Here is a 144179-nt window from a genome sequence, read left to right on the forward strand (position 1 = left end):
AAATAGCACAAAATCTGCTGCTGAAACAATGCAAGGGCTGACTGGTTTTGCCATCTTGGTAGCTGATGCCTACAATAATAATTTGTTCATTGCACACCATAATGCAACCTGGCAGCTCATGAACACCTAATAGTTTCTGACTCGGGCAACCAGTGAAGAACTGAACAGAGAGCAGGCTATTTACTTCAGTCTGCAAAAGCAGAAAAGAAGCCAAGAGTTTTGGAATGGATTCATGCTGATAGAGATCTAACATTTTGATTAGTTCAAAGAAAGCAATTCAATTACTAGGTGATTGACGATGATTAATTAATAACAGTTCAGCACCAACTACTATCTGTCCAAAATCATTACTGTACATCTATACTTTAAGCCTCTATTGTACAATGTGTTATAGAGACATTGACTCATACAGTGTGGAAACAGGTCCTTCCGCCCAACTTACCCACACCGACCAACATGTTCAATTTATACTTATGCCACCTGGCTTTATTTGGCCATATCCCTCAAAACCTGTCCTATCCAATGTACCGGTGTTATATCCTTACATGATCAGAATAAATCTCCATTTATTAAAAAGGGCCAAGGTTCTGAACTATTAAAATCTAACAGTGGATACAAACAAATAGTGAAGAGAATAAGTCTGAAAAAAGGCTACGACCCAAAACGTCACCTATCCCTGTTCTGCAGAGATGCTGCCTGACCCACTGAGCACTTTGTGCCACTTTTTTAATAATCTGAAGAGAAAGCAATTTTGTAGATATATTGGGCAAATCTCAGCCAACACCTAAACACTGATGATCTAAAGCATTTTGTAGAAGTGCTTCATTGACTATAGCACATTGTGAACATGCCTGACCTTATGACCTGCAATGTCCCATGCAAGTTGATATCTGACATCAGGAAACACTGCTTCACACAGAATTACCAAATAGCTCTTCTAGGTGGGGCTGTGCAGACAAAAGCTAAAGTAATTCAAGAACCAGTTAAATGGTGATCATTGCTTTCCAGAGTAGGTTGAGCTAAGTGGGTCAAATATCACTACCCAACACCTCATTAAATCCTGTGGTTTAGTTCATTAGAAAGGCTCTTAGTGTTTCAAATTTAACAACATAGGATATTCTTCATTTCAATATTAATAGGTTTCTATCTATAGCTATAGAATCTTAAATTAATTTTCTAGCTTGCCAACATTTTTAAACCATGTCAACATATGTGGCTTAAAGCAAGTGAAAACTTTGAATAGTTTCACATAAAACCTTCACTAAAGTGCATTGTTGACAGGGAAGGCCAAATACCACAAAATGAGCCAGATATTACAATCATTCTCCAAATGAATCACATGATCTTGTATAGTTTAGCTTAGAGATACAGTGCGGGAACAGGCCTTTTAGTTTAGCTTAGCGATACATTGCGGAAACAGGCCCACCGAGTCTGAGCCAACCAGCGATCCCCACAATTTTACCAAGTCAATTAGCCCACAAACCTCTACGTCTTTGGAGTGTGGGAGGAAACCAGAGCACTTGGAGAAAACCAACACAAGTCACGGGGAGAGTGTACAAACTCCATACAGGCAGCAACCGTTGTCAGAATCAAACCCAGATCTCTGGCGCTGGAAGGCAGCAACTCTGCCGCTGCGTCTCCGTGGCGTAGATGTAACAATATTTCCAAACTTTAGTATAAACTCAAGTCACTTAATATTCTTCTGCATATAAAATATTTATTTGAAAGTCAATTAAACTAAAAGGAACAAGGGACAGATGAAAGAAGGTCAACACAGCATGCCCACATGGAATTTATGTGGTTTAGATCCCACAGGCTCATTCCATTTACAGCCCATGTACTGAATTTGCATTGAGATGTATACTATTTCTTTCACAGTAAGCTATACTTTCTGCAAAAGTAAAATGTTAAGCATTTGTCATCATTCTTGGCAAGCATTCATAGAACTCATTCCATGTCATCCATGGAATCGATTCTAAATTGTACCTTTATTGACAAGAAAAAAAAATTGCTCATAATTAACATTTCTTTGTCGCTAGGAGAGGGATTTAGTAGCGAAGGTCAGATATCCAGTATGACCTGACATCTCTCTTAGAGGTGCTCCACTTTTAAACTGGGTAGTTCCCTGTTGAGAATCAGTGCACCACTTTCTCTTTGATTGGCTCACAGTATCAGCTGGTGTGTCCTGGTTATTTTTATCTGCTGCACCAAAGTCAGGGAGCTGCAGGCTCACAGTCCTTACATCATACACTCGGAGGAGAATCTCAAACGTACTGATATCAATAAATCCTTCCTCAGTCATAGCAAGGCAGGTACGTTGCACTTGTTCAATGCAGGGTGAAAAAGAACAGATCCTTCCACCTGCAAGGAGATAAAAAAAGATAAAATCATTAAAACGCAGCATGTTTATTTTGCCCATTGCAAACAAAATTACTTTCCCTTGGCTGTCATTCTTTTAAAGCTCTCTCTCTCTCTCTCTCTCTCTCTCGCTCTCTAATACACACCAACGTCTTTACTTTTAATCCAAGTTTCCATCTTTCATCCTTTCAAAGCATTAAATCATACTAAATCATTGTACAAGATAATTGTAAGCAGGATTCTACATCTTCCCAAAAAAACCCCCACATCCCCACCAAAAATCCCTCTCCCAACTCCACCACCAATCCCCTGTCCCTCAACCCAAGACTCCATGGAACATGGTGTAATCCAGTTGTGAATGTAATTCAATCCTTTGGAAATCAAAGCAGTTTTGTAGATTGTATGCCTACTGAGCTTCTGGAACAAAAAAACTGGAAGAATACAGCAGTTAAGCAGTATCTGTTGAGGCAAAGGTGCAACTTGCCATTTTGGGTCGAGACATTGCAGCAGTCAAGTTTGCATGTTCTCCCTGTGATCGTGTGGGGTTCCTCCCACATCCCAAAGATATGTGGATTTGGAGGTAAATTGGCCTCTGTAAAAGTGTGTACGGAGTGGATACAAAAGTGGGATAACATAGAACTAGTGTGAATATCATGGTATATGGACACATTTATCTGTTTTGTAGTAAATGCCTACTATTTTCTGTGTGCTTAAGCAAAGCAAGAATTTCATTGTCCTATACAGGGACACATGACAATAAACTCACTTGAACTTGAATGGGTGATCAATGGCCGGCATGGACTCAGTAGGCCGAAGGGCCTGTTTCCATGCCGTATCTTTCAAATCAAACAATCAATCAGGACTAGGAGAAAATGAAATTGCCAATACTGTATATAGCAGAGCGATTGAATACTGAATCTGAAAAGCTTTGGGATGTGCACTAAACTCTCCCTTTCATTATTTTTTTATTTCTAGCCGACTCCATAAATAAAGAATACAAGATGCATTGGCATGTCAAATCCACCATTATCAATGGAATGGGGTTTACAATGGCAGTTTCTCCTAAACGGCTTTCGGAAAACAAACAAGGCAACTTTTTTGTAGTCGGTAGGAAAATCAAGAGTTAGATCTAAAATATTATTTGCATAAAAAAAATAATGCAGTACTTCAGATTAGAGCTAACTAAGTATTTAGACAAAGAGTATTTTTGTAGTACAATAAAGGACAAATTCCAACTTTTAATACTTGTACATATGGGCACCCAAACCAGTTTGTTATAGAGCTGTAGCAGAATGATCCTGACCGCGGTCTACATCCCACCCCAGGCAGACGTCCGTCTGGCACTGAAGGAGCTGCACGCCGTGGTCAACATACACCAAACGTCTTACCCCGAGGCATTTACCACCATTGCTGGGGACTTCAATAAGGCAAACCGAAAGAAATCACTCCCTAACTTCCACCAACATGTCTCCTGCTGCACCAGAGGACTTAACACCCTCGACCACTGCTACACCACCATCAAGAATGCCTACCGTTCTATCCCTCGCCCTCACTTCGGTAAATCCGACCATACCGCGGTGCTGCTTCTTCCTGCCTACAGGCAGCAATTGAAGAGCGCACCCCCAGAAGTGAGGACAGTACAGAGCTGGTCGGGGGGGAGGCAGAGGAACAACTCCAGAACTGTTTGGAGTCTGTAGACTGGGCAATGTTCAAGGACTCGGCAACGGACTTGAACGAATACGCCACAGTCGTTACAGACTTCGTAAAGAAATGTGTGGAGGACTGCATCCCTACAAAAACCTTCCGAGTGTTTCCCAATCAGAAACCTTGGATGAACTTTGAGATCCGCACTCTTCTGAAGTCCAGACACAGGGTATTCACTTCCAATGATACAGTGGCCTACATGAAGTCCAGATACGACCTTGGTAAGGCCATCAAAAAGGCCAAAAGGGACTTCTGCTCCAAACTGGAGGATGAGACAGATGTTCGGCAGCTGTGGCGGGGCCTGAATGCAATCACCTCCTACAAGGCGAAACCAGGAGGCAGCTCGAATGTCGGCAAAACATCACTCCCTGACGAGCTCAATGCGTTTTACGCCCGCTTTGATAGGGAGAACACCGATGTTAACAATTTAATACTATCATCCCCTCCAAGCTGGTTACCAAACTCGCAGAACTGGGTCTCTGCGCATCCCTCTGCAATTGGATCCTCGACTTCCTCATTCACAGACCACAGTCTGTTCGTATTGGTGGAAATGTGTCAGCCTCGATAACAATCAGCACGGGAGCACCTCAAGGCTGCGTGCTCAGCCCCCTGCTGTACTCACTCTATACTCATGACTGCGTAGCCAGTCACAGTGCGAACTCCATCATCAAGTTCGCTGACGACACCACTGTTGTGGGGCGTATCACTGATGGGGATGAGTCAGAGTATAGAAGAGAGATCGAGCAACTGTCCATATGGTGCCAGCGCAATAACCTGGCCCTCAACACCAGCAAAACCAAGGAACTGATTGTGGACTTTGGAAGGAGTAGGAGGGGGACCCACAGCCCCATTTATATCAACGGGTCGATGGTTAAAAGGGTCAAGAGCTTCAAATTCCTAGGCGTGCACATCTCTGAAGATCTTTCCTGGTCTGAGAACACTAATGCAATTATCAAGAAAGCTCATCAGCGCCTCTACTTCCTGAGAAGACTATGGAGAGTCGGTTTGTCAAGGAGGACTCTCTCTAACTTCTACAGGTGCACAGTAGAGAGCATGCTGACCGGTTGCATCGTGGCTTGGTTCGGCAACTTGAGCGCCCTGGAGAGGAAAAGTACAAAAAGTAGTAAACACTGCCCAGTCCATCATCGGCTCTGACCTTCCTTCCATCGAGGGGATTTATCGCAGTCGCTGCCTCAAAAAGGCTGGCAGTATGATCAAAGACCCACACCATCCTGGCCACACACTCATCTCCTTGCTACCTTCAGGTAGAAGGTGCAGGAGCCTGAAGACTGCAACAACCAGGTTCAGGAATAGCTACTTCCCCACAGCCATCAGGCTATTAAACCTGGCTCGGATAAAACTCTGATTATTAATAACCCATTTTCTGTTATTTGCACTTTATCAGTTTATTTATTCATGTGTGTATATATTTATATTATGGTATATGGACACACTTATCTGTTTTGTAGTAAATGCCTACTATGTTCTGTGTGCTGAAGCAAAGCAAGAATTTAATTGTCCTATACAGGGACACATGACAATAAACTCACTTGAACTTGAACGTACAATCCTTGTGTGTTTCCATTCTAGCATGGATAACCTCACATTCTAAATGTGTCCACATCAGTCAATTCTTGGACATAAATTGTATACATAACAGCTGACAATTAAATATTGTTCAAGATATAGTGAGCAATAAATGTTCCCGCCTATTTGTGGGACATATCTGTTATCTGCTACATTCTCAAAATGTTTCCAATTTGTTTCAAACCGTCTCTATGCAATAATAAAGCAGATATGAGTTGGTCTTGACATCAAGTGTGGCACAGACATTGTGGACCAAGGGACCTATTCATGTGTCCTGAAGAAGGGTCTCAACCTGAAACGTCACCTATCCGTGTTCTCTGGGAATGCTGCCTGATGCGCTCAGTTACTCAGCACCATGTGACCTTCTATGTTCTAATCCAACATGCAATATGGTCAGTATGATAAAAAGATTATCTCTCCCCTTGTTAACGATTAGTGAAATAAACATTCAGCGTAATGCTTATTTCAAAAATTTCTATATATTGGCTACAATTTTGTACTAATAGATCATTAAGTAAAGGGAAAACACTAATTACAACAATAAGCCTCGATAGAAAGCTTCAATGACCTATTAAATGCAGATCTAAATTTTGTCTTTGTTCATCCATAACACAACCTTTAAGGGTGAGTGATGAAGGGAGATTACTCACAAAGACCAATCAAATCAGATCAAGGATTAGCAGCAAGAACAGTACAAACTGCAAATCCTCGGCTCGTGACTCAAATTCCCTGCGAATTGTTTACTCAATTTCACTAACCTGCAGTGCTGCAAAGCAGGCAAATTTCAAAAGACAGATGGACAAGGTTTATTACTTTAAAATATTTATTTCTGCAATGGAACTACCTCAGATGATTAACGTTTCAAAATCTGCAATTTATCCAGCCTAATGGAACTTTAGGAAATACATGGTACACAAAAATGCTGGAGAAACTCAACGGGTGCAGCAGCATCTATGGAGCGAAGGAAATAGGCAACGTTTCGGGCCAAAACCCTTCTTCAGACTGAAATACATTGCTAGCTGCAATTGAGCCTTTACATTCCATATTTTCAAATTCAAAAGCAGAAAGTATTCTTCAACCTTTTGACTCGCTTTATAGGATTTCCAAAGTTTTTGTTTGTTTTACAGTTTATCAATTGTCAGATATTTACAATTATTCTATAATCCTGCTTTTCATTTCATAGTAACTGGATAGATCTTTGTTCACCTAAAAGGACACAAAGAGTAACTCAAGTCAGGCAGCCTCTATCGTGGACATGGACAGGTGACGTTTTGGATCAGGGCCCTTCTTCAGAAACCAACATACCTGTACTCCAAAAGACGTACAGGTATGTAAGTTAATTGGCTTGGTAAATGTAAAAATTGTCCCTCGTGGGTATAGGATAGTGTTACTGTGCGAGGATCATTGGTCGGCGCGGACCAGTTGGGCCGAAAGGGCCTGTTTCCACGCTGTATCTCTAAACTGGAGATACCGCTGGACTGGAGAGTGGCATCTTCGGCCTGGATCGATCGCCTCAGCGCAGAGGGAGAACAAGGAGGGAAGAGACGGAGGCTAAGACTTTGCCTCCATCACAGTGAGGATGTGCTTGGTGAACTCACTGTGGTGGATGTTTAATTTGTGTTAATTGTATGTTTTGTTATTATTGATTCTGTGTATGACTGCAGGCAACATAATTTCGTTCAGACCGAAAGGTCTGAATGACAATAAAGGATCTGTCTGTCTGTCTGTCTGTCTGTCTGTCTGTCTGTCTGTCTGTCTGTCTGTCTGTCTGTCTGTCTGTCTGTCTGTCTGTCTGTCTGTCTGTCTGTCTGTCTGTCTATCTATCTATCTATCTATCTATCTATCTATCTATCTATCTATCTATCTATCCTAAGAATGATTGTGTTATGTTTGTGTTCCCGCTCTGCCTCCCCCGGGTGGGGGGGGAGGGGGGGGCAGAGAGGGGAAAAAAGAGAGCTGGGAGACTGGAAAAGCAGGACAAAGTGTGGTAGGTAATAGGTGGACACAGGCAAGGGTTTTTGTTTGAGAAGCAGATGGTTGAAACCGACCCAAAACGTCACCTATCCATGCCCGACCTGCTGAGTTACACCTGTTACATCTGTTCATTGTATCACATTTCGTCAAGGAATACCACATTGAGGGAGGGTGTCCCCACTATGGAGATTAAAGAGTCTTCATAAAGTTCTAGTACCTCCACCATGAACATTGTGAGATGGCAAGGACATCTTTAATTTGCACAGATTATATTTTAAAATTAAATTGAGACACGTGCAATCACAAATACATGAGGGTGATTACAATGGGGAAAAAGGAATTTAGAGATTGGGGATATGGGATATATATGAATTGTATAATGCTCTGCATCAATACCAGCTCCATGGTGAACGCAGACGGATACTAAAGTAGACACACAAAAGTGGAGTGTTCTGTTAAGATGAATGTTCAATCCTTAGGTAGGTAAAGGTCTGGAATAACAAATAGTGAAAGGCTTGGATTGAATGAATGTGGAGAGGATGTTTCCACTATTGGGAGAGTCTTGGACCAGAGGCCATAGCCTCAAAATAAAATAACGCATCTTTAGAAAGGAGATTTCTTTGTTCAGAGGATGGTGAATCTGTGGACTTGTGGCCGAATGGCCTAATTCTGGTCCTATAGCATGAATATGAACCCAGTCAGGCATGGATCACGAGCAAAATGTGTTTAGACAACTTCATTTCACATTTCAGTCACTTGGCTGAAGCGTAAGATTTATTCCATGTTCGCTCCTGCCTATTTATGGAAACTGCCTTTTGAATCAAGTTAACAACATTTAAAGAATTTCAGCTGAATGGAACTCCATTTATACAATTCCGTTAATCACAAACAATCTTCTTGCAACTAGCAAGTTCATGCAAGAGATTTTTAGATCTAAACAGCCAGTTGTAGCTTCCATTTCTTCTTTCACTCTTGTGAATGGCTTGTTACCATTTGCTTTGATTTCAATATAACCTCTCTCCTCAGCTGTGGCTTCCTTAACGTTAATAGGACTGCATCAAAATTATTGTGAAATCATAATTCTGAGAGTTCTATTTTTGGTTCTGTTCTCTTACCTTCTATTTTCAGGGCAGTTTTTGCATACTTAACAGCCTCCCAAGGAGATGGAATATCCAGGAAAACTGCGTCCGCAATATTGGTTACTCCAAAGCCTTCTTTACAAACATCTTGCGTTTTGACCGTGACCAAATGATCTACCTTGTGATCAGAGAACTCCTCTTCAGCTTTCTCAGCTCGCTGTTTATGAAATTCCACAGTATATAGCTGTCCTGTTGGTGCAATTGTCCGAATGATTGCATGGGAAAGAGAACCACTTCCTGTACCTACAATAAAAAGCGACAGAATTATTTCTATTTAACACCACAAATTTATATTGCACGATGTAAATATTTTTCAATGCTGAATAATGAATTTACTGCATCAAACCCGAGCGATATGGGAGGCAACTAACAAGGCACTGCCAATGGGCACAGGTTAGACAGGGCAAGAATTATCTTGGTGCAGAAGTTCAGTAAGTATGCCAAGGATCTGCCTTTATCACTTCCCTAATATTGAGCCGACATTAATGTTAAGGGATCAACTGGGGTGTAATGGTCATAGACGTGTGGTGCCCACAGATAATGGGCAAGGTCTTAAGTGAATATTTCTCACCTGTATTTACTCTGGTGAAGGACATGGAAGTTAGTGAGTTCAGGGGAGGGGACAGTGATATTCTGGAGCATATCAACACTACGAAGGAGCTGTCAAATGTCCGTCTGGATCAATGCGATCTTACTTTAACTTACCCGCCAATACTGACCTTTCTGTCCTGGGTCTCCTCCACTGTCAGAGTGAGACCAAACGCAAATTGGAGGAACAGCACCTAATATTTCACTTGGGCAGTCTACAACTCAGTATGAGTATTGATTTCTCTAACTTCAAGTAAGCCTTGCTTTTCCTCTCCCCCCCCCGTTCACCAGCAAGTTTCACTGACCTCCTGATTCATTTTACTGTTCGTATGCCATATTCTTATTACCTTCCCCTCAGCTAACATTTCCATGATCATCGTCTGCTTTGATCTGTCTTTCACACCTTACATTCTCTTTCCATATCTCTAGTTTACCTTCTCCCCTAACTCTTAGTCTGGAGAAGGGTCTCGGAAACATCACCCATTCCTTCTCTACAGAGATGCTGCTTGTCCCACTGAGTTACTCCAGCATTTTGTGTCTATCTTCTGTGAAATATACAAACAAGGAACTCCAGATGCTGGACTACAAAAAAGGACACAAAGTGCTGGAGTATCTCAGCGAGGCAGGCAGCAACTTAGGAGAACATGGACAGATGATGTTTTAGGTTGGGACACTTCTTCAGACTAATTGTAGATTCACAAGAAGCTCCACTACACAACTTTTTTTTTAAATTGCAAACTAAATGTGCAGACAATGGTGGGTTTCCCTGGCTTTTAAAGCTGCTATACTAATCATGTGTTTTTGCAATAGCAGGTGTTTTTCTCACCAAAGTTATAACTCTCAGAAATTGGATTTGTTCTCACATCTGGTGGGCCTCCAGTTAAGACTCTTTGTTCCCACTAACGACAAGAATACAATGCCAATTCAACAACTTTCCATTTAAATGCAAATTACTACATGGATGAAGTTCAAAACTGTCGCAGAGTAAAATAATCCATTCAGAAGCAAATTGGAAATTTTAGCACAGGAACTAAGCAACTGTACTTGATGTTTGGAACAATGTCACAATCAACATGCATGCTTTGAGATTATTTTTGAGGAATTATTTATAAACAATTTAAAAATATTTGCATCCCAATTGAAGCTATTAGCAAAACATAAATCTGTGCAAATTAATACATTTCTGTATAAACAGCAAGTCCAAGTTTACTCCTTACAGAATTGTGAATAAACAAGTATTTTGTATACAGGCAGTGGCATAACAGGATGGAGTTAGAACTCATCAAAATAAATATTGCCGGGGCAAAGCTCAGAATTTAGCAGCTCACCAAATCGAAATGTAATTAATACTACACAATCTCAATAATTAAAAAATCTGTTTACAGTAACCTGAACATATTTTAAAATCAACGTGAAAGCTTATCCTAATGCACAAGAGGCTTCTTGTTTATATTCATTCATGAAGTCAGCTGCTCCTGACTGCACCATCTGTAAGCACCATTTGAGCACATCTCCAGCAGGATCACGTGATCAGGCTAAGAAAAAATACTCTGGACATCATGTCTGCTTGCATATGCTTGCGTTTGCGTAATCAGCCAACCTTATGCACAGTTTTGTCAAAAAAAATCTAATCCAGTAGTGAAGGTTATGAAGCCACACCTACATGTGCAGACAGCTTCAGTTCAATTTGCACTTGGGAGATTGCATAGGTTGGCCGATTAAGCCTTAAACTCTGTACAAATTATATAAAGCATTCAACGTGGCTGTTTGGTTTCCCTGCTTCTATGCGTATTCAGACCAAGAGCTAACACAAGAGATGTGACAATCAAGATACTTTTAACTATTAGCACTGCATTTCTATGAATTTATACAATTTGATGGTGCCATTAAAATGGTTTTAAATATTTTCTTAATTAAATCTAGTTCATTCATGAGATTGTCAGATTTTTAATGCTTCCTAAAATGTAATACACAATCCAGTAATGTCAATGAGATACATTGCAGGTATATTACAGAGCTACTTTCTATTTATATATATATATATATAAATAGAAAGTATATATATATATATATATAAATAGAAAGTAGCTCTGTAATATACCTGCAATGTATCTCATTGACATTACTGGATTGTGTATTACATTTTAGGAAGCATTAAAAATCTGACAATCTCATGAATGAACTAGATTTAATTAAGAAAATATTTAAAACCATTTTAATGGCACCATCAAATTGTATAAATTCATAGAAATGCAGTGCTAATAGTTAAAAGTATCTTGATTGTCACATCTCTTGTGTTAGCTCTTGGTCTGAATAAGCATAGAAGCAGGGAAACCAAACAGCCACGTTGAATGCTTTATATAATTTGTACAGAGTTTAAGGCTTAATCTCTTTCAATGTTTTTTTTTGCTCCAAGAACCCATTAGTGTTTTAGGATCTGATCCAGATCAGCAGGATAAACTCAACACATGACAAATATTTAACAGCAGAACTAATATTCAAGTGAAAAGTAGATTAATTGTCAATTACAATGCTAACATGACAGTGCTATGGAGAGAATGTGGTGGAATAGATATACTTATAGATTCCCCAGCAAAGAGCAACCTTAGATAACAAGAGTTAAAAAGCGTCCTACTGTGCCTGCATTACACACTGATTTGCCAGCAGACTGGGTCAACTATAGTGGGAACAGCAGGGCGAGACAGCCCATTGTATCTTTGCTTTTTGAAACTATTTAAAAATGGATTCCTCCCTCCAATTAAAAAAAATGCAGAAGTGCAGCATTTCCATTCAATGAAACCAGCAAATTATATATTAGTCTTCAACGATAGAAGACAGCCCAGAATACCACTAGTTGTCAGAAAGTAGGAAACAGTATTTTAATGTTTTTTAAAAAAGTGTTGAAAGTAAAACTCCTAAGTAACTACAATCATTCCTTTGTTATAACACTTTAATGCTGCAGTAGATTCTGTATCAATAAAAGATTCACAATACATGGACATCAGGAAATCACAGCCAGTGACAACAATGGACGGTAGGAGCAAGGCTGGTGGGAGAGGGAACCCGGGATTTGGGCCTCAAGGTTAGCTGCGGAAGGCACTCCCGGGGCACAAAGGTGGACGGGTAAGGAGAGGAACTTCGCACCCAAGGGGCCCGTAGCAGCCTGAGACTTGCCTGCATCGGGAGTGGCTCTCAAGAACTAGAACGCGGACTGGACTATGAAAAAGATGCCTCATGGGCTCAGTAGACTATTTCTGTACACTTGCTAATCAAGGATGTGCTTAGGTATAGGAATACTGTACTGAACTGTAAATGAAAAACATAGCTCTTAAATGCTATTGGAAATTTCAGCAGATGAAGAAAACTCAAATTATTTGGGCAAAAAAAGGCAAGCTTTAATCATTACTCATCAGGTCACATCAAGGACTCCATCCACTATGTCACTGACAAACTGCAGCAACCCTAGGAAGAAGGGCAATGACCAAGTTGATGCTTGCCATTAATAATATGATTATACAACTACTGTTGTTGTGTTGTGGATCCTTGCCTGCAGGGATGTCATTCAGTCAATCATGGAAAAATAATCCGAATTGCACAGTGATGAACAACATTGTTTCAGCACCAGGAGGCTGAACAGCAGTTACTGAGCCTCATGTTCAGCAATGGAGAAACCAAACCAAACCAAACAAGATGTATTTGCAAGCAAGCCAGGATTTAGACAAGACAGGAGGATAAAAAACAAGTAACACTGAATAACATTTTGATAGCTTTTGAAAAAACAATTTAAGACTGTATTTTCAAAAATGCAAAAGGAAAAAGTACAAATAAATCAAAATGAAAATAGGTTTAGAAAATCTCAAAACTTATTTTCAATTATTTACCAAACAGAGGATAAAGTTTCTAGTATTATTGAACACTCCCCTGACATCAGTCTGAAGAAGGGTCTCGACCCGAAACGTCACCCATTCCTCTCCAGAGATGCTGCCTGTCCCGCTGAGTTACTCAAGCATTATTTAAAATCAATAACCCCACTCTCACCATCGACGGCACCACTGTCTCCCCATCTCCCCAGGCCCACAACCTTGGCGTGATCTTTGATTCCACCCTCTCCCTTGAGCCTCACATCCGCCATGTCATTAAAACCTCCTTCTTTCATCTCCGCAACATCGCCAAACTCAGACCCTCTCTCACACCGCCTGCTGCTGAAAGACTCATCCATGCCTTCATCTCCTCCCGACTGGACTATTGCAACTCACTTCTCCTTGGCATCAGCTCCACCTACATCAACCGACTCCAACTGGTCCAGAACGCAGCCGCCCGACTCATCACCCACACCAAATCCTGGCATCACATCACTCCAGTCCTCAAAAAACTTCACTGGCTTCCCATCTCCCACCGGATCACCTACAAAATCCTGGTCCTCACCTACAAAGCCCTCCACCATCTGGCCCCCCCATATCTCACTGACCTCCTCTCCCCCTACCAACCCTCACGGTCCCTCAGATCCACATCAGCCGGTCTCCTCTCCATCCACAAGTCCAACCTCCGCAGTTTTGGGGACAGAGCCTTCTCCAGGGCAGCTCTCAGGCTCTGGAACTCCCTCCCCCAACTGATCCGCAATTCCGTGTCCCTCACCATCTTCCAGTCCCGCCTCAAGACCCATCTCTTCACCTCTGCCTATCCTTAGCCCCACGTCCCCGTCCCTTTTCATCTGTGCATTAATTGCCTCATACTGTGTTTTGTATTGAATTCTGTCTTTACTTTGTGTACTAGTCATGTCTCTACTATTTATTTCATTCCCCTTACATGTTTTTCCTCTACATGCTCAATTTTTGTAAGGTGTCCTTGAGACTCTTGAAAGGCGCCCATAAATAAAATTTATTATTATTATTATGTGTCCAGCTTCGATTTATACCAGCATTTGCAGTTCTTTCCTACACCCTTTAAACTTTCCTTCCACTGACACTAAAGCTAGTCCCTTCAGTGTTTTATATTTCCACTCTGGGAAAGATCTTCTGACTGTCTACCCTATCTATGCCCCTCATCATTTTATTACTTCTATTAGCTCTTGTCTCAGCTTCCAAAGCTCCAGAAAAAAACAATCCAAATTTGTGCAACCTCTTCTTGTAGCTCTCCTGAAACTTCATCAGTCCACTCCCTCCACAGATGCTGTCTGACCCGCGGAGTTCTTTCCGCACTTTTGCTCTTCTTGTCACTAATCCCCTCTGATTCAGACACTGGCCTGGTAAACCTCGCCTACACCGTCTCCAAAGCCTCCACATTCTTCCTGTAATGGAGTAACCAGTACTCCTGCACACAGTACTCCAAATGCAGCCTCAAACTTTTACAAAGCTACAATGCGACTTCCTGACTCTTACTCCTGTATTACTACAAATTATCTGACATGCCCATCAGCTCCCTTTTGATTCTTTTAGCATTTTTAAACAAAAGAGCAATTTATTTTAACACCTGGCAGAAATCCACATGATCATTGGGAGAATGCACAAATTCCACACAAACAGCACCCCAGGGCAGGATCGAACAGGGGTGCCTGGAAAGATGATGTAGCAGTAATAACTGCCTGGTGGGAAATATAAGTTTCCAGATCCATCACCCGCCATCATTTGGCACACAGGTAGAGTTGCTGCCTTATAGCGTCGGGGACCCGGGTTCGATCCTGATTACGGGTGCTGTCTGTACGGAGTTTGTACGCTCTCCCTGTGACCGCGTGGGTTTCCTTCGGGTGCTCCGGTTTCCTCCCACACTTCAAAGACGTACAGGTTTGTAGGTTGATTGGCTTTGGTAAAAATTCTAAATTGTCCCCAATGTGTAGTATAGTGGTGGTGTAGGGGTGATCGCTGGTCGACGCAGACTAGGTAGGCCGAAGGGCCAGTTTCCGCACTCTATTTCTAAAGTAAAAAAAAGTATTATGCAAACAATATTAAGTGAGAAAAATTGCAATCTACAAATTTGATCATGTGAATTAATACAAACTTTAGTTATCTTCCATGTTCAATGAATAGAACAAAGCTTTACCTCAACATGTACGGTCTTCATGCACGCTTTTATTTTTATTTTCACTCAAAATGTTCACAGTAGCTAAATATTTGTGACCAACTGAAATGACAGTAGATTTATTTTAACCTTCTAAACAGGAGCATTAATGCGGCCCATCTTTGAAAATAATAGGCTTAAATGACGCATTTTCATTAGCTGAACTACTAAAAAAGACGAGTTGACTAATGAACTTTTAAACCAGAGGTATACATTTCCTGATGCATTATTGAGCAATGACTGTTTTAATCTTTCATGCACTTGAGAAACCACACCAAAAAGACCGAACAGTGAGTGCAGTAGAAATAAAACTTTGAGTTGACATGGATTATTCATTTAGTTATCAGTTTTCAATATGCAATTGCTCTACAAATATCAGTGCACTGCACCACACCACATTGTTCGTCAGATCACAGGAGTCACATGGGCTCCTTTCTGCAGAAGCTGTTCAGCAGTCAAGGACTCTGTTAATGCTGCGTTAGTTCTTTTATAAAGCTAACCTGCTCACGGAAAATTCTAACCACCTTGAACTGCACGGAGCAAATGCGCAATGCATTAGCACAGAGCGATTTCTGTGGTTTAAATAGCCTCCTTCCAGCATCTTAGCTTCTATATAATTTCACGAGATGTGATTCAACTCTAATTTTTGGCATCTTTTATCCGTTGCTTCCCAAAATAACTCTGAAGTATGGTTTATTCAAGACACTGCAATAAAAGTACACTTTATTATATTACTCTTAAAAAAAATAACAGTTTCAATGCAAATCAGAATACTTGGTCAATGATTGGGATAAAATAATATTACTGTGCTTTTCTAATCAGTAGATTTGCTTCCATCTGGAGAATTACATTTTAAACAAAAATCAACGGAAGAAAGATTTTAAAACGTATTTTCTACGTGTGTGCAGAAATAGTTATGGGGTACATTCTTATATTTATTTTTGATAGATGTAGACATAATTTATCCTTCTGCCTTGTTGATGCTACGATAACAAAATACATTAAATGAAACAAACGAACATGTGCGTGACAAGCGCAGATCACAATGGAATTTCTTCTCTGGAATTTTCAACACTAAAAAAAAATGCTGAAGAAATGAGACCGACTTGAACTGTTAATTTTCATTTTTCAGCAATCAAAATTTCCAGCAATCAAAACTGGCCACAGGTTAAAAAGGCGATGGAAAAGGCTAATTTTTATTCCCGTAATTCCGACCTAAGCCGACAACATAGAACTGTAAAGTTCAATATATTTGAATGAGCGGACAGTAATATTATTTGTTCTTCTGTATCTGACAGAGCAGCTAATTAAACTGGCAGCCAAGCCATTGTGGCACAGGCACTATGCAGAAAGGTTATCCTCAGGAAAATACTATTTTACGGCTGCGGATTCAAAGCCAGAGGCCTCTTCTGCATGCAGGATTTTCCACCTAATTCAATTTAGTATGTAGTAAAATTTAAATTGGTATGTCTGCCAATGAAGAAGTAATGGATCAAGTTGCAAAGGGGGGTACAGAGGCCAAGGTCTTGGAGCCTGTTGATGAGTATGTACGGGATGATTCACCGGACTGCAAGTTGTACAGCAGCCCGTTTGTGTTCCTTTTATGTGATGGTCCAGGCAAAAGTGGAGCGGCAGTAACCAAGTTTGCTACTTGTGGTGACAGGAAAATTGAAGTGGAAACAGGTCATTTCTGAGGCAGGAGTGAATTCAGTGATAACGAAGCACTAAACGAAAGGGATGCGATGAAGACAGGAAAGCAGCAGACAAGAACCTGGAAGAAACACAAAGATTCCAATGCATCTTAACTATGGGAGATTGGGAGCAATTCAACATCCGATCCAATCCAACTTGTGGGATCTACATTGTCCGAAGCACCGAGATCCAGATATTCATCAGTAACTGATTGCCCAATGAATCTTTGGTCTGGGGTGCTGGGAACATCTATCATTAGATTAGATTAGATATAATTTATTGCCACACAGCCAGGCTGGTGGAAATTTGGATTGTCTGCAGCGATACAATAATAAAGAACACAATAAAACTGTAACACAAACATCCACCACAGCATTCATCACTGTGGTGGAAGGCACAAAATTTGGCCAGTCCTCCTCCATTTCCCCCCCGTGGTCAGGACCAGAGTCCAGAGTCAGTCCAGGAACGGCTCTTCCTCACCGGAGACCGCGGCTTTAGATTGTTGTAGGCCGCAGACCGGCGGTCGAGATTTAAAGTCCCCGCCGCAGCCCGAAGCACCGTAGACTGCAGGGCCGGCGGTCGAAGCTCCCCTCCAGGGGTGATGGTAAGTCCATGCCGGACCCGCGGTAGAAGTCGGCCGCGGGCCGGCAGTGATGGCTTCTTCTTCCCCCGGGTCCCCAACGTGAGATCCCGGGCTGTAGACGCCGCACCAGCTGGAGTTCTGCAGACTGCGGCTTCAGGCTGCGACTTCAGGCTGCCGGCTGCCCCGGGTCAGCAAAACGGAGCGCTCCCCTCCAGCGAGGGCTCACCCACTCAGCGACCAGAGTCCACGCTGCACCCGCCGCTGAAGCCCCGGGCACGTCTCCGGGAAAGACCTCGCCGATCCTTGATGTTAGGCCACGGGGGAGGCGACCTGGAAAAAGTCGCCCCTCCATAGAGGAGGCGACCGAAGCGGTTCCCCCTTACCCCCCCCACACCACCCCCACACAAGACACTCAAAGAAACATTAAATACAGACTTTAAAACATAATTAAAAAAAAAAAAAAAATTGAAAAACTGACGAGCTGCATGACATGGCTGCTGCCAGAGCAGCGCCCCCTATCCCTATAAAAGCCCAGAAGCAGATAAAGGAGACACAATGACGGAGAACCAAGCTTGTCTCCTCTCAACAACACCACACCTTCATTGCAGTGGAATTCAGCCCTAGGGGCAGATCAGGATTTCATCCCAATGTCAATATTTATGCATGCTACAGGCAATGCAATTTTGAATCTTAAATTTATAAACCAATGTGTTTACAAAATTATATTGATGAACACATGCAATACTAAAATCATTGTGCAGTGTTCCATCCTTGGAATCCTTGGCCAACTTCAAGGTCAACCTGATGTTTCTTCTGTACCTAGGGCTTACCCTACCCAGGTAGCCAGCGGCAATGGTTGTGATGATTGTCCTACAGGCAATCTTCAGAAGTTGACTGCCTTTGCACTGGCCTGGGTAGAGAAGGCGTAAAGTGCTGGAGCGACTCAACAGCTCAGGCAGCATCCCTGGAGAACATGCATAGTTGATTTTTTGGGTCGGTGCCCATCTTCAGACCGATTTGTATTTGGCGGGGCGGTTGTCAAGAAGGGGGAAGAGAAAACACTGGAAGTAAGTTCTACTAGTTTTCTCCCCCCAAAAATCAATCTGAAGAAGAGTACAAACTCAAAATGTCATCTATCAATTTCCTCCAGAGATGCTGCCTGACCCTTCTGAGTTACTGCAGCACTTTGCTTCTTCTTTTGTAAACCAGTAACTGCATTTCCTTCTTTCTACCTCCAGCCTGGGTATTTGATTGTGTGTAGGTAACTTCACCACTGAGGTCAAAGACATGACTTCCCTCCAGCAGACGTTACAAGGCCTTCTACGCCCGAACCTCCAGACTCAGGAACAGTTTTATCCCAAGAGCTATAGCGGCTCTGAACCGGCCCTAATGAGTGCCCCCACACCCACCCCCTTTGGACAGTCTCCCTCAGATGGTCACGTCAATCAATTCAGCTTACTTATTTATGTATTGTATTTATTTACCTTTCTTGTACATCAGTGGAGCTGCACACTAAATCTCGTTGCACTGACGTGCAATGACAATAAAAGATATATTATTATTATTATTATGATGGTTGTCAATGTAACGTTAACAAAAAACACTCCACTTCAATGTGCATGCCACATCTTTAGGCGATTTCCTAGTTGTAGAGTCATAGAGTGATACAGTGTGGAAACAGGCCCTTCAGCCCAACTTGCTCACACCGACCAACATGCCTCAGCTACACTCGTCCCACCTGCCCGCATTTGATCCATATCCCACCAAACCTCTCCTATCCATGTACCTGCACAACTGTTTATTAAATGTTGGGATAATCCCTGCCTCAACTACCTCCTCTGGCAGCCTGTTCCATAATTAAATTTTCTGAAGATCCAGCAGAGCCAATGATAAACTGGATGCCACTTCCAGGCTCTTGCTGAAATGGTAAATGAAGCCCAAACTGTGCAGTGGGGACAACGACAAATCATCAAGATCAATCTGGTCACAATACACAACACAACACATAATCCTCCACCATTTCCGCCACCTCCAACGTGACCCCACCACTCGCCACATCTTCCCATCTCCCCCCATGTCTGCCTTCCGCAAAGACCGCTCCCTCCGCAACTCCCTCGTCAATTCTTCCCTTCCCTCCCGCACCACCCCCTCCCCGGGCACTTTCCGTTGCAACCGCAAGAAATGCAACACCTGTCCCTTCACCTCCCCCCTCGACTCCATTCAAGGTCCCAAGCAGTCGTTCCAGGTGCGACAAAGGTTCACCTGTATCTCCTCCAACCTCATCTACTGCATCCGCTGCTCTAGATGTCAGCTGATTTACATCGGTGAGACCAAGCGTAGGTTGGGCGATCGCTTCGCCGAACACCTCCGCTCAGTCCGCAATAACCTACCTGACCTCCCGGTGGCTCAGCACTTCAACTCCCCCTCCCATTCCCAATCCGACCTCTCTGTCCTGGGTCTCCTCCATTGCCAGAGTGAGCAACAGCGGAAATTGGAGGAACAGCACCTCATATTCCGTCTGGGGTCCTTGCGTCCTTATGGCATCAACATTGAATTCTCCCAATTTGGCTAGCCTGTGCTGTCTCCTCCCCTTCCTTAACCCTCTAGCTGTCTCCTCCCACCCTCCCATCCGCCCGCCCTCGGGCTCCTCCTCCTCCTCCCTTTTTCCTTCTTTCTTTCCCCACCCCCCATCAGTCTGAAGAAGGGTTTCGGCCCGAAACGTCGCCTATTTCCTTCGCTCCATAGATGCTGCTGCACCCGCTGAGTTTCCCCAGCAATTTTGTGTACCTTTGGTCACAATACACTTCCTGTTTATGTTCAAAGCAATCAGGTGGGTCAGATTATACAACATGTTTTTCTCTGACCACTACCTCCTACCTAAAGATCAGAAGATCAGTGGAGAAAATAGAAGCTGAATGCAAAATCACTGACTAACAAAAACATTGATTAACTTAAAGGGATTCTACAGGACATCTGTAAAACCCCTTTTTGTTTCCTAATGACCTGGTTGGAAGTAGTCAAACAAATAACATATTTTTCATCATCAAGAGTATTCAGAAAATGAGGGAATTAGAGTAAAAATGTCCACTCAGAAAAAAGCATGCAGAATCTACTCCTGCAGTAATTATATGGTGGAATTTGAAGAGAATCTTCAAGAGTTGAAGAGCCAGCAAACCTCAGAATGCCTTCTGCTCCCAAGTCTGCAGGTTTGGACTTCTGCATATTTCTTTTTCCAAAAGACTTGGAGAGAGCTTTATAATTAGCTACCCTAAGAAAAAGAATGAATTAACAACAAAAGCAGGCATGTTTTTGGATCTGCAATTGTTTATATGCCTGTATGATTGCAAACACATTCTTCCAAAACTCCTTGTCCTCTGTCTCAGAGGTATCTGGGAATGTGATGAAGGGTCTCGACCCGAAACGGGTTTCCTTCGCTCAAGAGGTATCAGACATCTGCAAGCAGGATAATCTGGACAAGCCACCGAGTCCATACGTCAACCAGGTTTATTCGTTCCCTTGAGATGAGTGGAACTCCTGGAAGCAATAGCTTAGTTGAACTTGGGTCTTTGGAACTGGAAAAACAAACACAAATTGCTGGACTAACTAATCAGATCAGGCAGCATCTATGGAGGAAGCAAGTCTGCAGAAGGGTACCGACCAAAATATCAGCTATCCGTGTGCTCCAGCGATGCTGCCTGGGCCTCTGAGTTAACCCAGCACTGTGTTTATTTTGTTGTAAACCAGCATCTGCACTTCCTAGAGTTTCGCTTTGGGATTAGAACCTCCAGATCGGCACCAGACAATCGAGGATCAGGGATCAAATTACTCAAGGGTGCTGGGAACATGATTTGATGGAGACGTAAATGTGTGACGGTCATCACAAAAACCAACAATGGCGTTGCGGAAAAGAATCAGATCAACAGATCTAGGTGAAATTGGTGATGAAGCACATTGAGTTTGCGTGGTCCATACTCCATTTCTGTACTGCAACATCCATTTCATCTGTACATTCAAAATGGATGTCTGTACAAATCTCCAGAGAATAGCAGGAGGAAAACTGCACCCAACGTGGTTCCCATCCTGAAGGCTGCCCACGTGTGCGTGACTGCAACAATCTGTTCATAGACCCTGGGTATGCAGACTCCAAGTATCACTACTTGCGGTTGCACCTGACCCATGGTAGTAAAGGACTGGCAATGTTGCCCCAGACCACTCAATCCAGGTGGACAATAGTGTATGGTCTGCCCCATGGAGAGAAAAAATGTGCAAAAATACTCCCAACTTTGACCACAAGTCAATTTAAGTTTAAGTGCCATCCTTAAAAAAAAATCCTCAAAGCAAATCATACCTTAGCATTCAACAATAGAGTACACTTCAATTTATCTCACACATTAGTCTTCATTAATGTCAAAACATTTGATTAAAAAGCAAATTGAAAATGGTGATAAAATAGAACTTGTCTCATGGATTCCATGAAGCCCAAGAAAGAACGTAATAATTTAGCACCATGGTGTATGAAAATATTTCAACCCTTTCACGTAATGAATTGTGTTAGGAGAGACAAGCACTAATACATATCTTCTGGAGGACAATGAGAATATTACTAAAGCAACACCACTCTTCTTTCTGAAACATCTTGGGATTAAATATTCACCTGTATACATAAAAGTGAAGTTCAATATTTGATCCAGATGTGCAAATTGTAGGGTATAACTAAATCAGCAAATCCAAAAAAGTATCATGCAAAAGGCAGAACCAATTCAAATTCAAAAGAATCGTACAGTAAAAACCATACAGAGAAAATAAGAACAAACATTTCCTCAACAATTTTAAAATCAGCCATGCTTGCAAATTAAATACAGCAAATAAATTGGAACCCATCATTACCCAAAGGAAAATAAAATCATGCATTTAAAAACATAAATCTTTGCTGTAAAACTATCAATTAATAAACACATTTGTTATATGCAAGAATAGCTCCAGAATAAATTAAAGTCTGAGTACTTAGATTCCACGTTATTCAAATAACTTACCCGATTCACAGACAATTGATCCTGGCTTTAACTCGAGCATCATGATGATCATAGAGATATCAGTAGAATAAAGGATCTGGGTCCGGTGAGGAAGAGTCACTGTCCAGAGCTCTGGAGTTGGATGAAGTATATACACCCAACCTCCTTTGCTGCAGGTAATCCGAGAGCCATACTTCTTCCCAACGAGATCTGTTGAATGCCTGATGGCCCCATATTTTGTCTGTGTTGCACCACCTTGCTGAACTTTAATTGCAAACATAGAGTCATGACCCAGGAAGACAATGGCAGTGTCACCATTTTGAATGACATCTTTATACTCCACAAAACTCATTTTTAGGAATGGAGTGCAAGAACTTTGACAATCTAGAGAAGAACAAAGTAAAGAATTAACTTTTCTTTCACATACCAGATTTAACAATAGTTCTTAAGAAGAGTACAATCTGAAGAAGAGTACAAACTCAAAATGTCATCTATCAATTTCCTCCAGAGATGCTGCCTGACCCTTCTGAGTTACTGCAGCACTTTGCTTCTTCTTTTGTAAACCAGTAACTGCAGTTCCTTCTTTCTACCTCCAGCCTGGGTATTTGATTGTGTGTAGGTAACTTCACCACTGAGGTCAAAGACATGACTTCCCTCCGGCAGACGTTACAAGGCCTTCTACGCCCGAACCTCCAGACTCAGGAACAGTTTTATCCCAAGAGCTATAGCGGCTCTGAACCGGCCCTAATGAGTGCCCCCCCACCCACCCCCTTTGGACAGTCTCCCTCAGATGGTCACGTCAATCAATTCAGCTTGCTTATTTATGTATTGTATTTATTTACCTTTCTTGTACATCAGTGGAGCTGCACACTAAATCACTTACGTGATTTTTTCGGCGACTGCTGGCACCCGTCATCGTCACAGCAGGTTGCCGAAAATTTTCAAAATGTTGAAAATCCAGCTGCGACCAGAGAAAGGTACGACTCTTATGGCGACTACTCACGGCCATACAAGTGACATGTCGCAGGGTGACGCCTGTTTGGTCGTGAGTAATAGACAATAGGTGCAGGAGTAGGCCATTTGGCCCTTCGAGCCAGCAAAGCCATTCAACCATGGCTGATCATCCCCAATCATTAACCCATTCCTGCCTTCTCCCCATATCCCCTGACTCCTCTATTTTTAAGAGCCCTATCTAACTCTCTCTTGAAAGCATCCAGAGAACCTGCCTCCACCGCCCTCTGAGGCAGATAATTTTACAGACTCACCACTCTCTGTGAGAAAAAGTGTTTCCTCGTCTCCGTTCTAAATGGCTTACTCCTTATTCTTAAACTGTGGCCCCTGGTTCTGGACTCCCCCAACATCGGGAACATGTTTCCTGCCTCTAGTGTGTCTAAGCCCTGAACAATCTTATATGTTTCAATGAGATATCCTCTCATCCTTCTAAACTCCAGAGTGTACAAGCCCAGCTGCTCCATTCTCTCAGCATATGACAGTCCCGTCATCCCGGGAATTAACCTTGTAAACCTATGCTGCACTCCCTCAATAGCAAGAATGTCCTTCCTCAAATTAGGGGATCAAAACTGCACACAATACTCCAGGTGTGGTCTCACTAGCCCCTGTACAACTGCCGAAGGACCTCTTTGCTCCTATATTCGATTCCTCTTGTTATAAAGGCCAACATGCCATATGCTTTCTTCACTGCCTGCTGTACCTGCATGCTTACTTTCATAGACTGATGTACAAGGACCCCCAGATCCCGTTGTACTTCCCCTTTTCCCAACTTGACGCCATTTAGATAGTAATCTGCCTTCCTGTTTTTGCTACCAAAGTGGATAACCTCACATTTATCCGCATTAAACTTCATTTGCCATGCATCTGCCCACTTCCCCAACCTGTCCAAGTCACCCTGCATTCTCACAGCATCCTCCTCACGGTTCACACTGCCACCCAGCTTTGTGTCATCTGCAAATTTGCTAATGTTACTTTGAATCCCTTCATCCAAATCGTTGATGTATATTGTAAATAGCTGCGGTCCAAGCACCGAGCCTTGCAGTACCCCACTAGTCACTGCCTGCCATTCTGAAAGGGACCCTTTAATCCCTACTCTTTGTTTCCTGTCTGCCAACCTCTTCTCTATCCATGTCAGCACTCTACCCCCAATACCATGTGTCCTAATTTTGCCTACTAATCCCTATGTGGGACTTTATCAAATGCTTTCTGAAAGTCCAGGTACACTACATCCACTGGCTCTCCCTTGTCCATTTTCCTAGTTACATCTTCAAAAAATTCCAGAAGATTAGTCAAGCATGATTTCCCCTTCGTAAATCCATGCTGACTCGGACCGATCCTGTTACTGCTATCCAAATGTGCGGCTATCTCATCTTTTATAATTGACTCCAGCAACTTCCCCACCACCGATGTCAGGCTAACTGGTCTATAATTCCCCGTATTCTCTCTCCCGCCTTTCGTAAAAAGTGGGATAACATTAGCTACCCTCTAATCCACAGGAACTGATCGTGAGTCTATAGAACATTGAAAAACTATCACCAATGCATCCACGATTTCTAGAGCCACTTCCTTAAGTACTCCTGGGATGCAGACCATCAGGCCCTGGGGATTTATCAGCCTTCAGTCCCATCAGTCTATCCAACCCCATTTCCTGCCTAATGTGGATTTCCTTCAGTTCCTCTGTCACCCTAGATCCTCTGGCCACTACTATATCAGGAAGATTGTTTGTGTCCTCCTTAGTGAAGACAGATCCAAAGTACCTGTTCAACTCATCTGCCATTTCCTTGTTCCCCATAATAAATTCACCTTTTTCGGTCTTCAAGGGTCCAACTTTGGTCTTAAATAATTTTTTCCTCTTCACATACCTAAAGAAGCTTTTACTGTCCTGCTTTATATTCTTGGCTAGCTTACCTTCATAAGTAGTCGCCCAAAGAGTTGTACCTTTTTCTGGTTGGTTCAGTACTTTCAACGTTTTGAAAATTTTCGGTGCCTTGTTGCAACTATGACGGGTGCCGGCAACTCATCGAAAAAAATTTGTGTAAGTGGGACAGGCCCTTTATTACTGCACCAAGCTTGCAGCAAAACATCTGAATGGATCTCATAGAATTGGTTGCAGATATAACAATCCATTTTTTTCAAAAGGTTGTGGACAAATGCTATGACATATTATGAGAATTAAGCATATACTCGAGGAATTATCCTCTGTTGATTTCTGATCAGCTCACTTGGGGAGGAAAAAGTGGCGATGTCAGCCTAACCATTACTCACTTGGGTTGGGAAAAGGAAATGGAAAAATAGGCTGGATGATCTCAGAGCTCTGGCTGACATTCAATCCTCAATGAAAAATTTTAAATATTGTATACCCTCCCACCCACCACGCTATTCAAATCTTTTACCTCTAAATCTTTCACCTCGTTTCTTGCAGAAAGTGGGTAGGAAAACTGGGTCATTATCTCCGGAAAATTTCTAAAGAAAATAACAGCAAGCGATTGATACTCAGAAATATAATGGAGAAAATCTTGAACAGATTCTGAAATTCAAAGTTATTGATAGATTGTATTCTTCCATACTACCTATTGCTATCTTCACAGAGGCAATCACGAGTGACTAAATTACTCCAGCATTTTGTGTCTATCTTGTGACATAAACTTCAGCCGTTTACAATTCAATCTTCCTGTGAAAAGTTTATACTTCATCCATCCTATCAGTGAAAATGATATGGACTCAGTGGGCTGTTCCTGTGCATTCCGTACTTAGTCAGGGATTGTCCTTATGTATGGAAATATCCTTACTAATCTGTATGCAAAAAATGAATTTTACTGTACTTTGGGTACACGTGATAATAAAAAGAACCATTGAACCACTGAACTTATTTTTGTTTGGGAAAGACAAAGGAAACATACTTTGCCAGAGTTCCAGGAAACACAAAAGGAGCATTTGTATAGATTAAGGTTTAATTACATGGTTGAGTCCTCTGAAATAGATAAACCCTCTACTCTTGACAACAGATCAAAATGACAAAATGAAGTAACATTGATAACTTCCTCACAGTCACTCCCTCATGTCTGGTAAAGTCAAAGTGTGACTCTGAAACTACTGTAATAATTGAAACAAGAATCAGTCCAGCGGGAACACTGAATTATGCAGCTCATCATTACTAGAGTTCTCAAATAACCTTGGCCTATTTAGAGTTACTCAGTATTAACCGTTTTTTCCTCTCTCCTTGCTGTCGTGCTAGTTTCAGTAGGCAAACCTATTGTATTACGTGAGGGTGGGGAAAGGTAGAACAAAAGTCAGAACAACTAAACCATCCCCCTTCCGTCTCCACCCAACACTGACATATTTAATAGCAATCGTGTAATTACAGGCCAACCTGGAATCTAAAGCAAATAAACTGTAAAACTACCTTGTCCTCTGCTGAGATAAAATAACTCGAGGCAGATTAGGAACTACAGTAAATGTGACCTTTCTATGTCTTAATGACTCAGCTGCTCAATGCACTAACTAGATCAGTCATCAGGAAAGTTGAAGTACATTTTAATAGCAAAATCTTTCTTACTAGCTATGCTCAAGGACATTTATAGGACTTTGCTTTTGTCAGATAAGGGAAATAAAATCAGCCCAAATAGATCTACTAGACAAAAGCAATGTGGTGAATTCAATAAAATCTGGGGGGGGGGGGGGGAAACTGTACTGTGCAGGTGAAAGCGGCAGTGCATACTTTTATCATAATTCAGAACAGCTGTGATGAACATGGTAACAACGAACTTTCCACTTCGTTTTCTGTTGCAGCAGGAAACAAGAGCTAATTTAAGTGCTTTAATCAGCTTGGGAAGTTCTATTCCAGTATCAAATGCACTGGAACATTCATTATGACCATTAGTAGACTGATTGCGATATAACAGTCAAATTACAGTAGTTGTGCTTGTCCCTGGAATGAAAGGTTTCATCTATTACATCTACTCCTTCAACTCACAGAACCTCAAGGAATAATTTCAGATCCCCTCATTGCAATGCAACATTTAATAGAGCACGAAGAATATTTGAATTCTATGATCCAGTGAACTTATTACAGAGACAGAACTTTAATTGACATACTTACAAATAAGGCAGGGTATAGAAGGCCCTTGAACGAATTCATTTTTAAATGATGTACAAGGATTCAAGCATGTTTTCAGACATTTCTGTTCCAAATATATGGCCTGAAAATTTTCTCTGAAGTATTATACGGCAGTAAATAATTATTCTGGACTAAATATAAATAGTAATTTATCTTGTGCTCCAAATAACTCATCAAAATTCAACATATTGTTGCCTCACCCAAACCTCTGAGCTATTCATCCAATTAGCAAGGCTAAAGGGGAAAGCTGAAGAGTCAAATGCAACATTTACGTATACATTGCCTATAGAAATGGCAGGTTCTTTTGAACATGACATGCAAGATATTAGAAGCCATATTAATTATGTGTTTGGTTTCTCGAAGTTGGCAGAACTCAGATCCTGCCACATTATGCAATGTCCAATTTCGGTTAAGCTCAGTTTTGTTTATTTAATCAAAATGTAAAGGTTAGGATGAAAAATGTACGTACTATAGGGTGATTTCACGAAAGGTCACTGGAGCGTAGATCTGCACCCACGTGACCGAAAATTTTAACTGGGGGACAAGCGTCACTTCCGGTACATGTTAGTGAATGGGAAAACACGCACTTTCACACCCGTTAAAAACATCGAAAACGGCCAGGTTTTGAGCTGCAATTTACTGTCCCAGTCGGGGTGACCGTGAGGCACAGCTACCTAAATTTACAGTAAAAAAAGATAGAAACTAAGGTAAATACAAGAGGGAGCTGAAGGGACAAAATAAGCGGAAGTTGATAGCGGACATTTTTCGTGGAGATTTAAAGATCCAAAATATCGGGAATTATCGCGTTTGCTCGCTGCATTTCATCAAAAGTAAGGCATTATTGGCTTTGTTATCTTTATTCATTTGTTAGATGAAAAGTATTAAAAGTTAGAAATCCTTCAGTAAAATTGCAAAATCGCCCATGGTTCTCGGGTGGGTTTTAACATGCAAAATGAACACGCTTCTGAAGCTACATTTACCATTTAAATATCCGTGAATCATAAATGCGTCTTGAAATAAATTTTACTCAGATGCAAGCTAAGGAATGGTATAATTGTCAGCTGTTCATTTGACAAAATCAGGACATTTTATTATTAGCCAAAAAATGTCCTGATTTTGTCAAATGAACAGCTGACAATTATACCATTCCTTAGCTTGCATCTGAGTAAAATTTATTTCAAGACGCATTTATGATTCACGGATATTTAAATGGTAAATGTAGCTTCAGAAGCGTGTTCATTTTGCATGTTAAAACCCACCCGAGAACCATGGGCGATTTTGGATGTTCAAAGGGATCAGATACATGAGAACATAATCGCCAAGCAGACATGGGAGTCGTACAGTGTGGAAACAGGCCCTTTGGCCCAACTAACCGATGGCGTCAAGATGTCCATGTTAGGTTCACTGGTCTATAGCATGTTATTTCAAATTACTAAGTAAAAACCCTGGAACTTGCTACCCAACAGCATCCACCTTCTGCAGCATCTACCTCCAGCAGTTGCTACCTCAACGCATTGATGTAGCGACTGCAGAGGGTATCCCACCAACACCTTCTCAAGAAATTGGGATGGAAAATCAAAGCCGACCTTTAAGAAGTTAAGTTAAGAAGTTGAGAAAGTTAAATTACAAGGTTTTAGTTTAAAAACTTGCATCCCAATTACATTTTACTCCTATACCCTAGATTACAGTAACAAAACTTTAATCTGTTCGAGAAACATTGTATTCAAAATTTAAATGACTGGATGCAGTACAACTTGTATTGATTAAAAAGGCAGTACTGGAACCAATTTTTTTTATTGTTTAATGGACTCAATAATGCAAGTTAGCATAATACCCTTAACTTTTTCATAACAACTGAACAGTGAATGAGTCACAGAGAATGACACAGACTCTCATTCATTATCATCCAACTTACATAAAAAGTGGAAATCAATGATGAAGTGACGTGCCTTTATACTTGTCCAACCATCTGCCTATCAAACTTCCCTTTCACCTGTATCCACCCCTTGCTTGCCTGGCTTTGTCAGCCCCCACTCTCTTCCAGCTTTCTCTCCCTGACTGCAATCAGTTTGAAGAAGGACCCTGATCAGAGACGTCCTTTCATGTTCTCCAGAGATGCTGCCTGACCTGTGTCCTTTTTTTTGTTACATTGAAACTAGCCCTTTTGAAATAACAACCAAATTAAAACTATTGACCATCTTCCAGTGCAGAGCGTGGTGAAGAAACCATTCACATATGCAGACAAATCCGGAGAACCCATGGTGAAAACTAGCACAAATGGCTACAGCTGATGAATTGGGATAGAGGCAATTGCCATTAAAGTAGCAATGAATGATCGAGCATGAAATCAGTGCCTTGCCCAATTCCAAAATTACATATATACATACAGGAACAGAAGCAAGCTTCAGTCCAAAACATCAGCCCTTTACCCCTTGAGCAGACTCTTGTCCCCGATCTGGACAGTCCAACTAATGGAAATAGTTCCTTTTGATCTAATCAGCTCTTCTCAAAATCTTGAAAATCACTCATTAATGTTCTAAATTCCACCAAGAGTAGCCATACTTTCTGTAATTCATGGATCATTGAGCACTGCATTCTCATCAAAACAAATACATCCTCTGAAATGCAGTGCTCAAAAGAGCAAATATCTCTAGTGAAGGGCTGCTACAATTTTTGTATGACCTATGCCTTGACAGAAGCTACTGACTGCTGAACTAACCACCATTATTGGTCATCTCCAAAAACCCGGCCACAAAACAACAATGGTAATAAAAATGGAGCTGCAGTAAAATCAATTTTCAAGTACACCAAAACCTTGCAAAAACAGCTCAGTCAATGTTTCGGGGCCAAGTGCGACTGGTCTATAGCCTACGAGAATTAACACTTATGTTAAAACTCTCAGCTTATGTCCCTAGAACATAAAAAGGTAAAGCACAGGAACAGGCCCCTCAGGAACAGACCACAATATATGTGCTAAACATGATGCCGTTAAACTTATCTCATCTGCCTGTACATGATCGATATCCTTTCATTCCCTGCATATTCACGTGCATATCTAAAAGCCTCTCAAACGCCATTATTGTATTTGCCTTCATCACCATGGCAGTGTATTCCAGGCACCCTCCACTGAATAAAATACTTTCTGGTAAATTACTTTCCCGATGCTTTAAACGTTGTCCTTTTCACCTTGAAGCTATGTCATCTAATCTTTGAGATTTTCACCTTGGTGAAAAAGGTTCTAGCGACCCAATCTATGCCTCTCATCATTTTATATACTTTTATCAGGTCTCCCCTCAATCTCCACCATTCCAGAGAAAATAGCCTGCCTATTCACCTCTCGTTATAGCTAATACCTTATAATCCACACAGCATTCTGGTAAACCTCTTCTGCATCCTCTCCAAACCTTCCATATCCTTCCTGTAATGGGCTGACCAAAACTGCAGGCAGTACTCCAAATGCAGCCTAACTAAAGTCTTCTAAAGCTGCATCATTACCCTGACTCTCATATACAATGTCCTGACCAACAAAGGCAAGCATACCATATGCTTTCTTAACCACTCTCTCTACTTGTGTTACTACTTTCAGACAGCTATGGACTTGGACCCCAAGAACATTCTGTATATTAATGCTATTGCTTTCTTACCATCAACTGTAGGTGTCCTCATGTTCAATCTTCCAATTCAATTATTCAATTCAATGATACTACAAATGCAACACCTCACATTTGTTCAGATTAAACTGCATCTGCCATTTCTCCACCCATTTCTGTCGCTGATCTATATCCCGTTATATACTTTGACCGCCCTCCTCACAGTCCACAACTCCAGCAATCTTGGTGTCGCTTTCCAACTTGCTAACCGGCCCATCTATGTTTACAACCAATTCAGATATATATATATATCCTTCCACCATAGATTCTCTCAGTAAGTCAGTTCTGAATCCAACCGACCAAGTCATTTTTATTCCTGTGCATCTAAATCTTTTGGATCATCCACCATGACTAATTTTATCAAATGCCTTACTAAAATCTATGTAGACAACACCCACTGCATTACCTGCATTGATCACCTTCATCACCTTCTTAAAAAACGTGATCAAGTCATAAAACACGACCTGCCTCATAAAAATCTACCTGCAGGCCATATTGGTTGATATTGATTGGTCCACACAGAGAGTGGTGAATCTCTGGAATTCTCTGCCACAGAAGGTTGTTGAGGCCAGTTCATTGGCTATATTTAAGAGGGAGTTAGATGTGGCCCTTGTGGCTAAAGGGATCGGGGGTATGGAGAGAAGGCAGGTACAGGATACTGAGTTGGATGATCAGCCATGATCATATTGAATGGCGGTGCAGGCTCGAAGGGCCGAATGGCCTACCCCTGCACCTATTTTCTGTGTTTCTATAAGAAATATCAAGGTGGTTGGCACATGGAACAAGCTGCCAGAGGAGTTGAGGTAGGTACTACAAATGTTTAAAAGGTTTAAAATGTTTAAAAACCCATTCCTTCTCTCCAGAGATGCTGCCTGCCCCACTGAGATACTCCAGCATTTTGTATCTATCTAATGTTTAAAAGGTGTTGGGACAGGTACATAGATAGGGAAAGTTTAGGATGTGGGCCAAATGCAGGCAGGTGGAATTAGTGTAGATGGGGCCTCTTGCTCAGCAAGGGCAAATTGGCCTGAAGGGCCTGTTTCCATGCTCAATGAGTTCATCAGAAGAACTAGATGCCAGTGGTTTGGAAGCACAATGGGTTCCTGCGCAGGCAGTCCCATCTTGGGTAAGGTACAAGAAAAAAACCTCTCAGGCCTACAGAACAGAGAGTGAATTAAGCTGCTACAGGAGAGCTAGAAGGTAGCTGAACAACCATGAGCTGCAGAGGTTCTTCAGCATTGTCAAAAATCTATGGCTCAAGCATCTGACTGAGCTAATCAAGGGCAAACAACTCCTGCTGGAAGGAGCACTCAAGATGAAGAAGTTCTTTGCTCTTGATTTGTCCTCAACACTATTTCAGTCTACTGTCCATTACAATTGTAGCACAACTCCAGCCTAGCAAGGCGCTGTAAAGGCCATCCAAAAGTAGAAAACAATAAGGCCACTGGAATAGACCCAAGCGCAGCTAAAACACTAACATGCAGTGAGAAATATGTTGCAAGTTCATGACTCATGCCTCTCATCTGGCTATAGGAGACAAAGCTCGGAGATCTTGGATGCCAGAATCATTTATCAGTAAGGAAACATCTGTTTGAGGTCATTACACAACAGGAGTTCTGCATTGTCTGTCACAGACAAAAACAGTGCGAGAAACTTCCTCAAATGCCTCCTCCCACTAACTTAGGAGCGCCGTCGCGAATCCATCAAAAAACACAATGGACACAAAAAATGAACACAAAAGTTCATCTCAAAACAAATCCAAGAGGAACACAGGAAGCACCATCAACCACGGCCAATCAACCGTGATTGCATGTTTCAGATGCGGATAAATTATCACATCAAAACATTGAAGCGGCATCAACACTCTCACCCAGAACATCTTCCAAATCCATGAGCAGGATAGGAAAAGCAACCTCAGGCCAACATCAAGACTCTGATCACACTTAATGAGCTCCAGAAGACAAGCCATGGCATGCTCATGCCACACTCTAGAAACAATTATTTAACTCCAAAGTCTCATCACACCAAGTGATTTCCCAGTAGAACAAAACAGACTCTAACAGGACATTACCAAGGCCACCTCAACAAAATTAACATTAATATCACCTTGTCAAATCCTTGGCCCATTGCTATCCAAACCGACTGAGAAGCATCCTTGAAGGCACCAGGTATTTTCAATCTCCCCGACAGCAGCACATGAAAGCCAATTGCAAACTACGAATCAATCCAAACAACCTGTGACGGAGTCTGTGGATCTTAGATATAATTCATGAATCACCCACAGAACCGGGGTGGAAGCAAATCATCCATAATTAGTTTAGTTTAGAAATACAGCTTGGAAAGAAGCCCTTTGGCCCACCGAATCTACAACAACCATCGATCACGGCACACTAGTTCCACATTATCCCACTTTCACATCCTACACACTAGCGGTAATTTACAGCAGTCAATTAACCTACAGACCTACATGTCTTTGGGATGTAGGAGGAAACCAAAGAGACCCTGGAGAAAATCCATGGAGAACGTACAAACTCCACGCACACAGCACCCAGTCAGGATCAAACCTGGGTCTCTGACGCTAAGGCAACAGCTCTACGGCTGTGCCACTGTGCCAAGATCTTAAAGGGTTAGCGAACAAATGAGTTGGGTCTGCTGCTGGAATGTATTTTCCCTCTCAAAATATTAACTTAAATTCATTCTGCATTGCAATAATTAAACTAATATGTTTCTTTATCCCTGTATTCACTGATTGATAGGCTATTTCCAAAATAGAATTAATTTGAAGCTCTCACCATGGCACAGGGTCCACATGAAAGTTGTATCCAAATTTGCTCTATTGGTGGGTGTTTGAATTTAAAAGATAATTGGAATAAGGTCTCCCCTGGGATCAGTACAAGATCTTTTGCTTTTCATGGTATACATCAGTAATTTAAACTCAATTAAGGAAAAATTACAGTGTTCTGCAAGTGATGCACAAAATTGTCTCTGCAGTTAATAGAACAAGAACGGTCACTGCATAAAGATATCAACTGATGGACAGAAATGAAGAAAAATTGAATTCACTTCAGAGCAGAACAATATATGAATTTGGGAATGACAGGCAATACAAGCACAGATAAACATGTAGGGACCAAGGACTTGGACACGCTCTAATGTGGTCATTTCAAGGCATTAAATTAATTTGAAACTTAGAAAGAAAGATACATTACCTCCAGATCTATATCGGTGAGACCAAGCGGAGGTTGGGCGATCGTTTCGCCGAACACCTCCGCTCGGTCCGCAATAACCAAGCTGACCTACCGGTGGCTCAGCACTTCAACTCCCCCTCCCACTCCGTCTCTGACCTCTCTGTCCTGGGTCTCCTCCATGGCCACAGCGAGCAGCACCGGAAATTGGAGGAACAGCACCTCATATCCTTGGGGAGTCTGCATCCTGGGGGCATGAACATCGAATTCTCCCAATTTTGTTAGTCCTTGCTATCTCCTCCCCTTCCTCAGTCCCCCTGCTGTCTCCTTCCATCCCCCAGCCTTCGGGCTCCACCTCCTTTTTCCTTTCTTGTCCCCACCCCCGATCAGTCTGAAGAAGGGTTTCGGCCCGAAACGTTGCCTATTTCCTTCGCTCCATAGATGCTGCTGCACCCGCTGAGTTTCTCCAGCCTTTTTGTGTACCTACATTACCTCAGTTCAGTTTAGTTTATTGTCACATGTACTGAGGTACAGTGAAAAGCTTTTTGTTGTGTGCTTACCTATAAATGGGAATTTGAACCATTGGAATGCAGGAAGATCAATCTGGTTCACAAGTGTCCTCCAGTAAAGAGGCAAGTTTCCTTCCACAGGTCTCGCTTATGTGAGGATTATGACTCACTTTTTTCCAGAAAGTTGGGGTTGCAGACCATTTCCCTCCACTCCATCGAAGTTATCTGCAAGGTAGACACAAAATGTTGGAGTAACTCAACGGGACAGGAAGCATCTCTGGAGAGAAGGAATGGGTGACGTTTCGGTTCGAGACCCTTCTTCAGACTCTTGACTCGAAACGTCACCCATTCCTTCTCTCTAGAGATGTTGCCTGTCCCGCTGAGTTACTCCAGCATTTTGTGTCTACCTTCGATTTAAACCAGCATCTGCAGTTCTTTCCTACACATGAAGTTATCTGCAAACCCTGCCGTAACTTATTTGGACTGTTCTGTAGTTTGCATATGGCCTCCATGTACTCTGGTCAGTGTTTGATCATACTCATGTACTCTGGTCAGTGTTAAGATCATATTGGTAGTCTGATCATTCTCACACTATATATTTTGAGAATTAAAAGGTTGACAATTATATTTGAGGGGGGGGGGGGGGAAGAGAAGGTGGAGGGAGATCAAGGCACAGTGCCCAAAGAGTGGTGAAGATGGAAAAGCAACAAATTGGAAAAGTCTTTGGATGAGCGTTCGATGTATCGCAAGGCTACAAGGTTACAGACCAATTCTAGAGGAGTAAGATTACCCCGAGTATTTTTTTGATCAGCATGGACATGATGCCCCCATTTGCTCCTTCTGTGCTCTACATTTCCAAGATTGAAAGCCTAGTTACGGATTCTGAGTCTTTTAAATATAATAATCAGCAAAGTAATTCATAGAAAAATGTCAGCACTCTCATGGAACCAAAAGGCTCTCAGTATTCAATTCTGAGTCAGATACAAAATAAATGCTTTTGACCAAATCTATCAGCTGAATTACTGTAACAGTGAGAGCTTGGTGGAACGCTCATTTCTGAATCAGAAGGTTGTTGGGTCAACTCCCTCTCGAATGACGATGAGAATAATTGAGAATGACACTCTAATAAAGTATGGAGGATCAGAGGCCATCTTTTGAAAGAACTGTTTAACCAAAGCCCCATCAGTCCTCCCAAGTAGGCATACCTATCCCATCCACTGCTTTAAAGAATAAACTACGAGCTATCCATAATATCTCGGCCAATATGAATCCCTCAATCAATTTTACTAAGGCAGAATAATGTGGTTACTACCGCAAAGCAATTTGCAGAGCATTCTATATGTAAAATGACTCCTGAATTTCTTATATTAAAACCCTGGATTACTCTTCCCCTGTACTCAATGGCTATAAACGATTTTGGAGGTTCTTGTGAGGCAGAGCAAAGACACTATACAAGTGCCAACTGCACAACCACTACCTAAGTTACAGTCCCCGGTGCTGTAAGGGGGCCATGTTAATGGCTATATTGGAAAGTAACTTCTATCTTTAATCCCTTTCCTGCATTGGCCCAATTCCCTTGATTCTCTTAAACCTAAAAATTAATAGATCCACTTTCTGGTTGTCGTAGCTGGTAGAACCACTGCCTCAAAGTGCCAGAGACCTGGGTTTGATCATGACTTTGGATGCTGTCTGTATGGAGTTTGTACGTTCTTCCTGTGACCACATTGGTTTCCTTCGGTTGCTCCCGTTTCCTCCCACATCCCAAAGAGGTGCAGATTTGTAGGTTATATGGCCTTAGTAATGTGCCCCTGGTGTGCAGGGAGTGGACGAGGAAGTGGGAATATATAGTATAAATGAGTAATTGATGGGCTGAAGGGCCTGGTTCTATGCAGTATCTCTTGGGCAAAGAATTTCAAAGGTCCACCACTCTCTCAGTGAAAGAAAGGTCTTCTTACTTCAATCCCAAATGGCCAATCCCTTACTTTGAAATTGTGACCCCAATTCTGGACATTACAGCTTGGGGAAACAAAATCTCCAAATCTCTCCGAGCAAACCTTGTTAAGAATTTTGTATGTTTTAATTAGATCGCTACTCATTCTTCTCAACTGACAAAAAAAGAGCCCAGTTGCTTAATCAATCCTCATGTACGACACAGGTACTTGCCAAGAATCAATCTGGTGATACTTCTGAACCCTAGTACAACTTTCCTTGGGCAAAGCGAACAGAACTGTATATAATGGTCCAGATGTAGTCTTCTCATGGCCTTATAAGCCACACTCAACCCATCTAATCCATAATGGCTCCATGCAATTGTAATTCAGCTAGACCCATCCCACCTCAAATGCTTACAAATAAAATTAAAATGCTGACTCAGTAGATCAGGTTGTATCTGAAGATGGGGTATCAGAAACTGCCAATATCCGTGGACTGCAAAACAAAGTTAAGGTACAGGTTGAAGATCCTCCATCAGATGAAAAGTCTTCAAAGTGGGTAATTTGATTTTCTTCCAAAAGATGTCGCTTGATAAACAGCGTTTCCAGCTTAGACACAAAGTGCTGGAGTAACTGAGCGGGTCAGGCAGCAACTCTATAGACAAAGGAGGGGTGAAGATTCCGGTTGGGACTCTTTTTCAGGCTGAAAGTACGGGTGGGATGGGGGCAACGAATGGTGAAGAGATGGAGGCGAGTAGTTGGGACTCTTCTTCTGATTGAAACTAGGGAGCTGTGAAGAACTGTAGACGAGGCGAGTTGATGTTATCATCCAGCTGTAGTGCCAAGAACTGGGGTCACAGTCTCAAAGTAAAGCATTGGCCATTTGGGATTGAGATGAGAAGAAATTTTATTCACTGAGAGAGTCATGAATCTTTGGAGTTCTTTGCCCAAGATGCAGTAGTTCTTTTTTTAAAGATATACAGCTTGGAATCCGGCCCTTCAGCCCATCAATCTCTCGTTTACACCATTATTATCCCACTTTCTCACCCACTCCTTACAGAGCAGCGGCAATTTGCAGAGGTCCCCAACTCTTCACCCCACCCCCTACTTTCAGTCTTTGCCTCCAGAGATGCTGACATTGTCTCCAGAGACACTGGGTTACTCCAACACTTTGTGTCTATCTTTGGCATAAACCAGCATCTACATAGTGTTTCCAGATTTTTCTTTTTGTTTGATTTCCAGCGGTTGCGGCTTTTCCAATTTCCAGCAAAATCTTTACTATTAGGTATTTATTTAGCAGCCTTTTGAAAACTAATTGAATCTGCCCTTCGTACTACCCCAACTGTATGTTCCAGACCCAAACCAGACTCTGCACAAAAATAATTCCTTATATAATTTTTGCCAATCAACTTCATTTTACATCCTTGAGTTCTTCAGCTCTGCATCAACGAGAATAGTTTCTGTTTATTTAAATCCTCTTGGTGAATCACTTGTGATTCCACTCCAAAGACGTCATATCTTTTGTGCAGTGTAATATACAGAACATGACAATACTCTAGTAATAGTCAAACCACTATTTTACCCCAATCCTAAGGCATGCTTCCTTATGTCTTTCTTGCTCTTGTACTCTGGGCAATTATTTACAAAACCCAACAGCCAGTTATTAAAACCACTTTCTCAACTCTCCCACTTTCCACAAACTCCATTCATCAACAAACCAGATATTCATTCTTGTACCTGTTAAAATTGCCTCTTCTTATTCTTATCTCCACTTCACATGTCTGAGCATTAATTGTATTTGTTACCCATGCACACATTCCACCTGTCTGTAGCCACTTAAGTCTATTATTATCGTCCTCACATTTCACTCCATCATTTTCAAATATGGAACTTTTGTTCACCCATATTCAAATTGATGATGTAAGAGGTAGGCAGTGTCCAAGAACTGACCCCTGGGGTAACTCCGCTGTTCATTTCCCTCCAGTCCAACATGCACAATTTTTCACCACTACTGTCACCTTACCAAGCCAGTTTTTTTTAATCCACTTACAAAATTTAAACTTACAAAATTCTTAAGGGGTTGGACAGGCTAGATGCAGGAAGATTGTTCCCGATGTTGGGGAAGTCCAGGACAAGGGGTCACAGCTTAAGGATAGAGGGGAAATCCTTTAAGACCGAGATGAGAAGGACATTTTTCATGCAGAGAGTGGTGAATCTCTGGAACTCTCTGCCACAGAAGGTAGTTGAGGCCAGTTCATTGGCTATATTTAAGAGGGAGTTAGATGTGGCCCTTGTGGCTAAAGGGATCAGGAGGTATGGAGAGAAGGCAGGTACGGGATACCGAGTTGGATGATCAGCCATGATCATATTGAATGGCGGTGCAGGCTCGAAGGACCGAATGGCCTACTCCTGCACCTATTTTCTATGTATCTATGTATTCTGCCTCTGCCCTTTTTTGTCCTTCAATCCTGATGGAAAGCCCATTACATGGCACTACACCAAATGAGTATTGAAAGTCCACAAAGACAACATCAATTGAATTTCCCACATAAACCCTCGGTGATTTTGTTTATAAAAAACACTATCATGTTAGTTAGACACAAGTTGCCTTGAACAAATTCTCGCTGGCTTTCTCCAGTCATTCCACACATCCAAACTATGTTAAATCTTATATAATGTTAAATGTTAAAGATTGGTGCTGGGGAAAAATCTAGAATCAGAGTTAAACCGAGTTTCTGGGTTTATCGCCGAGCCCTTTTTCAAGCAGGAGTTGAATGTTTTCAATTTTCATTTCTCAGGCACCACCAACTGAATAAACACACATGTGGAAAATTATGGTCAGTGAGCCTACAATTCCTTCAGCAATCCGAGATTTATTCCATCCAGCCCTGATGATTCATTCACTTGAAATGCCTTAGTTATACTGTATGGAAACAAACTATTGAGCCCACCACATCCACGTCAAATAGTGGGCACCCGTCCATGTTATTGCATCTTCCAGCCCTTGGTACACAGCCTTCTAATCCTAGGCAATTTGAGTGCTTGTATGCTTGAGTGCCATACTATCAGCGACTGCTTCCACCAATTTCTCCTGCAGTGTGTTCCAGGTACTCACCACTGAAAGAAAAAGATTTCCCTCAGGTACCTGCTAATTTTTTTCCCCTTACTCTAAATCTACACCCTCTAGTTTTATTCACTTCTAATAATGGGAAAAGGTACCTGCAATCCAGTCTCTCTTTCTCTCTCATAATCATACACCTCAAACACATCACTTCTTAACATCCTCAGCTCCATAAAAAAGACACAGCCTCTCCAGTCTCTCCTCATAACTGAAACACTCTATCCTAGGCAACATCCAAGTGAATCTCCTCTGCACTCTCTCCTGCACTATCATGTTTCCTGTGTTATGGTGACCAGAACTGCATGCAATTCTCCAGGTGAGATCAGACTAACATTTGATTGATTGATTGATACAGCATGGAAACAGACCCCTTGACCCACTGAGTCCACACCGATCATCGATCACCCGTCCACACTGGTTCCACGTTATCCCACTTGGAATGTGCGAAAAAACACAGTAGATACCCATGTGGTCACAGGGAGAACATGCAAACTCCACACATACAACACCCAAGGACAGGATCGAGCCTGGGTCTCTTATTCCATGAGGCAGTAGCTCTACAAATTGCTCTACCAATTGCATCACTGTTTTATAAAGTTAGATGGCAACCTCCCTGCTCTTAATGGGGTGACCACATAAGGCAAGTATTCCGTATGCCTTTTTACAAATAGCAAGTCAGAGTCCCGATCCCTGCAGACCTCCACTAGTCCTTATAACTGATCCAATCACAGAACAGGTCTATATCATCACTCTGTTTCCTATTACCATGACAGTTTTGACTCCTATTTGCCAATTTGCCCTGTATCCCTTAGATCTGAATATTTTAGGATTTGGTTGAAAGCCATACTGAGCTTGTTTCTCAGGACTTTTTTCAGTAACTTTCCTCCTACAGATTTAGTGCAGCTAGCTAGCCATCCTATTGCTCCCTTGTTAATCAGTTCTTAGTCCATCAAGAACCTCAACTACATTTTCCCTTGTGAAGACTCTAGCATCATTTTCCTCCTTGATGTTGATTAGTTCATCCACCAAAGCTGAAGGAACTAATACAGGTCCACCACCGATTTTCCGGCACCCTTGGATCCAGAGTCTTTCTGGATTGTATGTTTTGACAGACCAACAGAAGTCATGTCCTCCGAGAGGAATCCAAAGGTACCAGAATAATCAGCCTAGGCCCGCAAAGTTGGAATAGGGCGGTTGAGGGGGAAATGGTGTCCATTATTGTTGATTGTCCGTTATAACCAAGTGAGGGATTCGCTCCAACCATCTCCCAGTCACTCCGTGAAACACCAAGTTGGTTTCAAATATAAAGCCATTTTTGAAGATGCTCAAAATGCTGGAGTAACTCAGGCAGCATCTCTGGAGAGAAGGAATAGGTGATTGAGACTGAAGAAGGGTTTCGACCTGAAATGTCACCCATTCCTTCTCTCCAGAAATGTTGTCTGTCCTGCTGAGTTACTCCAACATTTTGTGGCTATCTTCGATTTAAACCAGTATCTGCAGTTCCTTCCTACATATAAAGTTCTTTTTAACACATAAAAAACATTTTTTTTACTGCAAGCTAAAAATACTAAAGGTTGTTTGTTACATTGTTCAATAGAGTATCATTGCACGTGACGGTCAAAGCAATTGCTTATCAATTTCAATTACCTCCCGCAGTGTAACTAGCAGCCTGAATTCTTAGAGACAGTGGTGTCCAACACAACCTTTCTTTCACTCCGTATGTCCCATTCACCCTGTTCCTTTCCCCTTCTCCATCTACTCCCCATTTCCTTCCCTCTTCTCCTTGCTCACTCCTCTCCCTCTGGTTCTACATTTCACTTCCCAGCTTCTTTCCTTGCATATTTCACATCTGTACCCTTTTTCTCGACTTCGCCTCCACCAATTTGCCAACCAGCTCTCCTCACCTATATTCACCTTCCATTGCCAGTTCTTGCCCCACCGCTCTCTCCCAGCTGTCTCCCCTCTACTTCAGTCAGTATGAAGAAGGGTCCCGAGGGTCAAAGGGTGATGCAGCTTAACTTCTGCCTGGTCATAGAGTCGTACAGAGACAGAAACAGGTCCTTCAGCCCAACTTGCCCATGCCAACCAAGTTGCCCCATTTATACTAGTCCCATCTGCCTATGTTTAGCCCATGTAATGTTTGCTGTATGATCCTGTTGAGACTAGCACAATTAATACACGTCCGTCATCTTGTAAGAAAAGTTTATTATATCCAACAACCAACAGAAACTACTAGAAGGTCACTTGTCATCAGGTCACGAGGCACAGGCACATTCCCCAGCTTGTACTCCTGGCCTCAAGAGGGCACTGGCATTTACACATTGATGACGATTACAAATGTTTCAAGATGGCACTAGCATTTACATCACATCTCCCCCTTCAACTTTGGGGTCACAAATTCATGTACAATCCAAACTATTTTCAATACTAATAAATTTATTCTTTAATCAATTTAATGTGGATAAAGTACCTCAATTAACATAGTGCTCTTTATACCTTGAACATTATACTACAAAACTATAAAATCATTGCCTAACTATTTTACATAACAAGTCGAGTTGGGGGTATTGACAATCGCCCACTTCTTATGCGAGTTGTATTTCCGACTCGTTCTGTGTTATATTTCTGTTGTTTGTGAGTGTGGCTTGGCACGCTGCAAGCAGGTTCCCCCACCACATTACCTTGTGATATGGGGTGTGATTGTTCTCTTGAGTCTGAGAGACTTGCTCCGTCTGGGAGAGGGGCTCCTCCATCTGGGAATTTTCGCGCTCTTTTGCTGCGTCCTTCCTGTTTCTGCGGAACGCAGTACCGCTCGGTATCGAAATGGAGTAGCTCCGAGGGACCAGGTTTTCTCGTGCAATCTGGCCACGTTGCCACTCGGTTGGTTTGGCACAAAACCACACCTGTTGTTGTCGCTCCAGGTGCGGCAGCGGCTAGGCACTTGCCTTCTCATTGAAGTATGCTGCCTGTTTTTCTTGCCGGACGGCTAGTTGCGGTCCCATGGGAGGGACAGGATGGGGCTGTAGGAACGATAAAGGCGACGGCAATTTGCTTCTTATCAGTCTACAGTTAAGTAGCTGTGAGGGGACATAACCACATGTCCCGTCAACGGGGGTGTTGCGGTATTCGAGGATGGCATACATCTGGTCACAGTCGCTGCGTTTGGCTTTCTTCATGATATTTTTCATGGTTTGCACGCTGCGCTCCACTTGTCCGTTGCTCTGTGGATATATGGCTTGAGGTGACATGGGCAAATTCCCATTCATCCTTGAACTTGCGAAACTCAGCACAGTCAAATTGTCTCGTGTTGCCTGACATCACCTAGTGAGGAATGCCATTCCGGGCAAACATGCCCTTCATCTCTCGTATCACTCAATGTGACGTTATGTCTGGCAGTTGCACTATTTCTGGGTACTTGGAGTAATAGTCCACTACAAGCAAACGGTCAACTCCATCCAGATGGAAGATGTCTGCCCCGACTTTAGACCAAGGTCTGCTGGGGATGAAGTGCGGTTGAAGCGGCTCGCTTGCTTGTGTTTTTCTAGTCCCCTGGCATATCGAGCAAGTTCCCGCTGTGCATTCATTTCTGACCACACAAATAAATTGTGGGTTCGTTGTTTGTTTCACTACTCCCAGATGTGATTCATGTAGTGTGTTCAGCATCTGCCTGAGCATGCTTTGGGGAAACTACAATTCAGTTTTCCAGTAAGACTAATCCATCTACTTCAATCAGCTCGTTGTGGTATGCACGAAACGGAATCAAGTCCGAGGGCAGATCATGCCTGTTACTAGGCCAACCCCTTCTTATGTACTTGCACAGCAGTGTTAGGGTTTGATCTTTTTCTGTTTCAGCTTTGAACTGCGCAAGGCGCTCGTCTGACATGTGTAGGATCGCTTCTACAACATGTATCACGTTCGGCAGAGTGATGTGCTCTTCCGCAGGCGTGTTTGAACTGGGCAGCCGGCTCAGGGCATCGGGGGCAAACATTTCACGTACCGGCTTCCACCGTATCTCCAGGTCGTACTGTAGCAGGTTCATTCGCATGCGCTGGAGTCTGGGGCTTAGTTTGTTTTGCGGCTTAGCGAGCAAGCCTACTAAGGATTGCTGTGCGCTGACCGACAATGAAATCATGAAACTTTCTGCATGCGTACAATATGGCGCATAGCTCCTTCTCTATAGTCGCATCGTTGCGCTCGGCCGCGTTCACACGTCGTGATGTGTAGGCAACAGGTCTCTCGTCCTGCATTAGCATTAGGACTGCTCCAAATCCACTGTTGGAAGCGTCTGTGGCAATTGAAACAGGTATTCACATCGTACAGTTTGAGCACGGGTGGCGATGTGAGAAGACACTTCAGCTTGTCTACTGCATGTCTGTGTTTCTGCTCAAAATGCCATGCTACACCCTTTTCTGTTAGCTGTCTAAGTGGGCCGGTTATCTCCGAAAGGTTCAGAATGATCTTGGCCATGTATGTCACCATCCCCAAGAACGTTTACACTTCAGCCTTGTTTGTCGGGTATGGCATTTGTCACACACTGCTGACACGAGATGGGCTTGGTGACACGCCTGCTTGCGAAATGATGTCCCACATATTCAATCTCGTTTGAGCGCATTACCGACTTTCTGAGATTGAGCTTTAAGCGGCCTTTTCACGGGGCGACTTGACGCAAGAGTGAACCAGAGTTTAACATCGTGGGAACCTCGTGCGATAACAGTACGGCATTTGTGGACCACCGTGGACCACCGTAGCGCTAACGGCAGGTAATCGTGTAACTTGGTGACTCGGGAGAAAATTCAAGAAAGTTTGAATTTCTCCAAGAGTGACTTGTACACTTGTGGTTGAGCATTGCAACATTATATGAACGTAGTGGCCAGTGCGATATCCGTAATAACTCTTGCGGGTACCGTGGGAACTCCTGCGAACGGTGAACCCGGAAGCTGGACAGAGGGGACAGAAGGTGAGTAAAAATTGTCTTCTGTGGGATTGAATTTAAAAAATAAATAAAAATAAAGATTTGCATCCGCTTATGGACATCAACTTATTCATGAGTTATGTTAATGAGATTCAAGAAAATAACTATAATCTTTAAAAGGGATTTTACTGAAAGGTTATGCATTTTTATGGTCCGTGAGAAATTTTTCACATGTACTTCTTTGAGAGATACAGGTTGGAGTCCTCGCCGACTAGCGATCGATGCCTTTCCGAAGCAGGGTCCGGAACGCTACCAATCAATGTTGTACAGAGACCCGTGTAAGGAGTGAACTGCACATGCTGGTTTAAACCGAAGACAGACACAAAAAGCTGGAGTAACTCAGCGAGTCAAGCAGCATCTCTGGAGAAAAATAGCTGATGTTTCGGGACGAGACACATCTTCAGACTCAATTCCGATTAGGCTGTCTGAAGAAGGGTTCCGATTCGAATCGCCACCTATTCTTTTTCTCCAGAGATGCTACCTGACCCGCTGACTTACTCCAGCTTTTTATGTTTTTCTTCCTAGATCTGACTTACCTGCTGAGTTACACCAACATTTTGTGTCCTTCTGTGCGTATTAACCAGCATTAACCAGCGTCTGCAGTTCCTTTAGACATTACCTAACTTCAGATTTTAGAGATATAGCGCGTGGGAACTCCTGCGAACGGTAAACCCGGAAGCTGGACAGAGGGGACAGAAGGTGAGTAAAAAAGGTGGTCTCAATATCGACAAGGGAACATGTGTCCTTCGAGGACGTCCCACCTAATTGTCATTGTTGGATAATCTTTTTAACAGGAACACTTGCAGAGATGGCTCCCAGAAAATCTCAAAGAAAGGGGGTAAAGCGTGTCAGAGATGTTTTTGCCATGTTGCTCTATTCAGTTTCTATATTGTTTCAGTTTCTATATCTATATTGTTGCTCTATTCAGTTTCCCAGGGGGTCGGGACGGGGCTGGAGTTGGGAGGGAAAGGTGGGGGAGTCGAGGGAGAGGAGGGGGAGACAGATGGGGGTGTCTTCATTTACTGGCGGCGGGTGTCTGTCACTGAAACAGGCAGGTGAGATTTCACATCCACCTTGTGTGTGCCTCTCTCTCTCTCCCTCCCTCTTACACAGGCTGAGAGACTCTGCCTCTGTGAGTGTACGTCTCTTTCTCCCCCTCTCCCACACACAGTAAGACCGAGGTACTGTGCTCAGTCCATCTGTGTCTCCCACATACACAGTAAAACATGTCTCCAAATGAGCCAATTCAACCAAGGGAGGATATTTATAGTGTGTGAAAAAAAAAGTTACATCATTTGTGTCACGTGTAGTTCACGATGTTCATTCAAGATTTAACGCGAAAGCTCGGGAGACGGACAAGTCACTCGCACAAATAACAGAAATGCCGAGTGCCGTGGGAACTCTTTATCTACCCCCCGTTATATCGTGCGAGACTCGTGCTGGACCACGACCACTTCACTCTGGTGACATCTTGCGTCAACTCGCCCCGTGAAAAAACCCCATTAGGCTGGACTCTTTCACACGTACGAATAGGGCTTTCCCACGCGCGAATTGGGCTTTCACCCTAGCGTCATGCTGGGCTGCGTTCTCACCACAAACGAGAATGTCGTCAACGACTATCTCCACCCCTTCTAAATCACCGAACTCTTCCTGCATTGCCCGCTGCCAAATCTCACTTGCGGATGAGATTCCAAAATGTACAGGTGCACAGGTACAGGTGCACAACCTTTTATCCGGAGTTCCGGAAACCGAAAAGCTCCGAAAACCGGACATTTTTTCCAGGATGTCGTCTGCACACCAAAGCTCGCGTTTGGCGCCAAACTTGACCCGAAACGACCCACGGTCAACCCAGGTCTGTACTACTGTAGCGGCTGCCTCCTCCCCAGAGACCGGGGAGACACTTAAACATCTGTAAATCATTGCTTAAATGTTAGTCAGTTAGTTTGGAGGGCTTTTATGTGAAGGGGGGGGGGGGGGGGGTGAAGGGGGAAACTTTAATTCTTAGTCCCCTACCTGGTCGGAGAGGCGGGGAGCGGGCAATGCCTTACCGGGTCGCCGTGCAGTAAGCTCCGGAGCGCTGTGGCCGCCGACCCCCAACATCGCGGAGCTGGGGCTGCGGGCGTCAGGCCGCGGGCGGCGCCGGTTGTAGCTCCGACCCCGGCAACTCTACCCCTGGCTGCGCGGCGCTCCAAATCCAGCGCGGCCCGCGGCCGAACGCCCGCAGCCCCAGCTCTGCGATGTTGTGTGTCGGCGGCCACAGCGCTCCGGAGCTTACCGCACGGCGACCCGGTAAGGCATTGCCCGCTCCCCGCTGGTATCCCAGCACTGCGACGCTGCCGACTCCCAACATCGCGGAGCTGGGGCTGCGGGCGTCCGGCCGCGGGCGGCGCTGGATTTGGAGCGCCGCGCAGCCAGGGGTAGAGTTGCTGGGGTCGGAGCTCCAACCGGCGCCGCACGCGGCCGGACGCCCGCAGCCCCCAGCTCCGCGATGTTGGGAGTCGGCGGCCACAGCGCTCCGGAGCTTACCGCACGGCGACCCGGTAAGGCATTGCCCGCTCCCCGCCTCTCCGACCAGGTAGGGGACTAAGAATTAAAGTTTCCCCATTCACCCCCCCCACCACATAAAATCCCTCCAAACTAACTGACTAACCTTTAAGCAATGATTTCAATGATTCCCCGGTCTCCGGGGAGGAGGCAGCCGCTCCAGACTTTTCAAGCCGCCCGCGCTACCTACCTAATCTACGCTAAAAATCTTCCATTCGGAAATCCGAAAAATTCCGAAATCCGAGAAGTGTCTGGTCCCAAAGCTTTCGGATAAAAGGTTGTGCACCTGTATCGGTATCTCCCAAAGGGAGTATTAAGTGTGGTCAGAAGCGAGCTGTCGTAGCTCAGTGGGAACTGCCCACTTGTAGCGTCAAATTTCGAGAACCATTTTGCCTTCGGCATGCGGGCTGCAATTTTCTCGAACGTCGGCATTGGGAAATGCTCCCTGCGAATGGCCGCATTGAGGTCACGCGGGTCAAGGCATACGCGGAATTCGCCATTAGGCTTGCTAACAACAGTCATTGAATTCACCTAATCTGTCGGTTCGCTCACGGGCTTTATGACTCCCAAGATTTCCATGCGCTCTAATTCGGCTTTGACCTTATCCCTGAGCTTATAGGGGATAGTGCGGGGTGGGTTTTGTTTTGGTTACACGTTCTCTTGCAGCGCTGTTGTACTCATGTTTTTACAGCCTTCCCAGCCCTTGGAAAAGCTCGCAGTTTACCTCAATGATTTTCGCAGTGTATGATGGGCTCGCACTCACACCATCAACCACCTCATTTCGCACAAGAAGCCCTAACTTCTCACATATGTTTCCCAAATATGGGTTCAACTTCCCCCTCACTATTTGAAAGACTACACTATATTCCTTCTTACCTAATTTAACGCTCCCCTTTGCCTGTCCCACAGGCTACAATGTATGTCCAGAGTATGACCTTAGTGTTCCATTAGTGTTCATTAATGCAAGACCAGTCTTTCTGAACAAGTTCTCTGGCAGGATGTCAACCTGAGCTCCAGAGTCAAGTTTGAGCTCAATGTCCACATTGTTCATGCCGCACAGCAGAACCCATTCACACGTCGAATCAATCACGGCGTCAATGTAGAATACATCAAAGTCGTCGTTTATTGGCTCAGGCAGCGGTGAAGCGGTCATCTCGAACTTGATGTCAATCACGGCTCCCGTCCCCGGCCTTCTGTCTGATTAGCTGGTCATGTTGTCAGGAACATGGACAGCTGTTGGGCGCTCTATTTCTCGGGCAGTCAGGGGATCTGGAGAAATGTCCGATCTCTCCACATGTGTGACATCTCATGTACTGAGCGGGGCAATAGTTGGTTTTATGCACGTGGGTGCATGACCGGCAGACGGCATCATTACCATAATTACGGATTTCTGTGTGTGATTGTCTGGGTCGCGAATCCCTGCCTCGGCCCCGGCCACATGGCCGACTGGCGCTGTCTCGTTTCAAGTAATCAACTGTCTCTTCGGTGGCGATGGCGGTTGGGGCAATCTGTTTCACGTGCTCGGCTGATGCTTCGGCCATCATACACATGTCACTGCATTTTTCCAGCGTTAAGTCATCGCATTGGAGTAGTTTCTCCCAGAGAGGCTGGCTGGTGATGCCGCAGACTATTCTGTCATGCAGACTGCCAAATTCGCAATCATTAGCTAAAGACTTCAATGCAGTCAGGTAGCTGGAGAAGGTCTCCCCTCGCCGCTGATTACATGTAATAAAGATGTATCTTATGACAGTTAAGTTCTTTTTTGGTATGTCTGGAACTTCTTCTTCAATGGTTGTATTTTGTCAAATTTCTCCAGAGTGAACTGAAAGGTCTCATAAATCTGCTGAGCGGCTGGCCCAGCCACGTGGAGGAATGTTGCACACTGAATCTTATCTGGCTTACTCGTCAGTTCTGTCGCCGTCTCGTACAGCTGGATTGCCATTATCTAGTCCTTATAATTCTTGGCTAAGTTCCCTTGCATGGAAAGTGGTCCCGGTGGCTTGAGTCCTGCCATTTTTGTTACTCTGACACCATGTAATGTCTGCTGTATGATCCTGTTGTGACTAGCACAATTAATACACGTCCAACATCTTGTAAGAAAAGTTTATTATATCCAACAACCAACAGAAACTACTAGAAAGTCACTTGTCATCAGTCACGAGGCACAGGCACACCACCCAGCTTGTACTCCAGCACTGGCATTTACACATTGATGATGAGTACAAATGTTTCAAGATGGCACTAGCATTTACATCACAGCCCATATGCCTTTCCATCCATGTATCTGTCCTAATGTCTTTAAAATGTTGTGAAAAAAAGTTGCCCCTTCCTATGAAACCATCAAACAAACCTTTATCTGCTGGTTCTTGATTCCCCTACTCTAGTTCCTTTAGACTTTAGAGCGACAACGGGGAAACTGGCCCTTCAGCCCACCAATGCCTGCGCCAACCAGTGATCACCTGCAAACTAGCACTCTTAAGCACTAGGGACAATTTACAATTTTTAACACAAACCTGCAGATCTTTGGAATGTGGGAGGAAACCGGAGCACCCGGAGAAAACTCACATGGTCACAGGGAGAACATGCAAACTCCGCACAGACAGTACCCGTAGTCAGGATCAAACCCGGGTCTCTGGTGCTGTACGGCAGTGACCGCTACTGTGCCGCCCCAACTTCCTATTATAACTTTGCCCCCTCACCTTAAATGTAGGTATGTTGCAAAGCCTACCTGAAGCGTCGCTGAAAATCTGTCACTGCGGGTGTGCGCGATTTTGGCGCCGTTTAGAGGGGGGCGGGTTTAAAACGCGATTTTCCCTAGGCTGTTCAAATCGAAGATGTTCAGCCTAGTTAATTATTAACGAAAAATCGCTGGAAGACCCCGTCGCAAAAGCTATTATTAGTTTTAAAGGCCTCGTATAATAGTTATAGTTTAAAAATCAATCTCTAAACCCGCGACCACCGGCAGCTGTCAGGGTCGCATAGAGCAAATAATAGAAGGTAGGCTGCTTATTTTAACATTAAAAAGGGCTTCTTAAGATCCCTTTATACAAAGTTTAATATTGCGAGTAGCTCATTTTGGGCCCATTATATCCCGCAGTATTTTTCTGGGCATTTGAGGGCACAAATCTAGCGCAATGTGAACGTTCTAAACCAGCGCGTTCACAGGATCCCACTAGAAAGCTGATTTAAAATGGACTTTAATTTACAGCAATTGAACACTAAATTCCTTCCATTTGGCCTATAAATTAATGTAAATGAGATTTAAAAATCATGTTTTATTGTGAATTATTTATGAACATTATTTGGACACTTAGGCTATTTAAAAATGTTAATCATTTATTAAGAAATGGATAGATGTTTAGATCTAGTAATTGAAGTTTGAAATTAGCTACACTTGGGTAACTAACTAATTATATGCTTTAATTTCAGGTCATCCAAGTAAGATTATTTTATATTTGTTTCAGAATGGTTCAATCTACGATAACTGAAAATTTCATTCAGTTCTCTTAATTTTTAAGAAGGTTATGGGCTTTTGACTGCACACGATCACAGCTTTTTTATTATGTCCATAGAAAATCAATAGGGAACAAGATGCTAATTTCCGAGTATGAAAATGGCCATAACTTAAACTTCTTTCTATGCTTTATCTGATGGGATAAATTACAGACTTGATTTTTTAAATCTCAAAATTCTGTAACATTGCTATTAAATGTCCTCTGGTTCTCGATTCCCCTGTTCTGTGTTAAAGATTATGTGCATTCAACACAGATATTTCTCTTATGATCTATACACTTCTATAAGACCACCCCTCATCCTCCTGCGCTCCTGCGGAATAGAATCCCAGCCGGTTCGTTCAACCTCTGCCCATAGCTCTGAACCTCGTGTCCAGGCCACATTCTGGTACATCTTCACTGCACCCTTTCCAGCTTGACAACATCTTTCCTATAACATGAAGCCCAAAACTGAACACAACCCAGAAACGATAGTCCACACGTCGCTTATCGTCGCTCTATGCACAAAAACTTTACCCCCGAGGCAAGGCCCGTAAACTCACCGGCAGCCGGGCCCACACGTGTAACCCCTGACAACGGCGGTCGCTCGGCTCTTACGTCATGGCCACTGCCCTCCTCCGTGCGGTCGTACGTCGATGACGTCGGGCTCCTCCCCCTGCACCAGATTGACAGGTCGAGCTGTGAATGGGACCAAATTAGCGGCCAATGAGAAGGCGGTGCCGCCGCGCTATATAATCCAATGGGGGAAGCAGCTGCGCGGCGGGACACCAATCAGAGCGGCGCAGAGAGCAGCGATAAGGTGGATAAAGCAGCCTTAGAATTAAACTGGTGCCTCAAAAATCTCTGCTCCTTCAGGTAATGTCGTTTTTGCAAAACAAAATTATCTGGTCAAAAATAAAAGTGAAGCACTTTCTGCCTTTATTTGCATTAGAGAAAATAAAAATGCATGTTTCAAAAAGCGTTTTGCATTAAGTGGAAAGTCTGGTAGAATGCAAATTAAATGTGTTTTGTTCCCTTAATAAGAAATAAAGTATGAGGATGAAATAAGATGTGAAATTTTAACGAAGTTCGGCTGGAAATGCATGTTTGTTAAACGCTGAATTGATCATGTAGCATCTATGTAGACGTATTGTTAAAACGCGAGGATTAACCAGAGTATTTACTGATTGCTAAAACAATATGCATTCTAATACAGATGTTTATCATATAATAAGTACAGCTATGTGTGGGTTTGGTCGAATGTGTGTTTGAAAAGACGAGGTTCATAAAATCATCTCAATGTCGATGGGAATGCGTTTAATTTCCCCACTAAGCCTGTATTATAACGTGTTCTTAAACTCAGCTAGTGAAATATTTCTTCGGGGGGAATTGCCAAGGATATCTGAGCCAATTTGTTGAGGAAATATGTTGTAGTGTTTCTAATCGGTGAATTGTAGACTTTATCACACATTTAATGTACTTGGATTGCCCTTCATAAATCTTGTATGAAATTCAGCGCCATAAGGTCATGAAGAAAGGACGAGGAATTTACGTAATGGTAGCGCTATTTGAGAATCCAGTGGTCTTGAGCGTTAACCGACGTGGGACAATTGCAAACCCCATTCCGAAACTATTAATTGATCCAGAACGCCCACCTCTCCAAAAAACCAATTAACGATTTTCATGCCGAAAGTCGGGTTTTCGCATAAAATCTTTGTTTAGATTTGAGTTGTGTGGCTTGGAGCACTAATGACCGCTACCTACCCTGCAATAGAATTAAAGTGTTTTAAAATGTGAAAGAGACGTTGCTACACTCACCCGTAAGTTTATTTAGACCACGGAATGTGTACTCTTCGAATAATTGTGCATCTCCAAGGCTGTTGGGCTAAGTGACACTTCATTTTTTAAATACAAATCTGCATATGAGATTGTTTCAATTCGGCATGCAAGCGTTCTACATTTCCGATGAAGTGAACCCAGCACATTCACTTAGACCCTCGCTGTGAGAAACCATTTCTTTGATTCTGTTCAATGCAATTTGTAAAGCAGTTGTTTGCCTTTCAGTAAAGCGGTTGTCATGCCCTTTGGAAACAGCCACAACCTCCTGAAAATGAAATTTTCTCCGAAAGAAGAGTTTCCAGATTTGGACAAGCACAACAACTACATGGCCAAAGTCCTGACTCCGGAGATCTATAGCAAGTTGCGGGATAAGCAGACTCCCAGCGGATTTACCCTTGACGATGCCATTCAGACAGGGGTGGACAACCCAGGTAAACGGCATTTGGATGAGTTTTCTGCCTCGCTCCGTCAACATTTTACTTTACAAGACGGTCAGAAGTCAATTGGGGAAAATCTAAACTAAACCTGGTGCTTGTTTTTTCTTCTAAAAAGTAGAAGCAAATAATTGCAGATGCTTGTCTATACCAAAGATAGCACAAAGTACTGGAGTACTCAGAGGGTCAGGCAACATCTCTGGAGAAAGAGGATAGGCGATGTTTCAGTTCCGGGACCTTTCGTCAGACTGAAAGTGGGGGGTGGGGGGGGGGGGGGGGGGGAAGCTGCAGTCTTGCCTATACACACAATTCGGATTATTAATTTAACGCTGCGGAAATATTATAAACGGCAATTATCTGAGCCGGTCTCATGTTTTACCGCTCTCTAATAACCCTATGGTTTACATGCGGACCTTTTACGAGAATGTTGCTAGACTCAACGGCCTGAGCTGTAACGAGAGGTTGAGCAGGCTAGGACTTTATTCCTTGGAGCGCAGGAGAATGAGGGGTAATCTTAGAGGTACAAAATCATGAGAGGAATAGATAGGATAAATGCACAGAGCCTTTTACCCAGAATCGGGCAATCAAGAATCAGAGGACATCGGTTTAAGGCGAGAGGGGAAAGATTTAATAGAACTTGAGAGACAACTTTTTCCAGAGGTTGGTGGGTATATGGAACGAGCTGCCAGGAGGAGAGGTACTATAACAACATGTAAAGGATATTTGAATAGGTACATGATTAGATGTTTAGATGGATATGGGCCAAACGTGGGCAGGTGGGACTCGTGTAGATGGGCAGCTTGGTCGGCATGGGTGAGTTGCGTCGAAGGGCCTGTTTCTCTGCTGAATAACGCTATGACCTTCTGCGCCGGGGATAGCGACCGATGCCGCAAATTTCCGCATTTGGTTTTCCTTGATGTAGTTGTGACTCCACGCACGTCGCTGGGCTTGGGCTGGGCTGGGCTGGGCGGGAGTATCCCGTTTGGATCGAGCTCGCTAACCACACGGCACATTGGCAAGACACGGAAATACGAATCACCCCTCTTCCACACTCTTTCCCCCCCCCCCCCCCCCCACCCCCCACGGCTCCATCGTGGAAATGTAGTTCAACCTGGCCTCGCTAATCCCGTCACAACCTTTGGATTGCTGGACTAGTATAAAATCCCTCCACTTTGACGCAGGTCTTTCTAATCCAGTTACACCGCCGTGTGATGTTTTGCACTAGATTAGTTTGACCGCCATCTACAACGAGCGTCGTTGATTTGCCCACATTTATTTATTTTTTAATGCTCCTAAAATAACACTAAAATAAGCTCTATTAATTTGTTCCACAAGACTTAATCATATTCTGTACTGTAATACACCTGACAAATCTTTCAGTTGGCCCGCCCTCCCCTACCCCAGGCTTATTTCTGAATAACCCTGAAAATATTTCTGAAAGAACCGACTGTTATTCTGTGACCTTCCTTTCATCTTCCGTTACCTTCCGCTTTTAAAAATGGGGGTTAACTCTCGTCTCCTTTGAGAAGCGAGCCGGTAGTCACGGGTCGTTTGTCAGTCTGGGCGGCCCAGGTGAATGAAGGGTCACCTGTAATTGATGTTTCCTTTTGTGTCCAGGACATCCATTTATTATGACCGTGGGCTGTGTCGCTGGGGACGAAGAGACCTACGAGACGTTCAAAGGTCTCTTTGACCCAGTTATCCGGGATCGTCATGGTGGCTACAAACCCACCGACAAGCACAGGACTGACCTTCACCCCGACAAACTCAAGGTCAGGCAATGGATCAGTGGAGGAGGAAATGAAAATCTGGTTGGCTTCAAGACTCAAGAGTGATTAATTGTCATGTGTGCTGACAAGGGAATAATGAATGTATTACTCACAGCAGCACAAGCCCTATTCACAATACACATTGGTGATATATACAAAAACAAGAATTCAATCAATTAATAAACCCAATACTAGTGCAAAAAAAGCCCCATGGTCCTCGATGCAACCAGACAGTTTAGTTTAGTTTAGTTTATTGTCACGTGTACTAAAGTACAGTGAAAATATTTTTTGTTATGTGCTGTTCATACAGCTGAAAGCTATATGATTCCAATCAAGCTGCCCACAGTGTACAGATAAATCAGATTGGACAAAGGGAAGAATGTTTAATGTAAAATAAAGTCCAGAAGAGCCTGATTAAAGATAATCCAAGGGTCTCCAAAGAGGTAGATGGTCTGTCGGGATCGCTGTCTACTTGGTCTTTGTCCTGGACCTATCTATCCATAGTTGAGGCCCTCCATGTATTTCAAAGAATAAACTCTTCCTGTCAGCCTTGGTGGGCTTGGTTGAGCTTTTGTCTCTGAGTCATAAAATTGTGGATTCAAGTCCAGGACAAAGACGCGAGTGTAAAAATATGCTTGGTGTTCGGGTGCCGAGCAAGACTAGCAGATAATTGCCTGGATACAGATGCTGGAATCTGTATTTTTTTTTTTTAAACTAACTGCTGGAGCAACTCAGTGGGTCGGGCTGCTGTCTTTAACAATTTGACGAGTTTCTATTCAACAAAAATTCTTTGTTAATTATTTTTTTTTTTTTGTTTGCATGAAGCTTGTTCAATAATTGGAATCCTACAAAACTCTAAATACTATGTAAAGTTCGGCTGCGGAATATTATCTAATATTATTAAATCTACAGACTTACTGATCCCATTATTTTTCCCAGAGGTTACAGCTTTGACTGTCACTGGATGTGATTGTCCTTTCCCTTTTCTGACATTGTAAGGGGCAACACAGTGGTGCAGCAGTAGAGTTGCTGCCTTGCAGTGCCAGAGACCCGGGTTTGATCCAGACTACAGGTGCTGACGATACAGAGTTTGTATCTTCTCCCTGTGACCACGTGGGTTTTCTCCGGGTGCTCCAGTTTCCTCCCTCATTCCAAAGATGGGCAGGTTTGTAGGATAATTGACTTTGGTAAATTGTAAAATTGTCCTTAGTAAGTAGGATAGTGTAGGGTGGACAGGGTGATCGCTGTTCGACATGGACTCAATGGGTCAAAGGACCTGTTTCCATGCTATATCTTAAGCCTGAAGTAAGAATGGGCAGATGACCTTCCTCAAGGTGTCCTTGTGCTGACATCGTAACAGCCATGAAAGTAGTTTGACTTTGGATTGGGGTTTTTTTCTGACCGACAACTGCATTCATTGGCACTTTGATCAGAGATTCTTATGGAGATGGTGTTCCTTGTGTTTGGGTATGGGTTTACATTTTAAAGTCTAATTGAACTGCAGGAATTATTTAAAGCCATTCTTGTGTTAGTTGTTTAGTATTCATTGTAAACCGGTCTTGAAATGCAACACTTACCAATGTTTAAATCAGAATACATGAATCGGGTGCAGTCTCATTTGGGCCAGAGTTTCAACTCTGCTGTCTCTTTGTCAAAGGTATTACAGAATATTGGATGCCATTTGATGGTTAAGGACAGTTCTTGAACAGAACTGAGGAAACGAGGAACTGCTGTTGCTGGTTTGCAAAAGAAGTCAAAGTGCTGGAGTAGCTCGGCGGGTCAGGCGGAATCCCTGAAGAACATGAATAGGTGATGTTTTTGGTCAGGTTTCTTCTTAATACTGATTGAACAGTCCGTCAAGTCTGATGAAGCATCTCTACCAGAAATGTCATCTATCCATGACTGACCCTCCAATCAGTCTGAAGATGGGTCCCGACCCACAACGTCACCTATTCATGTTCACCAGAGATGCTGTCTGACGCGCTGAGTTACTCCAGCACTTTGTCTTTTACAAACCAGCATCTGCAGTTCCTCTTTTCCTCGGCTCTATCCAAGAATTGTGCCTGACCATCAAATAGTATTTGATAGTTAATCCAGCATTTTGTGTCTTTTAAATAGAGCAGTTCTATTAATAACCAAGTGGCAAAGACAAGATTGAGTATTGAACGTGATTTGTGTCTTTCAGGGTGGTGATGACCTAGATCCCAACTACGTGCTGAGTAGCCGAGTCCGCACTGGCCGCAGTATCCGGGGCTTCTGCCTCCCCCCTCACTGCAGCCGAGGAGAGCGTCGTGCTGTTGAGAAACTTTCAGAGGATGGTAAAGTCAGATGGGAATAATGTGCTTTAATTTTTTAAACGGTTGACGAGTCTTTAATAATGAGTTTTAGACTTTCGGGATACAGTGTGGAATCAGGCCCTTCGACCCACCAAGTCTGCACAGACCAGCGATCACCCTGTACACTAGTTCTATCCTACACACTTGGGTCAATTTACAGAAGCCAATTGGCCCACAGAACTGCACCTCTTTGGAATGTGGGAAGAAACCGGAGTACCCAGAGGAAACCCATGCGATCACAGGGAGAACGCACAATCTCTGTACAGACAGCACCCGTAGTCGAGATCAAACCCAGGGCTCTGGCACTGTAAGGCAGCAACTCTACCGCTGCGCCACTGTGCCACCCATTGATTTTCTTAAAACTAAATTGCGGATGTATTCACAGAGATATAATTCTGGAAAACTAGCAATAATAACTCAAAGTGATTTGTGGCAACTTATTTGCATATACTAATTAAATGATAATCATGCCTGTTCTGCACAGTTTTCTTTCCATTTTCTCTGGTGTGATTTAGCAATGTTGGAGTATCCCCCTCAAGCAGATTGACTGGTCTGGTATTGCCTTGCCGCTCCCTTTTCCCAGCCCCACAAAAATGATTATTTCTGCCAAGGAAACTAAACTTCCTGTTAACTTAATAATCTCTGACCATGAGCTGGCTGTTGCCTGAAATAGGGAAGCAACTCATTTCATTTACATAAAACGCACAAGTTTCAGACTAATCTGGTGTTCAACTGTTAATGCTATTTCCGTTCGTCTGTGGTAAAGTGTTGTTAATGCTATTTCCGTTCGTCTGTGGTAAAGTGTAACTGTGCATAGTTAGACCATTTATGGAAGGAAATATTTGCACACTGTTAACACGTGACCTCTTGTTAAACTCTGCTGCTTTTAAAACATGTTGGCTCCAATTTTATATCCAGATTAAGGTGTCTTTATTTTTTTAAGACTGGAAAATAAATCGTACATCTCGATTTATATGTTGTCTTAATGTTTGTATGTAAACTAGTTCTGAGAAACTGAAATGTTTCTCATGATTTTTGGAAAACCCGATGAAAAATGAGTCCTCAGCAAATATTTCCTCTTTCATTTAAAGACCTATTCGGTGCCATTAAAGCTTGCCCTTTGAATTGAAAATGCAGCAATGTTCAGTAAAGTTGCAAGGGTCGGATGAACTGCAAATGCCACATATTACTGTGATTCATCGGGAACTATAATCGCTGATCTGACATATTTCATATTATAAAGTAAAAATTAAGGACAATATTTCACTGCATTATATATACGCCTTCTCTTTATAAAAAAACAAAAACAAACAATATTTTGGCAATGTCTTTTAAACTGGGGTGGCGAAGTGGTGCCTCACAGCACCAGTGACCCGGGTTCAATCCTGAATACAGGGGCTGTGTACAGGGGTGATCGCTGGTTGGCATGGAAGGGCCTGTTTCCATGCTGCAGTAATTGTCTAAAGCCTAAACTGCTATTTAAAAAAAAAGATTCTGCAAGGGTAAGACCAACTGGATCTCCACCTCTTTGTTCTGCCTTACTGTGAAAAGTTATGAGGAAAAATATTGGAGGATGATGATGCAACTAGTCGGGATACATTCTACAGCACATCTGTAAAAGTATGTTAAGAGTATTTGAACACATGCCCAATCTCCTTAAATGTGTAAGGAAGTAAAGTGCTGGCGTGCCGTTGTCATGATTACTACCACGTGTGGGGCCCAAGACGGGTCACCCGAGATGTTAATGCCCAGGAATTTGAAGCTGCTAACTCTCTCCACCACAACCCACCAATTTTTAAACTGGCAGGTGGCCTCCTACTTTTCCTTTCTGAAGTCAGTGATCAGTTCTTTCTCTTGTGTGAGCAGTGGTTGTTGTGGCACTCACTGAACCAGGTGTAATCCCTTCACTGGGATTGACTTGTTCAATGTCGACACCATGAACTGCAGATGAAGACACATGGTGCTAGAGTAACTTGGCAGGTCAGGCTGCATTTCTGGAGAATGTGGGTAGGTGATATTTCAGTCGGGACCCTTCATATATGCACATCCAGATGGGGCACGGAGGAGGGGAGGGGGGGGGGGGGAGAAGAGGTAGGGTTTTTCCAGGAGAGAGGGTTGTTGTATGTTAGTTACCTGAAATTGGAGAATTCAATGTTCAAACAGTTGGGTTGTAAGCTACCCAAGTGGAATATGAGGTCATGTGCCTCTTGTTTGTGTGCGGTCCAGTGAAACGGTCGCAGAGACTGCTCTTGGTCTCGCCAATGTACAGGAGGCCACATTGGGAACACATTGAGTGCAGTGGATGAGGTTGGACGTGAACCTCTGTCTCAGCCAGAAAGACTGTTGTGGTCCCTGGGTGGAGGTGAGCGAGGAGGTATAGGGACATGTGTTGCACCTTCTGCGGTTGCAGGGGAAAGTACCTTGGGGGGGGGGGGGGGGGGGGGTTGGGTGGGGAAAATATGTGAACCAGGGAGTTGCAGGGGGAGTGGTCTCTGCGGAAGGCAGAAAGTGTTGGGAAGATGTCATGTTGAAGGTGGCAGAAATGTTGGAGAATAATGTGTTGGATGAGGAGGATAGTGAGATGAAAGTTGAGGACCAGGGAAACTATCCTTGTTCTGTCTGGGGGGGAGAGAGGGGAAGCAAGCTGAACTATGGGAGAAAGAGAAGATGTGGGTGAGATTCCATCTTTGACAGCAGGGGGCGGGGGCAAGATAATTACATTTAGTAAAGAAACATGACATCTTGGATATCGTCTTTGGTCAATGTATCCCAAACACAGACTTTCAAGTTATGCATCCTGCACAGTCACAATACTGCTCTTCCACTGGTGCTTTTTAATCCCTTTGAGAAATTTGTTTTAAGTTGTGCTCTATCAACATTTCTGAAATGGGTCATTATCAAGTTGCTATTCATGGTTCTTTGGAGCCATTTTTTACTTTAATACAGTGCAGAAACAGGCCCTTCAGCCCACTGAGTCCGCACTGACCAGCAATCACGCCATATACTAGGACTATCCTACACACTGGGGACAGTTTAAAATTTATCAAAGCGAATTAACCTTCAAATCTGTGTCTTTGGAGTGTGAGTAAACCCACGCTGTCACAGGGAGAACATATAAAGTCTGTGCAATGAGCACCTGTAGACAGGATCATACCTGGATGTTTGGCACTGATGCAGCAGCTGTATCACTATGCTGCCCAAATCTCTTTCTCTTTCTCCAGAGTCGCCCATCCTCCTGAAGACTTCATAAGCTATAAATATACTCGGATGCTCAATACAGTGTGGCAATCTTTTCATATAAATGCAACTCTTATTGATTTTGTCTAATTTTGAGTTCTTTGGGGAGCTTTAATTTGTCAAAATAATAAAATGAGATAATAAATCTAAGATGATTTTAATCACAGGATCACTAAATCGTAACTTTCATTTTTCTCCAGGCTTGAAAAGTTTAGATGGTGAATTCTCTGGCAAATACTATGCCCTGAAGAACATGACTGATGAGGAACAGCAGGCCCTAATTGATGATCACTTTCTGTTTGACAAGCCATTGTCTCCACTGTTGCTGGCATCTGGGATGGCACGTGACTGGCCGGACAGCAGAGGCATTTGGTTAGTTGGTGTGGGAGGAAGATAGGGAGAAAATATTATAGTTCAGATTACTTTCGTTCCAGCATGTTGGTAACTGCATTTCACAGGGAGAAAGTGTCTAATCAGGAGGGAATTTGGTTTGGAGTCCTTTTGGAGAATTAAACAGTCAAAAGCTATTCTATTTATAAGACCACAAGACATAGCAGAATTAGGAGCAGAATTGGGCCATCAAGTCCACTCTGCTATTCAATCATGGCTTATCTGTCTTTCACTCTTGACCCCATTCTCCTGCCTTCTCCACATAACCTTTGATGCCCTTACTAATCAAGAATGTATCGATCTCTGCTTTAAAAATATCCAATGACTTGGCCACCATTTCCACAGAATTCCACAAGTATGATTATTTTTCCCTTCCCTCCCTTCACTCAACCCCAGCTGTGTTGGCAAATTTAGGGCCATCTTTTGGACAAAACAATCCAATAAAGAAATTCTAATGATACCCGTTTAGATGAACAAGCATACATTCAGAAATTGCATTTTTATTAAAAAAATATAGTAAATAAAATCCTTGTCAAAAGCTTGCACTCTTAATAGGGGAAACAAAATTGATGCTTCCTTGAATGGGATGTTGATTTGCTTGTTCCAACTTAAATGTGTTTTCTAGGCATAATGACAATAAGTCATTCCTAGTTTGGGTCAATGAAGAAGATCATCTTCGTGTTATCTCCATGCAGAAGGGTGGAAACATGAAGGAAGTCTTCAACCGCTTCTGTACAGGACTATCAAAGGTACAAAGGAGCATTGCTGAGAGTTGGTAACGTTGATAGGTCATAGGAGCAGAATTAGGCCCTTTGGCCCATCAAGTTCACTCTGCCATTCAATCATAGCTGATCTATCTTTCTGGCAGGGGATCCAAAATGGTCTCTGATGCTGCAGCATATATCCAATCTCAATTAAATTATTCTTTAGACGAACATCGGGTATAAAAGATACTCAAAGCGCAGGGACAAAAGGTTCCATGGGTAGCTTCTAGGAAAGCTGAAACTATGGGTTTTGATGTGCTCTGTTTGAGCTGTAACATTTTAGGGTTCTTCACACAAGCCTGGCAAAGAATGACACCTGTGAGGCATATCATCCTTATTTTCTACTAGATGGCATTACCAAAGGACTGCAGCCTAAATTCTCATACTGGCCTGTTCCCTGGAATTGTTGCAGAATTTGTTATAGTCATCTTCAGAAGAGAGACATTTGCATTACTATACACAAAATGTAATGTTCTCATAATTGTACTGTTAATTCAATGAAACAAAGGATAGTGGGATACATTGACACCAAGACTTTTAATTTCATAAGTTATAGGAGCAGAATTAGGCCATTTGATCAATCGCATCTACTATGCCATTCAATCATGGCTGATTTATCTTTCCCTCTCAACCCCATTTTTTTGCCTTCTCCCCATAACCTTTTGAAGCCCTGACTAATCAAGTCTAAAACCCTTGCTAAAAGTCTAAAGCTGCTTTGTATTTTCCTCTGAATAATTTATTTTCGATTTGTAGATTGAGAATGTCTTCAAAAGCAATGGCCATGAATTCATGTGGAATGAGCACCTGGGTTACATCCTGACCTGTCCATCGAACCTGGGAACCGGTCTCCGTGCTGGTGTTCATGTGAAGCTGCCCAATCTCAGTAAACATGAAAAGTTTGGTGATGTTCTGAAACGAATGAGGCTGCAGAAGCGCGGCACAGGTACGTCGGCTCTTACCTGGTGGAAAGGCATCTGCTGCTCTTCATTCTGGCAACAGTGGGCTGGGTCACCACCCAAAATTAATTTACTGATCCCTAGAGGATGCAACAATTCATTTGTGCTTCTTGCCATATTCCAGCATTGTATATTTTAGGAGGGGTGATTTGGTACAGATACAGTCGAGACGCCCACACTCAGTTTTTCAAAGTTGCCCTTAAAATTTGGGCCAGATTGCAACTAGGAGATTGCATCCAGTCTTTCCAGATAAATAATTCAACTATATCTGTAAAAAAAACACACTGTGCTGGAATAACTCAGCAGGTAGCATCTCTGAAGAACATGGGTAGATGATATGATATTTCAGCTTGGGGCTTTCTACAGTCTGAAGACAGGTCCAGACCTGAAGCGTCACCAATTCATGTTCTCCAAAGATGCTGCCTGACCCACTGAGTTACTCCAGCACTTTGTCTTTAGTTTGGAGATACAGTGTGGAAATAGACCCTTTGGCCCACTGTGTCCGTGCCGACCAGCGATTTCCCCCGCAAACTAACACTATCCTACACACTAGGGACAATTTACAATTTAACAACCAATTAGCATACAAATTTTCATGTGTTGAGTGTGCGAGGAAACTGGAGCACAGGGAGAAAACCCACGCAGGTTATGGGGAGAACGTACAATCTCCATACAGACAGCACCTGTAGTAGGGAACGAACCTGAGTCTCTGGTGCTGAAAGGCAGCAACTCTACCGTTGCTCCACCGTGCCACCCGTGTCTTTTTGTGTAAACCAGCATCTGCAGTTCCTTGTTTCTGTTACCAGTTGGAACTGTTTTACTGATATCTTAACAAGATTCTTGACCTGTTTGCCTCCAAGCCCAGTCAAACAATTGAGATATTAAGGACTTCAACTGCTGCTTGAGTATTTTTAATAGAAGGGGAAAAGGAGTATGATTTTTATTCAGTGGGGAAGTGGCGACAGTGGGAGTTTGTATGTATATCTAAGTTGGGTGGACAAGAGCGAGTCAAATTATTTCCTGCTTCTTCAAACTCCATATTAGGAGGTTTGTGCAATTGGCTGGCAGCACCCGTGATGTGCCGTTCCCCAGACACCATTTATGTACTTCACTGGTTTGTCCAAAATAAGCAGAGAGCTTCTCAGCCAAATTTGGATTCTGTTGAATAAATCTTAAACCCATTCTGTTTAGATGATCACTTGAGTTATGACACTCATCCCACCATAACTCTGACTGGTATAAATTAGTTGCTTGCTTTTTTTATTTTCTGATCTTAAATAGTGTTGCATGTTTAAATGCATTTCTGGCCACATTAGGAAATGTTGGAGCATATAGTTCATAATTTCCTCTTATGTATTGACACAAAATGACCTGAATTCTGCAAAATAATAAAATTGCCCACTTTTTAACTGAGGCTTGGTATTTTGAAGCAAAACCTATTCCATATGAGCAATAACAAGTACTGCTGGCTTTCACTACCTTTAAGGAACAGAGAATTATTTTTTCTCAACACTTTCACTTCTGCTTCGTAACTGATTTCCACATTTTGAAGTGTTGTTTAAAAAGAATACACATCATTCAGATTAAAGTAGAATTCAAGTACATATTTTAAGGTTTAAATTAATTAATCGGGTGCAGCAAGTCTGTGCCGACAAGTCCCTGCACACAAGCACTATCTTACACACTAGGGCCAATTTACAATTTTTCCAAAGCTAATTAACCTACAAACCTGTATGTGTTTGGAGTGTGGAAGGAAATCAGAGCACCCAGAGAAAACTCATGTGGTCATGGGGAGAACATTCAAACTCCATACATACAGCACCCATAGTCGGGATTGAACCCGGGTCTCTGGTGCTGTAAGGCAGCTATTCTACCACTGTGCTGTCCCTAAGGTTGTTAGTTAATTTAAAGTATTTCTTTAAATCTATATCAAGCTTTTGTATTGAAGGTAAGGTATGTACTATACAATCATACTAATGCTATTGACTGTTTTCTTGCCAGGTGGTGTGGATACTGCTGCAGTCGGTGGAGTTTTTGATATTTCCAATGCCGACCGTCTGGGTTTCTCTGAAGTTGACTTGGTTCAAATGGTGGTCGATGGTGTCAAGCTGCTAATTGAAATGGAGAAAAGCCTTGAGAAAGGCCGGGCCATTGATGGCCTTATCCCAGCTCAGAAGTAAAGTCACTTTAATGCACAACCTCTAACCTATTCACTGGATATATTGTATAATATTATAAAAATCTTCCTCAAATGCTGGTCTGGATTGGTGAAAAGTCTCATCCTTAGCATAAATGTAGTAGAAATCATGAAATTATAATCATTGCATTGTTGTTGCTGATGATGGATTAAAAATAAATAAATATACTTTTGGTCTGTACAGATCAGTGCACAGTAATTTTCTTAGACAGTTGGTTAACCTATCCTGGTGGTTAATCTGCTCCTGGTGCTTGCAACTTAACGCTTTGGTGATCTTGGGATCTATCTCTAAATTGCTTCTTGCCTAACAATGGGTCAATCTATTCAATCAAAATTCATCTTTGAACTTGCTGAACTATCTTAACTGGAGCAGCTTGTAATGATGGCAGCATTAATCACATATAGGCCATTTAGTGGTGAGTGCGAAAGCTGCCACGATACACTTGTATTGCTCTCTACTACTACCTGACCCTCCTGCATTGCACTAGCTTCTCTGGCATTCAAGTTAACTGATCCTCATGGTAGGAAGTTCCTATCTTGCTCTCAGTAAGGATTACATTTTCTTTAGACTTAACCATCACCTGTACTTATGATTCTTCTCCACCAACCACCTAGTGGCCCTTCAAATAAATACACTTTTTCCCCTGCTCCATCCCAATACAGTTCATTTGATAATTTAATCAGCCAGCTGGCCACTATTATATGATAGGCCACATGATTTTTATGGCTTATTAAATTATCCAATATGCTAATTTCAAGACGACATGGCTTTAAGCTGCTGAGTTACTGCAGCATGTTGTCTAGTTTTGAGTTTTAAAGGTTGTTTCTACAGTTCTGATTCTACAAATGCATTTTGCAAAAGATTATTAATTCTGAAGTTACAGTACTTGAGTAGATGAAAAAGCTACAATTGCTAAAATGTCAATTACCTGCCAAATATATGAATTGAATTGAATCCTTTATTTGTCAACTTTTGTTAACAACTAAAATATTACATTAGTGATGGGTTAACGTTTTACTCACAAACCTTAAAGTTAAATTACTTAATTACAAGTTGCCCCAAGTCAGTGCCACGCAAACTTTGTGGATTGACATTTTTATATTGGGTCCCATGGCAACAATTAATTTCTCCATTCCACCTGTGAAATGCCTCTGGAGAATAGCACGCACTATTGTAGTGTTCAACTGGGGTCAAAACCAAATTGTGGCTTCACCTATATAAATAAAACAATAATAGATAAGCCTTCTTTTGTAGAAAAAGAATGAAGGTTCATATTTTCTCCTGAAAAAATGTTCCTCCTTAGAAACATTTGAAAAATTATTCTGATCAAATGTCCAGTGACTTTTATAAACTTTGCTCCCTAATTGCAGCAAGAATGTTTCTTGTTATGAGTTTTTTTTTTTTTTAATGGAATTGCAAGTCAGTTCTTCTGGAAAACAATTTCCAAGAAACTTTGATCTAGGGAACTTTCCAGTAACATTCCATCACTAACTGACTAGCGAAACAGAACTTCCTCCTTGAGTTAAAAAAAAAAAAATCATATTTTACTTTCTCAAATCAATAGCATTGTGCTGAATTAATGAATCCTATATAGTCTTTTAACTATTAATATTGTATAACTATTAGCTGCCATTGACGTGGCTTTACCTTGCCATGTCTTTAAAAATACCTTTACATTTGGCATTAAACAACTTTCACTGTCTTTTTTCTTCTGTGTTGGATATGGCATTACAAGGCCATACAAATAAATTTGTGGATTTAAAACAAATATAAAATATTCTGCTACAATTTAAAAAAAAAAAAAAAAAGAGTTTTATCTGGTTTCAACACTAGTTTAGAAAGGGATAAGCAAAATAAAAAAGTGAATGTCAAGGTAGACTTTATCATGGCCTCACAAATGGGCATACATCTATTCACATGAATTCACACAGTATTCCTTCGCATACTAAGTGCTCTCAGATGACGTACACAACTACTATCCTAAATTTCCAGGTTTCTCTTGCAGAAAATGAGCAAATAAATCTGGAAAACTACAGAAATTCCAACTAACTACTTCTGCGTATGTATGTGTACTAATGTACTCTTTGCAATAAACCAGTTGAATAAACAGTTTTCAATACAGTTTATTCCAACACATTGGAGGTTTTATTGTCCTGTAAGCTTTGGAATTGCCCTTCTGTCTGTTGCACACATTCATTGACCAAGAGTTCTTGCATCATCAATATTAATTGGTAAGTTGCTATTATATGAAATGCATACTTGCATAATATTGTGAATCTGTGTGTTGTGAGCAAATGTCTGATTTTTAGAAGCATCATTAGGAGTAGGGAAGGAAAATAAGAGTTGGCTCCAACCGTAAGCTTACTGGTTTTCAGAGAATGTCCAGCAGGTCAGGTGATCTACTCCCTGCTCCTATTTGTCCGAGTTACTGTGAACAGAGGATCTTAAAGTAATGATGTGTTGTTTCAGAACCCTAACCATTCATTCCTTGAGCAGAGCCAAAATGTACCATCCAGCTGTTCCAATCAAATTACTTAATTTTTATCTCTGATATCCCACTAGTTTAGGACCAAATACCATAGACGCTGAATAAAAGGATGTACCTTTAGAAAGTAGACGAGGAGGAATTTCTTTAGTCAGAGGGTAGTGAATCTGTGGAATTTACTGCTACAGAAAGCCGTGGAGGCCTTGTTAATGGATAGTTTTAAGGCAAAGATTGACAGATTCTTGATTAGAATGGGTGTCGGGGGTTATGGAGAGAAGGCAGGAGAATGGGGTTGAGAGGGAAAGATAGATCAGCCATGATTGGTGGAGTAGACCTGAATGGCAGAATGGCCCAATTCTGCTCCTATAATTTATGAAAGGATCTCTGAGAACCAGCTCTTTATGTAGCTGTGCTAACAAGATTGGATTGCAGATGGTTTATGAAGCCCCTGGAAGTAACATAGTGCGATTGTCTTCAGAATGTTTGGAGTCTGTGTATACTTTCATAAAACCCATTTGGGGAGAGTCCACTGATTTATTTAGGCTGTCATTATGTTGAAGTAGTAATCTTGATTCAAAGTGGTATTTGTGTATCAACATTCTCTATCATGTGTACTGCCTAAACTTGCTAGCAACACAATGAATCTACTGATAACCAAAGTAGGTATTATTCTCATGTACAACTGAGATGGATAAATTAAAAAGTAATTTGACACAGTAGATCTTTATAGTTGAATTTTATTAAATCAGTTTTTAAGGAGCTGCAAGCGATCCCTCGCACGAATTATGATCATAATAAACCACTCTGGTCTAACTACAGGCCTTTAGATTTACTTCCTAATCTGGTAGAGTTAGGTTTGTTTTGAATGCTCATTAAAGCTTATAAATTACATAGATAGAACAAACATTTCTGTCGAATTCTACAGGGGCAGATAAAATATCAAGGTCCATCTGGCTTGGCTTATAGGTTCCCAGTGATTAAATGACCAGTCACTCAATTTGAATTTATATGACAACCAATCTCTTTACTGGGTCTCCACTTGACTGATAGAGTGGCGTAACGGTAGAGTTGCTGCCTTACAGCGCCAGAGACCCGGGTTTGATCCTGACGACAGGTGCTGTCTGTATGGAGTTTGTACATTCTCCCTGTGACCAGGTGTGTTTTCTCTAGGTGCTCCATTTTCCTCTAACACTCCAAAGACGTGCAGGTTTGTAGATTAATTGGCTTCTGTAAAAATTATAAAATTGTCCCCAGTGTGTGGATAGAGTGAGTGTACAGGTGATTGTTGGTCGGTGCGGACTCTGTAGGCTGAAGCGTCTGTTTCCGCACCGTATTTCTAAAACTTAGGAAAACGTGAGAGGTTGAAATCGATGGAAACTTGCGTTCAAAGTTATCTGTTGATCCCAAGCCTGCCTCACCTGACTTCCCTCATTATATTGTAGACCAATAAATCTATCTAATGAACATGCAACAGATTGTATTTTCAGTTTTTCACTTTTCCCACAGAGAACCTGAACCTAGAGAAGATCGCGAACCTTCCAGAAATCAGGCAAAGACATGTAATATTGTCTAAGAGTAAGTTAAAATATTTTATTTCCTTACAGTAAAATGTTTGCTATTTGTGATGTATCAGAGTGCACATGTTCGTTGTTTTGACAGCACTGGGCTTGTACTCATTGGAGTTTAGAAGGATGAGGGGAGACATTATTGAAACCTACCAGATAATGAAAGGCATGGATAGGATTTACATGGAAAGGATATTTTCATTAGTGGGAGAGTCTAGTACCAGAGGGCACAGCTTTAGAATAAAAGGACGTACCTTCAGAATGGAGATGAGGAAGAATTTCTATAGTCGGAGGTTGGAGAATCTGTGGAATTCATTGCCACAGATGTCTGTGGAGGCCAAGACAATGGGTATTTTCAAGGCGAAGATTGATAGCTTCTTGTCAAGGAAGAGCATCAAAGGTTACAGGGGAAAGGCAGAAGAATGTTGAGAGGGAAAATAGATTAGCCATAATTGAATGGCGGAGTATTCTGGTCTTATTTTGAACCAAACAATGTGGAATATATAGACACTAACCCACCAGTGCAGCAAGAACTTTGCCAAGGGCTTTATTGAACTCTTAACACTTGCACTGTGTACATATAGCCTACATTGCTCTCCCCTTCTTGAATTGAACAAGTGATTCACATACATGTTATTTAAAGATTTAATAAATGCACAGTTTTTTGAGTCTCTTTGATCTTAAAGGAATTTGTATTGTGTGTATCATGTCCATCTCTGAGCTTGAGGAAGATGTCACTTCTTAATTCAAGTCAGGAGAACATTGTAACATTTTTCCAGTTTCCAATGGATCAAATTCTGGAATGCAGTCTTTCTTTTTTTTTTTTATGTTTTCCTTGCAGAAATTAAATGATGTACGTGTGAACTTTTGAATTTATCTCATATCTCAAAAATATCTATTTTCTGAATGTTTGATTTCATAGGCGGTATTAACACCACAAACTACATAATGATGTCAAAAATATCTCTTTCCCTGGCTTGAGTCATATTTTAGTTTATTTTTCTAAAGGCATCTCATTCATTCTCCCTTCAAGATTTTCTTAATTAAAGCTCAATCCTATTCTGAGTTCTTTTACACATTAGTAACTCGGCAAGAATATAGTCTGTGCATTGTTCTATGGTTTTAGTAAAAAGTGTTCCTAAACAAACACTCATTGTTAAACACGCTTCCCTGTAACATCTGATTTATTTTTTTAAATTCTCACTGACATCTCAGTTCCATCATTTGACGCTGGATAATATTGTGAAATACATGTCTGCCTAGTATCATTGTTTCCTAAAGCACTCAACTAAAATAAAGAAAACCAGAGACTTTTATCCAAAACAAGTTATTTTGAAAAGCTGTAACGTAAGAAAATGGAGGTCAGTTGTTCGACACAACACTCTTTTGTGGAACTAACAAGTATCACTTTCATCCATTTCGAGTAACTATGAGTGCCAAGAAATTATCAATTTCCCTCCACAATAATTAATATGTGCAATTTGGAAAAGACCCATTAGCCATTTCTAAGTCCAAGAGGCGTCGTTGCCACTTGTGCACTAATTTACAATGCTGTGGGATCTTAATCTAATCCCAGTCCATAATACCTCTGGCTAATGCAACTGTGATTACAATATTGAATTTTCAGTGCAAAACTTCTAAAATTAATCATCTTAGTTTAACTTCTCACTTTGTATGTGATCTGTATCTCCACTTATAACAACCTTGTCCCTTATCACAATCTTGTTCTTTAACACCTCATGTCATAGTGAATAGTACATTCCTGTAACTTCATCTGGATATTTGTCCGTGGTTATAAAACCATTTTGCATACTATTTTGGGAATTATATTTCTGTGCCTCCCTAGCTCTCGATAGTTGTTGTAAGCAGAAAATGTTCCTCTGAATTTGAAAGATCTTCACAGTGTAGATTAGATTAGATTAGATATAATTTATTGCCACACAGCCAGGCTGGTGGAAATTTGGGTTGTCTGCAGCGATACAATAATAAAGAACACACAACCACAATAAAACTGTAATAGCAATGACTTTGGCAACACACCTGCAGTGGCTTTTCATTTCAGACCACTATATTTCAATGTACACCATTCATACTGAGATATGAGAATGGTCATAAAGACATACAGTCCCTTCAGCCCAACTTGTCCATGCTGATCAACATACCCCATCTACACAAGTCCCTACTGCCTGCATTAGGCCCATATCGCTCTAAACCCATCCAATCCATCTATCTGTCTAAATGTTTCTTAAACATTGTGATACCTCCTCTGGCATCTTGTTCCATATACTTACCATCCCCTCAAGTTGTCCCAAAACCTACCAAGTTGCCCCACAAGTTCCTATTAAACCCTCCCCCCCCCCTCCCTCCCTCCACTCAAACCTCTGTCCTCTGGTTCTCGATTCCACTACTCTGGGCAAAAGACTGCATTTACCCTATCTATACCCCTTCTGATCATGTACCCCTCTATAAGATCACCATTATCCTCTTGCACTCCAAGGTATAAAGTCCCAGTCTGCTCAATCTTTCCATATAGCTCAGGCCCACGGGTCCTGGCGACATCCTCGTAAATCTTCTCTGTACCCCTTCTAGCTTAACAACATATTTCCTATAACAGAGTGACCAAAACTGAACACAATACTCTAAATGTGGCCTCAAGTCTTGTACAACTGTAGCATGACCTCCCGACTTCTATACTCAATATTTTGACTGATGAGGCCCAATGCTTGTTTGACCACCCTATCCCCTTGTCCCATGATTAGACTCTCAAAGAAACCACTGGCACTGCTGACAGCACCAAGCATTGTTAATGAAAGCATTATGATTTGTCACCAATGTAGGTACAGGTATGTGGAAAAGATACAAATTACAAATTTTCACCTTGCGGTAAATTCCTGACACCTCTTTCTTATTTTGAGCATCTATATTACTAAAAGTCTGATCTTGACCGCTTTTGGCTCGCTATGGTGTGATTTCCGAGAGAATGCCGCCACCTACGGCCGTCATTTTTGTCCACCTCGCTCAGAGCCCTCCTCCGCCTTCCGGGACCGGAGGAGTTTTCCCATCGATAGAAAATCAGAGAGATATTAATGGTTTTTTTAAATCCCCATTCTCTCTGCTGGCGGCAGGGGGGCGGGACTATAAAACCCGGAAGTGTAGTCCCTCACTCAGTCTCTGCCAGACCCAGGAAGCGAGAGGGTCACGGCTCTCTGAACTGCGAATAACACTGAACGCACGTCTACTCCACGGTGAGTCCCCTCGATGCGGCTGTAAGGTGACTGCTGCCCAATTGTTTGCCTCTCCTTTTTAACAAGTTTGTGTTCACAAAATGAATTTTGGTTGTCGGGTGGCTGCTGCCCAATTGTTTGCCTCGCCTTTTTAACGAGTTTGTGTTCACAAAATGAATTTTGGTTGTCGGGTGGCTGCTGCCCAATTGTTTGCCTCTCCTTTTTAACAAGTTTGTATTCACAAAATGAATTTTGGTTGTCGGGTGGCTGCAGCCAAATTGTTTGCCTTGGCTTGGCTTTTAAAATTGTTGCAACAGTCGGCTGCCAGACCAAGAATCCATTTGGCCCACAATGTCTATACTAGCCCACTGGAAACCAGTACCTTCGGCCCGCAACACCCATACTAGCACAAGAGAAAGCCCCCCCCCCCCCCCCCCCCCCCCCCCCAACTGGCGAGCAATATTGGAATTGGTGGAGAGGTGGAATATTGCGTTGGTGACCAGCCCTCCCGTGTGATGCTGGGACCCAATGGGTCCCACTTAGTCTAGTAATTTATATATTCTTGAATGTGCTTGATGCAAACATCAATTTTTCTTCTTGGCATACCGTCAATAATTTATTATCGCTTCTTGATAATACAGAACGAGTTTCACCATTCTTGTTGCAATGTGCTAAGTTAATAAACACAAACCATAGACAGCAATTAGTAAGGATAGGTGCAAAAACATCCTCCTTGGCAGTGCCTTGCAAGGCTGCATCATCAGCCACTTACCTCCCTATACACTGGCAACTGTGTAACCAGATTCTACTCTAACACCAGGTTGGCAGATGACACCGCCACAGTGGGCTGGACCTTGAACAATGACGAGACAAAGTACAGGAAGGAGATCAGTTTAATTTGGAGATACAGCTTGGAAATGGGGCACTGAGTCCGCCCCGGGTTCGGCACCAAGATTACCGGTACAGTAGCACTATCCGACACATTAGGGACAATTTAAATTTCAAGATTCAAGAGACTTTACTGTCATGTGTCCCTGATAGGACAATGAAATTTTTGCTTTGCTTCAGCACAACAGAACATCGTAGGCATTTTTTTTACGAAGCAAATTTACCTACAAACCTGTACGTCTTTGGAATGTGTGAGGAAACCAAAAGCACCCAGTGAAAACCCACGCAGTAACAGGGAGACCATACAAACTCCATACAGGCAGCACCCATAATCAGGATCGAACCCGGGTCCCTGACACAGTGAGGCAGCAACTCTACCGCTGTGCCACCATGCCATCAAAAGAGCTGAGATAGAGAGCTTAATAATGTGGTGTCAGGAAAATAACCTCTCCCTCAATGTCAAGAAAATGAAGGAGAGTTGACTTCAGGAAGTAGGATAGTGTACATGCCCCACTGTATCAATGCAATTTACACTGAAGAACTTCAAGTTCAAGTTCTTAAGTGTAAATATCACTAACAATTTGTCCTGGTCCACGTTGGTGCCACAGCTAAGAAAGTGCACCAGCACTTTTACTTCTTCAAAAGGCCACGGAATTTGGCATGTCACCAACAACTCTTACCAATTTCTGCAGGTTGAAATTATAGAAAGCATCCTCTTGGGTTGTGTCACAGTTTGGTAGGGCAAGAGCTCAGCCCAAGACCATAAGGAATTGCAGAGAGTTGGCGATGCCGTCCTATCCATCATGCAAACCACCTCCCCTTCAACAACCATTCCCATTTCCACACTGACCTTTCTGAGGCACAATGGAGGGTCTGCTCCATTGCCAGAGTGAGGACACATGCAAATTGGAGGAACAGCACCTCGTATATCACTTGGATAACTTAGAACCCAGTGGTATGAACATTGAATTCTCTAATTTTAAATAACTTCTACTTACACTCCCCTCCCCTCACCTTCCTCCGCCCAAGTCTTTTTACTAGTTCCATGGTTCTTCACATTGTTTCCCTCTTGAGATCGCACCTTCCCCAGCCAGAGGGGCCTGAGGTCATCCCAACCCTGACTTTCAGTCTGAGGAAGAGTCTCGACCCGAAACGTTATCTGTCTTTTCTTCTCCAAAGATTCTGCCTGACCCGCTGAGTTACTCTAGCACTTAGTGTCTATTATTTCTGCATAGACTTGCTCTCTATGGCTTCTTGCTGTGAAAATTCACATATCAAGAGTTGTTTTGCTTAACTACTCCCTGCTAAGGTTAAATCCTTTTAATTCCGGCACTTAAAGCATTGTGTTGTTGAAGGTGTTTTAAATGGATTATATTACATCTTGAACAGTAGTTCACACCACTCACTTATTTCAGATTCTGCTTTGGAACTCTAGCCTTCATAATTATTCCATGACTATAAATATCTATCACATTTGCAACTTACACTGCATGAAATTCTTCAGTGTTACTTGATAACATTTCCTCAGATGTCACAATTTTGTATGCAAGATCAAAAGTGAGATTCTGTATATAGAGAACTTTGAACTATCACAAAATATTGATTAAACATTAAACAAGTGTTGAGCGAGTTCTTCAACAAGAAAATATACTCACTATAAGCCTTACTGAACTTTTGTATCCGAGTTCCACATTTGTCACTTGGCAAAATATCTGAAGTCTCAAGAATTAAAATCTTTTGGGCTACTTTACCCAACATATTACCGTATTAGACAAAAAATGCTGGAGAAACTCAGCAGGTGAGGCAGCATCTATGGAGAGAAGGAATAGGTGATGTTTCTGGTCGAGACCCTTCTACAGACTGATGTCGGTGGGGGGGGGGGGGGGGTAGAAAGGAAGTAGGAGGAGACAGTAGAACTGTGGGGAAACTGAGATGGGGAGGGGAAGGAGGGAGAACAAGGGCTATCTAAAATTAGAGAAGTCGATGTTCATACTGCTGGGGTGCAGACTACCCAAGCAAAATATGAGGTGCTGTTCGTCCAATTTGCTGTATTACTGCATTATTTACTTTGTGTAGCACGTACTGTACAAAATAAAATCTATTTCAGTTCGAAGAATGGCTTTTAGTTTTAAAATAGTTATGAAAAAGGATACACCTTGTCCGCAACATCCAAAGATTTACAAGGATGTTGCCAGGGCTCGAGGGCCTGAGCATAGGGGGAGGTTGAGCATGTTAGGACTCTATTCCTTGGAGCACAGGAGAATGAGAGATTATCTTTAGCATATTTAGAGATTATCATTAGCAAATTTGCAGATGACACAAAGCTGGGTGCCAGTGTGAACTGTGAGGAGGATGCTATGAGAATGCAGGGTAACTTGGACAGGTTGGGGGAGTGGGCAGATGCATGGCAGATGACGTTTAATGCGGATAAATGTGAGGTTATCCACTTTGGTAGCAAGAACAGGAAGGCATATTACTACCTAAATGGCGTCACGTTGGGGGAAAAAGGGAAGTACTACGGGATCTGGGGGTCCTTGTTCATCAGTCTATGAAAGTAAGCATGCAGGAACAGCAGGTAGTGAAGAAAGCGAATGGCATGTTGGCCTTCATAACAAGAGGAATCGAATATAGGTCCTTCTGCAGTTGTACAGAGCCCTAGTGAGACCATACCTGGAGTATTGTGTGCAGTTTTGGTCCCCTAATTTGAGGAAGGACATTCTTGCTATTGAGGGAGTGCAGTGTAGGTTTACAAGGTTAATTCCCGGATGGCGGGACTGTCATATGCTGAGAGAATGGAGCAGCTGGGCTTGTAGACTCTGGAGTTTAGAAGGATGAGAAGGAATCTCATTGAAACATATAAGATTGTTAAGGGTTTGGACACGCTAGAGGCAGGAAACATGTTCCCGAAGTCCAGAACCAGGGGGCACAGTTTAAGAATAAGGAGTAAGCCATTTAGAACGGAGACGAGGAAACAGTTTTTCTCACAGTGGTGAGTCTGTGGAATTCTCTGCCTCAGAGGGCGGCGGAGGCAGGTTCTCTGGATGCTTTCAAGAGAGAGCTAGATAGGGATCTTATAAATAGCGGTCAGGGGATACAGGGAGAAGGCAGGAATGGGGTACTGATTGGGGATGATCAGCCATGATCACGTTGAATGATCTCGGAAGGTCTGCTGCCTCCCTGTTGAAAAATGCCTTTCAGCCAGTGCTGTGGCTTAATGTTTGGAGCCTTGATAACAGTTAGAGCTGGAATGAGCTGGCAGTTCTACTGAATTCAAGTACCAATTGTTCAAGCCCACATAGATGTCCATTTAAGGTAGCATTCTAATTCAGTCAGACAGATGAAACACTACTAATCTACACCTACATGAGTGAGATAAGGTTAACTCCCAGCACAGATTTGGTGCTCCTATTTTTGAGTGATTTTGTTTCTAGGCAATGGGGTTTAATGTTGCCCTTGCTACTCTAAGATAAAACTGTGTTAGTGATTGTTTAAGATGTAGGAATGGAGAGGAGGTGTATTGTCCTGGGTACTATAAGTTTACCACACTTTCTGGCATACTTGTGTAAGATTAAAATCATTAGTCATCTATATTACTAAAAGTCTGATCTTGACCGCTTTTGGCCCACTGTGCTGCGATTTCCGAGAGAACGCCGCCACCTACGGCCGTCATTTTTGGCCACCTCGCTCAGAGCCCCCCTCCGCCTTCCGTGACTGGAGGATTTTTCCCATCGATTAAAAATCAGAGATATATTAATGTTTAAATAAAAATCATCATTCTCTCTGCTGCCCCTGCTGGAGATATATAAAACCCGGAAGTGTATTCCCTCACTCAGTCTCTGCGAGACCCAGGAAGCGAGAGGGTCATGGCTCGCTGAGCTGCGAAAAACACTGAACGCACGTCTACTCCATGGTACGGCTGTAAGGTGGCTGCTGCCCAATTGTTTGCCTCGCCTTTTAAAAAAGTTTGCGTTCACAAAATGAATTTTGGTTGTCGGGTGGCTGCTGCCCAATTGTTTGCCTCGCCTTTTAAAAAAGTTTGCGTTCACAAAAATAATTTTGGTTGTCGGATGGCTGCTGCCCAGTTGTTTGCCTCGCCTTTTAAAAACCCATACTAGCGCAACAGAAAGCCCCCTCCCCCACTGGCGAGCAATATTGGAATTGGTGGAGAGGTGGAATATTGTGTTGGTGACCAGCCCTCCTGTGTGATGCTGGGACCCAACGGGTTCCACTTAGTCTAGTTAGACTATATTTCCTGATGTGGAACCAAAGAGATGCTGGTTAATACAAAAGGACACAGAGTGCTGGAGTAACTAAATGGGTCAGGCAGCATCTCTGGAGAACTTGGATAGGTGACGTTTCAGGTCGGGCATAGAAGGGTCCTAACCTGGACCGTCACCAACCCATGTTCATCAGGGATGCTGCCTCACCCACTGAGTTACTCTAACACTGTGTGCCCTTTTATGTCTCCTGGTGCAGTGTATTATTAATCATGATATGATGCAAGCTATGTAGCGGGTGGTTAGATCATTATCATAATAAGACAATAAGACATATCAGCAGAATTAGGCCATTTGGCCCATTATGTCCACTCTGCCATTGATCATGGCTGATCTATCTTTCCCTCTCAACCCCATTCTCCTGCCTTCTCACCATAACCTTTGATGCCATTACTAATCAAGAACCTATCAATCTCCGCTTTAAAAATATCCAATGATTTGGCATTCACAGATGCACCGACCTCTGGCTAAAGAAATTCCTCCTCGCCTCCATTTCCAGAGTTATATTATTTTATTCTAAGGCTATGCCCTCTGGTCCTAAGACTCTACCACTACTGGAACCATCCTATCTACATCCACTCTATCTAATAAAATAATATAAAGATTAGTTTTACTTGAATGCTTAAATTAAAATTTTTGGTGTGAATTGTGTTGTTATCAATGTTTCCCACTATCTCTTGTTTCATTGAATTAATGATACATTTGTGAAAATATTACATTTTGCGTATAATAATGCACCTCTTTTCTGAAGATGGCTTCCCCAAACTCCAGGTAACCAGCCAGTCTGAGAAGAATTTAGACTGCATACTTGTGGTAAAGCCATCCAGTAGAAAATAAGGATGTGCATGGTAAGAACTGCCTCTTGGGTGCCCTTCTTTACTAGGCTTGCATAAAACCCCTCAAAGTTTTACTGCTCAAACAGAGCACATTAAAGCCCATGGTTTCAGTTTTAGCCTTCCTAGAAGCTACCCATCTAGCCTTTCATCCTTGCTCTTTCTGAATATCATTTATACCAAGTGTTTGCCTATTCTTTGTTCTCTTGCAGTATAATTTAATTGAGATTGGGTATTCTGCAGCAATTTATATACAATTTGTATCCCCCTGCCAGAGTTTATCCTATCTTCATACATCAATTTGTTTAATTATGCTAACTGACTATTCAGAAGGTCTGAATTAAGAAATATCAGAAACTATCCGAATAATGAAATGTCTATCTATCAAGAGTAAACTTGGAATGAATATTGTTCTTGTATTTTACAGATTTACAAAACATGGTTCTGAAATTAGATCTCATATTCTACCGTTAATATATTCTATTTTTAACAAACATCTGGAAAATTAAACTGCTTGTGTGGATTTTATGTCGGCTGTGATGATCAAGGGATTGAACAATACAAATTCGTAAGTCGACTCTTATTGGCGTTTGGAACAATTGTATCTACCTCTCAGAGGTTTGCAGGTCAAACCTAACAATATAACCTCCTTATTGTGATTATTCAATCTCAATATACCTATGTGTGCACTATGCACTTTGAACCCTACAAATCTGGCAATGCTGGGGGGTGTGAGAAACTTTAACATTGAGGAGCATATGAATTAGATGGTTGGATTGGATGTTAAATGAATTGAACATGTCAGAACATCTAGAAACCATCTCCAAATAAGCAAAAGATTTGACTTAACAAAAAAACACAAAAGATAGACTCTAATGCTGGAGTAACTCAGCAGGTCAGGCAGCATCTCTAGACAAAAGGAATATGTGACGTTTTGGGACGAGACCCTTCTTCAGACTGGTAGTCAAGATAGAGGGAAACTAGGGGTATGAAGAGGTACAAAAACCAAGTGAATAAAATGTATGCAAAAGGACAAATCAAAGCCAGCAACAATAAAGGTGGAGCCACAATGGTCCATTATTGGATGTGGAGGTGATAACGAGGGAAACTAACGAGTAAGACAGTGAAACTCAGCAGGGTAACAGTGAAACTAGTGGAACAGCTTGGGTGGGGGAGGGACGGAGAGAGGGGATGCAAGGGTTGCTTAAAGTTAGAGAAATCAATTTGCATACCACTAGTTTGTAAGATAATGTAAACACATTTGGCTGTGTACAAACAACCTCCTTTAGAGAGTTGGGTACTCAATTGGAATATTCAAAGCAACCGGCATTTAAATTGGATGCCATTGGCTTGGGTTTCCCAACCATTCTGATTCATGCCTTTGAAGAAAGGATGGGAGGGGAAAACTAATGATTGGGGTTCAGAAACAGACAAAACTACAGTAGTAATAAATATTCACTCAACCATTCTCTCAGTTGCTACTATGGAAGTTTGTTGAAAATAGCAACGGGGAGACTGTACCTTGTTCATTTGAGTTACTGAATCTCAACATCAGCATGGATAATTCCGTGTAAGGGACATATGTACGATGTGCCACCAATCTCTTTATCTTTCGCAGCTGGAAAATCTCTGGAAAGTCTCCTCTGACTCTCTGCCTCTCCCTTGTGTTTTTTGCCAGGTGCTCCTGCAGAAATAACAGCTTCTACAAGAGGCTGTAATGTAATGCATTCTTCCAAAGGGCACTGTGCATTTGGTCAGGCAGCAAACCCAAGAGGCATCGAAATGTACTAGGGTCAGAACAAATGGTGGTGGCAGGTTCGCGGATAGGAATTTGAGATAGCGATTTCAGAAAAGGCTGGTCTACCTATGGCTGTGCTTCCAAGGCAAGCTGGTTTAAGGAATTTGATGATGGAATGGAATTGACAACACAGTTTAGTTTATTGTCATGTTCATGGCGTGGTATAGTGAAAATCTTTTTGTTGCATGCTAACCAGTCAACAGAAAGACTATACGTGATTACAATTGGGCCGTCCACTGCGTACAGATAGAGGGTAAAGGGAATTATGTTTTGTGCAAGATAAAGTCCGATTAAAGATAGTTTGAGGGTCTTCAATTGGATAATTTTTGGTTTAGATCTAGATCTTTAGATGGTTCCGAGCAGTGTAGGTGGGAATGGGCCATGTGCACACAGGATATAGGTAATCATGTCACTGTACTCGCCTTCCTGAGCTGGTCAGACCACAAAGGTCCAAATGCTCCAAATCCAAGATGGTAGTAGATGCAAGGAACTGCACTGAAGAAGGGTTTCGGCCCGAAACGTTGCCTATCTCCTTCGCTCCATAGATGCTGCTGCACCCGATGAGTTTCTCCAGCATTTTTGTGTACCTTCGATTTTCCAGCATCTGCAGTTCCTTCTTAAACAGGAACTGCAGATGCTGGTTTATACCAAAGATAGACACAGTGTTGGAAGTAACTCATTGGGTCAGACTGCATCTTTGTAGAAATGCAAGGTTGTGGTACACTGTTTCTATTGATGAGCTTCATGTTCACTCGGCTGCATTGTATTTGATCAAACAGTGGGGATCTTCATCATATAGCTGTGGTGTGGTCTATTTTCTGAATCCACGCCGCACTAGGCATTGCATTGATAAATTGAGGAGCAGCCTCAATGATTCTAAGTCCACGCAAACCTTCTCCTACCTTTGCTCCTTCTCTTCCAAGTTCCAACTTTGGTTTGCCTCTTTAATTATTCCAGTTGATACTTTGACAAGCAGATCTACTTGAATAGAACATTTTAATTCAACAATAATCTTTCATTACAATAAAAAAGGTTCAGAAATTTGTCCAGGTTTCCTAGCCCTGTCCCACGGTACGAGTTCATTCCAAGAGCTCTCCAGTTTAAAAAAAATCAAACTCGTGGTAAGCACGGAGAATGAACGTAGCGGGTACGTTGGAGCTCGGGGACGTCTCTTAGCGCTAACGGCAGGCAATCGGGAAGACTCGCTATCGGCAGGGAAGCACGGGAAGACTTGTGAAGATTTTTCAACATGATGAAAAATGTCCACGAGAGCCCCGAGTACCGACGAGTGGCCATTACCGTAAATCCCGAGTTCGAATCAGGGCAAACTCGGGAGCACTCTTGGAATGAACTCGTATCGTGGGACAGGGGTTTAATTCATTATATCTCTCCCCTGCACCAAACCAAACCTAATCAACCCAAATTTTTCAGATGCAACTTTTTTTCTATTTGTATTTCTGATTTAAAAATAAATGTTTTTATTGAGTTTGATGAATCACAAAATAATATTTGTTAAAAACTGATTGTGTTTGAAACTTTGTGCAGATCATTTTGTTTTTTATTGTAGAGTATTACTTAGTTTTACCACCTATTTTTCTACTGTTAGTATTTAATTTTATTTTTATATCCATTTTTGCAATTGATCAAGTGTGGAAGACAGATTTAGTTTTGTAACTATATTTCCCAGCATTGAAAATTGAATTTATTGTTCTGTTCTAGATATTACAAATTAAAATAAATTTATTATGGTCACAACTAGTTTGCATCATTTCAATTGTTCATCACTCCGTAGGTTAAGATATTAACAGAATCCAACAATGTCAAGGATCATATTTTACCACTGAAGTTGGATACCAAAGCTATGAGGAGATTAGATAGGGTGAATGCACAGTCTTTTACCCAGAGTAGGGGAATCAAGAACCAGAGGAGATAGGTTTAAGGCGAGAGAGGGAAGATTGGCAACTTTATTTTTTACACAAAGGGTGGTGGGTATTTAGAACGAACTGCCAGAGGTGGTTGAGGCAGGCACTACCACAACAATCAAAATACATTTGGACATGTACATGGATAAGATAGGTTTAGAAGTTTATGGGGCAAATGCAGGCAGGTAGGACTAGTGCAGATGGGGGCATGTTGGTTGGCATGGGCAAGTTAGGCCAAAGTGGCTGTTTTCGTGCTATGATTCAATGAAAATCTTGGTTTTCTATGTTAAAACAATGATAGTAATAAATTACCTGGAGTTTACAATAATAATGAAGAAAAATCTAAACTGTCAGAAATGTTAGTATTTCTGCAGATCTGAAGCAGCAATACAAGGCAACTCTGAGGCCGTTCTGACATTGACATCAATGTGAATGGGATGAGAGAGCATGAACTTGAGCTGATTGCTGTATATTTACAAAAACAACAAGCACAACGGTAGACAAAAATGAAGGTAGACAAAAATGCTGGAGAAACTCAGCGGGTGAGGCAGCATCTATGGAGAAGGAATAGGCGACGTTGCGGGTCGAGAACCAGTTTTTGTACCAGGTCCAAGAAGGAACAAGTAGTCCTTTCCCACATCTGAAGTTTTTAGCGGAGATACGCAGGTAGCAGATTTTAGGTGGAACGTTACCCGGAGAAGACTTTTATCATATTTTTGATAATTAAAATCTGTTCAATATTTCCAAAACTAAATCTCGCTCTAGTTACTTGTCAATTTATACTTCAATGGGTATTTGAAAGTTTCTGAATATTTTCTAAAGTTTGAACTCTTTTCACTCTCGTAGCAGTCCAAGTCTGATAATACTGTTTCTGATAATACCTATAGTCAGATTTTCTTTCTGATGTTGTGCCAAAGGGCGGCACAGTGGTAGTGCTGCTCCTTTACAACGCCAGGGATCTGGGTTCGATCCTGACTATGGGTGCTGTCTGTATGGAGTTTGTATGGAGCACCCAGACAAAACCCGTGACCATGTGGGTTTTCTCTGGGTGCTCCAGTTTACTTCCACACTCAAAAGACGTACATGTTTGTAGGTTAATTGGCTTTGGTAAAAAAAAACTGTAAATTGTCCCTGGGGTGTAGGATATTGTTAGTGTACAGGGTGTTCGCTAGTCAGCATGGACTCAATGGGCCGAAGGGCCTATTTCTGTGCTGTGTCTCGAAACTCAAAGACTAGATTTGACCACCTCAGGTGATGCCACCTTTGTGGCTCCCTAAAACAATGATGTGAACTGGCATGACCGATAAAATTATGCAACATGTTGTACAACTTTACGTTGAAACAAGGAATTGCAGATGCTAATTTACAAAGGGAGGATGCTAAGTGCTGGAATAACTCAGCAGGTCAGGCTGCATCCCTGGAGAACATAAATGGTGATGTTTTGGGTCAGGACTCTTCTTTATGCTGGCAGGATCACTGAAGTTAAATGTGCAGTAGCAATAAAATCTAGGCGTAAGATTTTGGTGCGATGTATGACTGAGAGTCAAGTGTTCTGTTGAGAGTCAAGAGTGCTTTATTATCATATGTTCTGAAATGGAAAAATGAAATTCTTACCTGCAGCAGCACAATAGGTTTGTAAACACAGAACACAACAGATTGCTCCATGGAGAGTGTCCTGACACATGACATCCTGGTGTGGTATGGCAAGTTCTGCGGCTGACAAGGCGGTTCTGCAGAGAGTCATCAACACAGCCCAGAAGATCACCTACACACCTGCCTGCCCTGGAAGAGATCGATAGCTCTCGTTGCCTGTGAAAGGCATCACGCATCCTAAAGGACTCGTCTCATCCCCCACATCACTTGTTTGCCCTTCGGCCCTCAGGACAGCATTACAGGTCCATCAAATCACACACCACAACTTTAACACCCCCCCCCCAACTTTTAGAAAGTCCAGGTATATTACATCCACTGGCTCTCCCTTGTCCATTTTCCTAGTTACATTCTCAAAAAATTCCAGAAGATTAGTCAAGCATGATTTCCCCTTCGTAAATCCATGCTGACTCGGACCGATCCTGTTACTGCTATCCAAATGTGCCGCTATTTCATCTTTTCTGATTGACTCCAGCATCTTCTCCACCACCGATGTCAGGCTAACTGGTCTATAATTCCCTGTTTTCTCTCCCACCTTTCTTAAAAAGTGGGATAACATTAGCTACCCTCCAATCCACGGAAACTCAGGTCCTGGGGATTTTTTTCTGTTTGTTTATTGTTTATTTGTAATTGTAAGAAAAGCTGTGTGCAGTTTTGGTCCCCTAATTTGAGGAAGGACATTCTAGCTATTGAGGGAGTGCAACGTAGGTTCACAAGGTTAATTCCCGGGATGACGGGACTGTCATATGCTGAGAGAGTGGAGCGGCTGGGCTTGTATACTCTGGAATTTACGATGAGAGGGGATCTTATTGAAACATATGGAGTGGAGGATTTCAACCCTGTTTCGACGAATGCAATCAACCCGGCGTGCGCAATCAAATAAGATCAAATAGAACAAGTTGTCCTACAACTTTAGGCTGTGCACACCATACGGAGGAAGAAGAAGATTGAAACATATAAGGGTTTGGATATGCTAGAGGCAAGAAACATGTTCCTGATGTTGGGGGAGTCCAGAACCAGGGGCCACAGTTTAAGAATAAGCAGCAAGGCATTTAGAACGGAGATGAGGAAACACTTTTTCACACAGAGAGTTGCGAGTCTGTGGAATTCTCTGCCTCAGAGGGCGGGGAGGCCGGTTCTCTGGATACTTTCAAGAGAGAGCTTGATAGGGCTCTTAAGGATAGCAAAGTCAGGAGATATGGGGAGAAGGCAGGAACGGGCTATGTGGATGATCAGCCATGATCACATTGAATGACGGTGCTGACTCGAAGGGCCGGATGGCCTAATACTGCACCTATTGTTATTATTTGTCGTTTTTATTATTTATCTGATACGTTGGAGCTCTGCTCGGGCAGGGTGCCAGAAAAAAATGTTCACTAAACAATATAGTCCAAAAACAACACCATGCCCAAATTCCCTAGTGCAACCAAGACAATTTGTAGTTCTGATTGTTGTGTTTAATAGCCTGCTGGTTGTTGGGTAGAAGCTGTTCCTGAACCTGGATGTTTACAGTTCTGGAGTTACTCCAGCACTATGACTTTTTCTGTAAACCAACATCTGCAGTTCCTTGTTTCTCTGTTGGATAAAAACTGAATTTCTACTTTGAAAATCTTTAAAGACAAGAATGTGTATTAATGATTTTACCTGCACATCATTTCAAATGTGTTGCACTCTTTTGTTATAATTCTTAGTGATTTACAGTGCTGCCTCACAGCGCCAGAGACCCACGTTCGATCCTGACTACAGGTGCTGCCTGTGTGGAGTTTGTACATTCTCCCTGTGACTGTGTGGGTTTCCTCCCCCATCCCAAAGATGTGCAGAGTTGTTGGTTATTTGTCTTCTATTGATCGCCTCTAGTGTGTAGGATGTGAAAATGGGATAACATAGAACTAGTGTGAATGGGTGATCAATAGTCAGTAAGGGCTCGGTGGGCCGAAGGGCCTGTTTCCACGCTGTATCTCTAAACAAAAAATAGCGATCCACTGTTTTCTATCCAAGTGAACTGCCTGTGTTTTCAGCTGAAAAGTGAAAGGGATTACTTCATTGTCATTTGACGTTGGAAACTTGCCAGAAAAGGCTGCCAAGGTTTGTAGTGAGACTGTGGGGCCTACACCCATAAAACTAATGGGAAACAGCTTTGACATGTGATCAAATCTTGCACACTCACCAAACTTTCCCTCCACAAATCCCCTCTGGATTAACAGCCCTGTCAAAATACTTGGAATATTTTGAACTATTAAAAAATATGAAAATTTAAAATTAAATCAAATCACAATGATACCAAAAAAAACATAAACATTTGAGAAAGAAAAAGACAATACAAATACCCAAAACACAACAGTTCTGATTCTCTATCTAGTTCTGACTCGGGTTGTATGAGCTGATGCTCTGAAATAAATCGTATGGAATTACAGGAACTTTGTACTCAGAACATGGAACATTCCAGCACAGGAACAGCCCCTTCAGCTCATAATATCTGTGCTGGACACAATGCCAAGATAAACCAACCTCCTCTGCCTGCATGTGATCCATATCCCTCGGTATCTAAAAGCCTATTGAATGCCACTATCATATCTGCCTCCACCCCTGGAAATGCATCTCAGGCACCCACCAGCAGTTAAAACAAAACTTCGCTCATCTCCATCCGCTCATGATCCCTATCGTGTTTAGGATAGTGTTAGTATGTGGGTTTGCCGAAAGGCATGGACTATATGGGCCAAAGAGCCTGTTTCTGCGCTGTATCTCTAAATTAAACTGAATTAAGCAGTAAGTTCTTTCTGCTCAAGATCAGACCCAGTATTCCTAAGGCTAAATTTCAACTCGAGGTTCGGCAGTAAGGTGAATTTAAAAACCTACTCCAATGCCACAGTAATCAGGTCAAAGCAAAATTAATTTGAGCGTTGATGCCCTAATGCAGCTGCATCTCCCAGTTTGGTGTGAGGAATAGATAGAAAGGAGTCTGCTCACCACTATACAGGGAGCAAGATTGCCACAAGGAGTGAGTCACTTGCTTGGATATAAGGTGCATTAGGAACAACAGAAATAGGCAGATTTAATGAGCCAATCTCAGGGGAGCGAGTTAAAAATCATAGGCAGAAGCGTCTTGTTGATTCCAGAACAGGCAAATTGCATGGGGATGTTTAATTCCCCACTCTCTTGCTGTTGGAAATGATGGGAGGGTTTAAATCACCCCCCATATTATGCTTGCAACATTGGTTTTGTACATAGCAATGAACACAGGATCCTTCTCTGTTGTGTCCTGTGTAAATGCTGATATCATGTCAGTGCAGGAATTAAGTATTCTCCATGTTGTGTGGGACTGATAATGACCTAGAGGACCATTTGTTCACCTGCTTCAATTAGTTTGAGTTTCATAATTGGGTTAACATAATGCTAACAGGAATCTATCTGACAGATGGTATCCTTTGTGCCAAGGGACACTGTGCTATGTTATTAACCTCAGCATCGGCTGATATTTCGGCTGGAGAACACTTAAACAAACTTCATTTAACAAAACTTTTTGGCATAACATGATAATGATTCTGTTTGAGGTTGCATAAAAAGAGGTTTAAATATCCACAAATTTACAATATATTCTCCCAAATGCAAGATGTGAGCAATTAAATATCCTCTTTGATATTACATAATAAATTACGTACATGAAAACATGAAAATGTTAATGGATATGTTGCAACGTTTGATGAAAAATAAGTTTACATTTTGGCATTTCCCACAATTTATAATAGAAACGGATTCATTTTAGTACATGAAAACTATCAATAATATATCCATCCAGCTAAATTTATTTTGCAAAATAAGATTGAACATACTGAAAAAATACTGAACAAAAACATCAACATATTGTATCCATCTCTTGCAGGGAAAAGATAAATAGTGCTGATGAACCTGGAGTAGCCATTGAGAAATATAAATAACTTGTGTAATACAAATATTATGTTTCATGGAAATATCCTTTCTATTGGAGTCTATGGTTTAAAATTATTTTCGAAAACTTGTACAACCAGAAAATTTATAAGGTTTAATAATTGTGAAAAACATACCACGAGATCTCAAGAGCTATGGTGAAAAAAAATGGGCACAAACCCAGAGAAAATAATTAGAATGATAATGAGCTGGGCTGAGGGAAGCAAGAGCATGCAAGTGGCCAAGGCATTCGAAAAGATGGCTGATTATGGAGGGACAGGAATTTGTGGGGTTGGTTGGGCAAGGAGGCCCTGGCAAATAGATAGGGGAAAATTATGAAGGCATTTCAACTAGATTTGAACATTTTGATAGAGTAGAGTGGAATCATAAACTACTTGTCAATGTCAACGAAAAGAATGGAATGTGGGCAGAATATTTTGGCCAAACGGAAGTATATAGAGAGTGGGAGAATGGCCAAAAGTATTTTGGATGAGCCCATTGTAAAGAAGTTAACAACAGATCAGAAACTAGTTGACAGGACTCGAGGACCTGAACTATAGGGGGAGGTTGGGCAGGCAAGGACTTTATTCCTTGGAGCGCAGGAGGATGGGGGTGATCGAATAGAGGTGTATAAGATCAAGAGCGGTATAGATAGGGTGAATTTACCCAGAGGTGTGAGTTTGTACGGTCTCCCTGTGACCTGCGTGGGGTTTCTCCGGGTGCTCCAGTGTCCTCCCACACACCAAAGACGTACTAAACTAAACTAAACGGAATAGGGAAATCCAGAACCAGAGGGCATAGCTTTTTTTAAGATGTGGGGGGAAAGATTTAATAGGACCCTGAGGGGCAACTTTTTTTACACAAAGGGTGGTGAACGAGCCTCCAGAGGAGGTCTTTGAAACAGGTACTATCACGCCATTTACTGTAAAAGACACTAGGCCAGGTATTTGTATAGGATAGGGTTAGAAGGATATGGGTCAAACACAGGCAGGTGAGACTAGTGCAGATCGGGCACGTTGGTCAGCGTGGGCATGTTGGGCTGAAGGGCCTGTTTCCATGCTGTATAACTCTATGACAGATGAGCTAAGCAAGAATAAGTAAATAGTGCTTAAAAGATTAACATATGGAATTTAGGGATGAAACCATTGCTAAGAATATCATGCCATGTAGTTAGATATTAATTACCTTTCCTCAAATTACATTATCGTACACTGAGGATCTTTGCAAAACATAAACTTTGTTCTCCGATTAGACCAATTTTATTTATCTTTGATTTTTCAGTATCATTTTTACTTGCTGCTACTTGAAGGTCAAATGCACATCATCGGAGTTCGACACTCAGTATTAGCAGTCACTGTATAGTCTCCATTATTTACTCTATAGGCACTATTCTTACATAGAGTGATACAGTGTGGGAAACAGGCCCTTCGGCCCAACTTGCCCACACCGACCAACATGTACCAGCTACATTAGTCCCACCTTCCCGCGTTTGGTCCACATCCCTCCGTACCTGTCCGATCCAAGTACATATCTGTTTCTTAAACGTTGGGGCAGTCCCTGCCTCAACTACTTCCTATGGCAGCTTGTTCGAAACATCCACCACCCTTTGTGTGAAAAAGTTACCCCTCAGGTTCCTATTAAATCTTTTCCCCTTCACCTTAAACCTATGTCCTCTGGTCCTCGATTCACCTACTCTGGGCAAGTGACCCCATGTATCTACCTGATCTATTCCTCTCATGATTTTATGCATGATTTTTGTAGGCATTAAAGGGAAAAAATGATCAGTTTGAGTGACTCTGATCATGGCCTCAGGCATCAAAGTGCATGACCAGCTTGTTCATTGTAGAAAGCATTTTATTGAGATACATCACAACTTGGTTTGGCAAGTGCTCTTAGCAACATTGCAAGAAATTGCAGCCCAGTGCATCACACAAAACCAGCCTCCCCACCATCAACACTTTATGCTGTCTCTGGAAAGCAGCCAAGATAATCGAAGAATATTGTCACCCTGGTCATTCCCTCTTCTCCCTGTTGGATAGAAGATACAAAGGCTTGAAAGAACATACCATCAGATTCAGGAACAGCTTCTTCCCCACTATGATCAAACTACTAAATGGACATCTCATTAAGGGATAGGGTTAGAAGAATATGTGTCAAAGCCAGGCAGGTGGGGCTATTGTAGATATTGGTTGGTGTGGACAAGTTGGGCCAAAGGGATTGTTTCCTAGCTGTATGAAGCGAAGGAGGAATAAGTAAAATAGTGTTTAAAAGATTAATACATGCAATTTAGAGATGAAAGTATTCCTAAGAAGATCATTCTGTGTAGCTAGATATTAATTGCCTTCCTACAATCAAGCTAAGGGTGTGACTCCAAACTCCCACCAACCTCATTGCAGTCCTTGCACATTTTTTTATCTGCACTTTAATTGCAGTTGTAACACTGCAATATTATCTTCCCTTGGCACTAACGTTGTACAGATATGGCTTGTTTATACTTGTGTATGTATGATTCGACTGGATTGCTCGCAAAGCAAAGTTCTTCACTGTATTTCGGTAAACGTGACAATGATAAACCTGTAATGAATCAATTCATCTGAGGCAGGCAGAATGCCAACTTTTTGGTACCTAGTAATTATAATGATTGCAGAGTGCCAGTTAGCACCAAACACATTAATTATTAGTTGGATGCTTTAGCAGAGAACCCATGTAGTTTGTGACAAACATTCGATGGTTATAGCCTGCATTGTCTAATTTTATCCAACTTCAACAAATGCAAAATGTAGAAGCAAGGAATTGCAGATGCTGATTTGCACAAAAGGACAAAGTGCTGGAGTAATGCAACGGGTCAGGCAGCATCTCTGGAGAACATATGTAAATTTGTTGCCGTAATTGCCTTGACAGCCACAATCAAAGTGGTTCCTGCCTCACTTGGTCATCTAGTTTCTCTCTGTCTGAAGAGGGCTTCGACCCGAAATAACATCTATTCCTTTTCTCCAGAGATGCTGTGTGACCCGCTGTTTTACTCCAGCATTTTGTGTCTATCTTCACTTGGTCCTCTGCTCATTCTCCCAGTCATATATCTTCATCATGTCAAGATATCCCATTACTATTTGGGTGCCTTTGAAGTGTAATCCCAGGTTAGGAAATGTTGCAGCTAATTTGGACAGGGCAAGTTTATACATACAAATGGTGGCTAAGGGTTACATATTGGCTTCTTCCCTTCTCTTTGGAACAGTGCCATAGGGTCATTTGAATCTGTATATGTAAGTGGATACCGTAATGGGGATTGGCCCTAGTATTTAGGATAGTGTCAGTGTACGGGTAATCACTGGTCGGCATGGACTCGGTGTTTTCACGCTGAATCTCTAAACTAAGCAAAACCTTCCAATATACTGTCCTTTGAACCCCTTTTAATACCACTGGTATGGGTGCTTCCTGCTACTAAATATATTTTTTAACATTGTGTGTTTGGAAAGGGAATTAACTAATGGTCCATCTGAAAAATAGCAATGCAATTGGTAAGTCAAATAGGTATGCTTTCCACCATCATGAACTATTTAAAAAAGTCTGAAGAAGGATCCTGACCCAAAATGTCTCCTATCCTTTTTCTCCAGAGATGCTGCCCAGCCCGCTGAATGACTCCAGCACTGTCTTTCTTGAAATATTTGTTGTGCATATCTCTGGGCAATAAAACCTTCATCAATTTGCTTTCAGCTCAACTCATCCCACATGCATGCCTGCTTTGTGGACACTATTTTCTAAAAGACATCCTTGGTCCCTAAATAATCTAAACAATTGTGTTTAGAAGGTTGAGAGAAGACCTCATTGAAACTTACCAAATAGTAAAAGGATGGTGGATATGGAGAGGATGTTTCTACCAGTGAGAGAGTCCAGAACCAAAGACCATGGCGTCAGAATAAAAGGAAGTACCTTTGGAAAGGATATAAAAGGGAATTTCTTTAGTCAGAGGATGGTGAATCCGTGGAATCCATTGATACAGACGGCTGTGGAGGCCGTCAATGGATATTTTTAAGGCGGAGATTGATAGATTGTTGATTAGTAAAGGTGTCAGGGTTAATGGGGAGAAGGCAGTAGAATGGGGTTGAGGGGGAAAGATAGATCAGCCCTGATTGAATGGCAGAGTAAACTTGATGGGCCATATGACCCAATTCTGCTCCTATTACTTTCGAACTTAAGAAATTGAAATGTCAAATCATACTTCAAACCAAAATTACTCAAATTTTGTATTATGTGAATTTCAGACAAACGCATGTGGTCTTGATTGTTTCAACTTGCAGAGCATCCAGAAACACTCAACTAATTTGGCCGTAAAGATCAGCAAGTTCAGGATTTCCACATGTTTGCATCAAACTTGCTAATTGCAGGTCACTAGAGATTTCCAGGTTGCACTCTTGTGCACGACTCCTCATGGAGTCCCAGCAGAGGAATGCAAAGATGTGGCAATTCCTTAGCATTTATGCTGAGAAATCCACTTGAAACCTGATACCCCTCCTGTGTTGGGCCAAACCTGGCATATGAAGTTCTGCTCATTGGATTTCACCATAAAACTAATGGAAAGGATGAAGGCTAGCGTTCACATTTGGGCTGTTAAGAGATTGTAAAAAAAAATGTGATTAATCATATAATTGAACATAGTGAAATTGGATAGGTGAAGTTTTGGGTCGGGACACTTCTACAGACTGCAGAAGGGTCTGAAGAAGTGTCCCGACCCGAAATATCACCTATTCAAGTTCTTCAGAGATGCTGCCTGACCCATTGAGTTACTCTAGCACTTTAAATCCTTTTGTGTAAACCAGTATCTGCAGTTCCTTGTTTCTATATTTAAATCAGAACCCAGATTATCATTGAACCAATGTCAAATGAGAAACAATGTTTATTTACAAAGTTTGAATTTTTAATATTATAAATTCCTTGTTTAAATTATGAGATGCTCTGCACGAGTAATAAAATGTTATGTACTTTATTTTATATGATGAGTGATACTGTATAGGTCAAAGGAAATGGTTAGTTACACTATTCTGAAGTCTGCTTGTGAAATATTTTTTCGTCTTTGGTTCAGTTGTGAACCTTATGGGCCTGTCCCACTTAGGCGATTTTTCAGCAGACTGCCGGCAACTGTCAAGTTGCCGGCAGTCGCCTGAAAAAACAGCAACTGGAACGGCGACTGTCAGAGTGGAACACACACACACACATCGCTTCCTTCACCAGCCCATTATGCAGGCGGGGGACAGGGCAAGCGGGGGAAGAGCTGTCTGAGTGAAATTCACACGGTGCAATGCCAAGGTGATAGACACACCGCGATGAACAGGAAGGTTGGTGCTGTAATTAAGATGGCTAAAGCACAGTGTGCGGTAAGTCCTTTAAAAGAGGGGGGAGAGGTGGGAGAAGGAGTGGAGAACTTTTAAGAAGCCTGAGATACACGGCTGTGAAGCTCGGCGGACATTTAACATTACCGGTCGGTTATCCTTGGTTCAGAAAACTATTGCTTACGTTTTTTTCCCCAATGAGCCAATGAAATTCACCGGTCAGCACTGGCTACAACATATATGAACCTTCGACCTTCTGGCAACCCACTAGGACCTCCTGGCGACCCAACTACCGCACGATAATTCTCGCTACTCTCCATGGCGGCTTCATTCTGGTCATCGCAAATTTTTCAACTTGCGGCAAACATAATGAGGCCACGACTAGTTCCCAGAATGCGGGAACTCCTCACGACCATGAAGATGACTACCCGGCAACCACCCGCGAACATGTGGGGACCGCATAGTGTCCTGCAGTCGCTTAAAAAGTTGGCCAAGTGGGACAGGCCCATTATTAAACAGGGAATCATTTTTAAATTAGGAAGGGAGCGAAGTGTCCAAAAACAAGGTGCAAAGCTTGAATGGAACAGTGTGATCATAAGAAAATCCATAGTGAGCTAGTCAGCATAGTTACAGTTAAAAGGAGGATATTAGGAACAATGGAATGTAATAGCAAAAAAGATATTTAGTGAACAAGGTTTATTTGGGCAATTTGAGGCATTGGTGCAACCTGCAAGTCAATTATTTTCATGGTGAGAATTATTACAGTTGACATGAGCTTTGAAAGTAATTTCATGTATAGCAATTTAATTTATGAGGCAAGATTAGGGAAATTAGGCTTGGTCGGTTTGGAAAATAGACTTTGAAGTGACACAACTGAAGTTTCCACAATTACAAAAGAATCTGACAAATTAGTTCAGCTAAACTGGTCGTGATGATGAATTGTTCAAATAACCAAAAGCACACAGATTAAAAGGTTAGAGTTTTGAACACAGGAAGCTCCTTTAGTTTAGTTTAGAGATACAACGTGGAAACAAGCCCTTCAGCCCACCAAGTTCAAGCAGACCTATGATCCCTGTAACTAGCACTAACACTAGGGACAATTTACAATCTTTAACAAAGTCAATTCACCTACAAACCTGTATGTCTTTGGAGTGTGGGAAGAAACCAGAGCACCCAAAGACTCACGTGGTCACAGGGAGAATGTACAAACTTCGTACAGACAGCACCCATAGTCAGGATTGAACCCTAGTTTCTAGCGCTGTAAGGCAGCAACTCTACCACTGGGCCACGGTGTCACCTTTTGGTTTGGTTGAATTTATTATTGTCATCTGTACTGAGGTATAGTGAAAAGCTTTTTGTTGCATGGTTTCCAGTCAATGAAAAGACTGTACATGATTACAATCAAGCCGTCCACAGTGCACAGATAAAGGACACAATATTCAGTGCAAATTAAAGTTTGATAAAAGGTAGTTCAAAGGTCTTCAGTGGGGTAGGTCAGGATTGCACTTTAGCTGTTGAGAGGTTTCAGTTGCCTGATAACAGCTGGGAAGAAATTGTTCCTGAATCAGGAAGTAAGCTTTTATCACACTTCTGTACCACTTGCTTGATGGGAGAGGGGAGAAGAGAGAGTGACCAGCGTGAAACAGGCCCTTGGTTATGTTGGTGGCCTTGCCGAGGCAGCATTAAGTGTAGATGGAGTCAATGGAAGGGAGGTTGGTTTGTGTGATCTGCACTATGTCGACAATACTCTGCAATTTCTTGGATGGAGCTTATTGTACTTACATGTTCTTAATTGTATGTTTCTCACTGTGTTAAAATGTGCACTAAATTGAATAAAGTCACCAACATAAGTTGAATACATTATAAAAATTGTACCAGCACCAATGTTTTTTAATAATATTTGAAGCATAACATAAAACATTACTATTAAAATCTAGCTTGCGACATGCTGCATCTATGGCAAATGTTTCCTAAAAGACTTAACACTGTAAATTTGGAGGGTGTTGCAATCTTTTGATAAGCTTTGAGACATTTGCATGTCTGAAAGTAGGAAATGGCAGGAGTAAGATTATGGACTACATTATTACTATAAATACTTAGACATGATCAAGAGTTACTAATTGATGGCTGAGATAGACACAAAATGCTGGAGTAGCTCAGTGGGTCAAGCAGCACCTCTGGAGAAAATGGATAGGTGACTTTTGGGGGTGGGACCCTTCTTCAAACTAACTAATGGCTAAATTTGTTGCAGTTATGTGATGACATTTACCTACCTGCGCCAATTCAAAGAAAGGTGTCACTTTACAATATTGATTAAAATTACATGTATGTTGTCTAAACATGCCATTTTTTTTCAAAATTCCTCTCACGAATGTTCATGCATGGAAATTATCAAACATTTTTGTTTAAAGTTTTACTATGTCTCATTTTACCATTAAAATTTGTTTTAGTAAAGGAAGTTGGTAACTTGAATGATTTTTAAAAAGACTCAGCTAAAATCAATCTTTGTTCTCTTTTGCTATTCAAGATGACCAGTTGCTGTGGAAACCAAAGATCACAGCCAACACTGGGATCTTCTGGCCATTGTTTTTTTCCAAAAAATGGGTGTTGTCTTTATCTGGCTCTAAATATACTTCTAGCTGTCTAGCACAATGCAAACTGGGTTTTGTTACATTAACCATAAGAATAATTCATCACAAACCTGGGAATGCAAAAAGTTCATTTAACTTTTTCAGAACAAGGTATTAGCAATGCGCTGCAAATTCAAAGGGACATTGGCTTTATGAAATACATATTGGCTAACCTTGACAATAGAATGGAACTTAGCAGTGAATGATTTTGTTTTATTAAGTGGTACAATAAAGTACTTCAACGTGACTTATATTATGACACAATTGTAATGAAATCAGGTAAAGTTTTCCAAACCATAAATTTCAGAGAACTCTTTAATCGGTTATAGCTTTCATTACATCAATGAAGTCTAATGTATTTTCCTGTTTCCTTTTCACAAAGGAACTAGTATCGATGACCTTGAAATTTCCAATTCCCCTGCAGGAGAAATTAATTTCAATTCAGTGGAAATGCACAATAACATGCTCATCACATTCATTATTTAATTGTCCTGTTCATTCATTTTTTGGTTTTATTACCTTCCTGTAATTCTCCATTCTTACAAAATCTGGATAATATCGCAGGTTTGCAAAGGGTAAATGCTTTCTCAGACTTCAATCATGTGAATTTTACCTCACATTTGATTCTGGCATGTGTTACTGAGGGTCCTGCTGCTACGGGACATTGAGAGCCAGAGTTTGGTGGTGGCACCCCTCAAACAGGGGAAGGGATATCACCCCAGGGGGCCACAAGAGTGGCAAAGCCATGTGTTTGAAGGATAGTTGCGAACACTATTGAATATGACTAATTAATGTATAGACCCTGAGATTGTCGGAAGTATTTACGCACTGTTATTGCTTTGTATATATATTTTATTCTGAATAAAATTCATTTTTGGTAATAAAAAATGTGTTACTGAACTATCTTTCCGTGGAAGGCCTCATAGCCAAGTACAATTCCCCCAACAATCTCACATCCTGTAGTTGTGACTTATTAGCAATTTGGTAATGGCTGCGTGGCTGATTGTTTTCCTCTACCACTGTAAAACTAATTCAAGCACCTGACAAGTGGCCAATTGAGAAGATGTATCTTGGCACAACTAGATCTGAATGATTCAATAGCATGATATGTAATTAATGGATTCACAAAGGTCATAGTAAACATGATTGCGAGTGGGTTTTAGTATTTGATGCAAGAACTTGCAAAGATTACTTGGAAAACACACCCCAAACCTGTGACTTAGAAAGATAAGGGCAGCAAATATTGGAATATCATCACCTGAAGTTCCCTTCCAAATAGCACAACCTGGCTTAGAAATAAATATTCATTCATTTATAATGTGTAGGAAGGAACTGCAGATGCTGGTTTATACCGAAAATAGACGCAAGATGCTGGAGTAGCTCAGCGGGTCAGGCAGAATCTCTGGAGAAAAGGAATATGTGACATTTTGGGTCAGAACCTTTTGGATCTCAGTCCTGGAACTCACTGTCCGACAGCAATGTGGGAGCATCTCCAAAAGACAATTGCAGTGACTCAAGAAAGAGGCTCTCCACCCAATCCACAAGAACAAATGAGGAATGTGTTGGCATTACCCCATTGTATTTTAATGCACCATGTTTATATAGTTGCAGAGTATAAAATAACTGTTGATACGTCGTCAAACGATTAGTTACTTGAGAACTTACTAAACAATAATGATCCATTAGGTTAATCTTTAATCACAGGTACAGGTTAGTTCTTGTCTTCTACATTCTGTGACCAAACACTGGGATTACTGTTGCTAGGAAGAAATAAATACAAGAACTTAATTTCAAAATAACTCCCCATTGTGCTCGTTCACCCATTTCATCTGCAGTACCATGACAGGCTGGTTTTAAGATCAAATCAATGGCTCTCATATGCTAAGATTGTTTTATAAGACATTGTAGCATTTAATACATTTGGAATATTGGGAGCATTTATAAATTAACTAGTTGAAAAATACATCATGTTAAAGTACAAGTGTATTGCCCCAAAGCAACACAATACCATTTTTTTTTCAGGAAGCATCAATAGACCAAAAAATAGGCAACTCTAAGCAAATGGAAAACCCTGTTTTTTTAATTTGACCAAAAGCAATTTAACCAGCTGACTTTATCTGGGTGTTCTCAAAAGCTAAATATTTTGTGGTCATAACTAAAACTATTCAAGTGCCACATCCTGTTCCAAATTAAGAGATGTTTAAAATCCAAATGTGAGTTTTTTGTTTGGAAAGAGAAACATCACAATTATGTCTAGGTTTGCTGAATTAGGGAAAGAACTAAGAGGCCTAAAAAGGAGGTGAAAATCGAGGGGTCAAAATTGGTCTACTGTTCCAGCAAAAAAACAAACAGCTGCAAGAACTCAGTGGGTCAAGCAGCATTTGTGGAGGTAAAGGGATGGCGGATGTTTCAGGTTGGGACCTTGCATCAGGACTTAAGAATGTAGAGGGAAGATAGCCAGTGTATGAAAGTGAGAGAACGGTGAGACAGAGGCTGATAGGTGATAAGTGGAGTCAAGAGAGTGGGGGATGAGGGGAAGGATAGCAGTCGGACACAGATGACTAATGGGGCTCTGCTGAGACAGATGGTGGTAGGTGGAAACATTGGAAACGATTAAAATATTTCAGCAGATGGAGCTTGGTGGAGAGGTGGATGGGGATGGGTAGAGCTAGAGACTGAAAATGATAGATGGATCCTGGTGAGGGATGGATGATGGCACATGAAACAAGGTGGGGTAAGTTGATGAGTCTGGGTAAGCAGGATGGATGAGTATGGTAAACAAAGAGAGGGACCCTAGGCAGACTCGTGGAAGCAGTAAAATAACGGGGACTAGGATATCTGAAATTGGAAAACTGTATAGTTTACACAAGAGGGATATGAGGTAAATGATGAGTCTGAGATTAGTGTGGAGTGAACAGAGAGTACTGCCCTACAGCGAAGGTAATGTTGGAATGAGGGTGGGGAGAGTAGAGGTCAAAGCAATTGCAAGATAAAAGCAATTAGAATTGAACAAGTCAAGAGAGAGAGGCCGGAAGAGGGTATCCAAGTGGACGGGGAGTGCTGGAGATTTGAGAAAGGGTCATCAGTGAGCGGGTGAGGATTTATTGACGAAGAAATAGGTGTGTTGGCAAAGGTAGCAGAAGAAGAGCTCAACATTATGTTGGGTCTGGATCTCACTGAGGTGGGGGTGCAAGGGTACAAGAGTGAGGCCTCAGATGAAGTCTGACCACTCAAGATCAGAGAGACGGACGAGTTTTCCACTTGCACTTGGTTTCCACTGTCGCAAGATTAATATTATCTCCCCAATGAATTACAGGCGACAGCCAGGGATGTCCACAAATCTGTAACAATTCAAACACGCAAAGGAAAATTAGGGTAGTTAATTCATTGTGGTGCTCATTAATTTCGTTCCAACAATGATTCAAAGAAACCTTAATTGAACAGATTATCTAAAATCTCCTTATGGCGACTTGTATAGAACACTAGACCAAGTGCAGACCGTTGGGTCTGCTCCCCCAACACAATATTCCACCACTCATCCATTCCCCCAACGCAATATTCCACCACTCGCGCATAGCCCCCAACTGCGCAGTCGTGGGTCATTTCTCCCTCTCCCCCTCTTCAATCCCTAGAGAGGGAGGGGGGTAGAGGGAAGTAGGGAGGGGTGGTAGAGAGGGAGGGGGGTTAGAGTGGGAGTGGGGGGTAAAGAGGGACAGGGGCAGAGAGGGAGGGGGGTAGAGAGAGGGAGGAGGGGGTAGAGAGAGGGAGGAGGGGGTATAGAGTGAGGGTAGAGAGGGAGGGGACGAGAGAGGGAGTGTAAACGTGGCAACTACCCTCCCTACCCCCTCCTCTACCACAATCCCCCCCATTCTCCCTCCTCACCTCCTCAGTGGCCCCATAGTCGTGAGGTCTCACCGCTGCGGTCTCTATGTCTCCTTCACCGCCGCAGTCTTGATGCCTCCTTGAAGACCGCGTAAAACCCCAGCCGGGGCGTCACGGGTAGAAGCCTGGGTCGGAAAAAGCGGAACGTTAATTTAAATGTGGTCTTCCCCCTGACGTCACTGGAAGCTGGTGGCCGCCCACTCCCCCTTTGTGACGTCACTCGAACCAGGTTGAAGGACGTTCGCCATTTAAAATCTTGGTTTTAGCTATTTTTAAAAAGCTATAACGTGAAATATACCATGAAATGTGAAGTGAAGCAGTTTATTTTGTTGACGGGGTTAATGTGATTAATAATCTGTAAACATTTCTGTGCTAGCACGTGGCGTTTTGATGAAGGTAGAAAGATACACAAACACAAATACAAGATGAGACTTTTAATAAGTACTAGACCAAGTGCTTAGGTCTGCTCCCCCAACGCACCCGTCCCTACCCGTAGCCCACAATGGAGGAGTGGTCCTCCAACCCAAGCCATTCCCGAACGTAAGATTCCAGCACTCCCATGCCTCCCTCAGCAGTGGGCTTTAAAAAAAATCCAATTGCACTTGCCCTGCATTTTGAAATAGCAATTCGCCCTCCCCCTCCTGTGAGGTGAAAGGTTCAGAGTGTTCCTGTGTCTCAACATTGTATCAAAGTGCGTTGGAAGCTGGCAGGAATAATTTTAACAGTAAAAATCTAGTGAAAGTCGGCATTTTTAAAGCTTTAATCGCAAATAACTTGAGAAATATAAGATGAAATCTTCAGTGTACCTGATCACTGCTAACCGAGCCATTATGATGTCATCAGTTGAAGCTGGTCGTTTTAAATTCAAAGTTCATCTTTTGACCTTTTTAAACTTTAATCAGCAATAAGCTGAGAAATAATGCATAAAATGTTCAGTGAAGGTGATCTCTGCTTAGAGGGGAAAAAGCATTTGAAAATGGAGGCAAGCAGAAGTTTTGGAAGCGAGTTCAGAAAGGAGAGGATGCATTATTGGCTCTGGTTGGGTGTGTGAGAAACTGTAAATAAATTAATCAAGTTCCTGAGAATTCTGACATTGCGAAACAGCGAGTGCAAATGGCTGATTAGATTTTAAAGCCCTTTTATAGGATTCAACAAACAGTGCACTGTCAAAGCAGACAGGTTTAGCAAGGCAGATTGTCAAGGAGAGCACTGGAAATATATTAATAACATAAATAAATAAACTGCCTGCTAAAGATGAGCAGAAGTAGAGGATTGTCAAGAGCACTTTCATAAATTCGAGCATCAGTTATTCATAACAGCCCACCACCAATCGCATGGTGTCAATTCACTGTGCACATCCCAATTTGCTGTTTTGGCTTTTAATTGGTTGCTTATTCCAACGGAATTTTTAAAAAAACGAATTATTTCCAGATCAATATAATGGGGTGGCGCAGCTAACAGTGTGGAGGCATGGGTTCATTTCTGACCTTGGGTGATGTGTGGAGTTTGCACTTTCCCCCCTGTGACTGCATGAGCTTTACTCTGAGTGAATCAGTTTCCTCCCACATCCTAAACGTATGCGTTGATAGGTTAATTAGCCACTGTAAATCGTCCCAAGCATGTCAGTGAGTAATGAAACCTGGGGGAGGTTACAAAAAGATTAGTGTAGATGCGCAGTTGATGGTGAAAGCAGATTTGGCAGGCCGAAGGGCCTGTTTCTGTGCTGCATCTCTCTATGACGTATCCAGATAAGAATGCAGACTGTGGGGAAGGTCAAGACATTATAAAATGGCGAATGCAGCAATATTACTGCCCATTTGGGAATTTAAGAAAACCAGTCATAAGATCAGAACGAGCACAATGTAGATTGCAGCACCCCCTTTTGGAGAACAGCATAAATACAGCACATGGATGAAACTTGGTTGAAAAATAGGGCATGCATTTATTTGGTTACAAAGAACTGCAGATGCTGGTTTACAAAAAAAGACAAAGAGCTGGAGTAACTCAGCAGGTCAGGAAGCATCTCTAGAGAACATGGATAGAACATGGATAGATGTTGTTTTGGGACTGGACCCCAACCCGAAGAAGAGTTCAGACCCAAAATGTCACTTATCCACGTTCTCCAGAGATGCTACCTGACCTGCTGAGTTACTCCAGCACTCTGTCTAAATTTGTTTAAGTTAATGGGAAATATTGCTTGAAAGGAATGCATTGATATCGTAGGGTATGTATTCTGGAACGTTCCATTCTGTAATAGCGTATTACCATTTTAGGACATCACTCATATAAACAAACCAGTGTTGTGGACTCAAAAATGTTGAGTATTGGGTGTTGTAGAACAAGAGCACTGGTTGAAGTGTTGTCAGGCAAAGTCTAATCTGAAGAAACAAAACACGAATGCAGCAGGCCACTCAGTCCAATTAATCCATGTCAGCAGAATGCAATAACTATCGATTGATCATACCTTTCAACCTTTCATTCTCCTTTCACCCAAGTGTGATGCAGAATCTTTGTATAATGAGTAGTATTCAGATGTCTTATTTTGACACAAAGTGCTGGAGCAAGTTCAGGCAACATTACTGGAGGACATGGCAGTGACGCTTTGGGTCAGAAGCCTACTTTGAACTCAACTCAACCCAAATATCCCCTAATCATGTTCTCCAGAGATGCTGCCTCAACTGCTGAATTACTCCAGCACTTTGTGTTTAAAAAAAAATTGTAAACCAACATCTGCAGTTCCTTGTGTCTGTCTTTTTTTTTGCCCAACTTTTTTTACAGAACATGAAGGGTCTAGGATGGTTCTCCACTCACAAGAGGTCAAACTTAGGAAGGAGCCAAAACATTTTGAGGCTCTCTTTTGTACCACTTGCATGATGCTACTAGGCATTTGCTTTTTTGTTTAAGTTTGCATCTTATAGAGGTATACAAGATCATGAAAAGAGGTAGGATACATTCATAGATTTGTTTACCCAGAGTAGAGGGATCAAGAACCAGAGGAGGTAGATAAGACAGGTACTAAAACAATATTTAAAAGACATTTGGATAGGTACATGGATAGGAGATATTTAAAGGGATATGGTACAAACATGGGCAGGTGCAGATGGGGCATCTTAGTCAGGATGGGCCGAAGGGCCTCAGTCCATGCTGTATGACTTGATGACTCTAAATTAGTAGAATGAAGATTGTCTAAAGTCAATTTAACTAAGACCTGTATTTTGTCCCATAGGTCATCTAATAGCAGATATCAGAAACTGAAAGAAATCAGCCTGCATCTGCAACACTCAGTAATTTACTGTAAACCGCAATACCTACACTGGCGTCTATTGTCAACGGGGCTGCCATCTGTACTTTATTGAAACAGGAGGCATGTGGGTGGCAGGTTGTCACAGATCCAATAAAGGCTTCATTAATGCTTGCCAGCCACAGGAAGCACTTCCATGCTTTTGCTGCAGCTGAATGCTGTGAATTTAAAGAGTCACACCTGCGAGTTGCCACAAATCTTCAGAGGCGTTCCACAGATTGTAACTGACGTTTCTATTGTTTCCTCAGCGTCATACAGCACGGAAACAGGTCCTTCAGCCCAACTTACCCATGCCGACCACGATGCCCCATCTATACTCGTCCCACCTGACCATGTTTGGTCCATATCCCTCTAAACCTTTCTTATGCATGTACCTGTCCAAATGTCTTTTAAATGTTATTATAGTACCTACCTTAACTACCGACTTTGGCAGCTCGTTCCCACCACCCTCTGGGTGATAATGTTGCTTGACATGATCTGACCCAAGTGTTGCTTCCATCCACGAACTGATTGAGAGCATGGCACGCTGCAAGGCATTTAGAAAAGGAAATAAAAGTCTACCATTTCTCTTGCGAGTATATTTATATTTTCCGAGTTGACTGTGCCTGAACCCCTCTGACAGACAGGAAGCAGCATGTGAGGCTGGGAAAACACATCTCGGATCCGCAAACCCTCAGCATAGGAGCACCGCAAGGCTGCGGACTCGCCCCTCTCCTCTACCCCAATGACTGCACTTTTACTGACTCCTCTCTCAAGTTTGCGGACGTCACAATCCTGATTGGACTGATCCAGGATGGGGAGGAATCTGCCTACGGATAGGAAGTGTCACAGCTGGCATCCTGGTGCCATTGCAACAACCTGGAGCTCAATGCTCTTAAGGCAGTGGGATTGATTTTAGACTTTAGGAGAGTTCCCCCTCCCCTCATCCCACTCACCATCAACAACACCACAGTCACATCTGTGGAGTCTTTAAAATTCCTGGGAACCATCATCTCCAAGGACCTTAAATGGGGGGCCACCATCGACTCCACAGTCAAAAAGGCCCAACAGAGGATGTACTTCGTGCGGCAGCTGAAGAAGCACAATCTGCCACGGGCAATGATGGTCCAATTCTACACGGCCATTGTAGAGTCTGTCCTCACCTTCTCCATCATGGTCTGGTTCGGCTCAGCCACCAAGCACGGCATCCGGAGGCTGCAGCGCATCGTCCGATCAGCTGAGAAGGTTATTGGCTGCAACCTTCCTTCCATTGACGAACTGTACACTGCAAGGGCCAGGAAATGAGCGGGTAAGATCACCTCTGACCCCTCTCATTCTGGCCAAATTCTTTGAATCAATTCCCTCTGGAAGGCGACTCCGGACTGTCAAAGCTGCCACAGGCAGACATAAAAACTGCTTTTTTTCCACGAGTAGTAGCTCTACTCATTAACCAAAAATCTGTAGCCTCCTTTTGCTCTGGTATTTAATTTAATTCACATGTTTAATCAATAATGTTTTATTATTAATGTTTAATGTGACATTCCTAACTGTCACAGTATGTCATGTTGTCACTTGCAGGCGGAGCACCAAGGCAAATTCCTTGTATGTGAATACTTGGCCAATAAACTTATTAATTCATTCAAATGGTTCAATTTACTTAGTTTTTTACATTGGAAATTAATCTGAGGTCTCACATTGGGGAAGTGGTGGGAGATTGCAACCTTCACGTGGTCCACCCTGTTGCGACGAATGCAATCAACCCAGCATGCACAATCAAATAAGATCAAATAGAACAAGTTGTCCTACAACTTTAGGCTGTGCATGCCATACGCAAGAAGAAGACATTGGGGAACTTACTGTACTCAATTCACAAAGCAGGATGACAAAAAAATGATTGATGCTGAATGTCTGAAGAAAAGGAGAACACAAGAAAACAATTAGAACACAAGAAAACAATTAGAACACAAGAAAATAGGAGCGGTTGTACGGCACCTGGCCCCTCAAGCTTGACCTGCCATTCAATATAATCATGGTTGATCGACCCCTGATCCTAATTCCTCCTCTGTGTCTGAACCTCAATCCCTTGATCTTCCAAAATAAATATGATCTAGCTCCACTCTAAATACTTCCAAATGAATTAGCCTCCACATCTCTCTGGGGCAGGGAGTTCCAGAGATTCACTACCCTCTGTAAGGTGATTTTATTTTTACATATCCCAGTTTAAATAACCACCTCATCTTGAAAATACATCTCCTCGTTTGAAATGATCCTACTCACGGAACATCTCAACATCTACCCTATTATGTCCTCTTGGCATTTTATATATTTTTAATAAGATTACTCTCATTCCAAACTCCAAAAAATACATACCAATCTATTGAGGATCACTTAATAGGAAAATCCTCATATCGCAGGAATAGTCTGGTGAATCTGTTTTGGACTGCCTCCAATGCAACATCTTTTCTTAGGTAAAGGGACCAAAACTGTGTGCAGTACTCCAGGTGTGGCCTCACCAACCTTCCCATTCCTACAATCCAATGTCTTTGCAATAAAGGCCAACATACCACTTGACCTCAACTACATGTTGCACTTGACTGCTAACTTTATGTGATTGGTGACAACAATATTGGATGTAACAGAAATGCTTATCACAATATTACAAATTCTTATCACTCTTTAAAAAAAGACTAAACACTGGAAATATCCTGCTGGGCTGGCAGAATCTGTGATGAAAGTTATATTCATTATTATATATGAAATGATCACTTGCTTTCTTTCACCACGTGAGCCTCCTGGCTTGAATATTTATTACATTTTCCATTTACTATTTTATTTCAAAGCATGGAATTGCCTGAATTTAATTTTAAAGACAGGGTTAAGTTTTTTGTCACTCACCTTGTTGAAATTGCAGAGAGCATTTTCCTGGATTTGCCATCAGAGATTTCTACAATCTGACATCTTTTCAGCCTGTTGCCCTCTGCAGGAAGAAACAAACAGCAACGAGCCTCTTCAACTACTCAGATTGAAGAATCTATACAAGATCATAACAGGGACTATTAATAGCTTCACCTTTATTGTAACAGCAATATACAAGTCAAAGTTGTCAGAGTGGATCCTTTAATAAGAACATAAGAAATAGTAGGGATAGACTTCATTAAAAACCTCTCATTCTTCTAAGGCGTAGGTCACACATACTCAATTTAATAATCTTTAGACTGACTTCAATGTTATATCTTGCGCTAAATATTGTACCTCTATCCATGCACTATGGAGGCTTGATTGTAATCATATAGTCTTTTCTTTTACATGACAGCATGCAAACAAAAGCTTTTCACTGTACCTTGGTACACATGACAATAATAAAATAAATTAAGGTAGAATGAAAAGCTTTGTTTTGCATGCTCTCCAATCTAATATTATACATAAATAAAATCTGTCAAACTCAAATATTATAGGTACAGCAAAGGGGAAGAGTACAGACTGTAGTTCTCAGCGTTGTAGCGCACCCTTGTGTCTATGGAATTGATGGATTACAATTGCTCCTCATCTGCTTCATTGGAGACCTCGGAACCATCTTTATTCGGACTTTATCGCACTCCAATTTTTTAATCTTGCACTGAATGTTTCACCCTTTATCTGTGCACTGTGGATGCCCTGATTGTATTCATGTATTGTCTTTTCTGACAGGATAGAACGCAAAAAAGCTTTTCATTGTAGCTCGGTACACGTGACAAGAATAAACTAAGCTAAAACACAGGACAGTCCTTTCATTCCAGAATTAACCTATGAACCTTTCTTTGAATTGCCTCCAAGGTAATTATTCCCATCTTAAATAAGGAAAATAAATCTGTATGCAGTACATTTGCAGACAAGGTTTACTTTTGTACTCCTTGCAATAAAGGCCAACTTTCAATTTGCATTCATAATTACTTGTTGGGTCTGAAAACTCTTTGCATTTCACATACAAATACATCTGTATCCCTCTGTGCAGCAGCATTGTCATTTCTTGCCATTAAAACAATATTCTTCTTTTCCTCTTCCTACCATCAAATAACCTGAGACTTCATCTGTCATGCTTTTGTCTACTCACTTAAGCTGTCCCTACTTCCTTTCCTTGTATCTTCCGCATCATTTGCTCATTTACCCATCTTTGTATCAGAAAATTTTGCAGCGCCTTTACCTTTTATCAGGCAATTGAGGAAATTCAGTGTCTCTGAGGATCCTCCAGTGCTTCTACTCAGTGGCTGTAGAAAGCATCTTGTCCGGAAACATCAGTTTGGTTTGGGAACTGCTCTGCCCAGGACAAGAAGGCTCTGCAGAGTAGTGCGTTCGGCCGAACGCACTATGGGAACTACACTCGCCCCCTGCAGGAACTATGCATCAGAAGGTGCAACTCCAGAGCCAACAAGATCATGGGAGACCCCTTCCACCCCAGCAACGGACTGTTCCAGCTGCTACGGTCAGGCAAACGCCTCCATTGCCATGCTGTGAAAACGGAGAGGATGAGAAGGAGTTTCTTCCCAGAGGCCATTAGGACTGTAAACTCCTATCTCTCCAGGGACTAACTTTGCTGTACCTTTTTACTGTTGTGTCTTTTTACAATTGCTGTTTTTTTGCTTTTTTTCCTCCCACAAATATGCAATATGTGAATATGTCTTTCTGTCCCATTCTGTTTTGTAGTTTTTTTGCACAATCCGCAAACATTGCCACTTTTCATTTCACTGCACATCTCGTATGTGTATGCGACGAATAAACTTGACTTTGACTTTCAGAAGAGGAGTCCAGGACCAGAGAGCACAACCTCAGAATAAAAGGACATACCTTTAGAATGATCTGAAGGAATTTCTTTAGCCTGGTTGGTGAATCTGTGTAATTCATTCCCACAGATGGTAGTGGAGGCCAAGTCATTGGGTATTTTTAAAGTAGAGATTGATAGGTTCTTGATTAGTAAGGGTTAAATATTATGAGAAGGCAGGAGAATGGGGTTGAGAGGGAAAAATAGATCAGCAATGAGCGAATGGCAGAGCAGACTCGAAGGGTTGAATGGTCAAATTCTGCTCCGATGTCTTATGGTCTTAAGATGTTTCTTTAAACTGCAGCTTTGCTGAAACAAGACAAGAGCATTTTGACAGTGAATCTGATAGGAAACATTAATTTGGTTGAGGGATTTTTACCTCTTCTTGCCCACCTACACAATATGTGCATTTTTTGGTAAAAACATATGTTATGGCCTACTTCATTTGCCCATTTGTCAAAAAATATGCACTTTTGATACTCAGTAAAATGTTACGTCGAGCAGGACGGCAATGAAAGATATGAATATTGCATTTGGTAATCGTAAATTCATTGGTCCTTTAAGGTTCTCATTTTAGTTTGCTGTACTTTTTGTAACTAAAAATAAAAGTAAAATCAATGTATTTATCCAAACAAACAGAGAATGACAACTAGATGCAATGATTTTCAGCTGAGAGCTGACCTGCTTACAATTATAGATTCTATTTTTACAGAACAAAAATCAATGCAGGCAGGGGAACTACATTAACATATTGCAAATCTGGAGAGATGGGGCCACGCTACAAAAATATGATAAAATACCGTGCTTCCTGCTGTTTGATGTTCAGAAATGTTTATTTTATAGTATACAAGGATTTCCAAAATGAGTGATAAAATTGCAAAAAAGATTGGAGCTTTCGTTTCACAAACTTGGTTTTGCACCTTTTCCGATATGCTGTTTTTCTTGATAGTAGGGTAGTCAGCAATGCTTTTCCATGGAACTATTTTTGTGAAAAGAAAACTATGGAATTAAATATATACACTCAATTCATTGACATAATTGTGTAGATCCTTTATGAGTAATTGAGATCTGTGAGATTGCAGAAATACATTTTTTGTTTTGTTCCTTTAATGAAGAGATCAGTGAACCTGAAATGCGGACAATTTACATTGATTTCATAACTCCTGGTCATTACAGAACATTAAAAAAAAGGAAAACAAATTATATAACAATATGATGCTGTCTGCAAAACTAAGTTACATTATTTACATTCCAAAGGACATTGCGGACAGCTTGAAAGGAAAACAAAATGCATACTTAAGTGAATATTGTCCCATGGGGCCCAACAGTTAAATTACAAACTCAAACATTTTTACTGAGCTAATATGTGTGGAGGCCAATCATTTTCAATATTAACAATAATTACAGCTAAATAATGGCAGAACAAAACTGTTTATGATCTAAGCTTTGTTGTAAAGAAACCAAAATAATTATATAATTGATGTCCTAATTGATCAAGGAACCAGTCTTAGATGGTGATATTTTCTACAGTAGAGAAACCCTAAGTGTGGTTTAGTATCGGTGATCTATAGAACGCAAATCATTTTAAAATCACAGCACTCCTGGTTTAACACAGGTAATTAATATCATTAATAGGCCTAAATACATCTGGTATTTTCTTTCATTTGCAGAACTTACTCATCATGTAATATATTGTTTTATGAAAATACTAGGTATACCTCAACTGTCTGAAGATCATTAAACACAGCTGATGAAAAATGAGTTTATTTGTTTCTTACAATGCATTATCATTGAAAAGCTAAGCACCTGAATCAGTACCAAGGAGGGAAGATATGCAGGATTAAAGCACATGAGTATCTTCATGTCCCACATTCAACTGGATTTTAACTGGAATTTCTTTCATTAAACAATTTTTCTTAAATACAGGGATCATACTTCCATAGAATTTCAGTTTATTTCACAGGTTACTGACTCTAAGCTAATAACAAACATATTAAGTAACTGAGATGAAGGGGCAAACTGTTCAGAATGTTGTAGTGCACTTCTTAAAACAAAAATGTATTCACTCCCCCAACCGCTCATCCCACCCACGAGAATTTCCGCTCTCTTATAATACCATGATCTGAAGTTACAGAGTTATTGCGTAAGCATTATCCTATACATTTTCTTCAGTAAATTTCCACCAGTGTTCAGAAAAAAACACTCATGAAATGTTATTTAAGAAATTATAGCTTAACCATATTTTACAGCCTTAATTCATTGGCAATTTTGGAAGCAATATTTTTGAAAGCTATGGATGTTCCTGATATTCGCTTAAATCGAACTCCATTAAGTGACAGTCTTGGCAGTTTGCAAACCTCCATCTCCCACTGGACAAGATTCTCTGCATGTCCATCGCCATGGACACAGAAGAGCAAGAAACGCTCACGTTGTTCATAATCACAATTGTTTGCATCAAGGACTTTTCTGATCTCCTTCATCATATCATTGGGATCCATGGAACTCGTTGTTTTCATACTCCAGGTAAATCTAAGTGAACGGGGTTTTGCTTCTTTGATTTCGTCTTTTTGATCCCCAGATACATTGCGACTGTAAACAAAAAAGATTGGGCAACAAAACATTAGGATACCAATCGACATTATATTGCTCCTATCCCTACACTTCACTTTTTCATAGTCAAAATCTGTCAACAAAAATGGATCAGATAGAAGCTGGGATTAGTTTTACAGCCCTCGCTCATTTCTTAAAACTATGAAAATATTGCAAGAATTAATTTAATTGTAAATTTATAAAGCTACAATTTATTTTTTTGCTGCAGCATCTGCACATCAATGCCAGTCGAGCAGTATATCTGGATTCACTGATTCATCTCACAAACAGCAATTCAAATTACTTTTAGCTGGCAGCTTCATATTCCATAAAGTGCATCTTCACACTCACACAAAAGGAAGTTGAAACATGTGTTACATATCGGTTATATCCTTGGGAACAGCTTAAATTTAATATGCTTTGCTTGAGGAACATGAATCCCATATCATTAATATCTGCATCACCTATCGTTAAAAGAGTGTTATCCAGGAAGCTGAACTCTATGGAACTTCAAAAGCACAGGCAGCTCTCTTCATGAGAACATAGTGGTGCATATCAAAGTGCAAAGAATAGCAGTGACAAATGCACGAGTCCTGCAAATGTGGTGCTGCGTGAACTGCAAGTCTAAATATTGCATTTGAGCATGAAAAAAACCCGGAGCATTGCATTAAAAAAATCTGAATTCTGATATCTTTATGATTACCAAATATTTTGAAAAGTACAGTTCAACATAAATGTAAAGAAAACAAAGGGGAAAGGGGTCTTGAGCTGGTGCTCATTTATTTATTTTTCTGTGTCCATAAGGTGGAGCTACAGAGCCAATACCTGGTAACCAATCACAAAGGCAGTGCCCACGCACCCACAAGCAGGTTAGATTTATTTTTTAAATTGCATTAGTGACAATCAAATACCAGTGAAAGCAGAATTTTAAAGAAAAATGATTTGATTAGCAAAATAATCTTTTCAGGCATCTGACATGCACGGACGCTCATTAGTATGTTCAAATGCCTTCCAGGTAAATTGTTATATGGGTTTGAATGTAAGAAGCTAACTCTTTGAGAATGCCCAACCATTCAATCATGACCAAACTTTCACCTCAACACTATTTCCCTGCAGTATCCGCACATCCCTCAATTCCCCTCTATTCCAAAAACAATATACAGTATTTTCAAAGTTTGTTATAAATGATCTACTCCTTACCAATTGTGTGGCAAATTTACCCTTCAAATGTCTTTTGTTGACCAGACCAGCTAGTTTTTTGTTAACATTGCTGTGTTGCAAAGCTGATCTGTTTGGCTGGGTACCAGCTGATATGTCTGCTGCATAAAACTAATCAATCTTTAGCTCCCAGTGCCAAATTTCTACTTACTTTTCTCAGCATTCACCAAGGGTGACAGGTTCTCAACATCACCACATGTTGAAAGGATGAGATTTTTTAAAATAAATTTAATTAAATATCCTTATTTAACATAGATTGAACTAATCCTCTGGTTGGTGATGTGATATGGAATTTTAATAGTTAATACTTTCAAATTACTAATTAAAAATTCAAATCAAAATCTGAAGTTTCTGATTCAAATTTTAACATTATACATTCCACAAAGTCAATATTTCAACAATCTGATCAAAGACATCAGCATTTACAACAAAGGTTTATCGTGAAAAAAGGCACACACATTTTGAAAGGCAGCTTTTAGTTGCACTGTGATAAATTTGTATTCTCACCTTGAGCCCTCAAATCTCCCGTTTCTCTCAGGTTCAGTTGGGACCCTCGGTGAAAGCAATCCGAAAGCACAAGTGAGTAAAAGAAGAAGAAAATTCTTAAACCTATGTAACTTAGTCTGTTGCATACCAAGACTACAAAGAACATGATATGGAATAGACAGAAAACATGCAATTTTGTGTGACAAAGACAATTCTATATATAATCACACTTTCAATATAAATACTTTAAAAAATCATTCTATTCTTTAATGGCATATCTGATTTATAATTTTCTACAAATAGGCCAACTGAAGTGTTTACTACAAACAATTATATATCTTACAACTGGAGAGTAGATACAAATCAAAATACTAGAAATGCTGGAAATCTGAAATAAAAGCTGAAAAATGTTGGAAACACCTAGCTGGTCAAGCGAAATCAAGCAAAAGAAACACCTAGCTGGTCAAGCTAAATCAAGCAAAAGAGAAACAATGTGAACATTTTGTTGGAAATCTTTCATCACAACTAGCAGAGTTTCCAGGATTTTCACTTTTTTTGATAGTAGTCACACAATAAATGTTGAGAAAATTCACCAATAAGGTAGCAGACTGAAAGTAATTACACAAAATGTTATAAGCTCATGTTATTGATGGGTGCAGCAGAGACCATCAGTTGGGAAAAATTATAGGAGTAAATTTGAAGTTGGCAGACAATAAATCGTGGACACTGCAAGGATCAATGTTTGGACTTTTTGAAGTGTGCAATACTGACTCTTCTAAGGGAACATAACATAATACACGTGGGTGTCTCATGTAAATCAGTTTTTCCTAATCTACAATGCTGTCCAATTTGATGGGCTTTCCCTAGTTTGTCCTTTACTCCAGATGTCCAACAAAAGACGGTTTCTGTATCTCATAGTTACATCATGGTTTGTGTACGTCTTTCCTCTCTGTTCTCATTCAATTTGCAACTTTCCTGGATAGGTTAGCTTTCTTAACAAGGATTCATCAGTTGTCATTTATTTCCTTATCTCCACTCCATCACATATATCACCATTGTTCCCACCTTTTCACCTTCTCTGCAATTTCCATGCCTAATTTCTACATTTTCTCAGTTACTGCAAAAGATGTAGAACCTCCCTTTGCCGCTCGACAAAAGCAGCCTAACTTGCAGATTATATGTAGAAATTAGAACTTATGCTTTTCTATTTTCCCTAGTAAAATGTAGGTTTTTTTTAAATGGCAAGAAAATAGAAAATATTGGATCTCACAAGAGGTGGGACTACTTGCATATGAGTCCTGGAAAGTTAACATGCAAATATGGGTTGTAGATATTTGGTTGCTCAGGTCCATGTTTTCCCCATCAGATTTAAACATGCAAAGCGAATATTGGTACAATTTTGGACACAAGAAGATGAGGGGATTTAAGAATAGTGTAAAGTGTGAAGTTGAGCTGGATGATCATTCAAGTAATAATTGCTTTGAAGGGTTAAAAGGCCTGTTTATCCTGCTGAACTTTATGAAATTATGTGAACAATGGGTTCGACAGGAATGCAAGAAAAATAAAAGCACAACTGTCCAGTGTCTAAGAATGGATAATTTTGAGGCTAGGCTAGAGGTTGAAACAAAGAGATGCAATTCAATAATCAAAACTCAATATAGAGTTAATCATTTTAAATGAGGCACTGGGAGATTGGAAGTGAACACGTACGTGAAAAGTGGTGAAGATGACCTGCTGTGAAATATGACAGGCAGTGAGATTTCAAATGCCCTTTTTTTTTTTTATGGAGGATGGGAGGATTAACAGTGCAGCATTAAAATACAAGTCTGGAGGAGCCAAACACATGAATGAGATTTTCAGTAGCTGATGGGCTGAGACCAGACCATGATTATAGAGAAAAAAAGGAGGGTTTTGTAATGTAGGGGATATGAGATTGGGAACAGAACTGAAGATGACAAAGGTTGTAACATATCCCTTTAGAGGAAGATGAACATTATTCCTTAAAGAAGTGTATCAAGAGTTATTTAAATAAGATGAACTGAAGACATCAAAAATTTAAATATTTTAGGTCAATATTTTTTCATCAGTGGAGGAAAAATTAAATCGTTGACTTGAATTGCTAACACAACTTTTCCTCTACGTCCTAAAATCATTTCCAGCATTTGGTTATTTCATGTTTCCACCATTCTCAGGATTTTGATTTTGTATTAACAGAATCCTTGTCCATTAGGACACCAGAAATCTATCTCATTACTTATTGCACAATTCAGAAATTCGGGCATAAGAATCTCATAGATCCATAATTTATGAAAATCCTTCAGCAGCACTACAAAATAATAATGTTAAAATGTTTTTAAATAATTAACGTAAAAGGCGAGTAGAAATAAAATGCTGGAGAAAATGAATTTGAAACACAGAAAACCCAGAAGTGCCATTAATAGAAGCTAAAAACGATAATTTAAATCACACATTAAACTGTAAATGTCGTCATTTTTTCCTCTAAAATGAAACTAAAAGAAAAAAGCACATTTTTACGCAATATATTTGGTACTTCCTGCTTTCTTTCCCCATTATATCTCCAACATCATCTCTTCTTTCAAGTACAACATGTAAAATGAGCACAGATGTGAACGGATCAATACATGCTGGTACCAAATTCAACTGTTAAATCATTTGGGTTTTTGGATTTCAGTGGTTACAGATTTTAAACCAAAAATTAAGCAAGGTTTTGAATGCATCCAATGTTGTTTTGATATCATGGCATAAAATACATACCACAAATTTAGAACAATAATAGATATTTTAGAATATTAAAAAAATTCCAACTGAAGCACTCTTAAAATTGATTTGCCATAACAATGAAAAAGATAATGTAAGCCTCATCTGCCAATAGATGTTAAAGTTTTTGATTTAATGGACTAGAGATTGCTTACAAACTAAGCAAACCAATTATTTTGGAAAACTAGTTCAAATTTAACAGCTATACATCCACAGTATGTAATATTTACCAACACATATGGGAGATTAATGAGTATTCTGTTATTCAAACCTGCAATTAGACTAATAATTAAAACAATGGGAGGCATTACGTTTAATTTTTTTCTTTGGAATTAATAAATCATAACAAAATTGTACATTTCAAACTGTATCACTAAAATTCTGGTTGTTGATTTATAAGATGATAGAGGAGCTTTTTTATGTTATCTTCGTTACAAGAGGGTTACTTCACTTTACTTTAACACCGCCATCAGTTTTACCACCTGTAATGTAACATCTTTCCTACAGACCTAAGATTGAACGTACTGGTACACCTTTGCAGAAATTAAATTTGTAATTGCCCATTATGGGATGGAGCATTTGCGCACAATAGATTTAAACAATGACAAAATGTATTAATTTAATCTTAGTTGTTAGTTTTCACTGAACTTGTTAGAAATGTGAATTTGCACTGTATTCAAATCCGCTTTAAAGGTTGACTATTTGTGACTAATGCTTAATTTCAAGTTCAGCTAAAAATGCTGTTTCCCTCAAGCATTTTCAACAAAAAAGGACCTCATGGGCACAAAAAAAAGCCTCAACTGCAACAAATTCAAAAGGCTCAATAACTGTGCAGTGCGATTTAAAATGTAGATTTATTTATGACCAGCTTATGAATATCAGTACATCCTATATATTTAGTTTATCAACATTAATTACAATAGCCACTAATAAACACAGGAAAGAAAGGAAATCTGCAAACAATGTAAAGTAATGCTGAAAAATAATCGTATAACTAAAGTTCTTATATCCAAGTTCAAAACAAGTTCAAAACAGTCTTACATACAATGCTGCAAATTGATTGTGCGTTAACGATCCTCAAGTTAAATGATATTAGGTGCCATAATTTAAAGAAAACATAAATTTTCCAATGCATTAGTTAGAGGGTAAAAATAAATCAAACCCAGACATTCCTCCCACTGCGTGAACACTACATGCATTATTTTGCCACAGAAAAGTATTTAAAAAAAGAGTCTGGTCTTCTTAAATTGACAATAAAAAATTAGTTGCGTCCTGAAATATTTCCTTATTAAACACAGGAATCTTACACAATAAATATTTAATTTCTCAATTTTACTGAAATTATATTTTAAATGTGGTTTAACACATAACTGTCTTTTTGATTAGCTTTCACATTCAAACAGAATAAAATAGGATAAACAGCATGCTGAAACCAAGGATGCTTTTCAGCACAGAAAACACATTTTGAGATATTTAACAATCCTAAGCTAACATATACACAAATAAGGAAACCAATAAATTTAAATCAAATTTCAAATAGGGTATTTCTTAATTCTAAAATATCATAAACTGATGTATTTTTTGGATCATTCAAAATAATTCTGTATGAATCATTTAAATGTGACTAATCTTCAGCTACTGCATTCATTAGACTGTGGGAAATATATTTCTGAACTCAGATCTGGAAGAGAAGAGGAATTCCAAACATAATACAGGGTTTGTAAGTGTTTAAAGAAAAAAAAAGTTCAGAAATAAAGCTATGAGGAGGAAAGATTTAGAGACTGAAGACTTACTAACAGTCTTTGATCCTTGTGAAGTATTTGCAGGCACTGATTTGTTCGCAGTCTGCCGTTTTGATGGGTCAATAGTGACCCTGAGAAGAGGAAAAATGTTGGAGAATTAAACTGTACATGTAGATTAATCAGTCTGACAGAAATCAGCCCATGTGCTGATGTTCCCATCTCCTTATCTACAAGTAAATTAGAATAACTAAATGAATCCAACTTCCTCATCACTGACCAAAGATGATCTAGGTTCCCACTCTAAACTGCAATATTCTTTGGTAGTTTTCAATGTTGAACATACAGCTGACGAAAGTGAAGCTGGGAAATAATATTGTAGCACTAAATAAACATTGTATTTTTCACTCTCCATCAAGTGTCAATGAAAATGCAGCATCCATTTATGCCTTTAGAGAAAAAAAAATCCTGCCTGCCATCATGTCTGTCTATGCTTTCCTCGACTTTTTTTCAGAACTCATAGTAATTCACTTTTATTACTATAAATTGAAATAGGAGAAAACCAGCATCACCGAAAACATTAATCGTTCATGTACCTCAATACTAAGTTGCAAAATATCGGTGCATACTCCTAATACTCCTAAGTAGTCCTAATACTCTTAAGTATTTTTCTAACAATTATTATATATTTTTTTAAACTGGCTGCGAAGCTCTTGATGAATTATTCTAAGAATCCTTGTCCAAAGCACCTTGAACTTGATTCAATTAAAATTCTTCTTAGCCCATGGTGTCACTGACAAGGTTAGCATTTGTCCAACTTTTGCTGTGCAGATGAATGGTCAACCTTCTCAACAGATTGATATAATTAAGTCAATTGCAATGCTTCTTCAGCAGGTAACTAGATTGAAGTACAGAGGAGGACAGAATAAACAATTCCCGAAGGCACTTTAATGAATCAGTTAGCCTTTGATAACTTTCTGACTACTTTCATTGATACTAGAAATTTAGTAAAGCACAGAATTAAAGGATGTGGTGATGATGTAGTCGTTAGCCATTGATAACATCCTGGCAACTTTCACTGACACTAGAATTTTAATTAAGCACTGAATTAAAGGATGTGGTGATATGTAGTTGTTTAATTATATGACTAGTATTCCAGAGGACTGGACAGACAAAAAAAAATCAAATTAATGAAAATGACGACCACTAAACAGTTGAATTGTTAAATCAAGCTTTCCGAGGTTCACAAATATTGTTCAGGCGGATAAATCCTTCTCATTTTAGACACGACTATTATGGAAAACAGACTCTGGCAATTTACCCTACCAACGCCTCACCCAATTTTATGTATCTCTAGCATGTCATCTCTCAACCTCCTTCGCTCTAGGAAAACAGACCTAATCTATCCAATCTCCCATTATAACTCAAGCTTTCCAATCTGGTCACAGCCTTGTGAACCCACAGTGGTTTAATCAAATATTTCCAGTAGTTTGGCCACCAAAGCGCCACACAATGATCCAGGTGCAGCTTGACTAACAACTGGTACAACAGTAAATGCATGTATGCCATACACCACCTTCATCTCTCTGTCTACCTGCTTGTAACTTTCATGGAACTATATACTTGTACCCCAAGGTCTCTGTTCAACACCATTCCCAAGCACCCTGCCATTCAGTGTGTATGTCCTGCCCTGGTTTAACATCCCAAGTTGCATAATTTTCCACTTGTTAAGTTAAATTTTCCACTTGTTTGAGTTAAATTTCATCTGCCATTCTAATGTCCACTTTCCAAGTTCAACTATATCCTATGGTAAACTTAGACAATCTTCTTCACCGTTTACTCTACCGGCAATTTGTGTCATCTGCAAACTTACAGGCTATCCTGAGCTACAAATGTTTGACATGAAATTTTAGACACCACTTACATACATACAAATTAACGCCCATAAATATTAATTCAAACATGAACCAGTCTAACAAAAAAATGGTTTAGATATAACCTCTCGGCAATAATCAGAATCCATTGCTTCTTATGAGAACGCAAGCTAACCAGAAAGTCACTTAAAATAGTTGCTTTCAAAATTGACAAGCAATCACTTCCATTGACACTTGTCCAACAATTCTCTGTAAAAACCCATGGTTATTTCAAGCTCATCAATCGCAGCTATTGAACCCGGGACATCTCAATTCTGTACCATTGTAACTAAGTGGGGGAAGACAATCAATAAATGTTCATGTCAATGGACCTTCATCAACACAATTTGCTGCAATACTGCAGAGACATGGTTATGAGTGATTTATATTTGGAAATTTGCCTGGGTATGTTTGTTAACCAAGAGCAGGACAAATCCAACCTATCTAATTAATAACCTGACCATCAATCAGCAGCAAAGTAATGAAAGGTATCTTCAAAAGTGCTATCAAGTGGAACTTCCTCACTTATACCAATGCTTAGTATTAGTCCCAGTGAAACCTAAACAAGGCCCTCAGCTCCAGACATGATCATAACCTTAGTGCAAATATGGACGAAGGAACTGAATTCAAAAGCTGGAACTGGGTGTTCATGACATCAAGAGAGCATTTCCCCTAAGGTGACATTCATGAGCTTTGGTTAAGCCTATGTCACACTACTTGTGACTCACCATCTTTCCAGCATCTACAAGGCACAAGATAGGAGTGTGATGAAATACTTGCTCGATTGACTGCAATTCCTACAATATTCAAGAAGCTTGGCACAAACCATTCATTTCCTCTATCACCAGCACACAATGTGCAATGCTGCACTGTATACTACTGCAAACATCCATTACAGTTACCTATCTAGGCTACTCTGATAGCACCTTCCATACCCACAACTTCCACCACGAACGATATCAGGCTCATGGGAAAACAACTATCCACAGGTTCACCTCTAAATAACACACAATCCTGACTTGGAAATATGTTTCCGTCATATGACACATGACTTGGAAATCTGGATCTAAATTCTGAAACACATTAAACAAATTGTCCTTGGAGATGCTTTGCCAGACGGATTGCAGAAGTTCAGAGCAGAGAATCACCGCTTCCTGAGGGTAACTAAGGCTGGGCAATAAATGCTGGCCTTGGTACAACACACAATGTCATAAATGAAAATACAATGAAAAATCTCAAACTGCCTTTGACGTTTTGAACACTGTCTGGATTATTAATTTTCAAAAGCTGTTTCCCCACAAAGGTGTATTATTACTGCTCACCTATTTTTTTGAACTGATATAAATTAAAATTATTATTTTGGGAGGATTGGGGGTCCTTGGTACTACAACTGAACTTTGAATTATTTCAGTGTAAGCTTAATTAATTAAATAATCTGTAAAGTGATTTGTTAAAACTGCAGATATAGATGGTCAGTATTTCACAAGCTATAAATTACAATTCATTCCACATGAGTAGTGAGTGGATAAGTGGGAAGGAAGTGTTTTGAAAGCTGTTCAAAATGCAGGATGGTAATCCTGGCAATAATTTTTTCGTCTCCTTTTGGACAGTTTTTTTCAAGCATTACTGAGTGTAGCATGTTCAGATATAGCATGAAGCCAGTATTTCAGTTTCTCACTGCTCTACTATGAGCTGTGACTAGTGGGGGGTGCCGCAAGGCTCGGTGCTGGGACCCCTGTTATTTACAATATATATTAACGATTTAGGCGAGGGAATTAAAGGTAACATCTCCACGTTTGCGGATGACACAAAGCTGGATGGCAGTGTGAGCTGCAAGGAGGATGCCATGAGGCTGCAGGGTGACTTGGATAGGTTGGGTGAGTGGGCAGATGCATGGCAGATGCAGTATAATTAGGACTGAGATGAGGAAAAACTTTTTTACCCAGAGACAATAAACAATAGACAATAGGTGTAGGAGTAGGCCATTTGGCCCTTCGAGCCAGAACCGCCATTAAATGTGATCATGGCTGATCATCCACAATCAGTACCCTGTTCCTGCCTTCTCCCCATATCCCTTGACTCCGCTATCTATAAGAGCTCTATCTAACTCTCTCTTGAAAGTATCCAGAGAACCGCCCTCCACTGCCCTCTGAGGCAAAGAATTCCACACTCACAACTCTCTGTGTGAAAAAGTATTTCCTCATCTATGTTCTAAATGGCTTACCCCTTAATCTTAAACTGTGGCCCCTGGTTCTGGACCCCCAACATCGGGAACATGTTTCCTGCCTCTAGCGTGTCCAAACCCTTAATAATCTTATATATTTCAATAAGATTCCCTCCCATCCTTCTAAACTCCAGAGTATACCAGCCCAGCCGCTCCATTCTATCAACATATGACAGTGCCGCCATCCCAGGAATTAACCTTGTAAACCTACGCTGCACTTCCTCAATAGCTGGAATGTCCTTCCTCAAATTTGGAGACCAAAACTGCACACAATACTCCTGGTGAGATCTCACTAGGGCCCTGTACAACTGCAGAAGGACCTCTTTGCTCCTATACTCAACTCCTCTTGTTATGAAGGCCAACATGCCATTCGCTTTCTTCACTGCTTGCTGTATGTACCTGCGTGCTTACTTTCAGTGACTGATGAACAAGGACCCCCAGATCCCAATGTACTTCCCCATTTCCCAAATTGACACCATTTAGATAATAATCTGCCTTCCTGTTTTTGCCGCCAAAGTGGATAACCTCACATTTATCCACATTAACTGCATCTGCCATGCATCTGCCCACTTCACCCAACCTGTCCAAGTCACCCTGCATCCTTATAGCATCCTCCTCACAGTTCACATTGTCACCCAGCTTTGTGTCATCTGCAAATTTTACTTTTAACCCCTTCACCTAAATCATCAATATATATTGTAAATAGCTGCGGTCCCAGCACCGAGCCTTGCGGTATCCCCACGAGTCACTGCCAGCCATTCTGAATCTATTGTGAATCTGTGGAATTCTCTGCCATAGAAGGCAGTGGAGGCCATTTCACTAAATATTTTCAAAAGTTAGATTTAGCTCTTGGAGCTAAAGAAATCAAGGGATATTGGGAAAAGGCAGGAGCGGGGTACTGATTTTAGATGATCAGCCATGATCATATTGAATGGCGGTGCTGGCTCAAAGGGCCGAATGGGCTACTCCTGCACCTATTTTTCGATACCGTCAGTTTTTAAAACGCAGTGTCACAGAGCTGCTGCCTCATAACACCAGAGACCTGGGATTGATCCTGTCCTCAGGCACTGTCTGTGAGGAGTTTGCACATTCTCCCTGTGACCGCGTGGGACTCCTCCTACATCCCAAAGACATGCAGGTTTGTAGGTTAATTGGCCTCTGTAAATTGCCCCGAGTAGGCAGTGAGATAGCATAGAACTAGTGTGAACAGGTGATCAAAGTCAGCATAGACAGTGCTGAAGGGCCTGTTTCCTTGCTCTAAAACTGAAACTAAGATGAGCATTAAGCAAAACCAATTTAACTATGTATCAACTATTCTGAGAGAGGAGTTATATCATGAATTGTATTGTGCTGCTATATCAGTCATATTGGGAAATTTGTTTTGAATAGCAGAAATAAACATGCAATTGATTATTCTGTCCCATATGCATAATATGGAAATATGAAATAAACACTCTTGACTTGTGCCCTTAATTGTCCTGCTTCTTGTTAATAAGATCATTACAAAAGTTGCAGGTTTTGAAAAAAAAAATATATTTATGAAAACTTGCACTTTATAAAGATGATTCCTGATTCCAAAAATTATATTACTTAATCTTAGGATATTGTTAGTGTAAAATCGTCGAAAATTTGAAGGCTATGATTGGCGTTTGGAACAAACATAATTTGAGTATCATGAGTAAGATTTCAATTAACAGCTCTTCTTTATTTAAGAAACAAAAGATAACACTTACATGCCTATTAGTTGTAAAAATAATAGGTTTACAAGATAGTTAACAACTTTCCATCCAGCATTCCCTTTGGTCAGTGATAATGAAATGGTTTGCAGTAATTAACTGGTTTACAAATACATTCAAACCTTAGAGCAAAAGGTTAGTAAGCACATTTATTCCATTATAATTTCTGAAATAAAAGTTCTGAAATGTATCTCTGACTGGTCTGTAAATTCCTTCTCCAATCTGGATAATTTAAAATGCTAATACTGATTACATTGGAGGAAGAATGGATGAAAAATAGATAAATTCAAAGAATTTTAATGGACATACTCAACAACAAAAAATATGGAAACAAGATTCATATAGAGATATTAATTTAATTGTTAAATGAAGGTATCAGAACTTCCCCGTTAGTACTGGAGGACAGTTTCTACAATAACTAAATTGATATACAACCGCACTTGTAAAAGTCTTTGTACATAGATCCACTCCAGTTTATGAACAGTCTGAAATTTTGAACGAGCACTTGGTAGGCTCAATGGGATGGATCTGCTAGCTGCTGTGGAGCCACAGACATCTTCTGCCATGTGGGTAATCAGATCGTTGCCGCATTTCCAACTTATGAACAGTTGGGTTTGAGAACAGTTCTCAGGAATCGAACACTGCCATAACTGGGGAGGGCCTGTAAACAATTTCCTTCAAGCTGATGGCCCAAGCTTTGTTTCGTGATAAGGTAAAATCTTTCGGTATTTGACATCATACTCTTGCAAAATGACAAGTTTTGTGATTTCCATGAACATGGAAATCCTGAAGTTGATGTGAATGATTAACAGACAAGCTATCAGAACACAGTATGATACTGCAGCCATCAAGCAATTCAGCGAGGAAGCAGGACCTTGGGCTGATTACTCAACACTTACGATATAAACTTGCCAAAACATTCTGCAGAAGGACAAGTGATGCCATTGATCTCAATGCAGGACAATTGTTCTGAATTTGTTGTTGTTTCCATTGTCGTCATTATTTATTTGTTACGTTGGAGCTCCGCTCAGGCAGTACGCCTGAAATTTCGTTGTATGATTTTACAATGACAATAAAGTGTATTATTATTATTATTATTATGAATGACTCGGGTTAAGAGATGATATTTAAAAATAGAGCCAGGATTTTGCCATAGGTGCCTTTTCATGCCTTTTTTGATGATTTCACGAAGATAATGCCCTTTTCACGATCGAGTGCCTAAATCAGCCTTTTTTGGCCGTTTTACCTGGATGGGACGCTGTAGGATGAGAAGCCAAAGCCACGAAGTCGAAGCCAAATCCCGAACGGACATCACGTCAAAGAGCCAAGAAGCCGAAAGCATGCGGCGCCGAAAACTGAACGGACACAAAGCCGAATGGACACGACGCCTAATGGATATGCCATCGAAACGTCGCCGAACAGACATGATGTCTCCGGGGACAGGAATGGTCCGACACCTTATCAGTCATCTACAATGGTCAGCGATTGGTTCAGACCCCTGCGTTCATTCGGCATCATTTGTTATATGAAAAGTTCCATAATAAAGTAAAAGATAGACACAACTATCAATGCGTTTTGAAATAAATTTTACTGATTGTGCAGGCTTTAAACAAGAAACATTGAGAAATATATTTTGGCAAATAATAAATGTCCTAATTTTGTCCAACTAACAGCTGGCAATTATCCCATTCCTTAGCTTGCATCTGAGTAAAATTTATTTCAAAACGCATTGATAGTTTACGATTATTTAAATGATAAATGGCGCTTCAGAAGCGTTTTCATTTTGCATGTTAAAACCCACCTGAGAACCATGGGCGATTTTGCAATTTTACTGACGGATTTTTCACTTTTAAAACTTTTCATATAACAAATGAATAAAGATAAAAAGTCAATAATGCCTTACTTTTGATGAAATGCAGCGAGCAAACGCGATAATTCCCGATATTTTCGATCTTTAAATCTCCACGGCAAATGTCCGCCAAGCACTTCCGCTGTTTTTGCACCTTCAGCTCCCTCTTGAATTTACCTTAGTTTCTATCTTTTTTTTGGACTGTAAATTTAGGTAGCTGTGCCTCACGGTCACCCCGACTGGCACAGTTAATTGCAGCTCAAAAACGGGCCGGGATACCCTCCTCTTCCCCATGGCTTTTCCCGTTTTTTCTCCGAGCTCTCCCCCCCCCACCCATACCCCCACCCCTCTCCCCCCTCCCACACCCCTCTCCCCCGCTCACACCCCCTCCCACACACCCCCTCCACACATACCCCTACCCCCACATCCCCCCAGCCCACACCCCTCCCCCACACACCCCTTCGCCCACAACGCCCCCGCCCCCACAGCACCCCCCTGCCTCCACACCCCTCCCTGCCACAACCCTCCCACCGCCCACGTACCCCTCCCCCCGCCCACGTACCCCTCCCCCCCACCCTGCCCACACAACCCTCCCTCCCAGTCGCACCTGTGCAGTTGCTGGCTATGGGTGAGTGGTGGAATATTGCATTGGGGGAACGGGTGAGTGGTGGAATATTGCGTTGGGGAATGGGTTGCGTTGGGGGACCAGGCCTCCCATGTGACTGGGATCCAACGGGTCCCACTTAGTCTAGTACCTTTATATTAATGTAGTATACCTTTATATTATAATTTTTAACCATATCTTGGTGGTGGAAATACATGCCTTTTATAACATTTTTGTCAATAAATGCCTTTTCTGTAATTTTATTATGCCTATTTGCCTGCCTATTTCATCGTTTTTTAGTGCCTAAACATCCCGGCTCTATTTAAAAATGATTTAAAGTTGAAGACCATTCTTAAAATGTTCAAGGATTCTTAAAAATACCAGGGATGTGTTAATTTTAAGTTTTTGGAAGCGTTTGAAAATGTCTACATTTTGTTTTAACATTAAAAAAAAGTTTATTAGTATTTCAGAATTGTTTAAGATTTCAATCTTTGACAGTTCCGGAAAAATATTAACCAATACCAACTTTTCATCTCATTTTGTATACAAGCTAGTGAATCCTCCTCGTGTTTCCCACAAATTCCCAGTGGGAGCATCAGTAAAGTCAAAATATTTTATTAGGGATAGGAAGGAACTGCAGATGCTGTTTTAAACTGAAGATAGACACAAATAGCTGGAGTACCTCAGCGTTTCCGGAGAGAAGGAATGGGTGATGTTTCGGGTCAATAGGTCTCAACCCGAAACGTCACCATTCCTTCTTCCCAGAGTTGCTGCCTGTCCTGCTGAATTACTCCAACTTTTTGTGTCTATCTTTTACTTTATTATGGAACTTAATAGTGAGTATGCAACACTCATGTCTGAGTTATTCCAACTTTACTATAGGATGCACATCATCAAGCTAATTCTTTGGTACTGGAACAAGATAATGCTGCAATGACAAATGTACCACCTTTTCGATGCAAAGAAACTGAAAGGTGGAGTTATTCAATGAATCGCAGTATGTTAGTTGGCCAGAGTGGTAAGGCATAAGTGGCAGAAGTTAGAACAACATTTATTTCTTAAACACCAACAAGAAAATATTCTAACTGCCTACATGTCATTCTGCTGGTAAGAACATGATGTGGTTTCTGTTTGCCTACGTGTTTGTAGTGTAAAATTAATTGTGAATTAGTTGTGAATTTCCTGAAAATGAATCCTCTGATTTATCAATTTGATAATAACTTCATATTGACTAAATATATTCAATAGATGGTCAGTAAATCACACATAAACCCATTGTTCAATTTACACCTGTCAGTAGAAGACACCAAACAATGTTTTATGTTTCTTCCCTAGATTGTTATACAAATGCAAGATAAATTTCACTCTTCAGCTTATCTCAGGCGATCACTCGACCAAATCATGTGACAACAGGTACCAGTTTCTGAAATATTAAACGTACAATCTTCTTCAATATCATTTACAAATGCTATGATTCAGTAGACCCAGAGTAGAACTCTTAATTTTTTTTTAACATCTGAGGTTCATTCCCTTAAGCCTTCACCAATCCATGACACTGACTTTATTTTAATCCAGTTTACAATCCAATTGGCTATCATAATTTTACCTACTGTCAGATCTCCCCTCAGCCTCCGACTCCAGAGAAACAATCCAAGTTTGTCCAAACTCTCCTTCTAGCTAATACCCTCAAATCCAGGCAACATTCTGTTAAATCCCCAAAACCTGATCAGATCCATCCCAAATCATTAAGAGATGCGAGGGGAGATTGCAGGGGCTTTAATGAAAATCTTTGCATGATCTCTTGTCACAGGCAAGGTCTCAGAGGACTGAAGAGTAGATAAATGTTGTTACTTTATTTTCTCTTTTGTTTGAAAGACACAGCATGGAAACAGGAGCTTTGGCCCATCAAGTCCACATCAAGCGTCGATCACCCGTTCACATTAGTCCTATTGTCTCATTTTCGCATCCACCCTACACACTAGGGGTAATTTACGGAAGCCAATTAATCAACAGACATGCACATCTTTGGGATATGCGAGGAATGCTGAGCATCCGGAGCAAACACAGAATTTTGTCAGAAATTTGCCTGGATTTAAGGGTATCAGCTACAAGGAGAGGTTGGATAAACACAGAAGGCTGAGGGGAGACATCATAGAAGTATATAAAATTATGAACGGCAAAGATTGGGGTAAGCAAAGTTACAAAGATACAAAGTTCTTGGTCAATGCTCCTGCAATCTCCTCTCTTACCTCTCTCAATAATAACCTGGGATAGATCTCATCAGGGTGAGACATATTTTAGTTATTAGCTAATGTACTGCATTACACATAATGTACTGCACAACATCATTACAGTAAATTAAGCACTACAGTATCATGATATATTATAAAGACAACACAGTAAATCTGTTTAAGAAGGAACAGCAGATGCTGGAAAATCGAAGGTAGACAAAAATGCTAGAGAAACTAAGCGGGTGAGGCAGCATGTATGGAGCAAAGGAAATAGGCGACGTTTCCTATTTCCTTCGCTCCATAGATCCTGCCTCACCTGCTGAGTTTCTCCAGCATTTTTGTCTACCTAAAGAGTAAATATTCCCCTTGAAGAAACATACACAATTAAGCTAAGCGGAATCATACCCAAATAAATAATATCATGGAAGGGGAAAATCATTTCATTAGATGTACAAAGCTTCTCACATATGCTGATAATCTAAATCAGAGAGTTCATTTGTTTGCTTCACTGCTCTGCTGCAACTTAAAATGTTTCCTTTCTGACATTTTCTGGTCATCAAATTGAAACATCAACTATGATTCCTCTCTGCAGATGCTGACTGACCCACTGTGTCTTTCTAGCATTTCTTTTTAAACAAGACTTTTCCATGAGGTATGGCAAATCATCTGTTCTAAAATGCATAAATGGTACTCAAAATTACACCAGTTACCACAGAAATCCATTTTCCCTGCACCTTGATTCTAAATCATACTTTTTACAGCAGACTTTGGAACTGCAATCACAGAATCTGCTTCCTCAGCCCATAATGTATTAAAAATGTTATTTCCGAAGACCAGATTTACAGTGCTAATTATTCAATTAAAAAATGTGAAACCACTCATGCTGGGTGCATTAATAGAAGAGCAATATAATCCCATCACATTTTCAGTTAAAAATGAATCTAATACAATAGCAGGTGGTTAGCATGCTCAGCTGCAGCTATTTTTAAAATGCTCCCCATCATTAATGGTCTAATAGTATACAATTTATAGTGCTTTCATAACCATTACTTTTTTCTCATGTAAGCAGCAAGTCATTGAGTTATCAAGGCTGTGAAATCAGGTTTCTGCTAACATTGCAGATTAAGCCATCACATTTTAAATCCTACCTTTTGGAAAATCTGAAAGACATGTTTCTAAATTTAAAAAAAAATGAGAAAGCAAAAATGTAAATAAAATTCAAATGTATGTAATACAAAAATTGCATGTTTTATGCCTAAATCAAACAATAGTAATGAGAAAGATGCCATGAGATAATTAGGTGTGAATAACCTAGCCACAACTGCTATCTAGATTCAAGCTATGTAGAAAGTATGACTGTTCCAACAGACCAGTCAGGAATAGCTCAATCTTGATTGTTAAAATGAATTTATTCTGTTTTTTTCACATGAATAACTTAGTTCAAGCTTGTGGTACATTCTGACTGGATACCTGTACTTGGTAAAGGGTCCAATTGGGTAGATATTTAGCTTCAGTCGATTGTGGTAAACACTCAATGTAGTGGTGGCTTCACATTGTATATCAATTGTGAAATTTAGCTCTGTTGATTTCAATGTGATTGAATTTCAAAAACGTAGGTTCAAAAACACAAAACCACTACTATACTATATTATGACCAAAGATGGATTTCTCCTTATGTTTAACTTTGAAAATGTTCATAATGTTATAGCTACAGAGTTCAATTTTAGCAATGATGGAGCAGATTCATGTCCATTAATTACAATTTCCTCACAAGAAGATTATGCTCATTATGTGCACCAAACAAATACTTTTGCAATTACTTTACATATAATTTCAGGTTAAAAAAAAGTTTAAAGCATCATTAGCATAGCACATTTGAGACAGGAATTGTTTAAGATAACCTCCAGTATACTTCTTTTCCACAAAATTATTTTGTTTTCCCTATCTTCTGCAATGGAGGAAACAAAACCTAGTTTATAGCTTTTCTGATGTTGAATCATGAAGAACCTTTCAATGAGATTCAAGAAGAATTTTCCAAACTTCTTTGCTGCTTCATAGTTAAGTTTTGTGTCAGGGAAATCGTATAATAATGCAATATGGAACCAAATGATAAAAAATGTTCAAAATAGAGTTGCAATGTTGCAAGAAGAAATAATTAAAAAATGAATTCAGAAGTTCTCAATTTGAATTTGGACTTCTACAAATCTAAATAGTAATTGTAAACTGTTTGTATATCACCCTACTCGGAATTTGAACAATATTTTGTCCAATACATTGTAATGCTTAATGTGTACACTTGTATTGTAAAATAACTGTACCACTATAATAATTTAATACAACAATATCTTAGAAAAATTGTGGAATGTTCTGAGGTTGTGAAAAAAATGCAGATCATTTTCTTTATTAATGCAAAAAAAGTAATTTCAAACCTTTCTGCATTATTGAACAACTGGCACAATACAATTTTAGTCAATTGCTGTCAACCCCACATTGATTCTGAAGATTGTAGCCCAGTCAGGAAACGTGAGCATGTAATCTTAATTACTCGCCTCTTGGCAGAAACGATTAAATCCCGCAAGAGAATGTTAAAGAACCCATAGTATTAACTAAAGTCCAGGACAGTTCTTCTAGAATTTAGTCCAATTAACTCCACCAAAAACAGATTAAGCGGGTCGTTTTCTCATGTTTTAAGGGACATGATTGTGCAAACTGGCTGATGATTTCACCTACACAAAAACAGTATCTACACTTGAAACCTGAGATTATCACAACGCTGCAAGAAGCTTTACTGCACAATAAATTATTTAACGCTAACATGGTGTTGAGGGTTCATATGGTGTGCTCCTGGCCTCTATTATTTTTGTTGAAGTTACATCAAAGCAACAGCTTCCAAGGAACCATAATCCTCACACTTTAGGCAAAGCTACTTTAACATTAATGACAATCTTATGCACCACTGTATAGCAACAGACTCATGTTTGTGGAAAGTTCAATGTCAATTTATTAAGATTAAATACTATAAATTGGAATGAATTGATGTATAATGCATATATATTTTTTAAATCGATATTCTAAATGTTTCCTACCTTCTTGTGAGCTTTGAGGTCAATTTACTAAAGAGATTTGTTGAGCCTCTGCTCCGTGTCTGTGACAAAGGAGTGGCATCGTGAGAGAGCGTTGGGGATGCTGGCGGTCCATTGTAGGTGGCATTTCGCCGCTCTCTGAGCTGGCCACCGTGGAAAGTGCTACGACTTGCAGTCCCTCTGGGGAAACGCATTCGATCAGGAGTAGTGGCGCTGCTGATACTGTGGGTGGAAGTCACAGGAGTTCTTTGCCCTGGAGCAGTGCTACAAGAAAACTTGCTTTTTAAAAACAGCAACATCATTACAGAGAAAATTACATGCTCTATAATTATAATTCAATATTAATATTCCACTATTTCTCAAATCAACAAAAAACTCCTAAAATAACAAAGCCATCTAGTATTTAGAACTTTATAAGTTAGCAATAATTGGTATGTCAAAATTATTAAAAGTCATAACACTTAAATGATAAAAGTGAAAATTTTAGACTTGTAATTGTACAAGAATGCACAATTCAGGTATATAAGCATTATATAATCATTAAACATTTAAAAAAAAATATCATTTAATTGACAAAAGTTGCACTGCAAAACCTAGTCACAGGCAATTTCATTTGGGTTCATCAAAATCCCTTTGAGATAACCAGAATTATATTTGAAATGAAGCCAGAGAAAAATTACTTATGAAAGCGTGTGTGAAGCACACCCAACTGAAAATAAAACCAATTGATGTTCATCAAAACCAATTTGATGAACCCAATTTCATTTGGGTTCATCAAAATCCCTTTGAGATAACCAGAATTATATTTGAAATGAAGCCAGAGAAAAATTACTTATGAAAGCGTGTGTGAAGCACACCCAACTGAAAATAAAACAGCTGGTCCCCTTAGTTTAAGGGCTAAGAAAACCACCTTGAAGAGTGGACATGTAGTATTTACAATTACAGCTCAAATACAAATAATCAGAACTTCTGATCTGTTACTTTCAGAACATTAATTCAGCCTTTTGATGTTATACTGAAGAATGTTATACAGTGCCCTCCATAATGTTTGGGACAAAGTCCCGTCATTTATTTATTTGCCTTTGTACTCCACAATTTGAAAAAATTACGTAGTTAAAGAGCATATTGACAGATTTTAATAAAGGCCATTTTTATACATTTTAGTTTCACCATGTGGAAATTACAGCAGTATTTATACATAGTCCCCACATTTCAGGGCACCATAATGTTTGGGACACAGCAATGTCATGTAAATGAAAGTAGTCATGTTTAGTATTTTGTTGCATATCCTTTGCCTGCAATGACTACTTGAAGTCTGCGATTCATGGACATCACCAGTTGCTGGGTGTCTTCTCTGGTGATTCTCGGCCAGGTCTGTATTGCAGCCATCTTTAGCTTATGCTTGTTTTGGGGACTAGTCACCTTCAGTTTTCTCTTCAGCATATAAAAGGCATGCTCAATTGGGTTCAGATCGGGTGATTGACTTGGCCACTCAAGAATTGATGATTTTTTAGCTTTGAAAAACTCCTTTGTTGCTTCATGTTTGGGATTATTGTCTTGCTGTAGAATGAACCGCTGGCCAATGAGTTTTGAGGCATTTGTTTGAACTTGAGCAGAAAGGATGTGTCTATACACTTCAGAATTCATTATGCTACTACCATCAGCAGTTGTATCATCAATGAAGCCGTGTTCAAAAGGGAACTGCAGATGCTGGAATATCGAAGGTACACAAAATTGCTGGGAAAACTCAGCGGGTGCAGCAGCATCTATGGAGCGAAGGAAGTGAGCCAGTACCTTCAGTAGCCATCCATGCCCAGACCATAACACCCCCACCACTGTGTTTCACAGATGAGGTGGTATGCTTTGGATATTGGGCAGTTCCTTCTCTCCTCCATACTTTGCTCTTGCCATCACTCTGATATAAGTTAATCTTCATCTGATCTGTCCACAAGACATTTTTCCAGAACTGTGGTTGCTCTTTTAAGTACTTCTTGGCAAACTGTAAACCTGGCAATTTTTGCGGCTAACCAGTGGTTTGCATCTTACAGTGTAGCTTCTGTTCATGAAGTCTACTGCGGATAGTGGTCATTGACAAATCCACACCTGACTCCAGAAAAGTGTTTCTGATCTGTCGGACAGGTGTTTGGGGATTTTTTCTTTATTATAGAGAGAATTCTTCTGTCAGCAGCTGTGGAGGTCTTCCTTGGCCTGCCAGTCCCTTTGCGATTAGTAAGCTCACCAGTGCTCTCTTTCTTCTTAATGATGTTCCAAACAGTTGATTTTGGTAAGCCTATGGTTTGGCTGATGTCTCTAACAGTTTTATTCTTGTTTCTCAGTCTCATAATGGCTTCTTTGACTTTCATTGGCACAACTTTGGTCCTCATGTTGATAAACAGCAATAAAAGTTTCCAAAGGTGATGGAAAGACTGGAGGAAAGACTAGGTGCTGAGAGCTCTCTGATACCTGCATTAAGGAGGCAATTAAACACACCTGAGCACTTACAGACGCCTGTATCGCAAACACTATGGTGCCCTGAAATGGAGGGACTATGTATAAACACTATTGTCATTTCTAAATGGTGAAACCAAAATGTATAAAAATATGCTTTAATAAAATCTGACAATGTGCACTTTAACCACGTGATTTTTTTATATTACAAATCTCAAACTGTGGAGTACAGAGGCAAATAGACAATAGGTGCAGGAGTAGGTCATTTGGCCCTTCAAGCCAGCACCGCCATTCAATGTGATCATGGCTGATCATCCTCAATCAGTACCCCGTTCCTGCCTTCTCCCCATATTGTATTGTATTGTATTGTATTGTATTCAAATTTATTGTCATTGTCTCAGTTAGAGACAACGAAATGAATTTCCCTTACAGGCAGTATCATAAAAATAAAAATAAATAAATAATAATAAATAATAAAACATATTAAAAATAAAATAGAATTTAAAAAAACAAAAAGCACAAACACTGAAAGTCCACGACACAACATAACACAGTGGCACCAAGGTGAGGAAGGCACCATAGTCCAGCCAGCCTCCACTCCGTTCTTCCCAGATGTTCACTCGTGGTCGAGGCCTTCCTAGCACCCGCAGTCGCCGCCCTGGGTGGCCCGATGTTCAGGCCCTCACGCCGGGCTGGTGGAACGCCGACGCCGAACCCCGACGGTGAACATCCTCCTCCTCAGCGGCCCGGACCTCCCGATCAGCCGCCTCCCACAGCCGGAGTCCGCAGCTCCCGTGTCCGCAGCTCCCGAGTCCGCAGGCCGAGCCGGGCAGAGTCGCAGGACCCCGCGCTGTCCATCAGCGCCGCCCGCGTTGGGAGCTCCGCAAACAGCAGCTCCATGATGTCGGTGCCACAGGTCCAGCACTCCGGGCTCCAGACGGCGATCCCCGGTAAGGCATCGCCAGCCCCGCGATGTATCAGCGCTGTCCCGCCGCTGCTGGAGCTCTGGTCGGTCCTGGCAGGAAAGTCCACGCCAATCCAGTAGGTAGGCCGCTGGGGGGGGGGGGGGCGGGGGCGCGACTCGAATAATAGTCGCTTCTTCACCAGGAAGCGGCTGAAGGACGGTATCCCCCGCACCGTACCCTCTTCCCCCACATCAAAACACAAAAAAAACACAAAAAAACACACTTTTACATAACTAAATAAACAAAAAAACAAAAAGATACCGGGCTGTAGGTGGAGGCTGCTGGCACCAGCGCCACCGGAAGTACAACACATATCCCCTGATTCCGCTATATTTAAGAGCCCTATCTAGCTCTCTCTTGAAATAATCCAGAGAACCGGCCTCCACTGCCCACCGAGGCAGAGAATTCCACAGACTCACAACTCCCTGTGTGAAAAAGTGTTTCCTCATCTCCGTTCTAAATGGCTTACCCCTTATTCTTAAACTGTGGCCCCTGGTTCTGGACTTCCCCAACATCGGGAACGTGATTCCTGCCTCTAGCATGTCCAAACCTTTAATAATCTTATATGTTTCAATACGATACCCTCTCATCCTTCTGAATTCCAGAGTATACAAGCCCAGCCCCTCCATTCTCTCAGCATATGACAGTCCCGCCATCCCGGGAATTAACCTTGTGAACCTACACTGCACTCCCTCAATAGCAAGAATGCCCTTCCTCAAATTTGGAGACCAAAACTGCACACAATACTCCAGGTGTGGTCTCACTGGGGCCCTGTGCAACTGTAGAACGACCTCTTTGCTCCTATACACAACTCCTCTTGTTATGAAGGCCAACATGCCATTCGCTTTCTTCACTGCTTGCTGTATGTACCTGCATGCTTACTTTCAGTGACTGATGAACAAGGACCCCCAGATCCCATTGTACTTCCCCTTTTCCCAACTTGACACTATTCAGATAATAATCTGCCTTCCTGTTTTTGACACCAAAGTGGATAACCCCACATTTATCCACATTAAACTGCCAAGCATCTGCCCACTTACCCAACCTGTCCAATAAATAAATTATGGGTCTTTGTCCCAAATACTATGGAGGGCAGTGTATATTCTACATAAAATATGCATGTGCCAACTCAGGACTGCAATTAAATGGGCCCATGAGTTAAATTCTTCAGAATTGTGGCACCAAAGTTAGGCTGCATATAAGTCAATGCAATCATTTACAAATTCCAAAACAAAGAAAGTTAAACAGAATTAGAATACATAAAAACATCAGCAGGTAAACTTAATGAAGTAGCTTCCTTTGCTTACTTCGGGCTGAAGTTATCTGCTTCATTGTCTATTGCAGGCATCATCTTGGAAGCATACCCTGAGCCTGATATGGACATTGACTTCTGATGTCGCAATCGGGTAGAAGTGGAAGGTGTAGCAGAAGCGGATGTAGATGCAGGAGCAGATACATATGCAGACGCAGAACTAGTTGTACAAGCAGACATTTCTGTCAGGCTGCGATGGTGTGGTTGAGATAGAGGCAGAAGCAGACAGAAGTACAATGTGGAGCACAATGTCGAACAAGTGCAAATTAAAAGAAAGTAAACACCATGCTGTTTAAAGAAGTTTGCTTTTTAACTTTTAAAATTAAAATACAAGTGAAGACAGAAAGAGAAAAGCAATTTAAAAACTGCAAAGCAGCAGAAAATTTATTTCAGTATTATGTAATTTTTAGGCATTAAAATATATTTCAGCACATGGAAAGTCCTAATGCAAGTAAACAGAGGAATATTAGATATGTGGCATGTACAATTTTAAAATTTATCTTCTATCATTCCAACTGATTCATTTGGAATATTAGTTTAATAAATTGTTCCAAAAGCAAATTCAGCATCATTATAAAACAAATTTGACTAATTTACCTGTTCTCTTTACCATTCTGTAATACAGAATGCTTATCTATGTTTGTTCTTTCACTGCAGACATATGTATTCCGCCGGGTCATTCCTCCAGACACCGTATTATTCTGGTAAAAGACAAATAAGCATTGATTTATTCTCAATTGTATTGCTATATTTAAGAGGGAGTTAGATGTGGCCCTTGTGGCTAAAGGGATCAGGGGGTATGGAGAGAAGGCAGGTACAGGATACTGAGTTGGATGATCAGCCATGATCATATTGAATGGCGGTGCAGGCTCAAAGGGCCGAATGGCCTACACTTGCACCTATTTTTTTTGTTTCTATGTTTCTATGAAACCTACCAAATAATGAAAGACGTAGACTAAGGGTTCCCAACCCAGGGGGTAAATTTTGCCTACCCAGGGGGTAAATTTGTTGATTCTGGGTTTGCACATATTTTTTCTCATTGACTGACCGTGTTTGGCTCTGGTATACCAGTATCTGTTCATCATTAGTTGTTCATAAATAAGCGAAATAATATTGTTATGTGCGATTAAAGTTGCCAGGGGTAAACTGGACGAAAATGGTTGGGAAACATAGACAGAATGGATGTGGAGAGAATGCTTCCAGTAGAGGGAGAGTCAAAGAATAGAAGGATATCCTCAGAATAAAGGGATGCTCCTTTAGAATGAATATGAAGAGGAATTTTCTAAGCAAGTGGGTGGTGAATCTGTGGAATCCATTGTCACCGATGGCAGTGGAGGCCATTCCATATTTTTAAAGCAGAGATTGATAGGTTGTTGATTAGTGAAGGTGTCAAAGGTTACGGGGAGAAGGCAGGAGAATGCGGTTGAGGGGGAAAATAGATCGATTGGTGGAGCAGACTCAATCAGCTCAATCCGCTTTACTGCTCCTACATCTCATGAATCGTATGAGTTGATCTATGCTCATTCTGCAATGCAATTTCTCCTTCTAGCTTTAGGTAGGATGTGCACAATATGTGTAGGAAAACACAATGTGCTGGAGTAACTCAGCAGGTTAGGCAGTATCTGTGAAGGGAATGGAGCGGCGATCATCGACCCTCCCGCTGACCCACTATCAGACCTCAATCCCTCCGACCCTCAACTCCCTCCGACTCTCACTCTATCTACCTCCCTCCCTCCAACGACCCTTTCCTCGTATGATCCAACCTCTCCTGCCCTCCTTCCAACCCTCACTCCCCCACTATTGACTTCAATCCAAACTATTTATCTGTAAAATGTCAAAATCTTGAGTTCTGGACATGCTACCCCTTTCAGACAATAATGCAAATCTAATGTACAATACATATTATATTTAGAATTGGCATCCAGTATACTTACACTAGTTACAGCAGAATTCTTTTTACGATCTGGAATCTCTGCTTTATTAGGATTGTTAGCATTTCCCAATTTAGGGCTAGAAGGAGTAATTCCTCTTCCTCCAACAACAGTGGTATTTGACTTCCTTGATTGACCTTCTTCCTTCAAGTCACTGTCTGTTGTACTAGTCTGACTTCTCTTTGCATAAGATACCACTGGTGGAATTGAGGGTCCAGCTTAAAAAAAAGATTTTCTAATTAAGTATCTCATAATTGATTGTCATGTCCATTATTGAATCTATTACATCTGCCATGACGGATGAACAAAAGACTTTAGTAACATTCCAAAATCCAGTCCTTTGCCAGAGAGTAATTCCATGCAGCACTATCATAGATTGACTATGAATTTTGTTAGGTTTAGGAAGGCACTCTGGACAACGTGTATGCAATATACATTCTGCTGCTACATTTAGAAACAAGTAGGAATTTGCAGTTAATTCAGAAGATGAAATATGTATTTTTTGACAAAATGAATCAGGAATGATTCTGAACACTCACCATGATCACTGTACCGTCGTTGTTTCTGATTGGCAGAAATACTTCTTTGGACCTTATGATGGGAAGGAGATTGTCCAGTGCTATTGTTGAGGTCACTGCTTGGTCTGATCTTAGCTAATGAAAGATTACTGCTGGAGCTCGAATCACTGACTTCCAACTAATAAGGCAATGAGCTAAGTTTAGTTGACAAATAATCAACTGCATTTAAAACATAGTGAATAAGAAATTCAGTTTTATTCATTAAATGTTGTGTATCTATTATCCCCACAAACAATTCTCATTAATATCCAAGAAAGACAATCTTCATAGAAAAATAAGCCCCATTTCATTACCCCCCCCCCCCCCCCCCCCCCCACCCCACCTCAAGTCTGAATGTGTATATTACATTTGCATTAAATACTTTAAGTTCTCCTTAAGATTTGTTTGCTCACTAGACAAATTATAGTCAACTTAATTTTCTCTTGTTAGAAATGATGGTAGATTTATTTCAATCTTTTAAAATTATGGGCCAAATTAGTAGATATAATCGTCAGTCCATGCAGTGTCTGCATTTATCTATGCCCAAACTATTGCCAAATAACTACAATATATTGATCATGGTTTACAATTACACTTGACATTTATCACCAGAATGGTTACAATTCATTTTGATTGGAGATAGCAGTTTGTAATAAAACTGAATACAGAAAGATAGTGTAAAAACATGCCAGTAAAAATCTTTTTTGATAGTTTGATGAAAAATAGATGCCATATTTCAGTTTTTTTAAATTGGAATGCTCAGTTGATGAAAAGAACTAAAATTAACAAACAAAATGTGACCCAATTAAAATAAATAAAATGTAACAAATATTTTGTAAAGTTCGTCAAATTTGAAATATGAAATTAAACAATCTACCAGAGATGCACTTCTCTCTGTCCAAGATGGACTAAAAGGCCTCCAGGCAATTTGCCTAGAATAAGTGGCAATAAAACCACAAGCAAGGGAAGAGACATTAGACACGACAACTCTGAAGAGTTCACTGGAAAGTGGGGTGATAACAATAGATTGTAGACATGATATCATGGTTCCCTTTGTCAAAATGAGGACAATATAGTCACAGACAATTGTAGACTTATTAGTTTTATGTGTTGTTTTAAAAACAAAATCAAGCAATCTGTACAACAATACTCCTGATAAGCAGTAGTCAAATGGCATAGAAAGAAAAGATCCTGCCGTACCAATTTCTTATACTTCTTTGAGGAAGGAACGACGCAAATGGATTATGGGAGGACTTATGTACCTTGACTTTCAGTAAGCATTTGACAAAGTTCCGAACAAAAGACTGTTAGTTAAACCCAAAGCTGTAGGGAACAACTTTTTTTTTAAATGAACGTTTCTGATCACTAGGTAACATTCATTGCTTCTTACAGTGTTCATGTTTGGGGTTGACGAGAGAAAGAACCATTAAGTATTCATTGTTGTCATTTCTTGCATAGAACGCACAAATGACTCGGATTCAGAAATTCAATGCAAGGTAGTCAATTTTACTAGAAAAGGCTGTGAATTTTGAATGTCTGTAAATATGAATATTGGCAAAGCAAATTTGAGTATAGAATTTAGCAAAGGCAGAAGATTCGAGTGGAACCATCAACTATGCAATTGGATGTTGAGCTATATGGCCAGACAGATGGATACCAAATATGGGGAATTGTAAACAAACTACAAATGTACTTGTCAGACTGGACCATGACGACTGCACCCAGACCGAGTTGCCAAGATACAAACTAGGCAACGGCTGGAAATATCAGAGCAAAACAATCACCACTGGGTCAAAATGTGAACAGAGACTTGGACATTCAGGTTTTATGTTAGGGTTAGGGGGAGAAAAGTGAGAATTTAATTGTTCTGTTTGGGACAAATGAGAATAAAACACTCTTGACTTGACTCTTGGATAGGATACCACTGCAGTGGTTTTAAAGGTACAAGATAGTCCTGGGAATAGAAACGGTGAAGCAAGGAAACAGTTTCTTCTTGTTAAACAGATTTAATGCAGCAACTAATTCACAGGAATAATAAATAAGGAAAAGTACTTAACAAGAAAATAGTGTATTCTTTTAAGAGAGATTTGACAATATAACTGTATGAAAAAAACCTTCCTCAATTATAATTATTTTACTTACCACGATAGCCCATAATTTTATTTCTTAATTTAACAATCCTAGTAATTCTTTTGAAAATGGATACAATACCTTTCTGAAAAACAGTAAATTGATCTGCAACCAAGAGTCAAGTCAAGAGTCAAGAGTGTTTTATTGTCATATATCGCAGATAGAACAATTAAATTCTTACTTGCTGCAGCACAACAGAATATGTAAACATGGTACATAACGGGAGGAAAAAAGTTCAGTGTGTATATATACATATACATATACACACACACACACACACTCAATAAACAAACAATTATAGTGCAATAATAATAATAATAATAATAGTCTATTGTAGTTCAGAGCTTATTTGTTATCGTGTTAAATAGCCTGAAGGGAAGTGGCTGAAGGGAAGAAGCTGTTCCTGAACCTGGACGTTACAGTTTTCAGGCTCCTGCACCTTCTTCCTGATGACAATGGTGAAATGAGCATTTGGCCAGGATGGTGTGGGTCTCTGATGATATTGGCTGCCTTTTTGAGGCAGCGACTTCGATAAATCTCTTCGATGGTGGGGAGGTCAGAGCCGGTGATGGACTGGGCAGTGGTCACAACTTTTTTGCAGTATTTTCCGCTCCTGGACGTTCAAGTTGCCGAAGCAGGCCATGATACAACCAATCAGTCTGCTTTCTACTGTGCACCTGTAGAAGTTCAAGAGAATCCTCTTTGACATACCGAATCTCCGTAATCTTCTCAGGAAGTCGTGGCGCTGATGTGCTTTCTTTATAATTGCATCAGTGTGCTGGGTCCAGGAAAGATCTTCGGCAATATGCACACCCAGGAATTTGAAGTTTTTGCCTCTCTCCACCATTGTCCCATTCATATAAACAGGATTGTGGGTCCTCATCCTTCCTCTTCCGGTCCACAATCAGTTCCTTGGTTTTACTAATGTTGAGAGCCAGGTTGTTGTGCTGGCACCATTTGGTCAGTCGGTCGATCTCACTTCTATACCGTGACTCATCACCATCTGTGATTCGACCAACAACAGTGATGTCATCGGCAAACTTGATGATGGAGTTCGCACTATGTCCGGCAACATAGTCATGAGTATAGAGTGAGTAGAGCAGGGGGCTGAGCACACAGCCTTGAGGTGCTCCCGTACTGATTGTTACTGAGGATGCAGTATTTATAGACAATAGGTGCAGGAGTAGGCCATTCGGCCCTTCGAGCCAGCACCGCCATTCAATGTGATCATGGCTGATCGTCCACAATTAGTACTCCATTCCTGCCAATTCGAACAGACTGTGGTCTGTGGATGAGAAAGTTGAGGATCCAATTGCAGAGAGATACGCAGAGACCCAGTTCCATGAGCTTGGTAACCAGCTTGGAGAGGATGATGGTATTGAACGCCGAGCTGTAGTCTATAAACAGCCTGACGTAAGTGTTTTTATTGTCCAAGTGGTCCAATGCGGAGTGGAGAGCCGGTGAGATTGCATCCTCCGTTAGCCTATTGTGGCGGTAGGCGAACTGTAGTGGGTTGAGGTTCTTGTCGAGATAGGAGTTGATATGCACCATAACCAACCTCTCAAAGCACCTCATCATCACAGACGTTTTTGCCACTGGTCGATAGTCGTTGAGGCACATCACCTTACTCTTCTTGGGCACCAGTATTATTGATGCCCTCTTAAAGCAGGTGGGAACCTCAGACCTCAGAAGTGAGAGGTTGAAAATGTCCGCAAAAACTCCAGCCAGTTGGTCAGCACAGATTTTGAGAACTCGTCCTGGTATACCATCAGGTCCAGGCGCGTTCCGAGGGTTCACCCCCGAGGATCTTCTGACGTCGGCCTCTGTGACTGACTATAATAACATCAGGGCGAATGGGGGCACGGGAAGGCACATCAGTGTTCTCCCTATCAAAGCGTGTCTAGAATGCATTGAGCTGGTCAGGGAGTGATGCTTCGCTGTCGTTTGGGCTGCCTCCTGATTTCCCCCATAGGAGGTCGACAACAAAAAAAGTATAGATTCAATTCCTTGATCTCTAATCTCCGTTGTGTGAACTATTTCATTTCCAAATAGTGGGGCAGGGGTAGTTGGGGTGGGGGTATAGAATTATACTGCAACTTAACCTGTTGTCAAATAATTGTATTTTAAAGACGCATTCCAGACAGCCTAGAAAATTGGGGAATGTTACAATTTTGTATTAAACAAATAATTGTGGCAATTAGCATTAATTAGGATATGATTAATGGTGCTGGACTTCATTGAATCAGAAGATTCTGGGCTGCAGTCTCCTTTAAATATCTGAGTATCTGAACACAATTTAGTTTAATACAACTGGTTCTCTCGGGTGATGCCACTTGCATGAGTAATATTTGATATTTGAAGAAACTGAGAAGCGCACCTGGTGTCCCAATCAACAATTGACCCGATCAAATATATTTTTTTTAACTAATAATTCATCTTATAGCTTTTGCCATAAGTTGGACATTCCTCTGCGCATAGTTACTGCTGCATTTCCTGACCTTCCAATGGCATCTACACTTTGAAAATATCATGTTAACTACAAAATTGATTATATGTTTCAAAGTTGTACATGCAAGTTTGATTTACTCTCATATATATAAGTTTGCTTTCCTTTCTTAATGCTTACCTCATTGGACTTCCGTCCCAGAAGCAAATATGTTGCTGTTATTTCATCATATTTCATTTTTGCAAGAGACTCCTGGATTTCCTCATGACTGTAACCCATTCCAACCATTATCTCTGTGAAAATGAGATCAGATAGCTTTCAAGTCAATTGCCCCAAAGCTAATATGTTCATATAATATACATATCCTGAGGTCCTGGAACCCACCTAGGTGACAATGATATGTTTGTTCTACACATTCTATTTTCAACATTAGAAGTAAGGTTTGAGGCAAATTCACTCTGAAAGTATTAAAAGATTTCTCCCTTAGCTGGATGCAGTAGTCAAACAAATCAATTGCAAGCAAAAGAAAAGCGTTACATGAGAAAACTGAAATGTACACAGTTATGTCTGGGGTTGAATTTATGGACTATCATCTGAAAAGATAAAATTGTGGAAGTGACACTGTACCAAACCCAAGCAAATAAAAAATATTATTGTCGCATGTACCGAGGCACAGTGAAGAGCCTTTTGTTGCATGCAATCCTGTCAAAGACTATACATGATTACAATCAAGCTCTCCTAGGTGTACGGATAAAGAGTACAATATTTAGTGTAAGATAAAGTTCGATTAAAGACCACATTCTAGCTGGTGTGAGGATGGTTCAGTTGCCTGATAACAGCTGGGAAGAAACTGTAAAATAATGATAATGTGGCGCTGCAGATAGTGCAGCCGTCTCATCACTTCAATGACTCAGTTAGGATTCTCACTTCCTGCACTGTCCATGTGGAGTTTGTATGTTCCCATTTTGACTGCATGCGTTTTTCCAGAGTACTTGTATTTCCGCCCAGGTTCAGAGGTTTCATGGTTTCCTTTGCTGAGGGTAACTTTTGTTTCTAAATTACAGATTTAAAGATTTGTCTCGCGTTATGACAGGTTTCCGTTTCCAAAAATGGTTTGCAAACCGCTCAGTTTGCGAGTCAAAATTGCGGGTACAAATAGAGTTCGATACAACAGAAGATGCTTGCAGCCTCACAGCAGTTGGCATACATATACAGCTGGTCTCCAAACATTGTTCGTATATACGTGCTGTACATAAGTCAGGCATGCATAAGCTGGAGAGGACTTGCATTTCCTTACTTGAATTTCAGTATCAATGGTCTTGAACTCTGGCTACTAGTCCAGAAATTTAACCATTGCATCACTGCACCACTATTCATTCATTCTTGAAATTAGAAAGCTTCTATTTCTTAGTACCGATACCCACTTGTTTTGTTAGTGTACAAGTACAGAAAACTTAACTGAAAACTCTTGATCGTTAGAAGGATGATTAATGTAATTAATATTCAATTATCTTTAAACATTGCCAAGGTTTATACTGCAGCAAGACTGATTTTACAATATAATACCTGGATTACAAAAGTATTGGATGAATGTATTTATGTAGACGTGAGAAATTTAGAAGAACTGGAAAATATAAAGTTGCATCTGTGGGAAGAGAAACAGAGTTAACGATTCAGGTCGAAGCCCGGTTAACAGAACTGGGAAGGAGAGTTTGTTAAACTGCAGGGAGGATGCGGGGAATTACTCTGATAGGGCAAAATGAAGGTGAGCAAGGGGATAAGCTGTAAACAATGTTACTTGGTCAAAGGCTTAAGGAGAGCAGTTAAAGAGTGAGAACATATATATGTAAAAATGTAAGAGTTGCAAAATGCAGAGCAGAGAGACACGCCTGGAAGGTCAGGCTGGACGTATTTTCCACTTCGAGAGCAAGAAAAACTAATATTACAAACACATTTAATATCTGAATTATAAAATGTGAGAAATGATTCATCAAATATCGTAGCACTGGTACAGTTAAAAAAAGGTTTTACAAAATGAAGATTAAAATAAGTAAAGTAGTTGGTCATATTGAAATCCAAAATACTAAACAACACTTAATTCTACTTAGTTTGAAAAAGTACCACCATATATTTTGCTACATTTTATTTTAACAGTACTATAAAGGACATAATTTAAGATTTTGCACTGCCAATCTGTCTCGCCTCAAACATTATTTATTAGTTGAGGCAACTATTTAGTCAAGTACTAACAACAGTGTTAACTGTAAGAAAACAATATTCATGACTCAGTTAGGATTCTCACTTCCAGCGCTGTC

The 144179-nt window shown here is 41.0% G+C and overlaps 3 protein-coding genes and 1 long non-coding RNA gene across 16 annotated transcripts in view; 2 read left to right on the forward strand and 2 right to left on the reverse strand.

Annotated features, from left to right (window-relative positions):
* Nucleotides 1–1700: 1700 nt before the first annotated feature.
* trmt61a (tRNA methyltransferase 61A) lies at nucleotides 1701–51912 on the reverse strand. Of its 2 annotated transcripts, none has more exons than XM_033027080.1 (4): nucleotides 51786–51912; nucleotides 22713–23075; nucleotides 8739–9005; nucleotides 1701–2361 (listed from the first exon to the last, which is right to left on the reverse strand). In XM_033027080.1, exons 2-4 carry the CDS (start codon nucleotides 23041–23043, stop codon nucleotides 2036–2038), a joined length of 924 nt encoding a protein of 307 aa, XP_032882971.1. In that variant the 5' UTR covers nucleotides 23044–23075; nucleotides 51786–51912; the 3' UTR covers nucleotides 1701–2035. The 2 variants fall into 2 exon arrangements, with proteins under 2 accessions (XP_032882971.1, XP_032882972.1); XM_033027081.1 differs by lacking the exon at nucleotides 51786–51912 and adding an exon at nucleotides 27802–27895.
* Nucleotides 51913–51978: 66 nt separating this feature from the next.
* On the forward strand, nucleotides 51979–65327 carry ckb (creatine kinase B). Of its 2 annotated transcripts, none has more exons than XM_033027078.1 (8): nucleotides 51979–52098; nucleotides 53287–53492; nucleotides 55113–55267; nucleotides 57450–57582; nucleotides 61038–61209; nucleotides 61853–61976; nucleotides 62745–62934; nucleotides 64949–65327. In XM_033027078.1, exons 1-8 carry the CDS (start codon nucleotides 51983–51985, stop codon nucleotides 65125–65127), a joined length of 1275 nt encoding a protein of 424 aa, XP_032882969.1. In that variant the 5' UTR covers nucleotides 51979–51982; the 3' UTR covers nucleotides 65128–65327. The 2 variants fall into 2 exon arrangements, with proteins under 2 accessions (XP_032882969.1, XP_032882970.1); XM_033027079.1 differs by having other exon boundaries at nucleotides 52002–52098; nucleotides 53298–53492.
* Nucleotides 65328–66119: 792 nt separating this feature from the next.
* On the forward strand, nucleotides 66120–79336 carry LOC116976955. Of its 2 annotated transcripts, XR_004413080.1 has the most exons (3): nucleotides 66120–67376; nucleotides 69137–69205; nucleotides 78845–79336. It is a non-coding gene; the product is annotated as an uncharacterized LOC116976955 (long non-coding RNA). The 2 variants fall into 2 exon arrangements; XR_004413079.1 differs by lacking the exon at nucleotides 66120–67376 and having other exon boundaries at nucleotides 68877–69205.
* A 29103-nt stretch (nucleotides 79337–108439) lies between these two features.
* Nucleotides 108440–144179, reverse strand: part of mark3 (microtubule affinity regulating kinase 3) — a 92364-nt gene continuing 56624 nt past the window's right edge. The window contains exons 9-18 of one of the 10 annotated variants that reach the window (XM_033027087.1): nucleotides 142045–142157; nucleotides 137271–137427; nucleotides 136735–136949; nucleotides 135398–135501; nucleotides 134796–134990; nucleotides 130079–130339; nucleotides 128141–128167; nucleotides 116490–116569; nucleotides 111940–111984; nucleotides 108440–110214 (exon numbers count right to left, since the gene is read on the reverse strand). In XM_033027087.1, the coding sequence (XP_032882978.1) occupies nucleotides 110138–110214; nucleotides 111940–111984; nucleotides 116490–116569; nucleotides 128141–128167; nucleotides 130079–130339; nucleotides 134796–134990; nucleotides 135398–135501; nucleotides 136735–136949; nucleotides 137271–137427; nucleotides 142045–142157 (1274 nt within the window). In that variant the 3' untranslated portion in view covers nucleotides 108440–110137. The remainder of the gene's footprint in view (nucleotides 110215–111939; nucleotides 111985–116489; nucleotides 116570–128140; nucleotides 128168–130078; nucleotides 130340–134795; nucleotides 134991–135397; nucleotides 135502–136734; nucleotides 136950–137270; nucleotides 137428–142044; nucleotides 142158–144179) is intronic. The other 9 variants (XM_033027084.1, XM_033027089.1, XM_033027082.1 and 6 more) reach the window with 9 other exon arrangements.

Source organism: Amblyraja radiata, chromosome 9, assembly GCF_010909765.2.
Source record: "Amblyraja radiata isolate CabotCenter1 chromosome 9, sAmbRad1.1.pri, whole genome shotgun sequence".
Lineage (NCBI taxonomy): Eukaryota > Metazoa > Chordata > Chondrichthyes > Rajiformes > Rajidae > Amblyraja > Amblyraja radiata.

What these genes read in the sequence shown, in the direction of transcription:
- ckb (XM_033027078.1), top strand. Translation starts at nt 51,983, where the DNA reads ATGGGGGAAGCAGCTGCGCGGCGGGACACCAATCAGAGCGGCGCAGAG. An exon ending in GACAGGGGTGGACAACCCAG is followed by an intron (nt 53,493 to 55,112) that starts GTAAACGGCATT and finishes TTTTGTGTCCAG; the next exon opens with GACATCCATTTATTATGACC. An exon ending in TTCACCCCGACAAACTCAAG is followed by an intron (nt 55,268 to 57,449) that starts GTCAGGCAATGG and finishes TGTGTCTTTCAG; the next exon opens with GGTGGTGATGACCTAGATCC.
- trmt61a (XM_033027080.1), bottom strand. Translation starts at nt 23,043, where the DNA reads ATGAGTTTTGTGGAGTATAAAGATGTCATTCAAAATGGTGACACTGCC. An exon ending in ATCAATTGTCTGTGAATCGG is followed by an intron (nt 9,006 to 22,712) that starts GTAAGTTATTTG and finishes TTTTTATTGTAG; the next exon opens with GTACAGGAAGTGGTTCTCTT. An exon ending in AACTGCCCTGAAAATAGAAG is followed by an intron (nt 2,362 to 8,738) that starts GTAAGAGAACAG and finishes ATCTCCTTGCAG; the next exon opens with GTGGAAGGATCTGTTCTTTT.